Below are 133640 nucleotides of genomic sequence, written 5' to 3'. Positions count from 1 at the left end.
TAGGATTGATAAAAATTATTATGTATTATATTGTGTGTACTATATATTACATTTTGATATTAGATTTAAATATTATTTAAAATTGTAAAAAAGAAAATATATATATATATATATACCCTTATTCACAAAGCATAGTATAGTTACCGCACTTATTTGTGGAAATTTTCACATGCTCCTATATTACTAGTATGCATTTATACTAGTAGGCATATACCTGTATTTTTGCTTTAGTCATTTATGCAATAATTATTAGCCTTGACAGTCGATTACAGCAGTTGGTACGTATTCCCATTAGCATGTAAGTTTAGCAAACACGCGATTGAACTAGGGTGTCGGAGGTGCCCGGGGCATGCTCTCTAGTGTAGGCTTTTACACCCTGGTGGTATGTGAGAGAACCGTGGAGTGAATGTGTTGGTGTGTATGTTTGCTCTTTTTAAATATAGGTAATATGCAGGCAGGTAGCATACTTTTCTAAACGAATGTAAAAACTTTAATTTTAAGTAGGTAGGATTCTGGAAAGGTACATTGTATGGTTCCACTGAAAAGTTAAAGTTCTACCTTCGGATTTCTACAGAATTGTCACAAAATTATCTCTTATATATCGTTAATATTTCATTTTCACATTTTACTTTGTTTTAGGACGTGATTAATTATCATACATGCCTAAGACACGTTTTTAAATAATGTTAATCATATTTTATACATTCTATTGCAAGTGATATCTAGCCGAGTATTAGTAATTTTCGTTTTGGAACATTCGGGAGCAGGCTGTGCGTTGGCAGTTATCAAATGGCCGCGTGTGCGTAATGCTGCACGAAACGTCGGTGCGTCCACGCGTTACACACGCTATCGAGTGATATATCGAGCGAATAATAAATTTCGTTTGGCTACATCGGCACATTCAAACGATGCCTACGTTGTTTCATCGAGGATATTTTTACTATTTCCATCCGGAGTAAAGACCTTTTTTTTATTTTGTGGTATATATATATATGTAATATAAAAGTGTCCTACGTGCATTCAACATTTTTCTCTGAAATAAATATGTTATCTGATGGATTCATATCGTATTATGAAATAAAATAGGCCTGTAAATTCAATTTTTTTAGACAGAATGAATATTTAATACTTAGAGTATTAATTAAGTACAAACAATAGTTATTAATCATTAATCAAACAAGCATGAGTCATTAATCTGTAGCATTACAAAATTGTGACCTTTCTAAATACGAGCATACACTATCGATTGTAACAAATCTCTCTGTATGATATATCCCGTCCATTCATTAAACATGCGATATGATAAACAATCTTTGTAAAGTAGGTACTTTTGAATTCTAAATTACTGAGAGAGTAGAATTTGTTCCATTGTAACGAGGATATTAAAAATCATTTCGAAATTACTTTCGACGAGTCTGAACTTTTATATGAAAGCTCTCGATAACACCGAATGACCTAACTAATGAATGTTTTACCTCGATCCTATATTTTCTCTTTTTCTCGTATATTCGTTCTCTCTTTGTCTCTCTTTCACTCTTTTTGTATCCTCCGCTCTCGCTTCGAAAGTCCGTTCGTAGTAGCAAAGGTTGACGTATGCATCGTTCGCGAATATATGGACGTTGCAGCTAAAGCGTTGCCCTGCTACTACCGGTCGCTGAAATATATTACTCGTGTCGTACATCACTCGTTCCTGTATAACTCTCCTACGTGGATCGACATTTTGCGGAGTACTACGAAGCCGACGGAAGGGTAACTCGTTCGACCGTGTTCGATACACGACTATGTATACACGAAAAGTATCCCCAATGATTTTACAAGTTTATACTTTCTTTTTATTCATATTTCTATCTGACTTTTACAAATGACTTGAGAATATTTTTCTCAGATAAAAAGAGAGAATATTAATATAGTATTATTATTATTATTATTATTATACTTTAAATATTAGACGGGGTACAACAATTCATCCCAATTAAAATGCTTATTAATTATCTTTTCTTAAGGGAATCTAAAGTACAGGAACGGTTAATTAAATTATCGAAAACTTCTACCGATCCTGATACTTTCTTGAATCCTGTCCAAGAGATTTCTTTCTTTCTTTTTTTTTCTTTTCTTTTCTTTTCTTTTCTTTACTCTTAGAACGATTCATCCTCAAAAGTTTCTCGATACAATGAAACGAGGAAGAGAAGTGCCCGCGCGATATAATGACCAACGAAGAAACGGCGTTAACGGTGTTAACGGCTGCTCGCATTGGTCACGGATAGAATTTGTTTCGAAATAGACGCGAAGGCGAAACGATTCGGGGGTAGTCGTCGTAGTTTCGTCGAGTTCAAAACTTTCTTTATTCTCCTTATTCTTGTTTCCTCCTTTTTCTTCTCTAAAGTTTATACCAGAGTTCTTTTCTGAAAAGGAAAGGATAAACCCGATAGGATACAAGTTAAGAATATTTAATTCATACTTAAAAGCGTTTTTTTTACTATATTTTTGCAACGGTTTACGTGCTGAATTATCGTTGTTACAATTTTGTTTCATTTTGGTACTCAAGGAATCATTTGAAATGTGAAAGTACTTTATATACCCTCTCTTATTATTTAAAAAATAATTATTTTCTTTGCAAAAGTCATATTTTTAAATTAAGTACTCAATTTTTATCTTTCGAATGAATTTTTGATTTTCAAAATCAAACAAAAATTTAGATCGTAAGATTTCATGGCGTAAATCCTTGTCGACCCATAAGAAAATAATTAATTATACTATGGTTACATTACCTGTGTAATCAGATTATACTTTGTATAAATATTTTAAAATTGAGATTTAATTAAAGTTTATTACGTAAAACATGAAATACAACTAAAAAAAGAATTTCAAAATTCCTTTACGAAAAATATATACACAAGTAATCTAAATATATTATATTATATTTAAAATTTATCTATAACGATCAGTAAAATCACATTTAATATGAGTAAATGAATAATTTAAAAACAAAAATTCAGGATACAAACAATAAAAACCAATAACTACAAAGAACAATCCTACATGCCTATTTACATTTGCTAAAATGTTACATTACTTTCGGACCCGTGATTAGACTTCGAATAATCACGCTGCCACGTTAATGACAGGTCTATATACTAGTAGTTCTCTTAATTACAGCCTGTCGAAATCGTTCTACCTTCGTACTCTACGTTTTCCTTATGGAAGACACGTTCCAATTTGGAAGTTTATGCAAACGTAATAAGTTTAACGAGCGTTGGTAAGTCTACTCAGCGTGACGAGAAGTCAATGATTTCAAAAGACGAAGAAACATGGAATTTCATGAGATCAAAGGCCGCGATCCGTCATTTTTAGTTTCAAAAAATACTTCACAGTCTATCTATTTCCTGACGTTCAACGTTAAATAAGTCGTTTCTATAATTAAACGGTTTTTTTCGTAAAGGCAAAAGCAAGATCGTGATATTAAGATTATAAGTTATCAACTACCAATGTCTTTCCGATAATTTCGATATTTTTGTCTTCTCTCTTATCTTTTTACGCACATCTAATAAGAAACATTTGCTGAAGATAATCCCTTCTCCCATCTTCTCAAATACTTTATGATATAATAAAGTTCTAACGTGGGTTGAATTACAAGTCGAAAAGTTTGATGTTGTCATTAGCTATATATTCATAATACTTCGGGTGTTCATTAGATAATATATTTGCGTAACTCAAAGAATTTAGATTACTTAAATGATTGAGATGTACTTAAACGGATGACTAATGATATGTCTTCAAGTCGATGATTATATTAGCTAGAAGAAAATTAAACTTAACCCTTTTAGAGTTATCATATTTCTATATTTTCTACACATTTATTACATTGTCTTACATATTATATCAATTTTCTACATTCGTTAAGTCTATAGAAAGGTTCCATTTATTGAATGAATATGTAACTTTTAATGAAACAATTAAAACATTTCATTGTCCATTGAAATACCAATAAACAGTATATAAAAATGTATTATTTATTTGTATTTATAATACGACCAGATTTTGTCTACATTTAAAATTAAACAAAAAAAAATGAACCAAATTTAAAGAGATAGAAAGAATAATCAATCACATTCATTTGATCATTATTTACCGCGTCACTTTGATCGTTAACGGTAGGCAATCGTTTATTTTCTTTTTCGATCGTAGCTTTTACTCTCTAATGATCAAACGAGTTCAGCGATGCCGATGAAACACACCGAATAGCAGAGCTTTGCAAGAGTGTTAGCAGGGCAACTACCTAATTAAGTATAAGTAGATACGTAAGTATATAGGATATACCTATGTATGTATATATGTATATTGATGGTTCAGTAATTCGGATCGTTCATTATGATGCTAGTCTCGTTTCGTCTTGTCTCCCACGATGCTTCTGGAAGGCAACATTGAGAAGGACATGATGAGAAGGACTCGACGGGACTACGAATCGGATGACTTAGAAGTTAGAAAAGGAAGAAGGGGAGGAGAAAAGAGAGGATGGGTGAGAAAGGGAGAGAAAGGAAAAGGGAAGGGCTTTGCCAGAGGGCATATATTCGTAAGGACGCACGAGAAATGCTCGTAATCCTGGAATGGAAGTTCTCATAGTTACTGGCACTCCGGGTTATCGTGACGCGACGCCTCGAAGCGGAAGAGATACACGACAAGACAGCGAAACCCTAGGACCTTGGGAGGAATGTCCGACCAAATGACGTCTTATACTATATTACTATATATATGTTACCGTCAAAGCCGGAAATCAGTCATTGCTAATAATTCCTCGGCATTACTACGAAGTCGGAAATTGAAAACTTCTTCCAGTTTTTCCTAGGCATCGAACATAATACTTTGATATTATATATATATATATATATATATGATATAATTTTATAATATTTGTATCGTTTAAATAGTTTGTCGTTTATTCGTAATTTAATTACTTTTTTACCGTGTTAAATATGATCAAATGTTTGAAATGAAATATTTTGCAATTAGGGCAACATATTGAAATAATTAGTAACGTTATTCATGGAACACCTTGCAGATACTGCTCTTAAGTTCTACCAATGACTTAATTGCGACTTAATAAGATTCGATAATATGTTCTTTTATTTGAATCTTGCTAAAGATATTAATTGGTCTGAAATAATACAAATAAATCGTTATAATCTTCGTTTTCTATAACAGTTAGACGAGAATTCACACGACTGTGTTATTCATTTCAAAAGAGTACGTAATTCTGAGACATGAATCATAGGTAATTACATTTTATTTCTTTTGTGAACAAAGATGAGAACGGAAAAACCTATCGATGTATATATTTTTTGTTCATTTTCTGTTTCTTCTAGTTATATATATTCGTACGTAACTTGAATGGAATCATAAAATAGAACATTTTCGAGAATAAGAGAAGAAGAAATTTTCTATAAATCAAGCTTATAATTCTCTCACGTAAAAGGAAAAAAAAGAAAGAAAAAGGGAAGAAAGGAAAATAGGGGGAAAAAAAAATGTTGAACGTTTCGATTTTTCACGTGCGAATCTCGAAATTGCTAGACATACGTTTCTGCGGATACGAAGCGCAGAAACATCGATCGTTCGGACGACCAAACGACTCTTTGCAAGGTATTAAAGCGAAACGCGGTGTAGTTCGTCTCCGTGTTGTTTCGTTGGCTGGCGCGTTGCCGTCACACCAGCAGGCATTCGTTGTCGTTGTCGTTGTCGTTGTCGTTGTTGATACTCGTGGTATATACAGGGGATGTAAACGACACAGGAAGCAAACGAGAGTGTAATCCGAACATCGGACGAAGGTGGAACAAGGGAAAACGGTTACGTTTTCGGTGGTGGTCGATAGTGTTGCCCTCGCATTGACATAGATGCTCGTCGAGTAGCGTGAGTTATTAAACATCCAGGTTTTGTTACGCTAATTACGTTCGCGTAATCGCCTAACAAACGTCACGGTAAATACAATTTTTTAATGGAAATTCGCCGAAGCATCATCCGATGCGAGAGAGCATTTAACGCTTCAGAATATATTGTATACCGCGATAGAAATCTGACTTTTATTACATGACATTATTACGTAGATCGTTATGGCTATTCTACTCACCGATTAACGCTAATAAGTTTCTAGATGACTTGTTTGTTTCAAATGTATAGGGAAAGAGAGAGAGAGAGAGAGCGGGTTGTCCACTTGAAATTTTTACGATCGTTCGCGCATTGTTCCTATTTCGTAGATATCCTTCTATTATTGTTTGTTCTTTTATTTTATGATGCGTGTCACATTTAGAGAATGGAATGGAAATCGTTATGCAACATGGTGATATTACGCAACGATATATCCAGAGGTATTGTAGCCGAGTACTTAATGCTTTCGGCTCTTCGAAAGGCGTGTGATCGTGCAAATGGTAAATCGAGGTAGACTCGACGTATACACTTTACGAAATTATTCATGCAAAGTTATACGTCGGTCGATTGAGTTGTTCTCTCCTGATAATCGAGTAACGAGAATACCGAGGAACACGCGATCTGTGTAATAGCTCTCTCAAATGACCGAACTGATACACTTTCTAAAAACTTTTGATGGAGGTACATACTTTTTCTATTCATCATTGGAGTATTATCTTAAAGACTGTCGAAAAATAATTTTTACTAAGGATCAAATATGATTTTCAAATCTAATCTTTATGAAAAGATAATTTGAAAAGATATCTAGAGAAATATTTAAATAAATAATATCGTCCAAACTAATTACAAGTATTTCTATTCGAAAATAGTTTTATAGGAGTGCAACATTCAAGCTCAATCAATTACAAGCATCGTTGATAACAATTATTTGTCGAGCGTTGATCTCTTCCGGCATATGTCGGTCTTTCGTCGATTTTAAAATATGCCACAAACGGTCCGATCAATTTTCTATAGAGATTTTACGAATGTATTTTCAAGAGCAGTCTCTCGCATTTTCTCATAAGAAAGTAAAAATTAAAAGCAAACATTTGATCCCAAAGTGCATGCAATCTATCAGTAAATATACAAAGGAGTATATATATATGAGAAGGAAAAAGGTAAAGAAAGAGAGGAGAAGAAGAAGAGGAAGAAGAAGAGACTGTGAAAAGGATGAAGAAAGAGATAGAGAGAGGTGAAGGCTAATCCGTTTGAAATTAACCTTAAATCATCCGTTCTAGTTGATCTCGTCGATGGTTCATGGTGTTGGTTTGTCGGCAGCATTGGAAGGGTCGCCATAAGAAGGGGTGGAAAATAAGAAATCTCGTGAAAGGATCGATCGAACTCAATCAAGAGATCGTAATATCTTTTCCCGATATCTGTCGATGTGGAGGAAGGAACTCAATGATGGGGAGGTCGCTGCGTAACATTTTTCCCTTCGATCCTAAGGAAGGAAGCAAGTAAGTAAGTAAGCAAGCGTCGAAAAGGGGCCAAAGATCGAGCTTGATCGATTTGTCTCTTCTCTTCGAACGAGTTGACTCACTCGTACGAAGACCTCCGAGGTAAACCTTAACCCTCGGGGCTACTTCGCACTTTGCTTTCCTACCAGGATAATGGATGTTTACTTATCAAGGCTATAACATGTTGGTTCACAAGTTCGAAACGAATGTGTCACCGTTCATGCCTATAATTGATCGAGAAAAGATAAAAAAAGGAAGGTAGGAAGGAAAGAAGGAAGGAAGTCGGTATCGTTTTCTAAAGAAATTTTATGAGCTGTCAGAAGAACGATCATCTGTGTCCTGCTAGCTGTTATCTAATTGTAAGACATCTTGTCGTCAAGTGTAATTAATGCTTGGTAATTGAAACAATAAGCGGAGAATAATTATGAAATCTGATTCTTCGAATACAAAGGTTTTTCTAAACACTGTTCATCTATTAGGAGCAACATTTTTAATATATTTAATTATTTCTTTTTTATATGTGATATATATATATATATATTTTAATCATTAAATTGATAAACTATACATTGTTATAAAAATAGCTTATATGTAAATAGGTAAAACGAGGACTCTTGTATTTTTAAAATACTTTTTCCTTCATATCTTTACGAATTTCCATTCCGAAAATATGCTCGCTTGAAATATTGCGATTCATAATGGCAAGAAATACGTAGCGAATAGTAAATAGTAGTAAATAAGAAGCTCCATTCAAATAGAAAAAAGCTGCTTATGTTGGCTAACTGAGTGTGTAAATTCCAAGAATTTATTTAGGTCATCCCGTTACATCATTTATACTTTATTTACATTTATTGACATAGAAATATTTTTAGAATTAAAAGTCACAAGAATTATGAACAAAAACCCTTTAAAAGACTAAATTTTGCTCTACGTTTATATACGTCATACTAATTATAATTTTTTAGCAATTTGTTACGTAAAATTAGTAATAAACATTTTCGTAATGAAATTTAGTAGAAATAAAAGCCACTCAAACATGCACAATTGCAGCATTGCATTCTCCGACATTTTCTGAACTTTATATGCTAAATTTATAACTCGATATGGTATTATACGCGTAGACAAAATAGTGTACTTTAATTTAATATAAGTTTCATTAAAATCTATTCACTCTCTTTTACTATAAAAAATATTTACCAAAACTTTACAAAGAAATAAGAAAGTTGTACAATTTCTAGCATTGTGCAATCTCTGATATTTCTTTGAAAAGTTTCTGTAAATATTTTTATGTTCGATGCCTAGGAAAAACTGGAAGAATATTTCAATTTTCGACTTCGTCTGCATTCTTAGTAATGCCGAGGAATTACTAGCAATTACTGATTTTTGTGCTTTGACTGTAACATATACAAACTATTAAAAAGCGTGAAAGATTAATAGATAATTAATCATTTGTAGTATTTTCGGAAATATATCTTAAAATTCATAATATATTTCGTTGAAATTCGATAAAAATAACCAAGAGCGATCGAATTTTGTGTAATAACTCGAACGGGGTGAGATATGAAAAAGATGGCTCTTCGCTTTTCGTCGAGCTTTTATACCCCGACGTGGCCAAGCGAGAGATTAATATCAAATAATTTCGGAAAGTTTTCGAATAGTAGTCGGTGCGCGTCGCATGATTTATTTCATGGCGAGCGACAAATCCTTCACGCCGCTCCAATATGGTGCCATATAACTGCCGCATTAAATAATAATATTTACGAGCAGGCGCTCCACGGCAATAAAGATTAAACAATTGAAATAGGTAGACCGCGGATGCCTTTATCTCCTCGTTCAAAAGCCAAACTGCGTGAATCCACTGATTTTCTCTTTCCCTCTCTCTCTTCCACCTACTACATTTTTCCTCCTTTACCTTCTCTATTTTTTTCTCTTTTTATAATAGTGCACGCGCTCACACAAGGATAACCGATTAATGTTAGCCGTAATATAATTTATAAATCCTATGTGTTTAATGAATTTTTCGTTAATATCGGCAATTCAATCTTGAAGCGACGCATGGATCACGTTTTGTTGTCGAAAGCAGATTTTCATTTATGACTTTATCGATTATTTGACGTATTGCAACGCATTGATCATTCTTTATTGTTTGCATATGGGCGTATGTCTAATTAGCAGTTCGTTAGATAATAAAAATGTATATAATATATGTTACGGTGAAAGGATTAAAATTGAAGAATGTTAAGATTCGCATGGTCATTTGTGGTACATCTGAAATATTAATGTATAAGAATAAATCCAAATATTTGCTCATACACCGTCGTGTTTGGTATTTTTTGACAAGCGACCATGTTAATTTTAACATTCTCCAATTTCGGTCTGTCACGGTAATGTATACATATATACGTGTAAGTGATAGAGAGAGAGAGAGAGAAGTAGAGAGAAAGAACAAAGTAATTAATACGATAAGTAAATACATTTTATGTATACTCGTAATGAAATTTTATTTTATTACGTTACATTAAGATTCGCATAATATACCAGAGCAACATCTTTGAAACACGTGTAATCAGAGGGAAAAGCGAATGCTGAATATTTGCTATAAAGGCAGAGATTATAGGTCGTTCGCGTTATAACGCGCTTAAAATATTATAGTCACACACTGACCATACACACACACACACATATATATGCACATTCATACAGTGTTGTTAATTGTAGCACTCGCACGGTTGATATTACTATGCCCACCGACTCGGAAACGACCAAAACAATAAGATCGACCGCAATGCTTGCAGTTTCTACCGCATTGAACTTCCCTCGCTATATTTGTTACGAAAGGTACAATTTTGCGTCCGCAAGGATGGTCAGGATGGTCGACATAACTTACAATTAGGTCGAGCATTCTAGTCTTCTTCTTCCGAGAGATCCAAACGATATCGTCCTTTCGATTCGAGGAAAATTATAAACCCTTTATCTTGATTCCTATAGAAAATACAAGTAGAGAAAAAATTCGATATTACATGAGTGTATGACTTTTAAAATGAATTTCATTTCGAAGCGAATTCTACGACGTAGAAATAATGATAGGTGCAGTTAAACAGATGATTAAATCAGAATGCGTTGGTTTGCTGTAGTAAAGGATAATACTGGTCACAGGTGGGCACTGTGTGTCGAAGCTTTGCTAACAAAATCAGTATCGAAAGCAACCCGAGCCTTCCACCTCCATCCTTTTATTCCCTTCGTTCGTTCGTTCGTTCCTATAGTTTGCGTGTTTCACGTTTTATGCGGGTGGTTCGAAACGGCGAATTTGCAGGGCAATTCGGGCACCTCGTCGAACGGTGTTTAATGTCGGTACGTCGATAATAATTTATTATTACGGGTCGGTGCCGCCACTGTGCGTAATCTGCCTCACGTTTTACAATTTGCCGGCTGGCCTTACCCTCGATTGCCACCCTCAACTCCTACCCTCCGTTGCTTCCCTCCGTCGCCATCCTCCGTTTCCACCCTTCGGACGTTCTATATCCGATGCCAACCCACCCCACTCGGTTTTTCGTTCTCCGGCACAACATGGCGGCTACGTCCTACTATACGCGCGAACCCTTTAATTACGCTTTTATCTGATCTATCGTTTAATGATGTTGCAAGAGCATCGGTGTTGGCGATCACGATGTTGCTACACAAGCGGCGAGTCTTATCGAAATCAATATGCTCGAATATTGATTCGTCTCGACAAATTAACTATTTGTTATATATCAGAATTTAAAGAAATTAATTATTAACTACGTATTTTTCGAAAAATCTCATTTCGAAATGATTAAAATAACGTCGATCTATTTTTCCCGATCGTTTTATAATTTCATTGAGAGATTTTTATTTATCCGTTTTGTTAATTAAAAATGATACAATCAAAATTTCTCTCCTATTATTATCTCTATTAGATAAAATTATAGAATTTAATTGATGTTTTTTTTACTCTTTGTTAGACGTTTCAATTAAATTCCAATCGTTACTTTTGCATTTCTATCTAATTTTTTTTTTTTTTTCGAAAACAAAATTAAACTTTTTTTTAAAAGTAAACTTGATATTTTTGTTTACATTATTCGAGCAGAGTGTCTCATAGGAAAGATATTCCGTGCACCTTTTGGGATATGATATTCATACGAACTTACTGATCTCATATACTGTATCGGGAATATTACGGAATGCAAAAAACGTGCGAGACTGTAAAAAGTTTAGTACGGAACACGTCTTACGATTCGCGCTCTAGCGGTGGTTCCAGTAGGGTCTTTGAAGAGGTTCGTAAAAATGGAAAAACGACTCTATTCGCTAGAAGAGAGCACTTTCACTCTATCTATTCCAAAGACTGAGGTGAATACCAAGTTTTTGGATAATAAAAACATAGACATAACTGAATACCAAAACTAAATATTTTGCAATCATATATAAGATCATTGTTAAAAAGTATTAAAAGTTTACGTCTTTTTTTTTATATTTAACATTTTTTTAATCATATATTACATATTATATTATTTTCAGTAATTTTGATAAAGCGATTTTTTTGTTTTTGAAAAGAAAATTCAAGGAAACAAAATATAATATAGATGAGATAACAAATATTTCTTCTTTTTCTTCTTAAAGAATAAGAAATATTGAATTTTAGAATAATAGATATATTAATGTGTGATAGCTTTGATCTTAATTTTGGAAGATCGATAGAGATATTGGAGAAACAGGGTTTGACGTTGTAACGAGAAAATAATTACAATTACCGTGCCGGACCGAATCGATCGACTCGATTAATGAATTCGATTACTTCCACTAGTTTTTTGTTCGAAATCGAAACTTTACGATAGTTTTAATTCTCCAACGTCTCCGTGAAATGTTTAAATAAATTAAAACTTCTAACGCAAACATGTAAACGTCAAATTATCTAACGTTTTTTTAACTTTTTGTAAAATCTACAAATAGAAAAGCATAGAGTGGACAAGAGAGAAAAAGATAGTTGGAAGTGTGAGGAGATGTTTATGCGTGACGATGTAACCTGTAAACATAGGAATTAATTTACTTTAAATTAGTAACGTATGTCAAGTTTCTCATAAAAAACAAATACGCTTCAACAAATATAAAACCTTTACGCTTAAAACGCGTGTTATGTTTTATATATTTTTTTTTTTATTTCCCTGTCTTTCTCTCTCTCTCTTTCTCTCTAAGGCGAGAGGCGTAGGAGCGAAAAAAAAATGAAAGAAAAAAAAGATGTGAGAGGGAATGAAAAATTGTGATTACACGGAAGAAGGTAGTCCGGATTCCGTTCTAATAAATTTCACGTGATGTTTGCGATAAAAAAGCAAATATACATTCATCTACGCGGTGGATAAATTTAGTTAGTTACATTGGCAAAGTTTTTCAATCGATTTAATTCCTCCTTCTTTTACACGCGTTTTTTTCTTTCTCTCTCTCTCCCTCTCCCCCCCCTCTCACCTCCTACCTATATCTCTCTCTTTCTTCTTTTTTTTTTTTTACTTTCCATCTCTCACTTTTCTCAAGCTCTCTGTCGGTTTTTCTCGGCCTCGAGAAGAAAAAGTAGGACGCCTCTCGACGATTTTAATCTGTAGACTTTCGATTTAATCTCTCGGTCCCTTGCCTTCCATTCATTAAACGACTTCCATTGGACATTGAATATGCCGAATCTTCCATGAAATTACATCAATCTGCTCCCGTTTCGACATAACGATGATTCGATATGCTTTTTTTATATTTTATAATGGTTCTAACTGTTCTGCTTCTACTCGTTTATCGTCTCCGTTTCCAACTGCCTTTTCTCGGAGTTGCTGTTTCCTTTTCTCTCAATGAGTTCGACTATTGATCATTCTTACAAGAAATTATATTTAGTGATAGTTTAGTTTTCCTATATTTGAAATGATAACTTTTCATCTCTGTTCTATTTTAAGAATTGCGAGAGTATTCAATCTTCGAGTTATCGAGAAATTCACTAACAAGTACTCGTCAAAGTATATTTGATAAATATTTATTTAATTTTATAAAATAATTGTCATTCACATTTATTTTTTTTTTGCTATTCATTTTCATTTTCTACAATGTTTTTATATAAATGTCAAGTAACAGTTGATTGTATATATACTTTTAAAATAAATAGTAATTTTTTATTTTCTATTGGAATGCTCGCGTTTTTCGAAGAAACGAATGATTTTTCACATCGATATCTAAACTTTGAAGAGTTGATAAAACTGCATATAGTATGAATTAATTCTCCAAAAAAAAAACTAATTCCTCGTGAGATACGTCGCGATTCGAAAAAAATAATGCGTTCCTCTTACACTATCCCTTTTTATTATTCTCCTGATCCCTATTTTCTCGGCCTGTAACGAGAATGAGTCATTTCTCGTTAAGGGAAAAGCTTCAGGAAGGTGAAGAAGAAGAAGAAAGAGGAAATGGAGGAGGAAAGGATATCGTGATGGTAGGAAAGAAAAAGAGAAAGTGGAGGGGGGGGGGTAAAATTTTCGTCGAAAGGTTCCTCTTGTTTCACCCTTTTCGTACTTTGTTTCCACTTTCCATAGTTCTTTCAACTGGATCTTTCAACTCACGCTTATGTTGATCCAACCGCATTGTCTACTTTGCAAGTATATTGCAATGGATCTTTCTTTCGTCTTTCTCTCAAAATTCTCTTTTTCTGTCTCTCTATCTTTCTTTTGCTTACCGTGAATAATACTATAGGAGATGGACCGATCATGAGAATTTGCTGATGAGTGGAAGAAGCAAGCGGTAAGTGCCTTTCGATCGGGGTATTCTTTTTCTCTTATTCTCATTTTTTTCTTTACCTTGTTCTTCGCTTGGCGCCAAAGAAACCAGTTTAAACTAACAAGCAGAAACACCTGCTCGATGCCGAGAGGATTATTTTTCTAAAACGATTTCGTTGATTGAAATCTAACCGTCTTCTCACAGACTTTATATTATCGATAAATAATTTTAAAGAACAATTGAATAATATGTAATATTTATACAGGATAATATCTTTGGATTTCAGTAAATACATAGTATATATTTCATTATTCAAATTACGTTAGATACAAAAATATGGATATACGAGGATTAAAATTTATTGTAAATTACAAAAATAAAAAAAAAATAATAATCGTAAGAAACATATTAATATAAGTTAAGGTTGGGTTTTAAATATTTTTCTATATTTGACTGCGGAGGTGTCATCAACATAATGAAAGAACAAGTTTCCTTCGTACATTTCATGAGTTCTCAGGAGATTTCTGTCGGTTGCGATGACTCTTCTAGATATTCTTAGCACGCCTTGTCCTCCATTATCGTTGCAAGAACACGTTTTTTCGAGACGAGCATCGCCGGCATCTTGCAACTTTCACGGTTCCTTCTGACGATCCGCTTGGCCCACCTATTTCTCGAAGCTTGTGAATATTTCAAACGTTACCGCCTCACGATAACGATCGATGAGACATTTCGAAGACAGAATAAGTATAAGTAAGGAGTAAGAGTAAGAGTGAATGAGAGAGAAAGAGAGAGAAAGAAAAAAGAAAAAAAAAATGTTATGCACATCGTCGAATATTTTTCGATAGTTACGCACGCATGATTTCAATGAAGCGTCGTCTTTCAACGAAACGCTTCGGAATCGATCATCGAAAATTTCCGCTTTCGTTTATACTGACAATACTGACGTGGTAGAACGTGGGAAAAATTCAATCGGACCAACGAACGTGACAAGAGTCAGATGAGAACTAGTTTCTCAAAGTTACTTCGAATTTTTCGTTGAAAAATTCGAAATAAACGCGATTATCAAGAGATGAATATACTGTTAAAGACGTTTGATAAACAATACCACGAGTTAAACGTTTACAATGAATTTCGTTTAAAAGGGCAAATTAAATTGCAAGTAGTTACGTTTAATGGTGCGACTACTAAGGACCGACATGAAAAATAGGTTGGTATTCTTGGCGTTGGACAAGCAAAGAATGTAGAAATTCCTTCTGTGTTATAGCAATTCTACGAATTCTTTGCGATCTTTCGATTCTTTTGTTGAGGACGTATCTCACCGAAGAAAGAATACGAAGAAGAAAAAGACAGATGGAGAAATAGAAAGACAAGAAAATTTTGCAGTTCTTGGACAAGAGCTCGTACCTCGTGAACCCGTAATCGTAATAACTATTCTCCTTCTGTGTTCAACCAAGAACGCCATCTACTCCGCGTAAACACCGACATAAATTTCAGTACCAGTAACCCCCCCACTTTCCACCCCATCGACCAGCCAACATTGCCACCGGCGCAACCCCCTTTTCTTCCTTTCCTTTTTCTTCTTCACCTCCCTTAGTTCTAGCATCTTTCCCCTGTACCGTAGTTAACTGTTACAGGCCATCTACCGTTTCTCACCCTCCACTTACGAACTCGTTCGTTTCTCTACTTCGAGTGAAACAAACGAAGAAACGAATTGCTGATAAGTTTTTTCCATTTTCTTCGATCGATTTTTACTCAAAACACCAACAATAATTGAGAATGGTTTGCCAGTGCCTCGATCTTTGATTGATTAATCCTATACGTTTGAAAGAGTTTTTGTAATGATGATTATGTGATATTTGTGAAAACATGTTTTATTTTTTTTATATCATGTCTACAAATAAAAGGTAGACAAATACTTTTTAAATTATTTGCTTATACTTACTGAACGCAAATAAACAAAAGACAAAATTTAACGATTATATCAGCTATGCAAACGATAACAATGAACGGTTAAAATGATTTTAACGAATGAAAAACAATTAGTATGGCAATAAATTTCGAGGAGTAAACCACGCGGCTCTCTTACATTAGTCCGTCCACGAAAATTAGAATAATCATTTTTGCTGACTGCTTGATATTTATTTAAGGTATGTAAATTAGTGTAGTACATTTTATCGGATTTCAATAAAAATATTAACGACAATTTGTAATTATCAAGTTCGTTACTATTTAAATAATAATTATGTTTGGTTACTAAATTTACACTCAGTATTGATAAAATAAATGTATAATAATAGAAAGTAATAATTATTCAAATTAATTTTCATCACGATGGTAAAACTTATTTATTTTAAATTTAGATAGTGAGTTATTCATCATTTCTTGTTTAAATAATTGTACGATTGCTAATTTAAATAATAATAATGCTCTATTACCGCTAATATACTTTACATTGATAAAATAAACACGTAATAATATAAAATATTATTGATTTAAATGTATATATATAAATTTACTTGCATGAGAAGACAAAGTTTCAATATTTACTTGTGAAACAAAAGGATACAGCTCCAGGTTATCGAAATATTGAAATAAAATTACTTTTATATTTAACGTATGCTAAGAGTTATATAATATCTCAATTTAAATTTAAGTCTACGGAACTTAGATTTAAACTAAGTTGCAAATGCTTGCAACTTGACTGCAAATTGAAATTTTTTGACTCCAATAAGAAAAAGTTGATCATTACTTATAACGCACATTGCTTAGTACGACAAACGTTTATGGATACACGAGTAAATATGTTAGAAAAATTTCTTGTATGGTTGTTTTAAAAAAAGAACGAATATTCCTGTCTCGGAATATCTAACGAATGAAATCATCGAAGATATTAAACGAAAATATACACTTACTTTCCACGTCAATGCTGACTAATTACGACAATGAAATATTTTGTAAACAAAAATGCATTAAAATTAGAAAAGTAAATAGATATTTCAAATAAAAAACAAATGAGACAAGGGAAGTATAATTATATACATGTATATAATTAGATATGTATAAGCCAAACGTTTATAAGCCAAGAACGTATCAGAAAAGGAGTAAAAAGAGAACATCTGTGGAGAATGGAAGACGTTGAAGAAGAAAAGAAAGTTGTAAGAGAGGAGTGAGTAGAAACAGCGCGCCTGGAAGGTTTCATGGCGTATACAAAGTCGAGAACAAACCGGAAAGCCAATTACATCGCATCTAGCGTGTGCTTCGGATTAACAGCCTGGGTGTTCAACGATGTATCATGATGTATGATGTGGTGTCGGGTTCCAATCCGTCGGGCGTGCATGAAAGCGAGTACTGTGCTCGATGTAAAATGTCGTCGAACTACCACGTGGTTTAGACTTCAACGAGAATTTCAACCATGAGATGTAAGATCTTTGCCACGTAGGTAGGTAGGTAGATAGGCTTTAATCGTGATTACCGATTTAGATTTGAGTTTCTCTCTTGATTCGATTCCCTTTACATTTCGTTCCTATCGTAAGATCGATGACTTGAAAATCGATTGCATTTCTTCGTAGGTTCATCGAGCTTCGTATTGATCGATAAGTTTCTTCATCAAAGATCATCAAGATACTATATATAATCCTTACTCATTATAGATTAATTTTATTGGATCGAGAAGATACTACTAAAAGATTTTCTTGAGAGAAAGAGAAAGACAATAGCATTCACATTTTGACGAATGATAATATTTATTAATATTAAATAGATGAGAAGACGTCGCGTAGAGACTTGATAGAAGGAAACTCTCTGCATTATAACGAGCTTTGAACCGCAATTATCCTATTTGATATTCAGCCTTCGAACGCATAGATATCCACCGATTGTGATTTACGTTTAAAGATCATCGATGAGCCGTCGACTGTACGCCGAACTAAGGGATAAGAGAATAACGATATACGAAACTAAAGCCCCGAACCCAAAGCGGATTTAGGAAAGGTACCTCCGGAGATACCTACTCGATGAGGATTAGGAAGTGATTTGCAGTCGATTCCCGATAGCGATGGAAACACGAAAGCCAGAATTTATCGCGATCGGAGGTAGTTCTCTAGAGTCATGAAGCTTCGAGGGTCGTTATCTCGCGCATGCACTTGCTACGCACGAACCATCAGTTTTCGTCGACGGCTTAAGTACGTGTCCTCCGTTTGGCCTTGTGCATCGGTTACGTGCATTCTCCTACTTGCGTACCAGCCAAGAATTCAACTCGTTGTTGCTGTTTGCTTATATAATACAAACACAAACATTCAACACTTTTCATATCATCTTTTATAAGATTATTTCCCCTCCATATATTCTTCAAATTAATTTCATTTTTAGATAGAAATATCTTACGCGAGTCTAACTTCTTTCTATAAAAATTTTATAATATTTCGAAAAACTACATATGCGCTAATTATTTATTTATTAATTGAGAATGATAACGAGTCTCTCGTTCTCTCCTTAAAATTTCTCGAAACTGAATTCATTTGTGAATCTTTTTACGAATAAACAAAGTCAATAAAAGCAAATAAACTATTAATTTGTAATTTCGACGTAATGTCCGTTACGTATTTGTCATGAGCAAACATTTCTAACGAGTTTAATGAGACAGATCGATCGTTAGATGGGGAATAATAAAATTTGTCGAGCCGTGCATCGAGAGGATAAACGTAAGGGGAAACTTTAATAAACCCTGCAATTGGTCGCTCTTTTATGCATCGAATCGATAATGCGCATCAATAATTAGAATGCTCAATGTTCCATGCTGATAAACCGAACATGCAAGATAGATGCAGAAATGTTAATTAATAAAGCATAGTCAAAGTATATTCAACGTTCGACTATTAAACATTGGAAAATGTCCGTTGAAAAATTTAATCACTAATTTTTTCATTATTCCGAAGAACTTGAAACATCTTCTTCGGATTTCAAAAATAATAATAAATTCTAGATAACTTCGAATGGAACCTGAGGTCAATGGTTACTCGTTAACACGCGGCTTCCTGTAATAGGAAACTAACAAAGTGAAACCATAAGAGATAGAAACGCAGTGTTTGTGTATATATGTGAAAGAGAGAAAGAGAGAGAGACGCGGGGGGATGAGTTCCCTTAGGTGAGTTACATAGATAACGAAGTAAGACAGTACCCATGAGCATCTCGTTCCTGGTGAGTGCAAGTTGCACGCACGATGTTTGTACGGTGCCTGCACCACGACGATTATGGCGACTCATTAGCCGTGTCGCTAAATCATAGTAATCCTCTGCATGGGAGAATAACGAAGAGGGAGTAAGAGAGAGTTAGGAAGAGAGAGAGACTGGGAGGAGATTCATTGGAGATACGTACTAAATAAAACGATATACGGAAGGAATACAAGCAAGAGAGAGAACGAGATATATCAAAAAATAGAAGAAAATATATGTAGTTAAATATAAACACGTAGAAACGAGAATTCTAATGTAAACTACTAGGAATTCATCTGGGGTAAAAAAGATTCTCCGTTCTATTCGATGTTCTAAATTTGTTGAATAGATCATTAAAACATATGAAGAAAAATATAAATATAAAAATGTTATAATATGCCAAATTGAAATTAATAATAGAAAGATAAATGAAAAATGAATAAATGTGACTATAATTATGACAGCGAACTGAGTCAAAATATTGGAAAAATGAATTATATGATTTTTTGTTTACATTACAATTATTTTATATTATAAAATAAATCGTAAAATAAATAATATATAATTTTGTTGAATAATAGATTGCTATCGTGATTATCGAGATACAAATATAAATGAAATATAGATTTATTTGTTTATTTTTTTAATATTTCATAGAAAAAGAAAAAGAAAAAAAGTGGGAGAGAAGGAAAAAAAGAAAAGAACTATCTCGGTATAGAAGAGAGAGAAATTCGACTCGCCGATAGGTAGAGAATGAGAAAGAGGGTGGCGTGATAGAATAGAAGAGGATAGTAAAGCGAGCGTGCCCGAACGTATCCGAGCAAATACGGATATAACCGAGGAGACTCGCGACAGTCATTCGTGCTACTCAATGGTTTCAGTGCCGAGCCGCTGCGGGTCAGGACTCGATGTGGTTCCGTCATGGGAAAGGTGTTTTTACGCGTTATTTATTTCGAACTAGCATAACGCGTTATATCAAAGTACACTTTGTCATGAGTGAAAATCGTCGAAGATTTGTTTTTACGTTGATATAAATAAAAAGGAAAGGAAAAAAGAAAAACAAAAGTCACACGAAGTTGGTTTCTTATTTTGAACTCATCATTTTTTGTTCTTATCGTTGTTTGTAGTTAGTTCGATCGATCGATCGATTGATTGACGATTGTTATTACTATCGAAATAAAATCGATCGTAACGTATGCTAGCGGATGACGACGGTAAATTTATACGTGGTGCGGAATCCGTCGATGGAATATAAAAAATGGACGGCCTTCGTCGATGATCCGTCGTCGATGCAGTGACATTTCTAACGGATTTTTGTATTTTTAAAGATAAGCTCGTTTTTAAAGATAGATTTTCGTTTACTTGTTTCCGCAATTTATTTTATTTTCCATTTTCTCCTCTTTTCTCTCTTTTTTTCCTTTTTTCTCTCCCCCCACCTCCTTTTGTTTTTATTTTCTTGTTATCGCTGTCAAAGGACATTTGCACAAAATTCGATCGAGAGAAAAAAAAAAGAACCTCACCGCAATCCCCGTACGTGTACGCACGTGACACGCTCTCGTGAATAGTTTTGACAAGACACGTGAGGATCGATTAGAACGAATCGATTTGTATCACCAAGGGATATTTACAGTTTCGATTGAAACTTATTTTCAGAGCTTACCAAGGATTGTCTTATGAGTGAGTTCAATCAATCTTTCTGATTCGTCTTTTTTTGCTGATAATTATCAGTTACTTTGTCAACGAATCTAAGTTACTCTTCTTTGATAAAAATACGGAGACGCTTTTATCATCGGTCTAATCTGAATGTAAAAGATACACGTGATTCTTTTTGAAAGATTTTATTTCTCAAGAGTGAGAGAGAAAGAGAGAGATTGATAAAAGCTAACCAAATCAAACTAAATTCGTGTTTCGTCGAATGATAATTCTTTCAACATTACTAACGAAACGTAACAAATTCACGAGTTATTATTACTAAACTGCCAACGAAACGTGAAATATTCACGAACATTCATCGTAATATTGCCGTTATCGAAGTGTGTTGCATCGAAATTTTCTACCACCGATTTCTACAGGCATACATGTATATGTACACATTTTTGTCCGGAGATATTTAAAATTTAGAAAAACTAAAATTGTACATTTCAACGAAATACGACGACAATTTTCGACGAGAGATTTTACTATTGGATTAAAAATTGTATCTCGTCGTGTATTTTCGAATGATAATTCTTTCAACACTGCCAACGAAACGTGACAAATTCACGAGTTATTATCACTAAACTGCCAACGAAACATGAGATAGATATTCATGAGTTTTCGTCGTAACATTGCCATTATCGAAGTGTGTCTCTTCCAAATTTTCTATCATCAATTTCTACAGACATACACGTGTATACAAATTTTTGTCCGGAGATATCTGAAATTAGAAAAACAAAAATTGTACATTGTACGAGAGATGTTATTAATGGATTAAAAATTATATCTCGTCGACTTTTCAAGTAATATACTTTTTATCAAAAATCCATTTGAAAATCAATCCACCTAGAAGGTTATAATACAAAAATAAGAGGCAAGGTAAAAGAAATTAAGGGAAAATGTCCAGGACGCAATGCTGCGACGGCAGCGAACGCGTTGCTGGCATAACGAACATGGGAGGGAAGAAAGAAAACGAAAAGAAGGTTCGTGGCTGCAATTAGTAGTGCCATTTCGAAACTGTCCTAAGTTTATGGAGTGCTAACACTTAGCAGGAGTAATACCAGGAAAGAACGAAAAGAAAAACTGAAGGGAACGTGTGTCCCGTTTTATTTTTTATTTTTTTTTGTTCGTTATTTTGTGAATAATTAGTGCGAAGAAGAAAAAGAAGAAGAAAAAGAAGAAGAAGAAAGAGGAAAGAGGAAGAGGAAAAAGAGAGAAGAGAAAAAATGTGGTGGAGGTGCAGGTGGAACTTCGCTAGCATCGCTTCGACGATGCAATCCGCAACGAATAGTAGCACCACTACAACCACGACCACAGTTTTGTTGGTCCTGGGAGTGGCCTCGGTCTACTCGCAGGTCGACGTATCTGATCTGGATAAGCCCGGTAAGTTGTGAGCCTAGTTATCAGAGTAGTATTTATGCGACACCTATTTGCTTTTATTGCCAAGCACCAAATTCTAAATCCGAGTGAACTTTACCTTGTTTTTTAATCGAATCGTTTTTTTTCCTACTCTTAAACTTTCTATTATTAGTATTTCTGATTTTCTTTTTATTTTCATATTTTTTATTAATTTGATAACGCACAAATAAAGTTGATATTCATGCGAACGTTGTTACGGTCGCATCGATGTCGTATTTTAATTTATGAATAATGTTATTGCTTTTCAACAAATACTCTCTTTAAAGTAAAAAAAAGTAAATTATGGTGTTTCAATGGGTCCCCTCAAAAGTCTGAGAGTTTTTCATTTTACGTTACGTCGCTTATGAGACTCGCGTAAACAACAAACGCGACGCGGAATATTGATCTTGATATGGTTACCGCATTTACGACGTAATTAGCGTCCTTTTATTTGCATAAACGAGTCGTCTAATTACACAGTTTCTACTTCCTTCCATTTACCAATTATGATTATTATTATTATTTATTCAGTCCCATTCGTTACTTTACGCGCTAACTTTGTCGTTTTTCAACGATATGTAAATGCATATCATTTAGTTCGATTTAGTTAACGGTCGTATAACATATAGAGAAATTCGTTTGCTGTAATAGTAATTATTTAATTGATAAATTTTTAGACATATGATATACTTATATTCAAATTAGATAGGACTAATTTTGATAATTTAATTTATTTGGCATATCAATATATATATATATATTTGTGTTTAGAAATGTTTGCATATTTTCTATACCGAACTCTCATGTAGGTATAGAATATAAGATATATAAATATTTTCGGATTAATATATTAATTGAAACGTTAGCTGGAAATGTGTTAATTATCATAAAAACGTCGTTGTCTTCAGATTTTAATTGGCCTTTTTTTATTTAGTTAAAAGAATGCAAATATTTATTGAAATTATGTTGGAGAGAGTCGCGTGTTTGTAATTGCTTGGCTCAAGGGGCAGGACCTTTGGATAATTGAAAGTTTGATAAAAAAAAGTTACGAGTTAGGTTCTTGATTTGTCAAGCATCTATCAAAGCAAGCAAGCAAGCAAGCAAGCAACCAATCGATTCGCTTGCCGCACAGCAAAGAACAAAGAATAATAGCCTATTCGAACGATCAAAATATCAAGGATTTTTTTTTTACTGACCCGAAACCTATGGTAAATAAATTTTCGTGACTCCTCCTTTGACGAGAAACGAAACGATCGGAATAACGTTGGCGACTCGTAAATTTTCATATCCACGGGAGGATTGTCGTTATCCGTGTTTCGATCTATGGGAACTACACAACACGGCTTATGACGGCTTTTACGTAAGACTGATTACGTGAGATCAACAGGATCTCATTCTTTAGCGTTGCTAAGAGAATCATTAATGCTGAAAGGACGTTAAAAAATAATTCTTATAATACTACTTGTTCTTTTTTTTTCTTTTTTACAATTCGTTAATATAATATATTGAATCTGTCTCGCAAAATGAGACGCCAATATAAATTATTTGATTTCATTTAACATTAACTTAACATTTTTTTTTTGTTATAATCGAACGAGTAGTTATTGAAAGAAAATAAATGAACGGTTAAAAAATGGCTCGTGGTATTTCTCGTTTATTGCCTCGAGTACGTATAATAAAGTGGTACTTTTAAGAATACTAATGATATTTACTAGTACGTATCGTATAGATATATTTTTTCTTTACCTATATATAAATTTACTAATATAACGTAAAGAGTGCGTTCCGTTCGCGAGCGACTAAATTAAAGTGGCCGATCGATTCTAACGGAGACACGTAAAAGCAAGCTTGGGCTCTGGAAAGGGACGGAATGACGACCAAACTAGTTTAATTAAACCTCGGCGCTAAACCCACCTGAATTTATCGTTGTGCGATAAAAAAGATATGTCTTATTGGTAGAAAGTTAGGGACTAAATGTGTGGGAAAAAGATTCGATCATTAAGGGGGATATTTTTGTCGGATTATATGTGTGCGGGATTTAACATTGAGAAGTAATTTATATTGTATATCACAACTCTTATATATCTATTTATAATTAAATATATTTAATCAAAATTATGAAAATGATGATAATCATAAATCTAGAAAATAATACAGATTTTCTAGTATTCCTAATAGTATATTTCAATAAATAAATTATACTATTTATATGTTAATAAATGTACAAAAAAAAAATATAAATCAATCAGAGCAACACGATCTTTGCAGATTCATGAGAGAACGATAATAAAAATTAATGAGAATTAATGAGACATTATCGGAAAAATTGGAAAGTTAAATGAATTTTCGGCTGGGCTAAATCGATCCGTACACACGCACGTTGGCATGCGTGCACACATACGCGTACGACGTATATCGCGCAATATAAATACACTCGTCCGCAAACATTTTCCGTGGCAAATTAATACGCTCATTGGGCAGCTTCGACCACGGTTAATTACAATTGCAATTAAACGGTTGCGTTACAAAAAGTACCGCGGCGTGTGATCGAATTTCGTCGACAAGCTTATTCACGAATACTTATTTTGTAATGCTTTCGTTCCAACAGGTGCAATTAATCAACGAGGGGAAAGAAATCACAAGGTTTTCGTTTTTTTCTTACTTTTTCAATTAAATTATTATAACGTTGAAGGTTCTTCGTATTTCCTTTTGATCTATCTCTTCATTAACAATCCCTTTTCCTCCGGTGTTTGATACTCTCTTCTAAAATGAGAAGTCATATTTCTCTGGCGTCGTATTAAATGATAATGAGGCCATTAAATTTTTCAAATTTTTACAAGGTGGATTGCTGTTGTACCGTACTGATGAGTACCGTTACGATTCGTGTCAGTTTCGAAATAGCGTTTTGCCGAGAGCGTCTATTCGAAATACGTTACATTTATACGAGTTTTAAACTTCATTTGTCTTACGAATATAACATTAACGAATATGTCTCTAATTACATAGTTTTTCCTCGTTGTATAATCTTTATTACGAGAGTATGGTCATGTTTTATTAAATTTTTAAATACATTTACAAAAATATTATGAATTATTAACTAACAAAAAAGGTATGTATAATAATATCACTGAATATTTGTTTTTCGAAAGCTCCACAAAATTAAATAAATGTATGATATATTTATCTTTTTTTAAGTTTCATTTATATGATTTTCAATGCATTAACGTTTACCCGTAATTGCGTTAGTATAGATATAAAAATATATACCGAATCTTATCCGCGTGGTACATTTTATCATTTATTTTTTGAATTTTTCCTTTTAAAAATATAAATACGTTTATTAAAAGTAGTGGAAATATGTAATTTTTATTTTAATATAATCAAAGTAATATAATCAAAATAATAAAATAATTCAAATAAAATAGCATTTTATATAAGTAAGATATTAGAGACTAATTGTATTTAGAATTAAATAATACCTATGTTCTCGTGTCTACGTTTTTAGAATGACAAAGTGTTCTTCAAATTAGTATAATGATGTGAACGATTAGTAAATTAATTAGTAGTTAAATTAACGAGATATTAGTTTAGTTCTTATCTATATATCAGCAATAATTAAATAATTTTAATTTCTTTTTTCACGCTGTTCTCCCGCTTTTTGTATTTTATAATTACAGATCTTTCTAAAGATTTATCGCTTACACGTATGTACACATATATACGCGTATGTGTATAGGTATACCACATAGTCGCATGAATCAACGACGAGGGAGTCCCGCAACCAATGATTTTACCGCACTTGATGCGAATGCTCGTGGTGGTAATTAATTTTTTGCGTGTGACTCAAAGCAAAGTGTTGGACGATGGAAGGACGAAATGATCACGAAATCGTTCTAATGGTCATCCATTTGTCATTCTTTGCGTAACGAAAGGGAAGACTTCATCACATTCGTTTGCACTTTGCGAGAGAACATTTAATGAAGACTTCTTTGATTTTTTACGAAAAAAAAAAGATAATACCGTTTAATTAAATAATTTTTTTAATTATGAGCTAAAACTATTATATTTAATATGATTGACCTAATTTTAATATTTAATATATTATAACACCTTTTATAATTCTTTGTAGTATAATTTATATATTAATGTAAATTTTGTATAATTTGTATGAGTTGATCTAAAGTGATACTATAGTTGGGTAGTTTTTATAATTATATAATATAAGAGTTTTTATGGGTTGATAAGTTTTGGTAAATTATAGATCACAATGTTATGGAATTCAGACTGAATTTAATAAACTTGTTACCATTTTGTGGGTCAATAAGTTTCTGTATAGTTCGGCTCTATTATAGAATAGGATTATTGATGAACATTTTTTTTTGAAAAACCAAATGTGATAAATATTTTTGATCAAAAAACGCATATGAAATGGAATTTATTCGTTTGAAAATGTACGAAAAGTTATATTGTTTAATATAACTTTATATTCAACTTTCGACTCAACAATCGGTGTTTTTACTACTGGGATATTCCTTCCTGCTCAATGATATATCCTTTCAACTCTAGCAAACAGTCCCATGTTACGTATTATCATATATTGTATACTGTGTATCTACATACATGAACGTAGTATGCTTTACATAAGCGGCATAGTGCGTTATAGAACGGCTACCGATACGAACCACTCGAATTACGTATTTCTCATGAACGTATATACGCGTGACGACTATAATACAGAATATCGTACCCTGGGGTCTCGTTCTACAAAACTGCGATACACTAAACGCATGAGAATTCACTTCTATCCGCCAAGCGTTTTAAACCGCGAATCACAATGTTATTTTGAAATCTTTACGTCTTTCGGTTAGATAATACAAAATTTGTATTTTCTTCGTATATCAGATTGAAAACAATTCTAAGTATGTGTATTATTTTCGAAATAATTTTTTTCTTTAAAGAACTAACGACTCTCAATTAAGGGATAAAAGTTATTCGCTTAAAAGTCTCACTTTCTTCCCTTTTCGAAGGAATCTTAAGAGTACGAGAAGCTATTTCGTATAAAGTGATTACGGCGTTAAATCTCGTTTGGTAAAGTACTCGAGAAGTGAAACACCAGCTCGAAAGAGTTGTTATCAAAAGGTTTGACGCCAAGTTCTCTCTTTTCTTCTCGTTGATCAACTATTACAAGCATGGCGAAAGGATGGGAAGATACATCTAACGTTAATGCGTTAAGCTATTAAAGGAAGGTCGTTGTTCATATAGAAAGAAGTGGGAAAGAGAAAGAAGAAAAAAATAAGTGAATGTGCGTGAGAGAGAGAAAGAGGGAGAGAGAGAAGGAATACTTTACGATGACAGTGTCGTTAAATTGGTCGCTAACGTGTGAACGAACTGATTTAATATCTGTCTTTAGAGAAAGCTTAGTCGGCTATTGCGTTGTAATTACACGAGAACCTTGGCATGTTGATCTCACTATTATATATATCGTAAAGGATCTCTTTTAGCCGTAACTAGAAAATACTTTCTGTATTTTTTTTTTATTTTCTTTTTAATATCAAAATATATTTTCATCTACTTGTCCATCGTTATATCTTATCGTTAGTTATATTCCACATACAAAAATATTCTCCTATTCGAATTGAATTTCTATTTAATCATTTCCATTCCTATTATAATTATTCGTATATTCGCAAATACAACAAACGTTCAAGGGAATGCTATAAATTTTTTGCAAGTAACCAATTTGACCATTTTCCAATACAACAAAGAGAAAGAAAGATAGAGAGTGTTTCTTCGTTGAGAAAATATTCATTGAAATTGGCGAGCGTGTGTGTCTCGTTCGTTAGAGCTCGGAAGAGAGAGAGAAAGAAATAGTTACAAAAGGAGAGGGAAAATTGACAAGATACGATGGAAATTTCGCAACATTTGGCTAATTCGTCTGTAAAGCATCGAATCTCCTCGTCGTATCCGCGGTACGGTGCTAACGAGTCTACAAACGAGCTGGTGCCGGTACCGGAAGAGAAACAGCACAGTGGATACTAGAGTTCGAACGACTCGCCGTTGAAATGGCTCCCGGCTCCTCGTCGTAACAATATCCGAAACAGGTTGCTGGTACCTGCACACGTAGCGTAGCTTACCACAGATTACCAGTAATCCCTTGGGTTCTGCTACCAGTTACACGCTTTCAACGAGACGTAGAACTTTAGCTGCGTATTACTGACCCCTCCAGTTGAATCTTCCTTCATCACGCGTGTTATTCTTTATAATATATGTGCGTGTTTATCAATAATCATCTATTATCATTTTATTCCTTTCGAACGGAGTTCATTGAACGACCTATCAAGAAGATTCTTATTTAATGTTTTATCGATATTTATAAATAGGCCCCAAAAGTTTTAAGTATACGAACAAAATGAATGCCATTAGAGTAAACCCGTGATAGATTTGTTTGCTAATATAAACGTTTGAGTAATATTGTTTTTATTTCTTATGTTTTTTTTCTTTTTTTTTGTCAAGGAATGAAACTATTTTTTTTCTTAAATTGCCCTATCGTCCAAAAAATACACATATTGACACATATATTTTGAATATTCTGACAATTGTAGTTTCTCGATTATTTCTAATTGAATATTTTTCCATGGTTCTTGCAGAAGTTATCTACGATATTCATGTTTTGGAAAATTATGGATGTATTAACTATAATAAAGCATTATGGATATAAGAAAATGCTAAAATGTCTTAAAAGATAATTTAACTTGTTAATATTTGATATATTAATGATAGATGATTTCAAGTTTAATCAGTATATTAAATTTTTACAAGAATCATCAAGTAATTCGAAACTTTTGGACGATAGTTTAGATCGATTATAGAACTTTCATTCAAAACTTAGTCCTTATATTACTCTTTTTATATTTATTTTCAATTTAACAAAAGTATCTACTTAATTCTTCTTAACGAGACGCCTCAGGAGGTTAAATTTTACGAAAGTATAGGTTAATCTCGTAAATGGCGTTAGGAGGTGTTTTTTTATTAACACGATCGAGGCATGTCAAGGGAAAAAAAAAACATGCTAGACGTGTACATGTGTGCACACAACACATGAATGAAGTCGGAACGACGTTTCTTCCTAACCATTCGCAAAAACGTCGCAGGAAGAAAAGATTTGCCGTATGATGGATGAGAATCGCTTTCTTTTTTGTTTCCCTTTATTTTTTTCCCCCCTCCCCACCCTCCCCCACCTTTTTCTACCTATCTACTACTTCTTCTTCTTCTTCTTCTTCTTCTTCTTTTTTTTTCCTTTTTCTTCTTCTTTCTTTTTCTTCTTGTTCTATTTTAGCGAGAGACGACGCTCACGTTATCTGCGTCGGGTAAAATAATTTGACATCTGACATCGATTAATTTACGGCTAGGACAAAGTAGCCTTTGACGCGCGACGGTCAAGAATCCTCGTTAATCCGTGTCAACGGGATTAAACGCGAGTATACGAGGGGTGTTAGGTTGGTTGCAAGAGAAAGAGAGAGAAAGAAAGAGAGAGAGAGAGAGAGAGAGAGAAACAACGATGGGCAGTATCACGAGATGAAAAAGGAAGATAGAGGCTAACGAGAAAAATGCACGATGCTAGGGGGAAAACGGCGTTACGTGGATAGTGACACTGCTGTCTGTCGGCTTTTTTTTTTCTTTTTCTTCTACGTCCTACAAACTCTTCTTTCATTTTCTTTTCTTTTGTGTTTCCCTCTATTCTACCCTATCCCTTATTCTTATTTCCATCCTCACCCCCCTCCCTTCACCTCCTCTTACCCTTTTGTTCTATCTTTTATTTTCTTTCCCTTTTTCTTTTTCCATGCTCTATCACTTATTTGCCATACTAATGCTTTTTGATAAGAGTTGTGTTCATATTAAAAAGAAAATTAGTAGTACTCTATATATCTCTCTTTTTCTCTTATTTTTTTCTAATGCTAATCGATCATTAGAAACTTCGTTAGATGATTTAAAGCATGTCCTGTCTACCTAGAAGATGCAATTGAACAACAGCTATAGTTTTATCATCGTGAGTTTAGCCAAGTTTGCTACAGCAAATGTCAATTTTTCCATCCTTCTTCTTGATTTACCGTAAGTTCTAAGTTGTAACTTTTTGTCCTGATCTAGGACATGGCCTTTGTTTTTTTATGATCTTAATTGTGAAAATTTAATTGTGACGTTAAGCAAACTAATTTGTAAATGTTCTTCCTTGAAATGATAATATTATATATTAGCGAATCGATAAAATTCAGATAGGGAAGATAAAGAATTATAAAACAAACGAAGAGAGAAAAATTGTAATTTCTTAAAGAAATGTTGTTGATATAAAAATTGTATTATTATTATAATTTCCTCTACGTTGTTTACCTTTCGTTCCGAATAATTTGTATTCATCTCTTCATAACATATAAAATATTACGAACATATCGGTACCGGTTGAAAATCGATGACTACAAATAAAAAAGGTCATAGAGTGTATGGTGAATAATATATGTATTTAAACATTAAAATGTGATCACACACATTGGTATTGTTTTTAAGAGCGATCGATCCTGAAAGTGTAATGTTATTGAGTGTTGATAAGTGGCTAAAATTTTAGCTACAAAACAAAAAGGGGATAAATTTATGACAGGGGGTTTCTGAACGCAGTCAGTGAGTATGATTCGTTTAGATCGGTTTCATTAAAAATCGGATATTATTGATGACAACTTCTTCTTTACTCGATGTTGTTTTTTTTGTACTAATAATGAGTAACATTGCATGTTAAAGATAATATCGATAGTTTGAAATTTTATTCTCACAAGATTATCTACATTTATGCTATTACATGATACACGTATAGATACATCGATTGTCACGCTTATATGCTAATTGCCTATCGCTACTAATTGGAGGATCTGTTCAGTGTGTTAATTATCTGAGCAATGTGGTTATCTATGTATACGATCCATCTGCTTGCATGACCATGATTTCAAACATTTTCAGATAATACATGTCCATAAAATTGAAGAATCAAACGTTGTATATTTTTCACGTTAACATTGTTTATTTTCATTTAATCCCATTCAATCGAACATTAAAGTATTAGTATATATATATATCTTCGCGAGATTATCACTCGTTAAAAAAAAAAAAAATATTTATTTTTAATTCATAGTATTAGTAACATATTCGTAACACAACACGATTTTCCAACTGGATACAACTTTTCAATCTATGAAAGCGAATTGATTGAACAGTTATAATACGTGTGTTTACCTAAATAATAAAAGAATCTTTTCAATTGATACTTTGATATTAGCGACTAGATTTGATCTCTGTATCGCAAAGTTCGATATTTCTGAATTAAAGAATAAAAACAATACTCGCGTTTAAAGAAAAATTCATATATAAAAAGTAAATACAATTTTAAATTGATCTCATCAAATTTACACATAAAATATCCTATTTTGATCGAAAACTTTTAATTACAATAATTTTTAATTTTTGTTTTCTTTCTTTTTTATTTAAATGGCTTGAGAGAGAAAACGATCGTTTAATAAAACATATCTATGATACAAGATAAAAGAAAACTTATTTAAATACGTATTATAATTTAGCAAAGTGGGAGAAAGATGTTCGACGAAAAATGAATACTCATTAAATATAGTATCGATGAATTGAAATAAAATGATCTTGATCAGAGCTCGCAAGTTTCCTTTCTCGATGCAAAAGTTTTCCCCTTTTTATTAGTCTTAGCTTCAATCTGCACAGAAAGTACAATAAAACGGCAGATTTTTGTAGCTGGTAACATCCGAGAAAACGATTCGATTGGGTATCTTTCGCCGAAAATGAGAAGACGTAAAATCGCGATGCGAGTAGGTTGGATAAAGGATTGTAAAAAAGAAAAAAAAAAATCAGAATGATATAGAGTGGTGAAGTGAGGGAGGTGAGGTTCGATGGGGGGATGGCTCTTAAAGAGCCATTGTACTCTGCGCTCTCACATGTTTAGATTTTTATAGAGACTTACTGGATAATCCCCAGTGCAAATCCCCTTTCGTCGTGGAAATACTCTCATAGATCGTAAATGCCGGGTTGGGCCGGGTTGGGCCGGCTTTTAAACTGAATTCCAATTTTTAGATAGAAACTTGGTGAAACGAAGCCTCGAGAGACGAGCTCTCCAACGGTTCTTCAAATTTTTCTCTTCGATCGAGTCTTTAGGGTAAAATAAAATGAACTTAGTGAGGAAAAGATCGTGTTCTCGATTCGTGACAACATGAATATCTAATATATACTTGTAAATATCAATTATTAATTATGTGAAACGTATTGAAATTAAAATTGAAATGAAAAATCAATAATGAATATTAAAGAAAATTCGGATTATATTCGTATAAATGTTTTTTTAAAGGATATAGTTTAGTTTATGTTAGATGAAATTATATTTTCATATATTTCTTATAAAAGCGGAAGAAAAATAGTTGGAAAAAAAGAGAGATGTCTTTTACTTGTCGTTCAACTTGACGTCCTTGAAATGACAAATAGGAAAGGCTCTAAATATGGTTTGATATAGCACGGTAATCCTAGCTCACGTTTCCCATGGGTGTTACAGTCACGTTAGTTAATAGTAGAGCGTCGTTGAGTATCTGTTATTCGATCTTATGCGGGAAACTCATGGGACAACATGTTATACTGTGACCATTCTGACGAGTCTTACACGTTGCAAGTCAGTACGACCCAATTTTCCAATGTCATGAGGCAACACTAGATACCCGTTCCACAAGACGCTGATTTTATCTTTGCATTAGAAATGCATTGGCTTATCAACTTTTATTTTTTTAATAGAAATAAATTTATTCACACAAGATTTTTTTATTTACCAATCAACCTATCTAATTAATTATTCATCGTCAATATTATTCTTAGATAGGTATGGTAACTATTTTTATATTTACTAGTTAAAATTAAAACAAAGTATCTTTCGTTATTATATTATTTGTGTGAGACTCGTAATAATAAATGTGAATTATACACATCTCATGAATAATTAATCTTATTTTGTTCTTTTCATATCGTCGCCCAATGATTATTATTTACTACGATCTTGATATTTATAAAATTTTCTAAAGTAATCATTCATTTTATGTATGTACATACAGAACACGCATATTTCTTTGACATATTACAAATCGTAAAGAATGATCATACCTTTTGAACGTGTATACACGCGTACACGTCTACAAATATAGACAAAGGGAATGAGAAAAAGGAGACAACAAACGGAGTCATAGGATGACGAAGTTAATAAAGGAGCATGAGAAGTGACTACGAAACGTCGAAGTAAATCACAGAGTGCATTATACGGAGCGAACGGTGCTTATTAAAGCTCGATGTTATTCACTTCTTTTTTTTTTTTTTTTCTTTTCTTCTTCTTCTTCTTCTTTTTAACGAGCCCTCCACGAGCCATATTCTAGTGGCGCGTTAACGAGCTCCTCTCACAATTACTCTCAGACTTCGTAACGATATCAACGAACGACGTTTTCGATGAAAGATAAAACAAAAGTGGCAAATGCATCGACAACGTGTTTTCTTCCATTTTTTTTCCTTCCCCCTTTTTCTCGAAATGGGTGATCGTTTGAACAACGTAAACTTGCTTTTCGTTATTTTGTTCTTTTTTCTTTTTTTACACTGTCAATTGTATCTAAGTGAGAATGGTGGAGAATGATCGATGTCTTTATAATACTTATAACTATGGAAAAATATATATTCTCATTGATATTGAGTTTATTAGATTCAACGACTGGATTTCTGATTAGTAATTAGGCGTGACTAATGGACGACAAGAGAAATAAATATTCTCGTATCGTTTGTATGTATATATGTATGCGAATAAAGGTCGGCAACATTTTACAACAGTTGTTAGCTACTCTGGAGACATACTATATTGAGTGAAATGAGAAAAAAAAAAAAGGTAAAATAAAACGGGAGCTCGCTTACTCTGTTCACGGAATGCATTTCAATGGAAAAAAAAAATGTTGTTCTTATTCGCCAAAGTGCCAAAGGTAATTACATTAATAATAACTTTCACATAGAACGGTACTATTGCTCGAGACTTCCTCTATACGTAAAATGTATTATATTTTATACTGTTAATGCGTATACTTAATGCCATTATTAGCTTTTAGCGGCACCGGATCATGAAATTCATTTACAATCGATCAGCGTAATCTTTAAATTAGATTAATTATCAATGTTAATTATTATAGTTATATTATACGGGAGTAGAGAATTTTATTTCGATCATCACATAAATTAATGAGACTTTAACTCGATTGATGAAATGATTTTTAAACTATAATATTTTTGATTTCTTTAGTGTATAAATTTCATTTATTCTGATTTTTAAGTGAACAATTTCATGGAAAAGTTTCTTAGCTAGTCGATACCACAAACTGAACCGACAATGAGTTATATGTTTCGAAGGGATCGATTATTGAGGCACGAAGCGGCTTACATTCGACTTCGGGAACCCTTCCGAGGTTCGATTTCGCGATTTATTCGTTCGCAATTGAAATGCAAACGATCTTTTTTCGAGCTTCGAAAAAACTACTCGTCCTTGTGGAATTCCTAGCTCGCAAGAATCGTTCCTTTGCTATTGGATGTTCTTTGAGAGATTTACGAGTGGCCTTTATATCGTGAAATTCCACGACAAAAGAGAAAGTGTCAAGAAAGATTGGTATGAAATTGGAACACCTATTCTATATATATAAATATATAAATAAATAAATGAAAAATAATTAATAAAAAAAATAAAGTACAGAAGAGATAATCTCAAAAAGTTCTAAAATTTAAGAACTTGGAAGATAATCCAAAAAACAATCTTAAAATATATATAATACTATAAATAGATGAGTTAATGAAGATAAATGAATTATAATAAATAAATAAATCGATCGCAGTTAGAGGTATATTTAAAGAAAATATATTTTCCATCTGGTCTCTCTTTTTACACTTTCTTAGTACATATAAAAAAAATGTATGTAATCTATATTTTGTGATCAATAAGATAGAAGAATGAGAAACGAGGCGAATAGTAAAGTCAATCAAAAGTATCTTGCAGAGCTTCCGTTGATACTAGTTCGAAAATGAGAGTGAGTAACTTGAGAAAATAGCCTGAAGCGGTTCGTCGAAAGATACTAATCGAGCCCACTGACCAGCTCGAGTACGAACGATTAATATTCGCTTTCGGAGCAGTCCAATTAATTAAGCCCCGTTGCTCGTAAACGTTAATCACGTGAGGCAGCGTGATCGGCCTTTCGCTACGAACACTTTGCCGCTTTCTACGAAGCTAAAACGCACCTACGTACGTGTAAGAAGAAAAAGAATGAGACTAAGAAAGATAAGAGTTGAAGTAATTAATACGACCTTTTTTTTTTTTCTTTTTTTTTATTCGCTCTATGCCAAGTGAATAAAAGAAGAATTATTTAAAAAATAAATCACAGAACAATGGTATATAAATAATATCGATTTCAAAAGAAATTAATTTCAATATTACTTTAATTATATTCTCATAGAATGAAGAGTGAGAGAGAGAGGAAAAGAGAAAGAGAAAAAGAATCATTCTTGTACTCTAAAGCCCGAAGGGAAAATCATGGTTGGGTGGACTTGAAACCGACGGCACTTTAAATCTTCGAGAGCTACGTTCTTCTATCTATTTTTCTCGAAGAAGAAAAAGAAGAAAAGCGTGGTAATACTCGAGAGTGGAAGGCGTATCCGTGATTTATGAGTTAATATGGATTTGGAACGCTTTAACGAGTTCTTCGTGAGTAAACTATTCGAATGCTTTGTTATTCGAAACGCATTTATGTATTTTCAAAATATTTAGCATTAGATTGAGAACAAGCAAGCGAGTAAACCGAGCGTTTTCCACCATTGCAAACATGTATCGTGACAAAGTTAGGTGAGTGTTGGTTTAAAAAAGCAAAAAGAAAAAAGATTAAATAAATGGAAAAGGTAAAAAAGAGATATTATGGAAAAAAAGAAGAAATAAAAGTTAACCGTGAAACGTAATAGCCACGTGTTCTTTAATTATAAGTTTCCAAGACGTTTGCTCCCGTCTTGCAAACGGATACTGAATATTCTCTCGTAAAATTGCATCGGAGGTTCCTTCCTTCCTTATATAGACCGGGATTATATCTGACCTAAGAAAAATTGCTCTACAGCTTTCTACGTTATTTGCAGAAAAAACTGACTTCCGGCTAATAACCGGGCAACGGCTGCAAGAAATAAAATGCTTTACGGAAGTAGAATAGGAGCAAATAAAAACGCATAAACTATGATTGCGTATTTGAAACTAATTTAACAAACTCCTCTTCCAGGATAGGTTGATAGTAAACGCCAAAACTAACACGCTTTTTAACTGTTATTAAAGTTCAATATAACGTATCATTTTATCGAGATAAATTAATAATAAATTGACGATTTAATAATATTTTAATAACAGAATGCAAAAACAATATACAAAAGATCAATTATTTATCAAAAGAAACGTTAAGAAAACCCTTAAACGTACGTTTTGTCGAATATATTAACCGAAAAGATGCATTCAAGCGAAGTGTTTTCTCTAACCCACCCCCTCATCCTACTACCATCACAACCAAAGTCAACCCCTTCGATGCCGCAGGACACCAAGCGAACGACATCGAATTATGCGAGCGTCCCTCTTGCGTTGCCAAAGTTTACAGTTTGCGACACAACTTTGTTGACATTTGGTCGGCTTACTGAGGGTAGAGTACGGTCAGACAGTGTGGAACGATTCGTTGACCGGAATTGTAAAAGGTAAACCTCGTTTATCTTTGCATGAATCTTTCATCATATTTTGTTGTTCATACTGATAAGATATTTTATATTATTTAACAACAATTTCTTAATATCAATCAGTTATTTTTTTTAATAAAACGATGTGCTAGATAAGATAAATTCCAAAATGTGCATAAATCGTATGTAGGTTGTAATCAATAATATAATAAATGAACTTTAGGTATATAATAAATTAAGTATTTGTGTCTGAAAATAAAATAACAATAGACGAAGAGGGTTGCAGTGCAATAGTTGTATTACGAACTCATGGAATACTGAAAAAGAATTGATACCACGATCGCACTTGAAATATTGGCAATATTCCAATTTCGTTTATTCGACGTTCGTTTTTAGTTGTTGTTGAACTGCTATGATATGTTTTGTTTTTAAGGAAGCGATCTATTAATCGATCTATTAATAGCGGATCGTTCGAGTAATATCGTAAACTGATGCAAATGCATATCATTTCAAATCTTTATTATAAGATAAATGTGAACGTATGGGAAAAATATTTACACCTAATTAATCTTTTTAATCGTAGTTAAACAATCTTCTTGAAAAAATTACCAATCTCAGGCCATTTGTGTTGTTGGGATCGATGACTATGTTTCTTTCTTTGCTGAACTTTAACAAAGTCCAAATTTATCTATAAAATTATCCTTCGAGATCGTTTTATCCCTTTGTATATTTGAAACTTATTTTTATCTCAAGCCCTCATCTCAAATTGTTATATTACAATGAAAAACGATCTACAGATATTATATTTAATTTGAAGGATTATTTTCGAGCGATTACACTAACGAATCCTAGGGAATTCAAATGAGGTATCCAATTTATCCTCTCTTTTAACGTGTTCCTTCTTTTTCGTGAACTTAGTATTTTATGCGTTTAGTTAAATACCACGCTCAAAATGTTTAAACGAACGAGAAAAGAGAAGTGTCCTTTTCTCACGCGTGCGTGCACACGTTGCTAATGGACAAAGGGTCTCCGCTTTGTAACTTCAGTTAAAACAGTATGTCGTTGCTTCAAAGGACCAAAGAGTAATTACAACGAGCTAGAGTTGTATAAGCTTTTGTCATTCGGTTGTTCTTTTAGTGTTTTTTTTTGTTGTTGCAATTTTTTTAAATATTACCTATAAATATTTCAATTTGAAACGATGAAAATACTTTTCTTTTAATTTTATATCTTACTTTCATATCGTAACATTTTAAAATCTAATGTTTTTTCTTGTCTAACATAAAGAAAAAATTTGTTTACGTGAAATTTATAATAAACCGTATACTCGTATAATTATTCTATATTAAATACAGCTGATATCAAGTAAATTAATTCTGATTAGAACAATTACCAAATGAAACGCTAAGTAATTCGTGTTCTCTCTGTCATCTCTTCGCATCTCCCCATCTTTCCTTTATGCAATATTGATACTCACAAATACACGACAAATGCATACATATGCACGTTTACAACGTTATCAGTCGTATTCTGAATGATTTAACCACGTTTCGAAATTACGGCGAGATTTTGGTTACTCGTATCCTGATCGAACATTGGTCAACGTTAAATCACCGTGCACAAAAGGATTCTACGCAATTTGGTAAATTGAAATTTTTGTAATTTCGCGTTATTGTAACGTTAGTGGACATATTTGTAACAGGCAACGTCAACTGGTTTTAATCTTTTACTGAAAACAAAATAATGAATTGATTATTATTATTATTTTGATAATGTTGATTTCATTCACTTGAGAAATATTAATTCTTTACGAAGTCGCATTGCATTTCTACAACATACCAATAAACTAAATATCACCTTTCTGCAACATATATGATTTTTTTGATAAATAAATAGTTTTTCATCTAAAAACAGATTTTTTCCACCGTAAAGGGTTTATCTTAAAAAATATCGAATTGTTTTCATTCTTCGGAGGTATGATGATATTATTTAATTTATTATTACTTCATCCCCTAATATTAAATTTCAAGGGAGAAGTTAAGTGGACAACTAGGTTAAATTCGTAATTATATTTTTCTAAACCGTGCTTCTAATATTCTAATTTTATCAAAAATATACATATACCTACATAGAATATTTATGAATTACTTACATTAAAAATCAGAGCTCTTAAAAATGAATATTTATTTTTACATTTGTTATCGTTGCCATGATTAATCATTAATTTTGCATTTAATTCATACCGTATTTAGCATATGAATATTTTTTCCAACCAAAGACATATTCGAGAAAATTCAAAGCAATCCTGTGAAACGTGGAAAAAAGTAATTAGATGGAAAAAAAGTGCATAGTCAAGTACGCATCGTTACTTTTAGCATTCGTATGTTTACGTAATATTATTTACGATTCGTGGTTAATAAGTAAAGGATCGAAGAAGAAATCGTAAGTTAGGAGTGTGAGTAGAAAAGAATGATGTATCAGGTTAAGTACATTATTTAGTGTCAGCCAATTAACGTACTGCCGGGATCGCGAATGTTCACCTCATTCGTATCGCGCGCAAGAGCCATCGATTGAAGAGAGATGCAAGAGGAAAGAGGGAAGAGGAAAGAGGAGGGTGTTCCTTTTTCGTACCGTCCGGTAACTACCGGGCAAAATTGCACGGTGAGCGATATTATCGGATTCGTGTTTCAAACACGCTACCTCTGATTTCGTAGTCGAGAGAAATAGCCAACGAGAAATGGAATGTGGGGAGGGGGTGGCTTTGGGGGGTTGGTTAATAGAAAGAGGTCGATAGCTTGGTGTAAATGAACGAAGATGATGAAGGAGAGAAAACGAGAGGTCGATAGATAGAAAGAGAAGAGCAACTCAAGACCACTTTAATTTCAAATTCGATCATGTGGACTTAGCCATGATATACTTAACGATTATAACCATCGATATATTGCCTTTTATTTGTACATTGATGAATTATCGTGTGATTGAGGTAAATTTCTGTTTAAATTATAGTCAATGTTGATCAATCGAATTAATTGATCCAAAGGAGCCAAAAAAATATGTTCAATTATTCTAATTAAATTTAAACTTAATCGTCATCTTTTATATAGAAATATAATATAAAAAATAATACGTGGCATTTGTTTTGAAAAATACACGCAAACATTAGAGATTCTTTTTTCTATTTCTTCTACTTTACTTTTCTCATTCTTTTTTTCCTTCTATTCATGTCCGGTTTCTTTGCGATATCAAGAAAAAGGAAATAGGCATAATGTAAAAAACATTTCGTAAAGTTGTTGCAAAATAAATGAATAACTCGGAGGGAAATTCAGCGTCTGTTTCGTTCACGTAGATGGTGATGCACGTACTTACTTTTGCAGTAAGCTGGTTAATTCAGCCACGTATCGAAGGAAGTAATCAAAAATGGCCACGCGTGTTATGAAGCGATGAATATTTTTGGAGTATCGGGCTTAAAAATTATATATATATATATATGTTAAAGTCCTTAATGAACGATGTATTTAAAAATACTAACTGTTCATACATGTATTTTAAATATTACTCTTTTATACATATCAAATATTTATAAAAAAAAACAAAAATTCTCACACACATTTAATCGGTTTTTCACTGAAAAGAATATATATATAATATAAGATAAAATGAAAGTTTGATCTAAAATAAGTAAGATATTTTCGTGAATTTTTATTTACATATTCTTTCCCTCTAGATCCTCTTTCATTGATCTCCAAGGGATCGTTGTTTAATGCAAATCAATACCTCAGCTTTATCTAGACCTGAGTAGTAAGCTCGAGCCTTTCACTGAATCACGATGGTCCCGCAAATGGCTTTGCGGTAGGGTTTTGGGCTGAAAAGCTGTCCCAAGCAAGTTGTTGAGCTTGCTTTTACGATCGCTTTTCTCGTCTCCTGGTTGGTCTTTTAGAATGGCTTTGGCAAAGTGAAGCTCGACGCATGGACGGCGCAACGCACGCGATAATATATAGTTTGGTGTTGTATATATAATGTATATGTGTGCATGTGTGGGTGTGGTGTGTGTATGTAAGTAAGTAAGTGTGGTCCGAAGAAATGGTGTCGAAATCGCTAGGGCTCCATCGAATGCCGCAGTCGCTTCGTCGATTCTCGTAAATAAGATCCAAAGAAACCTTTTATAAAGGGCTCCCTTGCCTGTAGAAAACCGAAATAGTCCATCACACATATACACACATATTCTTTTCCTTTTTTTTTTCTCCATTTATTTATTTTTCTTTTAACGTATTCCGGTCACCTACGCGTTCCTTTCACTATGAGAAGCATTGATAGGGCATTATGTTTTGTATTATAAGGTATAAAGAAGATTTTAAATACATCAAGGATCAAATAAGATAATAATATCGATCGAATGATAGCTATTTATCATCTGTAGACCATTAACGAATAGATCCGATTGAGTGCTACTGTCATTTAATGTCATTTAATATTACAACAACAACTATTATAGCTATTAGAATTTTAAACTTATATCATCACAAATATTAGCATTATCATCCTCCTTCTTTTATATTTCCCGAACATTTTTCAAGAAAAATGAAAAGAAAGAAGAAGAAGAAGAAAAAAAAGAAATTTCGAATCAAGCAACATGACTGCAACGACGCCGTTATACAAAGGAACCAATCTCGTGAGAAATGTAACGAAATTGCGTTGGATTTGAGGCCATCCTCGTGAATAATGCATGATGGCATCAGAGGTGTCTTCGACGATGTTACCATGTTGAGTCTTCCATATTTCCAATTACGATATTATAATCTGCCATTCGTTCACACAGAGACACGTATCGCCGTGGACGTATTTACACCGAAAAAATATATTAAGAATCTTGTCGATTCTTTTATATGGGAAAAAGTTTGACATGAGAAATGGGTCATCTATAAGCACCATCCGTTGTTGTTCGTTCGTTTTAAACAGAGAAACTAGAAATGTAACGTAGCTTCCTATTTCGATAAGACTTTGCAAGCACGAATACCGTTTACAATTCTAGTAGACATATGGTAGATGTATAGCATTCATGAAGGGGTAGTGACTTGTGGTTACTGGTATATGGGATGATGTACATACTGTCCTACTATCTTACACAATCCCATTTGACTTTCGTTCCAACTCTGTCTTGTCCACGTTCTGCCACTCCCCTAATAGTATCACTTGCAGAATTACGAATGTACTGATGGTTTATTGAACATTGGTCACGTCTCGGATCGTTTATTTTAGAATACCATTTTCGTTTTGTCACCTTTTACTCCTTTTTTTTTTCTTGTTTTTTTTTTTAATGACCCGTAACTGTAATTACCTGTTTTATTTGAAGTAACTCGTATAATATAACCGAATACTGAAATAGAATAACTCGTAAAGGTTCTCTCTTCTCTAGTTTTTATAAAATTTAATTCTAATTCAATATCGTTCGTTTATATTTTCATATGATCGATTAAAGTCAAATAGAAATTATATGGAAATTATTCATCGGACGAGTGAAAAATAAATAAGAAAAGGAAATAAGGAATTCCAAGGTAGGTAATCGTAATAGGAATCGTCAGAATCCAAGAAGGAACATAGGAGGAGGATCGTCGAAGATAAAAAGGGCAATAGAAGAGCGATCGTCCGTGCTAGTATCCGGAAGTTACGGCTCTGGGACATATTTTCTCCTTCCTCCGGTATGTCGCAAATCGTGCCGAGCTCGAAATGGACAGGAAAAGAGCGAAAAAGAGAAAGAGTGAAAGAGAAAACGTGCGACAGAGACAGACAGACAGACAAATAGAGAATAAATGAGAGAGAGTGAGAGAGAGAGAGTGGAAGGACGTACCTCATTTTAACCGGAAAACCTTTCGTTGTGCGACCACAGCGCTCCGGTTATCGTCGTATGAGACGAAAAATATATGAGGTATTCCCATTCGAAGCTAGCCAACGTTGCTAAAGGAAAGAATAAAAGAGATAGAAGAGGAGAAAAGAAAAGAAAAGAAAAGAGAGAATCTGCCTTATGGCGCGTGCTGCCGGTCGACGGAATATCGGCTACGTGATGCAATCTTTATCCGATCTTTCTTTGGTGGCCACCGACCACCGAGCTTTTTTATCCTTTTATCCTTTTTTCCCCCCAGCAGATTCTATTCCAGCAACGACAGCAGCAGCGCCCTGTTGGCTAGCACCAACCAACCAACCGAATGCCAGTATAGCAACAGATACCACCACAATAATAATAACGTACTTTATTTCTCGAACTTAGATTTTCTCGAGGTACGCCAGATTCGCAGGATCTCGAGTTTTTCAAGAAAACAGGGAGTGTCGGCCGAGTACGCGTTCATCTTTTCTCGGTGTCACTTTTCTTAGAGTAATAACGCGATATCGAGGCAAACTCGTAAGCTGCTTTCGAAGCTACTTTCCCGCGTGGTATTATATATACGAAAGGGCAGACTAGCGAATCTTTCGCGGCAACAGCCGCCATTATTTACGAGAACTTCGTGCCGGGCATACGCGTGCCATCTCACGTTCTCAACTTTTCTTCAGATTTTCATTCCTTTCTTCCTTCCTTCCTTCCTTCCTTCCTTCCTTCCTTCTTTCTTTTCTTTTTTTATTTCTATTATCTCACGTTTATTTTATAAACGGATTATAGAGTCGTGTACGTTATTTATAATTGCTTTCTAGTGTTTTTTTTTTTTTTTTTTAATTTTAATATCATTTACCTACTATTTTTTTATTATTATTATTATTATCATTACAAATGCTTTGTATATTTGTAAAAATATTTTGTTTCCATTTGTCTTTTTAAATAAAGAATGAATTCCCGTTTTTCTGCGACTCTTGAAAAAAAATTCCATTTTATATTGATATCGTATATGGACGACAAATCAGAATTTGTCTTGTAATTACGTTACGTCTTCTTCAAAGGAAGAAGTACGACTTCATAGTTATCCTCGGGGAATTTTAATTACCCCCTTCCCTTTTACTGTATCTTGATTACATCCTATCGCCCTTTTACCTCTCTGCCTTTCTCTAATTTAAGGTAATATGAGAGAAAGTGAGAGAGAGGGAGAGAGAGAGAGAGAAAAAGAGAGAGAGAGAGAGAGAGAGAGAGCGGATTGCTGCGTCGTCGGAAAAAGAATGGCTGGTTGGATCGAGTAATCGATTAGATTTCCATGGCTCCTTGGGAATTTTCTCGACGTTTTTCCAACGTTTCTTTCTCATTTTTTTTTTATCTGACTGTCTGCCTATCTGTCTTTCTCTCTCTCTCTCTCTCTCCCTCCCTCTCTCTCTCTCTCTCTCGCTCTCTTTTCTTTTTTTCTTTCTTTTTCCTTCTTACTTTCTGCTTTGTCTCTTACTTTGCTGGGATTATTTCCCAACGAACATGGAATGTGTTCGGAGGATAGGACGAGCTGTGTCGACGTCTTGAAAAAGTGCATCACGCTTCTACGAGCTTTCGTAATCTAAGCGCATTTTATAATACGATAAAATAGGAGAGAGAGAGAGAGAAAAAGAAAAAAAACGAGATTAAAGAAAGTCCTTTGTTGTGAAATTTTTTTACATTCGCGGTTTTCTTTTCTTTTGTTTCGTCTTTTATTCAATGTGACTCGTTAAAAAATGTCAAATTAACAAAGTGGCATATTTTTGTTTTCTTTTTTAAGGAATTTTAAAAAGGACAAGTTACTTCGAAGTTATTCCATCTTTATAACTTTAAGGTGGAACACAGAAAAAAGTGATTATAAGAATCGATTTTTCCCGAGCACCGTTGGTAGTTGAATTAAATAGATCTATTATACTAAATTATTTAATCAATACTAGAGCATTTATTAAACCGTAAATCAGTAGAATTGGGGTTCAATGTTCGTGTGTCGTTTAGGTGTATTACAAAAATAACGATTACATGGTAATAAAATACTATCGTTCTTTACTTGAAAATATGTTTATAATTTCATAACTAGAAAGAAAAAAAATACTTTAATAATATATCATCGCCCGTTTCTATGCTGCAAGTTATATTTCCTCTCTTTTGTTTTTATGTTAAATTATATAATATTTAATATTATTCTGCTTCTCGTATATTTCATATAAATGAAAGACAGTATTTTAATATTAAATATGTTATTACAATGGTAACAAATGATTTTAATGATCACGATGAAAGTATCAGGATAATATCGCGTTTCCCATTTAGAATTTTTTCGAATCTTTCTTTAAAACGATTAAAATAAAAATGTAAAAATAATATTCGACCTAAATAAATGGCATCGAAATTTGAAAAATCGCGTGAATATAAAATGGCATGCGAGCTGTCATCAATGTAAAATAAGTAAAACGAAAAATATCTTGTATTACGGAGAAAAATATAAATGTATGCGTGTATATATATATATATATAACGTGCAGTTAGAAAATAATATACAAAGATACATATGCATGTATAATATACGTATATATGTATATAGGTTTCGCTCGTGAAAGGGCGCAATTCGCGTGACACGAAAACGAATTTATACGAATTTCGGACGTGATTCTGAACATTCAGTTTGCCTGCACGAATTTAATATTTTTTTTTTTTTTATTTTATTATTTTACTTTTTTTTTCCGAACGAACTTGCGTGCTTTAGCCGAACGGATTAGCCCCGCGGTATTAAATGCGATTTATCGATATAATTTATCCTCTTCGCGTCGACGATTCTGGTAGGAAAAAAAAAAAAAATAGAAAAAAAGGAAAAAATGTCGCCGCTTCCACCACATTGTATAGATCGCGAGCAAACGAGCGATTTCATTCGCCGTGGGAATATTTTCGGGGCGCGAGAACGCTTTTAAATTAGGTTAGAGACTCGTCGAGCCGCGATCGTACGCGTCAAATATTATACCTACAATATGCTCGAACGTCATATTGTCGCGGGTATGAGCTAAAATGAGAGAGAGAGGGAGAGAGAGAGAGAAAGGGTTGACTGATAAAGAGAAAGATAAAGAATATAAGGAATTCGTGGACAAGCGTGTCGTGAAATTTAGGAGTACGTGGGAAAAATTCTTTTGTTTCTTCTTTTCTTTTCCTTCCCACTTTTTTTTTTTTTTTTTCATTATAGTTCACATCTTGCTCGACGCGTTCAACGAGGCTTTTAATTTCATTGGTCGAAGTCTATCGAAAGAAGAATTAACAAGCATTTTTTTTTATTCTCACCCTCTCTGTCTCTCTTTTTTTCTTCTCTGTCTTTTTTTTTTTTTCTCTCTCTCTCTCTCACCTTTCCTCTCTATCTTGTAATCAAAGGTAAAATCAGACGAAACGTTCAGAGAATAGCAATAGTTCGGTATCCCAACAGCTGCGGAAGACGGTGGAAAGTTTACGAACGGCTAGAAAGTTTTCAAGAAGGTCCTGACGAGAGCGATGACAAAATGAAAGAAGATACGCAAGAATATCTTAAGATCCAACTGAAAGCACTTTACTTCGTATAATCAGAAAACTTGTGGACGGCTACGCTAAGTACATTGAATCCTGCAAAAGGAACGCGATGACGAAGATGACATTGTACTTATTAGTAAAAAAAAAAAAATACAAACGGTGGAATAAAAAGATGACAATATTTTCCTATGCTACGCGATCGAGTATGTATTTTATCGAAGTTTCAACATCGAATTCACTCTCTCCCTCTCTTTCTTTCTTTTTGTTCTACTGTTGAATTTCATTCTGATAACAGATATTGGATTTTGAATTGCCAAATGTATGTATATATGTTACGTTTCGCGTTCGATATTTTAATTTTAAACGATATGTTCAAAATTTTACTTGTAAATTTTATTTATTTCATGTTATTTTCCTTTTTTTTTTATTTTTAAAAACGCGCGGTAATTTTATATATAATATTTAACTTCATTTTTCCGCGATAAGAGATTTTATTAATGTTAATCATTATATTTTTAAATTCAAAAGCATCGGTTTAGAACTTAAGTTTCAGTTTTAAATTTGACAAAATAGGAATTTACTACAATTCTTGCCCACTATATGCGTGCGTACTTACAGATGAGTATTTTTTAATTTATCTTATATTTGCATATGTTTTTCTTGACTTAATGGAGTACACACATATGTATTCTTTATTATCTAAAAGTCATTAACTAGCACGCAAAAAATGGTACGTTTTGCATATTCAAAGATACATATCTGTAAACTCCAATAATAAACTAGCACTGGTAAATGCGAATGCGTGCTCGCATTAGTCTCTTGGTGGCTGTTCAAGAAAATAGTTTTTGTAGGAATTGACGGGTCATTATTCATCTCGGTGCGCGCCAATAATTATTTATGATAACATTGAAGTGTTGGCATCTCCATTGTCTTTCTAAGCATAACACATTCCAAATATATGAACTTATGAAAAAGAAATGAAATTTTGATAAAAGAACAAATATTGAGAAATTACATGTATATTGTATTATTATTTGAGTTATTCGTTTGATTACATTCAGTAATTATATTTATTTTGAATTAATTTAGATTTATTTTTAAGTGAGATATTTAACTGGGTTGGTTCGAATCCAGCTCAAAAGAGCTATTTTTTTTTTTAAGCAAAAATAATTAGATCACTTCCATAGTATATATTAAAAAAATATTTTTGTTACCTTTTTATTTGATTTTAATATGAATCTTATACTTTAATAATTTATTATACTGCATACTACAATTTGTTACTTTTTGGATCACCAGACGTAATGACAAAGGTTCGTCAGTTCCCAATAGTCATTTTTGTTATCAATCGAAAAAGTAGTGCGCAATCATTTCTGAAAGGAAATCTAGGAAATGTGGATTTTGTCTAGTTCGATCGATCGTAAAATCAATCGGAGCATATTGGCAGTCTCGTCGAGGGTGCATTTTTTAGTTCAACCTAGATCGAGAAAGTTCACAATAAAACGATTTAATCGTTTTATTTGTTCGATCCGTTCGTAATAACATCGAAACAGTAATCTTTTTCCATGGCATCGTGACGCACACATTAGTTCAGATGGTACACGATAGGTTTTCGCGCAGAGTCGATTCAATTACGAAAATCATAAATCTTTTTCTGGCCGATTGCGATCGATCGCGTCGTTAGCGGTTTTGAACAGAGGAAATGTAAAGCACGTTGTTATCGCGAACTCGCATTCGAATTACTCGATTTCAACTGCAAACGCGTTCAGCGTCGACTTGTTCGTTGTCATTTTTCGAATAATATGGGATTGGCATGGTAATATCACGCCTACGACTTTCCATTTTCTACTTTAGAATTAAAATATATAACGAATTTTTATCACGATTAACATGAATATCTTTGGAAATTACTTTTTTTTTCTTCTTTTTTTTCTGTTGGTTTGTCATGATAAATGTATATATATATGTACATATAAATCTTGACAATTTATTTACTTTAATTTTTTTATCTTTTTATTTTTTTTTTTACATCGAAAAGAAAACTTCAGTTGAAACTATATTTACGGATTATTGTTGAAACCTTAGCAATATAATATATATTTTTCGTCACGTTTTTACATGAAGTATAATTATTTTCTATTATTTTAACGTTGAAATAAATTAATTGTTTCTGACAAAAAAATTGATTGTAATGTAATTTGTAGATATCATATGTTTAATAAAATTCATCTATTTCTTTTTATAATACATTTTTTCATAGAAGTATTTAATGAAAGTATTTACCTACATGATGCGAAATTCTTTCCTACATAAAATATTTCGCAATTTTATAAAATATAAAACTTTATCGAATAAAAACTACAAAGTGAAATAGAAATTTAGTTATTAGTTTGAAACGATATTATAGAATTAAACTTGTAAAGGTAAAGGAAAAATAAGAAAGGATAAGTACTATCGTGGGAGCGGTTTGTCATCCCTGATAATTTTCCGTATCCTCCAATAGAGAAAGTCCCTTGGCTTTAGAGTGTCAAGTTTCTTAGGGGTAACCGAACACGTATTTATCACAAACTTGTCTCTTTTAACATATTAAGTGCCGGTACCGAAATGTTGCGGAATTTTTTTGCTTGTACGAGTGTCGTTGATCTGCATTTGTTAACTTCAAAAATGAAACATATAAGATGTTTTGCAAGCAATCAAATATTTTCTTTAGCTACTCGTTGTTCAAAAACACGCAAATAAGGTCGGCGTAAAAGCTTTTGTGACTGATCTGTTGCCGATACTTTTAATGTGTTAATAAATATCTTTTTATTCCTATAAATTTAATGTTTTTTCCTAAATAAAAATAAAGAAGACGAATCGAAATAATTGAGAATTCACTGTATCTTTAATATATTTATCTTGAATATAAGAAAATACGCAAATAAAGATTTCTGCATTCTCTTACAATCACACTCCAGTTATTATTTAAACAAATTGAAAAAGAAAAAAAAAATAAAACGAATTAATGTGAAACGTAAAATTGAATATCGGTATATACCATCAGAAAGGATTAAAGAGATGGAAAGAAGGAAACGAATTAGCATTTAGTCAAGTAGTCGGCACGTTTCCAATTATCCCGAAAAGAATTAAGCTCGTTTGTTGTCAATGGAACGTAGGCATCGATCGATGCATCAAGGACTCGGTATCCGTCTTAATCTCGTTATCGGAAAATGTGAAAGGAAAATGTCGAAAGTTTCCTATACGTATGAGAGAGAGAGAGAGAGAGAGAGAGAGAGAGAGAGAGAGAGAGAGAGAGAGAGAGAGAAAGTAGAGAAAGATTGAGAAAAAAAAAAAGGAATGAAAGAGAACAGAGTGAACGTTTACGTGGTTTAAATGGAGATATCGATTCTATACTCTGCACCATGCCAAGTTTTTCTTTCTCTTATTATTATTCTTCTTCTTTCTTTCTTTCTTTCTTTCAATTTCACAAACACACAGACAAAGTTTCGATTTTTCTTTCTCTGCGAAAGGAACAATGAAAAATCGTAGCTCCTTCTTGGAGTCTATAAGGCGAACATAAATTCCAAAGCGATATATCGCGTGCACTGTTTATCAAGGCTCTCACCTTTCCTCATATGAAGGAGACAGGAAATCTATTAATTTTCGCGCTAGAAACGGCTCGCTTAACTCGAAGCAAAGCTCCTCGTAGTAGTGGTGATGGTTGTGGTTCTCGTAGATTCCTTCTTCTTCGGAGGAAGAGGAGGAGGAGGAAGTAGGATAAAGAGAAGGGGGAGGATAAGGAAAAGGTTCTTAAGAACAACTTCCTGAGAGCGTACTTTCTTTCTGTCAGCTTCCAATCTTTCTTCCCGCTAAAGCTGAAAGCGTAAAATCAGAAAGAAATTCTCGGTTAGTTAGAAAAACCTGCTGGTGGTATACGTCCACGTCGATTTTCGTTATTCAATCGTTAAGTTCGTTCATTTCAATCATTTCCTTGTTTGCAAATAGGAATTTTGTTTCACTGTAGGATTCACATTTGGAGGTAATAATTAAAACGAAATTCTATTTAAATCATTATTTCTACCAAATAATTATCGATGTCTTTGTTTTGTAATCATTTATAATAATAATAATAATAATAATAATAATAATAATAATAATAATAATAATGATAATGATAATGTTATTGATATTTTTAAAATAAAAATGGAATAAACATAATATATCTATTATTATAGTATTAATTTGGATTTACGTTGAATTTAATATGAAATAAATGAAATAAATTCTGGATGACTGTTATTTAGGTGTCCCATGAATGATGTTACAGAATGGAATCAAGGATAGAATTACATTTATTGAAGGATATAGACTAACAGAGAAGAAAATATCCGATCGAAATAACTTATTTTATAATCGAGTGATTTTCTATAAAAATACGATAATAACTTTGATCCATTGAAGTACTTAAAATAATCTCCTATCCGGTTATCTAGAAAAAATTGTTTGATCCACATTTTTTCCCTGCATCAAATTTTAATTCACATAATTATTAGAGATATTTATTCGTTCTAGATTAAAATTTTATAAATAGAAAAAGGAATTGGTCGGTAATAATATAAAAGAAGAAATATCTCGAATACAATTTCACTATTTTTCTTTCTTCGTTATTATTCATAAGTACAAAAGAAAAACGATTTCCTTGAGTATGATAAATATGTAATATATTCTCATCAGTAGACACTAAATTATATACAAGTTTTCAATATTACGACTTGCGTAACACGGATGATACATTTCTCTTATATCCCGTCATGAAATAGAAAGAAGAAATAAGAAGAGAAGAAAGGATCGTTTGTTAACACAGTGCATTACTTATCTCTTCTATTCTTGAAATACGTTAAATAATTGATAACTCGATCAATTATGTATATAAGAATAACTATGATATACCTAATAAACAAATCTGAAATAAAATGATAGATGGCAAGTATATGATGGATCAATTGGTATCTTTTAATTTGACAGAAAAGTATTTTTTTTTCTACCTCTCTCTCTCTTATCTAACTAACTCTGGAAAAAATATATGAAGCGAGGAAGGTAGCGAAAGAAATGAGTAGAAAAAAAAAAAAAAATGAAAAGAAAAAGAAGAGTAATTTTATTCGTCGAGCAAATATAAAATGAACGTCTGAGCTTAAAGCACAGCCAGAGGACTCGTGGATGTTAACCGTAATAACATGCTCGAAAATAGTGGTTTTGAAACGAGATAGCAAGAAAGCCAAACATAAGGAAAGAGAGAAAAAGAGAGAGAGAGAGAGAGAGAGAGAGAGAGAGAGACAAAGAATGTGTTGGTAGTTTGCGATAACGGACACAATTGGTATATTTTGCAAAATAACGTGAAAAATAAAAGATGCTATCGCTGGTATATCCTGAAGGTGTTAAAATTATTGTATTAGGGATATCGAGAGTAGCAAGAGATATTAAGAGACCTCAGGGCTTCCCTCGAGTACGAATTCAATGGACGAAGGGTTCTTCCCTTTTCCCTCGGTCATTTTATACTTTTTTTTGCAAAATTCTTACTAGAATACGATGTTCTCTCTCAACGTAACACGTACAACAAGCGAATTTTACAGACTTAAACATAAATACGATTGTTTCGTAAGCTAAAGCATTACCAAGCTCGTTACAAGGAGAATGCAATTTCAAAATGCTTGTTTTTTTGAAAATTTTTGTTGTTGCAGTTTTTCCTTTATTTTAAAAAGTCAGTATGAACTTATTTCTTTTCTACAAGAAAATACGAACATTATTCTAAAGTAACTGTATAATACTATTTTTTTTTTCTTTTTCAATTGATTAAACCTTTCTTCTCTTCTTCTATGAAACAATAATTTTTAAACATCGTAAATACAATGTAAGTTTGCTATGGCGTCACTGATATTGTTCTAACGATGTTGGCCGTCTATTACTATCGACATTCCAAAGATCTTGAAACGTCATCTAGTCTTTTGTTTCATTTTGTAACAATACCTATACGATAGACTATAAAAATTGACGTATATCGGTTAGCCAATCGCAAGCTCGCGATCTGGACACGTAGCACTTTTATATTTTGAAATACGTTATAACGTACACACTACATCGTAACTGTAGAATCACGTCGCGTCCGTTGTGCTAGTAAAAATTGAATGCTCGTAAAACGGTCGACAACGATATGATGGTAAACGTATGGGTAAATGATGTGTCGAGAATTCGAGTGTTTTCAACTTTAGTTCTGTTCTCATATCAAAGGGATAGGGATAGAAATGGGAATGAGAATTAGAATGGGGATGGGTATGGGTATGGGTATGGGTATGAACAAGCTGTCAGAAATTCGACAAGAAAAATACGATCTCTAGCTACGGTTTATATCGACGATTCACAAATACGATAAAAATTTTTCCTCGTAGCCGAAGAAATTGACGAGAGTGACGATAATAAAGAGTACAATGGCTGACCAGGTTGGACCTTTGGCTTCCGAATCGAAGTTTTCCACGAGATACGTGGAAACGTGGTATAATAATAACGTTCCTATTGTAGAAACAAACGTCGTAAATTTGATATTCTCTTATTTTAAAATGTTACCGCAAATGTATTAAATTTTACGAGCTCGTCGTTTGAGTTTATTTCCACATTCGTACTGATAATTTAATAGGATTCCTTTGATGTTGAGTTAGCTAGTAATAATATAAGGAACGAGATATCATTCCTTAAAATCCTGGTTAATGTGGTATATATTAACGTTTTGTCATTTACGATAGTAGATTAACTTCGACTGAAAAAGGGATATAATACTCTTTATCGGTTTGACGATCAATATAAATCGCTTAAGCTAACGGCCGAGCTAGCTAGCTAGCGAGCTAGCTAGCGAGCGAGCATCGCTTAACTTGTATTATCAGGAAAGGTAAGGAGAAGTTTAATCGGCGCAATGCGCCAATGAAAATACGTCGGGATAGGATGTATCGAGTAAAAGGGACCGAAAGGGACGATAAAGATTACATTTTGATCGATTAAAACGATCCTTTTGTTTCCAACCACCCTCTTTCTATTTTCTAAGAATTTCAATTAAGCCAAACTTTGACGTTGAAAGGAAGACTTCACGGGGACCGTGTGTAAGTGAAATAGAGAAAGACAGAGAGAGAGAGAGAGAGAGAGAGAGAGAGAGGAGAGGGGTAGAAAGGGAACATTTCACGCTGGCATTTTAGCGACCCTTCGCCATTGGCAAAGGAACTATCCCCCTTTAAACGCGGTTTAATGGCCCGATTTATAAGATATTGATTCGCCCTTAGTCCTCGGGAACACGCGTTTACAAGTGTCGCCGCGTACTCTAACACCTCCTCGATGGTAAGAGAAGGAGAAAGCACTTTGGCGAGTCCTTCTCTCGTAGGACACACGCCAGGAACTTTCGTACCGTCTTCTTGAAACTCCGAAAGGGGGAAGGGGGGACAGATTATCGGAAGTTGCCTCCTCTACACCGAGAACGTTCAGTTTATGTTCGTGAAAAGCTTCCTACGAGCTATGCGTTAGTAGTATAGTTCGTCATATAGTAGACGTAACACTACCGAATGTTAAGTGAATAATTTTGTCTTTTCGATTTAAACATGTTTCATTTTTCGTATAATACTTTACGTTATTTTTACGATGTAACTTTTATAAATGAAACTTGTTTAATTATTCGAAAAACGTGATATTTTAAACTAGATACATTCGTATTACGTTCTTATATTGCTAGCAAAATATTCTACAAATCCATAACACATCTATTCGTACAAGTTAGAATTATATTTATACTCTGAATATAATAAAATAATATGATGAAGTTGATCTTAATGAAAATGTTTAATCCATCACGAACTATTATCAATCTTTGCTACAGAATTTTCGAGACGTATTATTGTTTTCCCTTGAAACGTCATAGAGGTATCGCTAGTTGCGTCGCGGCTAGCTGAGCTGGTAAATTAACAATTAAACTGTAACAGGATATTCGGACGTCCCACCTTACGAGAATTCAGCGTTTCTCCTTAAGACGGTTGGATCTCTTGGGAGATCCAACCGTGGATAATTAAACGCGAGCGAGCTTATAGTAGTATGACCGACGTATGTTCTTCTTAGTCTCCTTGGGACACGTTACCTCCTTTCATAGTTTCAGTCTCTGCGTTCGCAACTATTACTACGGTGGCTCTTGGAAATTGGAAACCACCCTGTGCATCTACAACACACTCTTGTAATTTATGGCAGTACGCGTGAAAGCAGCTCGGATTAATGTCCTGTTCGACGCATCTACCATCTTTCTCTCCCACACACACACACACACACTTCCCCTTTCCTCTCTTCTCTCTCTCTCTCATATACGAGCCCGATATTCGCACGAATGACACCCAGACACTAGCAATAATTTTTTGAAAATCAAAATGCCACGAATCCGATGGCACGTGTGCGAGTATACCAGAATATACATGAGAATAGCTCGTGCCAATGGGAAACAAAACGACAGACTAATTGGGGAGATACGGTGACGAAACTTGCTCGTACGTGCGATCGATCCGTCGTGTCTATTTCATTATTAACGACATATTGAGTTGCTCTTCCCCAGTACTGTCATTTCTTTCTTCTCATACACGTTTTTTTTCCCCCATCAATGTAATTATTCTTTTTTTTTTTTTCTTTTATATATGGAAAATACAAAAGTTAAATTATATTGATTAAAATATCTCGATACTTCTCGAAATATAAAATATTATTATTCATTAAAATTGTGCACGAAGAGAGAGAGAGAGAGAGAGAGAGAGAGAGAGAGAGAGAGAGAGAGAGAGAATAAGATTAATAATCAGCGAGTCACAGGGATATTTACTCTTATTATCAATCTATAAACAATATCAATATTATATTATTAAACAATATTTCAAATTTGTTATACACAGAGAATTATATTTAAGGATTAATAAATTTCAAAATTGATATAAATTTTATTGCTAAAGAACAATTTATTATATAAGAGAATTTAAATTGTACATAATTAATAAGAAAATTAGTTTCATAAGGTATGCCCAATCGTCTTAAAAATATTACAAAATGCAAAAATCAAGTACTAATAAATATAAGATTGTATAATTTAGATATACCACGTAAAAAGCAATCACGGATCATTTTAAGTATTATATATTGGCGTTCTTAAATTATTCTTCCGTTTCTCCGGGTTATGGCGGAAAGAAGATTTTCGGTTGAGAAGAGAATTTACCGTAAAATTAGACGCGCGATCCTCATGGATGATTCATTCAATCTTTTTGAGTTCTCGAAACGCCTTCTTTTTCCTTCTTCTTCTTTTTTTTTTTCTTACGTGAGAAAGGGTGAACATGGTTCCCCTTTTTCTTGGAATTATATAATTAAAAAGGTAACTATCCGAATCGTTTCTGTTTTCAATGCGATCCTTAATGATTTGATTTTCGGGGAACCAAACATTATTAACCATTCTGTGAGACAGGTATCGTCGTCGTTTCTTCGAATTCGCTTTAATATGGACCGTTAGCCGAAAGTGTTTATTATTTACTCGCATTTTAAAAGAATCGTGGCCCTCATCGTAACGTAGATTGAGTTTATTGAATCATGGATGAGCTAATTATACGACTGTATAAGTTTGAGACTTTTTTTATTTTGTATTACTAATTATGCAAATGTCATTTCTTCGATTATTTTCTTACTTTGTAATTTTATGACGATAGGATAAATATCTGTGCGTTTTTTTTTTTTTTAAAGAAATGTTCATTATTTTTTTATTAAAACGTTAATATAATATGAAATCAAGGAGAATTAAATGCTAATTAAGAAAACCTATGTATGAATTTGTAATAATATTATAAATTTGATAAAATATTGGAAATTAATTATTAATTTTATGCGACGAATATGCTTCAACCATTGAATAAATCATTTTAGAAATCTAATTTCTCGAATTAATCGTTTTGTTACAGTTTTTCGCATTTCGTTTCACGTATCGTTTGCCACAAATCAAAATTCGTCCATTATAGATCTTAAACGGTTTAAAATATATTTCTTGTATAAAGGTAACTGTTAGTGTGCTAGAAATAAGGGTTACTGTTTAACACAGACGCCATATTTTAAGGTTATTTTCTGCATCAAACGCAACGAGTATAATTAGGGCATCTCGTTATACGGTGTACCAAGGACATTTATGTCACGTTGAGAGTTCAGTCGCGGACTGCATCATCTCGAATATTTGTTGCATAATTATATTTTTAATCATACCATCTAATTAACAATTTGCATTTGGTTTGTTGGATTTATATTTGAGTCGTGTGTTCGTTCTTTCGTTCGTTCGTTCGTTCACATTTTTTTTTCCTTAAGCTTCTTTTTATGTTTGTGTTTTAATTGCCTATTCTTCTTTCATCTTTTGACGCTAATCTCAACGGATAATAGATAAATTCGCTTCGAAAAAGTAATACGATATAAGAAAAAAGTTTTCATTTTATTTGTTTATATTTTGTATTATAGTAATTAATATATTGATTCTTGATATATTTTATTTAACAATAAGTATTATATATATATATATATATATACGACGAATGGCCTTTATCGTGAGATGTAAAATAACTAAATACTTTTATTTGTTATTACGGCTTCTCAACTTGAACTTGAAATATTACAGCCAACGTCAAGCATAAGAATGATCTTGATCCTTTCCAGCAATATAAGAGTCTCCATTTATTTGCGTGTTCCGTTAGGACACGAGCTTTCGATCGAACGAACTCTAGTATGAGGTGGTAGGTGAGGGTGGTTAAGGGGTGGAAACTGTATTGCGGGCTCCCTCGAGGATTAAGCCTCCGAACCTAAATCAATTCTCGTTTGACAAATCCTCGGGCTATGCCGGACGACAGGGGATATTTCATTGCCAGTACGATTTCTCTACCTCTAGTATAGTTTCCATGCTCTTCCTTCCGTATCTCTCTCTCTCTCTCTCTCTCTTCCTTTTTCACACTGTTTTTCATGTATCAAGAATGAGTACGCGAGAATTTTTGGAACCCTTCGGGTATACAGCAAACATTTCTAACATTCGAAAATCGCAGCCGTGTAGACAGTAGAGATTTAGCAAAATTTTAAAATAATTTTATCATTGGAGTAGTTTTTTTGAAGCATCACTTGAGACAAGACGAGTTTTTCATGAGTAGCGTATTATAGGAATTAAAAAAGTAGACACATTTATTTAATAATTAAAGAAACCACTATAAAAATATAATTCAAAGTATTTACTAAAAAAATAAGTATACCACTCAGGGATAACATTCCAATCAGCAAGATTAACGAACGATATTCCATCCTTTGTAAAGTTTCTCCGATACTAACAAGAATGGGTAATTTAACGAAGCAGCTTGTTTACCGTTTCATTTGTCAAACGGCTGTAGGAACATAGTTCCAGGAAATTCTATTTTAAATGAGTCTAAGCTATTCACATGGAATACGCGTCGCATGAATTCACTGATTGTAATAAACAACGATAAACGGAAATTATATCTATGGTAGTACACGGACCAATGCCTTTCAAATTATTTCACATGTAGCACCATCATCAATTTGAATCTCTAATTTTACTCGCACCAAGATGAACTATTATCCTAAATTCGGTTACACACACACACGCGCGCACACATTACATGTATTTTATTCCTCATGTTTGACTTTTACGCCCTTATGTTTTCGTGCTTGAAATATTATTAATTAAACCAATTTTAAATTAATTCGTAAATCAAATAAAAACATCGTCTAGAAAATTAGATTTTCCGTTTGTAAATACAATATGACAATATATCTTTACCTGGGATAATATATACCGTTTCATGAATTTCGCGAATCTTAAATCATTCTTTTCACATTTTAATTTGCTAAATGGTATCATAAAGATTATAAAAAAAAAAAAAAGTAAAGAAGAATCGAGTTATTACACCATTCCAAAATTATACTAACATAAGCTCTCGTAGTAATAATTCAAAAACAAATGGAATTTGGTATCTGAATAGGTAGAACATCAAATGGGAAAAGGAAAAGGTGGAGTCGGGTCATCATTCGTTGAGAGATCGTTTCTCTTTTCAGCAATATAAATTTTCTCTGTGATAAAAAGAAAAAGAAGGGTAACGGGGGAAGATGAAAAATAAGAGATAAGAGAGAGAGAGAGAGAGAGAGAGAGAGAGAGAGAGTTTTGTGTGTGTGTGAAATAGGAAGAAAGAAATGAAGAAAGAGGCAAAAGGCGCCATTTTCTTTCGACGAAATTTATCGTTGAAATAATGCGAAAATAGTGAGATTCTAAGGGTGTCTACCGTGGAGAAATATGAAAAGGATGCATCCACCCTTTTCTTCCTGCTCGAGAATCAAGAGCATCTTCAAAAGCAACGGCGTCGCGGTGCCGTTGGCAGCACCGTGCCAGGGAAAGTGTGGAAAAAGGGGGGTACGGGGGAATAGAGCAAATATTGCGAAACGTATTAGTTCTGTAAACCGGCGAGGTCGGTAACGAAATTTTCTCTGCGACGTGGAAACCTTAAATCCAATTTCATTCCGCCAACTTCCATGCTTGGTGCTTACTGCTTCTTACTCTCTTTCCCTTCTGGCACCCCCTCCCACCCCCACCCACAACTCTCTCTCACTATCTATCTTTACTTCTATCTCCCTTTCCTCTTATTTGACCTTTATCTATCTTTTTCCTTTCCTGCGTAAAAAGAGCTATGTCGAAAGGAAATATTTGCGATAACGACGCTTCATAGGATAAAACCTAAACGTGGGTTATACGTTTGCGATGGAATTAGCTAAACTTACAAATTCCGAGATGTATTCTTTTTCCCGAAGAACGTTGGTTGTCTTGGAAATACAATAATTCGATTTAAATATTAATCTGAAATATTGATAACAGTTATCAATTTTATCTCTGAATCTTCTTTTCATATCATTTTCAAGTAAAAAAATGATGGTCAGGAATGCTAGATACGTAAATGTTTAACTAAGAACTTGTCGTTAAATCGTGTCTTGTTATCGGAAACCAATTGTTCGATCAAGCATGGTAACTCAAAGTGCTTGTCCTTTTCGACATTCAATTGGTCATGTTTAAGAAACTTTTAGGAAGTTTGGTAAGATCGTTTAATGGAAACAGCGAAAGCATTAAATTATGCTTCGACGGTCTTAACTTTACTGTAAAGACTAGTGTAACGCGGTTAAATCAATATTTTCTCTCGCTTAGTTCCTTCAGCCAGCACGATTCGAGAATCCCTGCGCCGTCGCCGTCGTCACCGTCACCGTCACCGTCACCGTCATCATTGTCGTTGTCGTCTCGTTCAGACAAAGATACAATCTGACATAATTTTTATTAAAGAAAGTAAACTATCTCGTATAGAAAAAGTTCGCGAAATGTTGTGAATACATATTTTTGTGTTCTACATTTAAAGTACTTTTTTCATGAAGACTTGCATGTGCATTAATATTAAGAAATAATTAATATATTATTTAATACAAAAATTTACTTTTATTAATAAATCATTCGAAAATGATGATAGATACTTTTTAACGTTTTTATTAAGGTATCCGGACATGATGCGACTATAAAGACTATAAAGACATACAACTTTACAAGTAAATTCAATCCGCGCGTTATTGCCCTGAAGAGATTGGTCAGTGAAATCGAGGCAAAGTTTCGTGCTTTCCGAGCTTCCAACATAACCAAACGATCACGTTGAAGAAACTTACTTTGGAACTTGGCGAGATCCAATGGCAGCTAAAACTATGCAATTTGCCGACGCGAACTTTGACTCGTATACGTTAACATGGTTCAAGACGAGTGTTACGGAAGGTGTTAGAGAAAGGGAGAAAGAAAACGAGAGACGGTAGAATGAAGAAAAAACATGAATCTATTAAATAATACAACAAATAGAATCTTAAAATAAAAATCTATATAATATAAAACTAATTCAATCAAAATATTAAACACAAAGATCTGCAAATAATAGGAATACTTTGTTGTTGTTGTTGCATTTGTGAAACACAATGTATTCTATTCCTTGCAAATAATATCTCTTACGAAGAAATTTCTAATAATAGTTTAGCTTAAGTATGATTCTAAAGTAGACAAAAAAATCTTGGATTCTTTTAAAGGAAGAATAAAAACAGGTAGGGGAAAAGGTTTTTACGTGAAGCTAGGGTATCCAAGCGGATATCTAGTTCGAATACTGTATCTAGGAAAATCTTCGATATCCCGATTCTCGTGGAGGAACTACTCTGGTCGTTCCTAGGGCAAAAGTATCGAGCTAAGATATCACGTTAGGTAGGAAAGTTCGGTTCGCGGCTTTTCGAGAGTTGGCGATGAAACGATCGTGCGGAAGGTAACTCGAAGAAAGTTGGTCTAGAAATGGTGTTTGAGGGTGAGGGAAACTGAGGAAGAAGAAGAAGAAGAAGAAGAAGTAGAAGAAGAGAAGGAAAGAAACTCCAGAAGGTTCAGAGCTTCCTCCATCTCGTCGCTTAGCTGTTCCGCAAGCGAAACGGTTTTCGTTGGTTGCTCCTCTTCGTTCTTCGATGCGTGTTCGTATTAAAAGGAAGTTTCGAGGTTGAAGGCTGCCCGTGTATTGCTAGCCGTGTGCTATCCGTAATGGAGAAGTCAGTCAAGCCTTGCAGTCAAGTAAAAGTAACGGACTATTTAGCCCTTCTCCGACTCGTTTAATTTTTTTTCCTTCCCCGCACTTTATTATTGGCCCTTTAAACTTAACTATTTCGTTCCAACTAATAATCAACAACGATAAGTTCTTATTAATTTATTGTAAACTTCGCGTAATTGAAAGAAATTTTTTTAGAGGGGAGATTGATACATAGATATCATACTTTTAAAAGGTTAGGTTACTATAGTGTTCGGAAAACTGAAATAATATGATAAGTACGTGGCAAAATTCGTTTAAAGATCATTAGGGTACACACTTTTAACATCATTTACTTATTTTTTCATTGCAAATTATCGCAAAATGGCAGCTCAGCAAAGTGAACTTCGTATCGAAAATAATGTTCCGCATAACTTCAACAGCTTATTATCAATTAGCTTGAAATTTATACTCGATCTATATAATAACATTATCTAGGGAAGGATATATACATTTTCATATATTTAGATATACGAATATTAAGTGAGAAATACATCTATACATTCCTTTTTCTCTAGTTTTCTTTCTGGAATACCAGGTCTCGATTTTTTCTACTCATCGTCGTCGTCATCGTCTTCGTCGTTTAAAAAAACGTTTGAAATTTTCTCTTTGAAACTTATGCCAGTGTCTCGTAAGCTCGATCAAAGAATAATCAAAAGTGATAGTGAAAGACGCCTGGAATTTAGCTCTTGCAGTTTTCCATGGCTAATCAAGTAGCCAGTTTACCATCCTATGTATATTACGTACACAAACATAAGAGAGGAAAAAGGGAGTAAAAGAGAGAGAGAGAGAGAGAGAGAAAGTAAATGAGAGAACAAACATTGTTAGAATATTTTGCGCTCCGTTTCGAATAAAAAATGGACCCTGCCTACGTGAAGTTAATTTCTCATATTTCATATTTTTAATCTTCACTCGACTACTATGATAAAAAATTTATAAATGAACATTTTTCAGTTTTTACTGCAGCTGTGTGAGTAATAATTTAAATCCTTAAACAAATAATCTTAATGACTCGTAATTAATAATTTATATTTTGTTACAATAATAATAACATATTACAGAATAGAAATGGGAGTTTAATAATATTTTATACTGCTTATAGGTTAAATTATAATAAAAAGGATAGAATTATTATTTCAAAGTAATTTTTTCAAAAATTTATTATCCGTAGAAGATTGAGGGAGGTGGGGGAGAAAGGATTTTATATTGAAATGAAATAATTTACTTGTAATATGCTCATATGTGTAGTTTGTTAAACGAATTTAAACGTAAAGCCATGCGTAGTTCATACTTTCATTCGCATCTCAGGGTTCTATGTTTTTTGTCCGGAAAATTGACCTCGTTTTTAATGCTTGTACTTAACCGCCGTACCTAATTTTTTTGCAAACAAGACTGCACCGAGTAAAATTATACCGTTATTCGGAAAAGTGTTCTTATAACCAGTTCCTCTCTTTCTGCACCAAGAAGTCCTTTCAGAGCGGATAACTTCCCTTTTTCTTCTCATCGAACATTGAATTGAAAATGTTAAGGATCCTTTGTAAATTGGAAAAATGTAAGAAATTAAGTATAAAAATCCGTGTAATATATACGTTCGTTTATGTGTCGCGTTTAAAAACAATGTTAAGAAAGTATTTTGTATTTTTTTGTCTAAAATAATTAATATTTTTAAAAAGTATAACGTTGAATTTTTCTAAAAAAAAAAAAGAGAAAAATTATCTACGTTTAAAATGTTCGATAAATTTGAAGGAATTGTGATTGAACAAATCATTATATTCTTGATGGGACAAAAGCAAAAGCTATTTGAAGTATCGAGTATCCCCTTTCTCTTGAATGTAATTACCACATCGTAAAGTGTACCTTTGAAATTACTCCGAGATCTCTGTGTGGATTTCTCCTTTAGAAATTCCTTCTCGCATCGAACCACCTGCTAACTATAGGTATCGTCGATAATTGCATAGAGATTGTAGATAAAAGGATCAAAGATGATGATCGTAGGTGAATAAAAATTCATACTAACATAAAATTGATCTTGAAGTACCGCGCAAATTATTATTTGATTGACGGATAAATTAGAGTTAGAACAATTGTAATAATTCTATGTAATGAAAGAATTTTATTGAACAAAATTCATCGAATTATTAAACGTGCAATAGTATGATTTCTTTTGAAGATTGTTGGATATGTGAAATACGTGTATAGAAAAAATAAATCTTGAAAAAAATGAAAAGAGTATATCCTCACCAGAAAATGTCAGTACTGTTTACAGTACAAGCATTCTGACGAACGGACAGTACATAGTGGTATACCGCCTTAATGCTGTTTCAAATATCAATTCCATTTGGTTACTTTTGACGGACTTGACAGACCGTCTAACAAATCATTCCTCGCGATACGTTTGATCGTTTGTCACAACGTCTGTCAGAACTCTTGAAGCTTCATTTACATCGTGAAGATGACGGAACTCGAATAGTGATTTGTTCGAACACATTTTGAAATTCTATTATTCCTTTTGTTAGAACACATTTTGAAATTCTATTATTCCTTTTGTTCGAACACTTGATTTTAACGATAGAGTTTTAAACTCGAATATATTATTTTAAATCCGATTGAATGGGATCAAGTATAATTTAAAAGTATCATACTACTTTATAAATAATTGTATTGTTTTCATCTGGAAAAATAAGAAAATTTTATAATCATATAAATTATCAACTTATCCGTTTTATTCGTTTCTTGTTACAAGCTTATAAATTATACATATATATGTACAGCGAGTGATAGAAGTATTCGTATCTCTACTGTAAATTTTCCTATAAAACAGTATTTTAAATTTATTCATGAATTGATATAAATTTTATTGCTAAAGAGCAATGTATTATAAGAGAATTTAAATTCTACATAATTAATAAGAAAATTGATTTCATAAGATATGCCCAATCGTTTCAAAAGTATTACAAAATGTAAAAATCAAGTACTAATAACAAATATATTCATTGCACATTTATTATATCTATCATAAATATGAGTACTCTCTTATGAGACGAATTTTTGATCATTTAATGTAAATAATATATTTCAATAAAATGTTATATTCCATAATAAAATATCTATATCAATTTGAAAGTTTAATAATTCTAAAATATGTTTCTGCGAATTAGAATATTACAAAATTTTACATTACAAATAAGTATTAATTATTTCAAATTATAATAGGAATACTGAATACTTCTATATTACTCACTGTATATTATTTATATGTATATAAAATACTATTCTAGGATTTCTATTTCTAGAAAATTTTGAAAAGCAGTATTGTATGTGATAAATAAAGAGCGTTGTTCCACGATGATATAAAGGAACCAGTCGGCTTTGCGAAACTCACCACGGGTGGTCCGGACTCGAAAAAGGGGACCTTTTAAAGATCGTCCATATAGATACCATATCCCTTCTTTTCCGAGTCTTTCTACGGTCTCTTTCTTTCTTTCTTTCTTTCTCTATTTCTTTCTCTCACTTTTTCCTAGATCCTATGTGTCCTTTCAGAAGGAGTAAATAAGTAACCGGATACGGAAGTGCTAGGGAGTTTTATCTGTGCGCACCACAGAGATCTGTTTCCACCATGGTTATATTTTACCATCGACGTATCGCGTAAGGAGAAGTAAAGTAACGTTCTAGATTCGCATTTTCGAACGATATACGAGTACTTTCAGCTATCTGCAAAATATTTTACTCCGTCTAGTAAGTATCGACGTTCGATTCGTTCGCCACAATCGATAATTTAAATTCCTGGTTAAACGAACGAGATCTATCTCAAATCACATCTACATAGATATATATATATATATATGTGTGTAAATATATAGATATCTCTATATGTATATACATATGCATATGTATATATAGATACGTTTCAACGTCGATAACATTAAATTTGATATCAAAGAATCTGCCTCGCTTGCAAAAGGATTTCCTTTTCGAATCATTTCGATGGAATCCTATTGTCAAGAAAGGAAAATATTTTTCCTTACGAAACGTTTTTCTCGGATAATAAATAAATACGAGAAGAAATTTTCAAAGGGAATCGAAATAGTACCTCTGACCTTTATATCAGGTAATTGTTATTGCTTTCCTTTCAGTGGATCTACGATTAATCTTTTATTTCTTATACTTTTGATTTTTAATATATTGAAAAGAGGAACAAGAAATAACGGTTAGATGGGGAAATTAATGATATCTATAGTCACATGTGTTGTAAGTCTTTATGTTATTAATATTTTGTAACTTAGTGTATTAACACAGTAATTATTCGTATGTTAATTATTAAAATATTATAATATTCCTTTATAATTTTGATCTTAAATAATACGTGTCGGTAAGTATGCCAGTGAAACAAGTAAAAAAAAACTTGAAAAAATTAATATATTCTATATTATTTATTATAATATATTAAAATGAAATCTATTATAAAATGAAGCATCAAATAAATTTAAAACATTTGATTCTATACATTTATTACACTATCATAATTACCGATACACATATAATATACGTTACTTTGTACTTCATATTTAACGTAAAACCGACCAACGATTAACGTGTCATTATTTATGCTGATTACAAGCCACCCAAAATGTTTGTTCTTTGGTTAGAAGGAATTTATAGAGGCAATGTAGAGGATCATGAAAAATATAGTAGCATCGATGTTGGATATCTCGTAATAGTGTAGCCATCATCGTTTTCGTTGGTAGCTGGTATATAATAGTAGTGATGTACATCATCGGCATCGAGTAAGAAGGCACCATTGGAATAACGCTAAAGTGCTGTTAGGAGATGACAGTCGTTTGTCTTGTATGTCGCTTATATACGAAAACAACTCTAAATGATGACTATCATTTGTAGAGTACTTTGGTGGCTCTAGCATGATCTATGTATTTGCTCTATGGTATACGAAATTCTATTCGTTATTTCTTTGAGATTTTTATATATAGCATCATCGAAAAGAAATAATTATTAATATTATTCTTTAATTTGTGGTTATAACAAAATAGAACAATTTACTATTTTTTAATTATTTTATCAATTCTACGCTGATATTGTTAAAGATTTAGGTATTATATTTTCTTTTGACATTTCTTTTAAATCTCGTAGTTTCAGTTTATTAGGAGTTATTTACAGAATCTCAAAAACTCTTTATAAAAATGATAAAATATTAAAAATTGTTTATTATCAAATAGTACATCCAATTTTTAAATATGGTAGCATTATCTTATCCTCATATTGTAATTCAACTTTATGTATCGTACTAAATACTACTAGTACTTATGTATTGTATTAAAACTTATGCATTAAAAAATTATTAAATAAATTATTCTCTATATCTCTAGTATTAAAAGAAAAAATAAATTCTATTTTGAATAAATTTTATAAATCCTTTAAAGAAGATTGATAATATATCGGGACGATAAGAAGAATGTCATGAAAGTATCACTTGTTAAGGTGAAATAAACAAGAAAAAAAGTCAAGCACTCGAGTGAACTCTGTTAAGATCTATCTATCCTCGTTGCTAAAGAAGACCGATCGAAAGTCATTCGAGTTTCGGTCAACATGATTCTCAAGGAGATACGAAAAGTTTTTGAGGAGCAACGTTCGATTTTTAGGCTTGACGAGGACGACAACGAGGATGACAACGATGACGAGGATGAGACAAGAGCCGAGAAAAAAAACGAAGAAGAGGAAGTAAAAGAATGAAGAAGGAGAGAGGAAGAACAGAATGATGGGTAGGGGGGGGTGAGGTAAGTATAAGATGTTGCAGAGGGTTGAAGAGATAAAAAGAGATGGATGGATGCACATGGCGCGCAGTTCGAAAGTGGTCGAAACCACAGGTGGTGCAGGATAAGCGAGATATCTTCTACGAGAAGAAGAAGAAGAAGAAGAAGAAGAAGAAGAAGAAGAAGGATAAGATGGTGCTAGTAAGAAATAAGAACACACGGGGTTGGGAGAGAATGTGCTATCATTGGGTAACCAGTCGCTAGATGATACATGTAGAACATGCTTGCACAAATTTTCTTCATTTAACCTTAACTAAAAATATGATACACTTTTTTTTACTTCAATATTTTTTTTTCAATATATGTAATATATTATAATATTTACATATTTCTAATTGACATTCAAAAAAAATGGGTTATTTTTTTGTCTATCTAATAAGTATAATTAATTGTTTAAGCGATCGCGCGCGCGTAAGTAGAAAATCGAATTTTCTAAGTCAAACGAGTGGAAGTTTAGTTTGTAAGCAAGTTAAATTTTCTCCGAAGTTTTGTATGCCTTTGGGAATAAATGAAAGGAAGAAAGAAAGAAAGAAAGGAAAAGAAAAAAAGAAGAAAGGAAGAAAGAAAGATCGAAAGAGCTTTTTCTCGCTTTCGTAGGTTTATTTCTTTGAAGGATCAGAGATGCGTTTAGGACGGACAGACGGTGAACCAGAAGGTCATGCGAAGGGACCGAGACGAGCGGAATTTGGCACGCGTGTGGCATACGGAAATACAAGTTAACAGAGAGAAAATGTAGAAACAAGCAACGGCTATTCTAGCCACGATTTTCACGCTCCTAAGAGCATTCCGTTTGTCTAGGAAAAATGGTAAGCGAAATAGACTCGCGTAAAGAGCGCATTTTTCGAACTAGAAAAAGGGGATGAACAATAAGAACGGGAAAAGGGGTTGGACAGTAAACTGAGAAACCCTTTCTCTCAAAGTGGACAAAAATTTGTCCAATTTATATACCTATAGTATTACAAAAAAGGAACTATTGCTCACGGTCTCTCGTTTCTTTTAAAAGGGTCTTTTATCTTGAATTACGGTTATTTTAGAAGGACGATAGCCAAAAGGTATAGCAGCTATCATTAGATGACCATTATGTGCAACGAAGAATAAATGAAATTGTATATCTAGTTACTAATAGAATTTAATTAAATCATATTGTCAATCGATACTCTTTTAAACATATTTCAATGAATAACCTTAATTAAGAGATTTATTTTCTACAATATGTGTGTATATTTTATAAATGTAAATTTGTATCCAAAGATATATTTTTAATTTGTTTTTGTTACTCTGATGTAAATGACACGTAATCGCATGCGTTTGAGTTTATTCGTCGAGGGATTTAGGGGTGGGTACGATAAACCGATAAATCTTAAGGGCCGAAAGGGCCGAAAGAACCGAGAGCACGTATTACCAGCCCGACAAATTACTCGTTGCGTCGCAAGAGAATTCGCCGTACGTCGTGATAATAATTGAGTGAGAGGAATTCCCTGACCTTTTTTTTTCCCCTCGATTCTTTTTTTATTCTTCCCTTTTTTTTGTTTGTTTTTTTTCTTTTCCTTTTTTTCTTTTTTTTTTTTTTATTTTCATATATTCAGCCAACAGGAATATTATTCACGGCGCGTCAGGAGGCTCGTAAAAGCAGGATCCACATAATTGCTTGGTTTACACCGTCGAACGCATATTTTCTTTCTTTTTTTTTTTTTTTCTTCTCTACTAATCTCGCCGTTCAAAATACGTCGATCAACTTTTTAAAGGGTTAATATCGAAATCATCGATTATGCTTTCCTCGGTCGTATAGTTATCGTTCCATCTGTAGAATACATAATTGCCATTGAAACACGACAAATATGGTTGAAATATACGTTGAACGATATCCCACCTCGGTAACGAGAAAATGTCGATATTTTTGTCCGATATTACCTGAAATTATTAATTTTCATTTAACATCCAATTGTTCTACGTACGTATCAAGGGGAAATATATTGTCCCATCGATAAAGTTCATAGATATTTGCTCGGTATGATTTGTTATATCCAACATTTTGGGTCCAATGTAATATAATTTTTGTATTTGATTTGATAATGTATAGCCTATAGCATAAAAATGTTTTTTCCGATATTTATATATGTATATATTTGGTGGAGTAAATATATAACGTTTTATTCGATGAAAATCTTGTATTCAGTATACCATATGAAAAAAAAAAAAAAAACAAAATCCTACTCGAATCGTAATATAACGATACTGTTAAGCGTCAAGAAGAGCCACGTGAAACTTGTTCGGTCCGTAAGTCATACGCACTCATAGCTGAGATTAGTTTTTTTCTTTAACGCCTCTTGAAAACCATGAAGATTTTCGTATCGTGGCGGCTGCATCGTGTAAAAGCTGTCGCTCGTAAAAACTGAGAATTACCGTGGAAGGAGGGGGAGGAGTTCGTTGAGAGGAAAGTGTAGAAGGAACAGGTCCGTTCGATGCTCTCTTTGTTTTCTTCCAAATGTTTTTTCTTCTTCTTCCTCTTGATACAAATTAAAAAAAAAAGAATTTTATAAATTTATGATATAATCTTTTTTCTTTCTTCCATCTTTCAAATTAAACTCTTATTATTAATCATATATCTACTATCATTAGTATCTGTCCTTATTCTAATCGTATAATGTAATACACGACTATGTGATTTAATGATACACGTAACTTGAAATATTTCACCATAAATTTTCTAACGCATAACGCAGGTATAAAAATTGATCAGACAAATTGGACGATAATTTGACCGTCATTCGAAAATATTTTTTTTAAATCTTTAAGATATTATTAATTTTCCATGTGCAATAATGATACTAAGGTAAGATTTAAAAGTAATATTGATCGTAGAATATTTGGCGAGTTCCATGTATGTATTCACGAATGCGTGCGTACCTTCGCATATTTTATACGTATACGTATACATATGTATAAATATACGGGCCGTAACTCATATAAGAGAGATTAATGTCTGCTAGCGTGGCTCGGTAACTGTAAAGCTCTCCGTTACAGAGAACTGCTCAGTTCCATACGAAAGCTGTTACTCGCAGCGTTGGAAAACAGACGTTGGAATCGTGATGCGACTATAGAACCTCGTAAAGAGAAGTTTAAAACGCGTAGTAGTTTCTTAGAAAGTACAAAGGTACTGAAGAAAAGGATCGGCTAGAAACTAAAGAGATCGAAGATTCCGCTTGGCAAAATATGAATCGTGCGAAAAACTGCACACCTACCAATGACTTTAAAAATACCTCATGCATAAATAGCTAGCTAAACGATTTTCACTTATCTTCCATTGGGGGATTCTATATCTTTTTTTTTTACCGAAGGAAAATTTTTACGTGGAAAGGCCTTTCTTTTATATATTTTTCTTTTCTGCGCATTGAATTCAAGCCCGCAGTAGCTTTGTATATATATATATTGTATATATGTATATGTATACGTTCCCAACGCTAATATATATCCTTAAGTGCCAGGCACGGCGTGCTGCTCGGGCACTTACCACTACCGATAGCCCAACCCTCTTGGTTCCCTTTTTACCCCTTCCTATCAAGCATACCCCTTTTTATATCCCCCTTCGTGTTCTTTCTTGGCTTCTCTTCGGTTCACGCCTTTTATTTTTCCATACTTCGAGCTCTCCTTCCTTCCCTTCCCTTCCCTTCTCTTCTCACTCGTTCAGGTTTCATGTTTTTCTCTTTCAATCTTTATTTTTTTTTTCTCTTTTTTCCCTCTCTCTCTCCCTCTCTCTCTCTCTCTCTCACTTTTCTCTTATCACGAATCTTTTGCCATAACAGAGCACGTGTCTGCTCGAATATCCGGAATCTTCTAGCGGTTATTTTTAAAATAAAATCTCAACGTTGGTGGAAAGTCCAAAATTTGCCGATGGATGGATTAATTGAAACATACGAGGAACGGAAATACGTGACATCGATACGAAAGTAGATAGTACCATTGGCGCATATCTATATATATACGTATCTCTCTAGTGAAATTCCGTGTTCATCTAAAATATTGATTATACATAGATATTTATGATTTCCAACGTCCAGAAAGTCGAATGATTTTGTTCGAAAGATTGAAATCAGACTTATAAATTTATAGAACACGTTACATAATTTGTAACTTTGAAGATTAATGTTTAAAAATAAGGGACTTTAAAAAAGAGTCGAAGCTGTAAAACGTCTTTGTGGGACTGTGCCAGATGTAAATTGTTGAGAATGAAAAGAGATGAGAAGTGGATGACGAGAAGGAGGGAAAAATGAGCGCAAACGTGACCATCCACGATGCAACGACCATACTAAACACTAATGAGTTAAAGAAGAAGCAATAATCTCCGAAGAAGATCTAAGGTTTTTTTTTTTATAATAGTTACACTTTTCGCGAATCACTAATACATTAGAGAATAATTCGGTGATGTATATAATCTCATTCCAGAGTGAGGGAATATCGTCAAAGGGAATCCCTAAAAGTGTGGCTAGTCGTGCATATACTGCAATGTTAAGCTATTTAACATCTACTTATTCGTTATAAACATGCAATGTACAAACGCATCACGCGAAATTACGATTTCTAGAAACTAATACTTTTTGAATTTAATTTATAGAACTTTCTAAATTATATTCGATTTGATACATTAAAATATATCGAATGTAAATTAATTAATTTGAAGAAAATTATGTTTATCTTCATTAAATCACCACAGATTTTGTTTATTAACTAATTACAAAGACGCAATAATGATTTATGATTATTACAGAGGTACAATAATTACGAGAAAGATCTTCTTGATACATGATAACACTTATTACTTCTTTAATTAACAATTCAATTTTCTTTTCAATAAGGTTCATCTTTAATAACATTTCGAAATTCGTTCTTTCATTAGCATATCGCGAATCTAAAATTTTATTTACGATTAGAACTTGAAGAAAAAAGAAGAAGACCTGCTAGAAATGGTAATTTTACTTATTTGCTTATTCGATAATACGGGAGGTAAGAATTTAAATGAAATGGAATAAACGTAAGAGGTGTTCGATATTTTCTATGACGAAACGATTACGCATATATTAAAAAAAAAAAAAAGAGAGAAGAAAAAAAGAAAAAGATTTATATATATAAAAAGAAAAAATAATCTACTGCAATGAAATAATATAAAATAAAATTTATGAATATAAAGTAAGATATAGCAGATAATTAATATAAAATAAGACAAGGTAATAGGTAGAAATATTTATTAATACTACTACTACTACTCTACTACTACTACTACTACTACTACTAGGCCGAAAAAGAGAAAGAGAAAAGGCACATGCTGCTTGTAGTTTGGCTCGGTCGTCGCACGGTAAAAGTTGTAATTACAATAAATCGCGTTGTAATTGCCGCGGCAATTACCGGCGAGAGCGAAGCAGCCGCCAAAGACTCGTAAATAAAGTCATGCTTGCGCGAAAGCTTCGAGAGCTAGTAGAAAGGGAAAGAAAACGAAAAAAAAAGAATCACCAAAAGAGAGAATGAGAAAAAGCTTTTCTCGTAGCAAAAATCGTTCCGTTAGTCGGTCCACCTCCTTCGTTCGCTCGTTATTCGTTAAGTTTTTTTTTTATTCACTTTTTGTTGTTGCGTTCTTGCAAACTCCGATTGTGTTCCATTCGCACCAAGTTGATCTGTTTTTCGCGAATACGATAAACATGCTGGTTCATTAACAGCATTTCCAAGCATTGTTTCGATTCAATCAAATGAACAGAATCGTTGAAATCAACCGTTATTGAACAATCCGTTAAGATCAACTACAACCCTATTTTTCTTTTATACATTTTCGATTTGTTCCACTCGTTTACTCGAATAGATTTTTTTTTCTTTTTCTTTTTTACTCTTCGCGCTAGTTCGGCTTTAAAACCCGACAACGTTGCGTTCTTGCATATTTTCCCTTTTTTTTTCTTTTTCTTTTTCTTTTTCCCTTCTTCCATGACGCGCGGACTACGACGTAACAAAAACATACGACGAGAATTTTCTTTTTTTTATGCAGTAATTAGAAATCTTAAAGAAATCCTTCGACGTTATATTATTTACGATAAATTATTTACGAAATATAAAATTTGCATTTGTGAAATAAATATTTATATTGAAGTTTATAATTGTACGGTTGTGTAATTTATCTTTTCTTTTCTTTCTTTTAGCAATTTTATTTATCATTAATTAACCTGTTAACTTGGGACGATCGGTCATTGGAAAAATACAAATTATGAGATTTCATATTTACTACGGGCATGACTAATTAATTTGTCCCGGCAAGTTTGCGATGACATGGACAGAGTGCCGTTTTAAGTAAATCAATTCATCTCTCGGTTAAAATAACTAATATTCTCGTTGATTATTATTCTTTTCTTTTTGAAATATATTATAATAAAATAATATTAAATGTAACGAAATAGAAGGCCACGTCCAATAAAAGTTCTTTTTCAAATCTATATGAATTTCATAAATCTCGAGGTTTTGTCTTAGATCGATTAAAAAATATGCGTGACTTAGGAGAACTTGTGTAAATTAAACAACAAATTTTCGTTTCTAGTTCGTTTTTTATTCGTAGATTTCTATTTTTGCGTTGGTATATTGTGGACCTTTAACGTTAACCAAGCGTAGGCATAATTAATGCGCGATCAATCATACAGAATGTATATCCAACGCTGACTCGTACGTCCGTATATTTATGCAAATGAGAGTCGCGTGAATCGAACCGAACGGCTATCGATAAATCTTCATCTGAATATTTCAGTACTTTCGTTATTAAATTTCTTTTGGATGAGAGAGAAAGCGAGAGAGAGAGAAAGAGAGATATACAGAAACAGAGAGTTATGAATTTTTCTTCGAGATTAATATTTTATTTCAGCATTAGCATGTGATCATTTTAGGAAAGATTAGGATCATTAACTATTCGTAAACACGATTCTTAGATTTTCTTTGGAAATAAGAATTTTAATTAAGGATACATTATGTGTACAGATAAGATTAATTTTTATATTTAATTTATAGATAAATTATTTACATACGTATTTATATATGTAATAACAGTAATAAATAAAAAAAAAAAACTATATTCTTCATTTTTTAACACTTACAATTTCGATAATACGAAGTTCCGCATAGCTACGCCATATTTTTCACATTAACAAATGGGAAACTATTCATTTTCTATAAATCTTATGAAATATCAAAATATATATAGAAAGTCATTATTACATCTCAATTACTAAAAATTATAGGATGTGAGAAAATCGTACCGTAAAATTACTCGCGAGTAACATTACATAAATGTCATCAACATTTCCCCATTATTAATACTTTTTATCTGATTGAAAGTGAATAGTAAAAAATATAAAAAGTTTTAAACATAGGTCCATTAACTATCCACGTATCACGGATACTAATTCGATTTCAAACGATTCCTTCTATCTACGTTTGAAGTTTTTTTTAACATTAGTCGACGATTACATAGTTTTCTAAGCGGAACGTGGTTTGAGAGGAGGACTAACTCTCAATCAAATGAGAAAGTAGCCTCGAGGTCCGGTTTTTAAACATACCTCGTTTCTTCTTTATTTCTTTACTTTTACAATCGTTGAAGAAAGAAATGCATACACACCCACATATATATATATATATATATGCATTCGTATATATCTTTCTTTGTATTCATCTATCTTTCTTTTTTCATTTCTTTCTTTCTTTCTTTCTTTCTTCAGCGTTTGCCCCGTTCGTGTTAATGCTTCTTTTATCGTCGAATCAATTGTATGAGGAAATGGCAAAAGAAGTAGTGGGAGAAGAGTCATCTAAATAATGGTCGGCTTTCTGGCTAATTGCTTGCCTTAAATCGTGAATAGGTTCGTTACGTTCGAGGTCATTACTGTAAGCCAGTTTCCGTCAAGTTTATGTGCACTACCAAGAGAAGAAAGAAAGATTGTGTGTATGTGTGTGTGTGAGTGGGTGGATCTGAGAGAGAAAGAGAGAGAGAAAATAATAAACGCGACAAAGTAGAAAGCTAGTAGTAAATATGTGCAAGTACTTACTTATCTACAAAGAATTCCAAAAGATTCGTTCGAATGTTTTATTTCATTTCCTTACTATAAAAGAAGATCAAACAGTAATAAAACTGGTTGAGTAAATTAACGAAAAAGAAGACGAAGAAGAAGAAGAAGGAAGTTATTTTGATTTGATCATTTAAAAAGATTATTATTACCGCTTTCCGCGTCGAACCATTTCTGCTCGAGTTTTCATTCAATCCATTTGACATTTTGACGCATTAAATAAATATGTCAGCGTGTACAACCGGTGGTAACACACTGCTTGAATAGAAAGTTTTTGCGCGTACTGTCAATGGATACACATGGCTCGGAACTTTTAAATATAAGTTTTTTTTTTCTGAATAGGGTTGTTAATACCAATTCAAATACATACATACATACATACATACATACATACATATTATTATAATATGTCGAAACGCGTAGAAGTATATCAATAGCTGAGAGAGAAATAATAAAACTCGAAAATGATCTTCGCTCGATTTAAACACAAACGAACATCAGCGTCTAATTTCGAAAGCATTCACGTTTGATTCAGACCACATTCACATTTATCTTTGAACGGAGATAAACGGGCGGATCCAGGAGAAGGCGTCTGCCGATTTATCGGAAGCTGCTAGTACCTTCGATGAAATAACCTTGTAGCTCATTCGTTCTCCGACGTTACCGAAGAGTAAAGGAGAACCTATGAACGAACGAACGAACGAACGAACGAACGAAGAAAATAAAAAAGAAAAATAGGATTGACTTTCAGTCGTAGATATAAAAAAGAATAATAAACTTTTGGTATACCGAGAAAGAAGAGTATGCCGGGCCCCGGGAACTATAGTTTATGAGATTCGTGGAAACCGAATGATTACTTATTTATGGCCAGAAGGGAAGACGTAACTGTATGGTACTAGTATAGCGAAGGGAAAAGAAGAAGAAGAAGAAAAAAAAACAGAATAGAAAAATACGAAAAAAGGGAGAGAAGAGAAGCTGCGCGCTCGTACGCACGTTTTGATGTTTCCACTAATCGAACGTTCGAGCTTACTACGTTCCGCAAGCTGACGGGATTCGTTTTCCACATAGAAAAGTTATTTATGGGATTCCTTATAATGCCACCGTGTAGATATCTCTCATTTTGTCTTTTCTTCAACTTCCTCGAACGACGTGGGCGTTTATGAACAAATCGCGATACACTATTACATCCTGCTCTCGAAAAGTCAACGACGTTGACAAAATGAAGAAGAAGAAGAAGTCGTTTTGTTGTTATTCAACGAATTCTAATTTTGAATTTTTGAAACGATTCCATGCGTGTAACTCGAAATTAATCGATAACATTCTAATCACTTTCAATTAACAATTTATTGTAAACACATTTTTGATTTATTTATACTATTCATTCGAGCATCGTTAATTGCTAATATAAATATTATACAATTTACGATATATCAACAAATATATACATATAATTCGTAATTTTGAAGAAACACATTTTCCCCAGGGAAATGAAAAAAAATAAAATCTATGAACGGTTATGTTGCAATTATTCAATGTTTGCACACGCAGAGATAGGATCGTTCCAACGATCGATTGGATCGAGTCGAGCGTAAAACTGGACCCATGGTGCGTGCGTTTAGCTATCGTGTCCGTTCGTTCGTTCATTCGTTCGTTCGTTCGTTAGTTCCTTCGTTCGTCCATTCGTCCGTTCGTTTATTCGACGAGAGCGACGTTATGTGTCTCCTCGTATTGCTTCACGCGACAGGTGAACACACCATTAAGGTCAACCTCGTAGCAAGTTTCCCGAACAGGGTGCAATAAACTATAGAAGAATGAGGATGAGTGAGAAAGGTGAGGAAAAAGAAAAAGATCGAATAGCTTGACTATCCGGTCTCTGAGATACTTTTACACGCTAATGTACTCCTTCTTTCCTGTAATTTTTCCTTCACCATCAACGTCTCCAACAAAAATGGAGAAAGGAAAAGTAATACAAGTATTAAACGTATGTTCGTATCTTTTTTTTCTTTTTCTCATTATTCTCATTCTTTCTTTCATAATGTTCCGTTGAATTGACAATAATCGATCGAATTGATTGAATAAAAAAAGAAGGAATATTGATTATAATTTATTCAGTATTTTCTCTCGTCCAAAATTATAATTCTTGATGATAAAGGTTCATAAGGAACTTGGACATGAAAAAAAAGTAGAACTTAATTTAACTAAGTTGGACGTTTCGTCCCTTTATTGGGACTTCTTCAGCAACTTAATCTTTAAAGTTCAGCGTCTTTTTTATATTATTTTTTTATTATTTAAATTATTATTTTTTTTTTTTTTATATATAATTATATACTTATTATTATTTTTTTTATTATATAAAAAAGACGCTGAACTTTAAAGATTAAGTTGCTGAAGAAGTCCCAATAAAGGGACGAAACGTCCAACTTAGTTAAATTAAGTTCTACTTCTTTTCATGTCCAAGTTCCCTATGAACCTTTATCATCAAGAATTGATTATAATATATTTATTTTTATTTGTTTTATATTATTCTCTCCTTCTTATTATATATCCTTTTCTTTCAGATTCAAATCATCTTGTTGAATAATTTAACAGTTTTGAAAGAAGAAAGCGTGTTATGCAATAGTTCTTATTCTGTAATACTTAACAGTTAAATTAAGGGTTAGATACTAGTTTCATTAGAATCATAAGATGTAAGGAGGGTGTAAAGGATTCTTGCGAGAAACTTGTTAAGACATGATAATTCTATCAACATGTAAATCTAATTGAGTAACGACGCGCCCTACGGTTGCGACATCAGACATCCACTTAATCGTTGTCACATTCATAGAGACTTAAAGAAACTTTCTTCCTTGGCCATTCACTTACCTCCAATTTCACTTTTCAACTTTGTTTACATCGTTATTATTATTTTTATGTGTTATTAGATTGAATTACTAGGAGTAGCAATTAATTCATGTCATTTAAACAAATTTAGTATTATATTTTTATAAAGTAATCATACATATTTTATTCTTCGAAATAATCTCCATTATTTTTTCGATAATTTTGTTCATCTTTCAGGTAAATGTTGAATTTCTTGACGAAAAAAAGGTTGGCGATTTTGACGCAATAAATTAAATGTCGAAGCACCGAATTATAATTATTACATCTAATAATAGTTGTCTCTTTTTTCCAAAAAACAACTTTCTAACTAAATGAATGTAAACGTATTTTACACTTTTGCGTTCGTTATAGTACAGTCATTTGTATTAGTGATAACGAACCATTTTCTTTTTATGGTCGCAGTGGGTAAAAGTCAAACAAAAAATGTTTTATTTATCAGTCGCAGGACAAATATTTGAACGAAGTATTTAGAAATCAGAAACAAATTCAACATTTAACTTTTTAATTAATTTCTAATGAAATGAAAAACACAAAATATGAAAATTTAAATGTTTCATTTTATTTTTAATCAATGTAAAATTTTCAGGTACTACGAGATGATAGTTAAATTTTTGCATAAGGAAATAATTATACTCATAAATGTTGTGATTCTAATGAAAATGAAATACAGTAGTAAATATATTGATATTTTTTCAATTTTGCTTTTAGTGAGAGTTGGAAATCACAATTTTTGGGAAAATGATGTTTAAAACTGTAATTAAATTTTTGTAAAATTCACGGGTTCAATATTAAACTTTCCTCACAGGTTCTCACCATCGTTATTTCACATATCGTAACTATATATTTATTATAATGAAAATGAATTAATATAAGTTTCCTTTTTTTAAGGAGGGTGGAAATTTCAACAGATAAAACAACCTAAATATTACTCTATAATTTCTGTTAATTTATAAAAAAAAAAAACTTGCAAAAAGAAATATGATAAGAAGAAAGATCTATTACATCGTATTTTTGTTCTCGTTTAATTTCAGTGCCAATTACAACGATAGAAGGTGTGTTGGGAAATAAAGCGCATCTACCGTGCGATATACATGCGCCGAACAACGACGACATAAACATGGTGCTCTGGTTCAAGGAAGATGGAAGTGAACCGATTTACAGGTAAATCACGTACATGTACGAACGACGTATCGTTCATCGCAGTGTAATAAGTAAATCATTTTATTATAACGCATCGGTTAGAAAATCTCGTCTTTTGCATTTATGCTTCAGAGAATAAAGCTAAAAATCTGATAGATGAAATTGTATTATATAGGAACTATTCGAACGATTTTCATTCGGATCACGTCGATAGTTTCTCCTTCGAGATCGCCTAACTTCATCTCTTTCTTTTCTTCCTTTTCTCTAACATTTTCTTTCATCGATTCAATGATAATGGGAAAGTTCTCTCGTTTCGACATGCACGTTCGACGTCCTAACTTTGTCCCTCGTTTTATTGAAAAAAATTCCAAGAGAAAAAAAGAGAAGAAATTCTCATCGCTTTGGGTTATCCCGTTCACGGATCTACGTCTTTCGCATCGAATTTGGAAGAGAGACAGCGAATGAGAGAGTGTAAGAGAGAGAGAGAGAGAGAGAGAGAAGGAAAGAACATAAGAATGACAAGAATGTCGATGACATCGCATGCAGTTAAATTTCTTTCTTCTTTTTATTCAAAAATAATGATCATCAGGTTTCCTTACATGTGAACTCTATAGAAAATGTATAATTCATCATAGTGACATTTATCAAATATATTCGCGATTTACGTTACTATAATATTATTTATAAATATTCTTACAATATATGAGCTTTGAAATGATCTTAGATAACGTTACGAGATATTTTATTAAATTAATTCGTATTGTAGTTAGATATACATTTTAAATAATGTACCACGATTATATCACATATTATATAAAATGACGTTTTCAAGAATGAAAAGGGTAAATTTGAAGAGATAAGAAAATAAAGAAGGGTTGCAGGGAATGAAACACATAACCAAGACTCGCATCAACTCTTGTAAAGTAAGTTTAATCTTTACTACGACAAGAAAGTTTATATTTAAAAGCGACCTCGCGTATTCGTACATTTTCTCTAGTAGATTCCAGCCCTTGTCAGAAAGCCACTCCCCTCCCCTCTCCGCTCTCCTAAGCCGTCTTCCTTCTCGTGGCGACACAGTAAAATATTTATTGTGCGACATCCTCCTATTCGCTTATCGTACGTGCCACAGACTGTTATGCGAAGATTCTTTTCGCGTTTCTCTTCTCTTTCTTCGTAGAAAACATTTTTCTTATTTTTCGTCTTTTTCTCTTTTATTCATAACTTTTTATTCCTTTCCTTTACTCATATTTATTGTTCATTCGTTCGTTCATAACGATCAGCATACGGATTTTCTAAACGTATAAAACTTTAAACGAAATTTTTAAGAATTTAAATCAAGATGTAACCTAGTTTCGCGTTTAAAAAATCAAACATAGATTTCATTGTATAAAATATTGAAAATCTTTATCATTTATATATTAGATAACAATTGCGTAACAATTGCTAATCGACACAAAAAAAAATACAGATAATAATAATTATTTATATTATTATTATCCTATCATTCCTACAACTGCACTTTAATTATTATTATTATTATTATTATTATTATTCAGATTTCTCGGCACGGAGCCGGTGATACTGAGGATCGTATGTACATACGTCAAGTACGGTCCTCTTACAGAACGTTTATAATTTTACAATCAGGTCCTTTTATTGTTATTGGCATCTACAGTGGCAAACAAGTTTCTAGGACCACTGTTTTCATATTTTGCTCGTCGCGGGGCCTTTGGTTTTACAAATCAAGTGGCTAAATATAGTTTCGATCAGCCAGCACGATGGCCTGGTGCATCTTTGACGTTTGTTGTTTCTGGTGGACGAAGTTCTGAAGCGAGTTTATTTGTTTCACGTGGATCTCAGAGATGTTGATGAGCCCTTTCCCTCTTTCGGGCCGTGATATGATCAGCTTCTTGCTGATTTTGGATGGTGGTACTTGTTTGCCATGAATTTGGTTCTTATCATTCATTGAAAATTCTCCAAGTCAGTCAAGATCCACTGTATTACATCGAATGAGTATGTCAATACTTGAATTACATAGCTACTAGTAAGATTTTCTCTCATCATTATCATCGTGTCTTAGCTTAGTTTATGTATCGTTTCATTTGGCACAAGTACCGAGTCTCGTAAACGATCGTATCAGGCACATAAGCTAAACTTATCCATTTCTGAGAGCTGATTGACTCATTAGTGCCAGAGAGCGAACTAATGAACCATTAATTTGCACGCGATAAATCAGTTGCCTGGCCGCAATGACTACTCTCCTTCTCTCTCTCTCTCTCTCTCTCTCTCTCTCTCTCTCTCTCTCTCTCTGCGTACGCAAAACATACACAGGCATAGATATATATATGTATATATATATATACAGGCATATGATCGTCTACCTAAAGTTATTCATGGAATCTCCAATGAAACGTTAATGCGAGCATGATTCGTACATACTATACAAATAAACTTTACATCTACGATCTGTGTATGTATATTCGTGAAGTATTGAAACAAACTGTGATGATTGCTTCAAACATATTTCTTCGTTTATCCGTCAGCATTTCTCCTTTTCTCTTTCTTTCTCTCTCTCTCTCTTTCATTAATTTATCTTCTTCTCTGTTTTTTCTTTTTCTTTTTTTTTTCTTCCTATCTGCACCAGGATTCACATATTAGTTTTTAATGGAACTTCGTGTAACGTCGCGTATTCGTATATCCCCCAAGGATGGTTATAGAGAGTGAAAAGAGTGAGACTAGAGAAAAATGTAGTGGGTGACATCGACGTAAATAAAAAATGCCAGGTATGTGACACTTTCATGTTTTCTACGTACAACGATAATAACGAAGGTCGTTGTTCTGAAGATAACGCAACGCGTTAGAGATGATAAATGTGGGCTAACGTGTGAAAACAAGAATAGAGACTCATAAGAGAGTTTTAATATGTTTCAAGAACAATATTATTCTTTCATATATATTTTTTTTTTGTGAATATTATTATCTATCGATATGCAATAATTTTATAGAAACTTAAATATTATGTGAAACCACTGAAATGGCCACATTGAACTATTTAAAGTACCATACTCTTCGTAAAAAGTACCCGAAACTCTCGACGATCTATATCCGATTCTATTCGAAATCCATTTGATTTTATTCGATGGACGAAAAGTTCCATGGTATTTCACTCTCTCCGATTCGCGCCTTACCCGGTGTCGTTTTCTCACTTGAAATTTAAAAGTGCTCATGTTCCGGTTGAGAGAGAAAAGGATGAGGGAGAAGGTTCTTTGAACAAAAAAAAAAAAGAAAAAAGAAAACAAAAAGAAAAAAGAGAAAGAAAGAAAAGTCGTTGTCATCAATATTCTATTTTTTACCAGTGAAAGAAAAGAAAACATAAAGAAAGAGAATAAGATAGAAGAATAAATGAGGAAAATAAAAGTACTCATTTTGGCTGCCACGTTTAGGCCAAATCCAATAGGATTATTTTAACCCTACTACTCTTCTGTGTTTATATTTATGTGTTTTTCTCTCTCTCTTTCTCTCTTTTCCTCTCTTTTTTGGGCTTGGCTAAAATATCTTGGCAATAAGGCGGTGAAAGTTCAGGACACTTGAGCGAACGTGCCAAATGTGGTGACTCGACATCGCTACGACCACAAGCCCATCGAACTTGTCGAACAGCCACGGAATAGGGCCAAGTATAATTCCACGGAAAAAGTAAAAGAACGAAGAATAAATATCCTGCCCTTATCGTTTTCTCTTAATCTCAACCCCTTACTAGGGATATTTTTCTTAAACAAAAAATTCGTCACGCTCTTGCGTGTCACGCTATGGTTTTTTGATCTAACGTTAAAGTTTCTGCAACGTAAAACATTTCGTTTTAATTATAATCGATTGTTTCAGAATAATTCGTTCGCTTAAATTCTTATTAAAAACTAGTGTCATACATTTAACGATAATAACAAAACAATATAATCGCATTTAAAAACGAATGATGTTTAATTATTATTGGATCCTTTAAGATCAGACTCGCGATATCTTGTCTAATAAGAGAGACAGAGAAAGAGAGAGAATTCGAGTTGTTATCAAAGTGTTCCTTTAATTAAATTCTCTCTAATTAATAGTATTTCTTTCTATTACACACTCTAATACAATTCTCTGATCTTTATTTTATTAGTGTTAAAAAAACGGTAGAATAAAATTAAACTATAAAAGTGCGAGCGCACGCATTGACATAACAGAATACGTGAGACACGATCGATTTAAGATTTTCTTCTCTTTAGCATATCTGCTAAATCATCGACGAATAAGTCTGATGAAGTAAAATCCTGATAAATAGTATTTCCTTTCTTTCTTACTTCTAAATGTTGACGATGACAGAATCTGAGAAACGATAGGAGAAAATCGCTTTCCAAGGTTATCGTTTGGGAGTTGAATGCCATGCTCGTTGTCGAACTATGGAACCAAGAGAAAGAGAAAGAGAAAGAGAGAAAAAGAGAATTGTTCGCGTAGAATAGTTTCACGTTTGTGAGGGGAATCTTCGCGAAGTGCGAAGTGGAAGAATTAAATCATATTTCATCGTCAATGCTGCGGAAGCGAGTGGAGTCGTGCCACCAGGATATCTTTGGGAATACTCAGTCACGAGCGGAAATCCGAACTCTCTTGCAGTCGTAGAACGCAATTTAACTTTTAGTCGGTCGCTCGTTCGTTCGTTCGTTCGTTCACTAGCTAGCGAGCTCGCGAGGAATCACCTTGCCTAGCATTCGCTTTCTCTCTTCCTCGTAATCTCCCGTTCTCTTGTTAAATCTTCTCTCTCTCTTTCTCTCTCTCTCTCTCTCTCTCTCTTTGTCTATTTGTCTCTCACTCTTTCTCTCGATCTCGCTCGCTTTCTCGGTTCCTACGGATGCTTAATATGCGATCATGCAGGGAGGATGGCTCCCAGGTGAGAAACTATGTTAGGTATACCTACTTCTCGTAGCCTTTTATCTACTTGAATTACAATTCACGTATGGTATCGTTCTTCTGCTAAAATCCCTCCTCTCTCTTTCTCTCTTTTACTCGTTTTTTATTCTTGTTCCCTTTTTACAGTTTCCATCTTAAAGCGGTATTCAAAGATTAGATGCTACCGAGTAGAAATGTTTAACCTTTTCGAAGTATGGAAAATTGATTCCATTTCTGAATACTTGTCCAATCGTTTGCGTTATTAAAAACCGGATTGCAGGCATCAAAAAGTGGTTACTCACGTATCCACGTCATGTACCAATTATGTTAGAATTACGTGACGATTCGATACGGCATAAAATGCATTAGATATCATGATTATCCGTACGTCCTTCATGCATTCTTTCGTCGGTCGAACGTCTTTTAATCGGGGGTTCAGTGAACCGTTCATGATGATCCGTAAAATCACATTCTTTAACGTCCTTTAATGTAGAGAATCGTGTAGCGGATATTCTTAGGTAATTCGTAGGTTGAAATCATAAAAGCAATAATAAAGGAGGCGTGTATCAAACCAATAAAGATAATCTTTTTTTTCGAGGATATCTCCGGTAATAGGAATAACGGTGAATATTATGATCCCTTGCAGCTTTGACATACGCGGTCGCCGACAATTCAGCAATGCCCGGCTTTGGTCGTCGCCTACAGCACTGGGACCAAGAGCTTTTTTTATCACGGCTACGACTCCGGCACATCTTAGTATCGATCGGGTCGAGATCAAGGACGAAGGAATCTATCGATGTATGGTGGATTTTAAGAATTCACCAACTCGAAATCAAAAGATGAATTTGACCGTAATTGGTAAGTACTCTTTGTCATAATGAAATCATAATTAATTAATTCTACCTAATTGATTTGCAGTTACGTGCATAAACTTGACAAATATATCGTATATATACTTTAGTACACATTTATCGTGTTAAGGTTTTATATAATAACGTGTTAGTGTAACCATCAATCATATACATCAGACGTCACTATTATTCATTTATTTTATTAGCATATAGTGATTCGCTTGAATAAAAATATCTCAATTTGTTTAAATATTGAGACTGAATATTTATATGTTTTGATCCTTATACTTTTCCTTTCACTTTATATGAGTTTAATATTCATGTTAGATAGACGTATAGAATTGCCAGTAGTCGTACAACCATTTTTTCGGTATCTTTTTACCTTCTCAATAAATCCTTCGTGCTCTCTTTTTACAATAAAAGCATTTTCTATGAATTTTAATTTTAAAGCACTTCTACCTCGACCCAACCGTTAATAAATTCTTTTGAACTTTATACGAGATAATGCGAGATCTTAAGTTTTCGTCGGCAGAAAAAGAGAGAAAAAGGGGGAGAAAGTGAGAGAGAAAAAAAACACGAGATCATAAATAATGTCGCATAGGTTAAAACTCGCATCTTTCTCGTAGACCAGAGAGAGTGTCATAAAAGAATTTTATTACGAAATTAAAGATGAAAGGGAAGAGAGGACATAAGATATAATACAATAGACTTAAAAACTACAATATATATTATATTCGTCTATTACGTTGTAAATTCGTTTAAATGAAAGTAACAATTTGTTATACAAGATTCAGAATAGTTGAACGAAATTTGCACATACCTATAAGATGTAAAAAAAGTCTTACGATTTTCTTTGAAATAAATAAAAAAATAAAATAACTGTCCTATAACAATTAATTGCGATTATTGCAAAAGGTAATAGCTTTTTTTGTCAGCATCTAATGAACGCAGCCTTTCCGACCGAGTTAGATGCCAGGTTATTATTGGGTTGGCTTCTATATCGATACTATTATAAAACAAGATATTCCTTAATCCATAGCTTTTCCAACTTATACGATTTCCATTATAGTAGAAGATAATCTGAATACTAATAGGTGGAACGAGCTTTTCGCTTGTACGTTATAGTGCCTCCTTCGAAGCCCGAGATTCTGGACAGCACGTCGAAGAATAAGTCGAGGATCAAGGAATCCTACAACGAGGATAGCGATGTGAAACTAATCTGCCAGGTTAGAGGCGGCAAGCCACCTCCAAAGCTGACGTGGTACCTCGACAACAACGTGATAGACGAGTCCTATACCTATGACCGTGAGTTTGCGCTTACGGTTAACCACTTGTCGTATCCGAGAGTCGGCCGACAACATCTCAACGCAAGGCTATCCTGTCAGGCCAGCAACACCAACAAGGTGCCTCCAGAGATCAGGGTTCTCGTTCTCGACATTAATCGTAAGTCATCATTTACTTTTTCTCTCTTTCTCTTTTTTCCTTCTTTCTTTCTTTCGTACTTTCTTTCTTTATTCCATTATTTTTTCTTCTTCTTCTTCTTCTTTCCGAGACCTTTCATAATCATTGCTTTCTCTCCATCTTGCTCATCCGTATCTAAAGTCCACGAATGCTCTCGTTTTCTAGTAGGAATTCTCTTACCGTCTTCAACCATTTCAACCCTCAGCTTTATATTCGTTGAATTTCTCTATCTCTCTTTCTCTCATTTTGAAAAGAACCACAGTTTCCTCACGTTCTCGCTCTCTTCTATCGCATTCTCAGAACTTTCGTGACCCACTTGACGTGACTGGGTGATAATTTTCTCCTTGTCACGTCGGCCCAAGAGAAGAATTCTGCGAGCTTGAACGAGCTCGTCTCTCGAACCAAGGAAAAAAAACGATAGTGGCGATCTTTAAAGAGAAAATTTTAATAAAGCCTCACGGAGACAACCTTTCGGATCTTTCTTTCCCTTCTGTTATCATACTTCTACATATACTTAAATTCTTATATTTTCTCAAACGTCATCATTAACTTTCCGAAATTGAGGAAGGAAAAGGACATACATGATCTTGGAATAGTTACATAAAAACAAAACTTCGAATTCTTCAATTATTTTCTTTTTTCGGTTTAAGTTAAGCGTGCCGCGAAAGCCTTTTCAGTTGGTTCCGTTTCAGAGAAGACACGTTCACACGGTGAACCTATTAGTCGTTCGTTTGAGATTAACCAGCGAAGATAACGGTAACGCCTCTTGTAAGACGGATCAGAGGATCGCGTGCAAGCGTGCTTCACCTTCCTTCCTTCGATTCCGTGCTCGTATACGAGCTCTTAGCGTGCGACACCACAACAGAAAGACTCAACGTTACTGACTTTCCAGAGCATTGTCGTTGTTGCGTTACCAGCTACTGAGAAAGACGATATTGTTTATGACGATGACGCCATTGGTGCTCGTCGTCTTACCGATTGCGTGTCCTTTACCCTGTGTTACTTGACTATGTTCAATCTCTGAGGACCTAGAAACGTTCTTTTTCTCGTGAGTTCTTTCTCTAAAGGTCGATTTAGAATACCTGTCCTGTCACGGAACGACGAAATGGACTTTTAAATCCATTAAGTGATGAAAGATATTAGTTAGATGACGGCTTAGAATCTTTGCAAATCATGATAATGTTTTATTATATACAAATTGCATTACAAATGAAAACCGTTAATGCTATTTGTGTACTGTATTTTTATATATGTGTATCTATATGTATGTAGGATTGAAAAACTAATAGGCATTCGTAAGAAAGTTGACCGATAGTTCACTGATTAGAGCAGTCGTCTGGAAAGAAAAAGATTCGGACTAGATTTTCGGTTCATTCTAGTTCAGTGGCTCAATTTTTTCATGAATCTTACATATATGACTTGATAAATGATTATTCGATTATTCAGTTAAGAAAATATTTAATGGTGCGCGTGTGAAGAAATATTTCTTACTCGTAGGTAACATCTTTCTTAGAGTATATCACAAAATTATCCCAAATATAGTGTCACAACGAAGGACTGAAGAGGGAAGAGAAACTTAGGGTGAATAAGAGTAGCAGCAGGAGGGGTGATGGGCTTCTTCTCTCCCCTGTTACATCCTTCTAGGGTGCCGATAACTTTAATGTAAACACGCGTACAACCATTAAGGAATAGTAGCCTAGTAGTAGTCATGGCCGATGTTAAATTCACGCTTGGTTGATCGTGATCGAACGTTAAGTACACACAGAGGAATAACTTTGCGTGTAAATTCTCAAGACGTAATATATCACTGCATTTATGCCACCCTTATTCTCTTTGTTTCTCTCTCTCTCTCTCTCTCTCTCTCTCTCTCTCTCTCTCTCTCTCTCTCTCTTCCTTTCATTTCCCGATGCAGCGAAACAGCAAGAGCCTTCTCGTTGAAAGAATCACAAGAAGGAGCACGATTACGAGTACATCCTTGGGCTAGAAAGCACAAATTAGGTCTTATCTCTTGGGTATTACTAAGATTCAAGGGTGTGAGAGGCTTACCATGTCTGAAAGTCAATTCACACTTGGCTGAAGGTAACCGAAAAGCGAGATGAAATTTCATCGGATAGAAACGAACTGGCTCGATCGTTCAACGTATTACTTGTGGATTATTCCCCGATGGTAATATCAATCTTAAATTCTTACGATTGGATAAATGTTCTTTTTACAGGGAAAACAAAAATCTCTATATATTTTTTTTTTTCTTAAATAGTTAAATATATATAATTTATTTTGAAGCGTGAAATATACCCTTAATGACACGCTTTCTCATATAATAATAAAATATTATCGCCGTGTTAAATAAATACGATAGATCAGAATAAATGTTCGAACAAATGAATTATTTTGATTGGTCAATTTAATGATAAAAAGTAAAATCAATGCGCTTTTTTGGCGAAATAAATGTCGAAAGGAAGCTTGAACGTTTACCGTAACACAGAGGGTATTATTGGGAATATCTTGAACGGAACTCGACTAATCTTCATTAGTTGGATAGAAGCCGACAGGACATTATTCATGAGCGACATTATACGGTGGCTTTCGTCGAACGGACGGTAGAATGGTTGCAATGGCGGATGAGAGAAGCAGAAGCGCGCAGCTTTTCCTCGGTTTTGCTATGAAGGAGCAAACGGTGGTTGGTTTAGCTTCAACGGCTCGTCCCTAGTGCCGTTGCTAATTCATGTTCGCTCGATCTCTCATTGTTTATATACGTGGCACGTTCACGAAACCGGGCGTACACGCTCGTGCCTTGATGTTTATTCGCGCGCGGTGATGCGCGTCGTGTCTGTTCAACGAGCGATGATTAATAACCGTGGTCGACGCGTTGACCGATCATCCGAGCATCCATTTTGGACATAGCCTGTCCTACTATTCGTCTAGTTTTGCGATCAACGCCCAAATTAAATCTCATTTTCGTTCCTACATCTTTCCTTCCTTCCATCCTTCCTTTTTTTGTTTTAACTTTTCATTTTATCTCTATCTTGTTGTTCATCGAAACAACATTATACGAAATAAAAAGTGCCTTTCAATTTTTATTAATAATTGATTCTTCTTTTCCAGCCTTTGCACACTTATTCCCCTCCTGGACAAAGCCCTTTCCTAATTTTTTTCTTCCAATTATTTTTATTCCGGACTTTTTGATGCTAGTAAATTCTAGCTGCCTGTGCTGATGTCGTCCAACTATTATAGTTGTGGTCTGCCTTTGCTTCTCTTAGTCTCCTTTCATCTTTCTTTCTTACAACATGTCCTGCCCCATTGTCATTTCAGTTACAACTATCCTTTCGACTACGTCTGTGACCGTTGTTCTTTTTAGAAAATCATTATTTTTCATTTTGTCTTTTAAGGAAAAACTCGCATTTCTTGTTCCATAGACCTCAACATGTCTCTTAATCTATTAGCATTCTTTGCTGTAGGGGCTGTTATCTCCAGCTCGTAGATGGTGACCGGTAAAATATAGGTGTCAAAGAATTCTCTTTTTAAATTTAAATTTAAATTAAAAATTTCTCCTTTTTTTTAAATTTAAAATTAAAACTACAACTTTTTTTTTAATTTAAAAAGTAATTGTATGCTAAACGGACAAAATTCTATAATAGACCTATTATATGCATATATATATATATATATATATCTTTGTTGTTCATAACTATCATTATAAGTAAAGGACGTAGATGAAATTCTACGGTACTTAGTATTAAATACACTTAATTGCATAAAAGTGAAGTATTAATACTTTTTTATCGGACGAGGGTCTTCACTAATCAAAATTGTCATAATATAAATATTTCAATGGATTTTCATGCATATACAATCATGTTACAAAACCCATCAAAAACGATCGATTTATGGATATTTTAAGGCAAAAACTATAGTACTATAATCGTACTTTAGCATGTTGTAGAGAAAACTAATTTCAATTAATATATTCTACGACCTGTATAGTTGACCGTTATCGCGAAAGCCAATATTAGCCGTTATTATAGTTAACGTCGATCCGTGATACATGAAACTTGATTAAGAGCCCGGATTCGTGGAGCCAGTAAATCTTCCCTTTTTTTTTCTTTTTCTTTTTTTTTTTTTGTCTAGATACAAAAATCGGTGGCTACGCCCTGTGCTCGTATTTCATAATGTTTTAATTTTCTTCGCGTAATAAATGTATCCGAGATACTTAAGGTGGTTTTATAACGAGACATGTGGAATTTAATATACCGATTTAACTATATATATATACATACATACATATATATTATACTATCGATCCACGCACGCAAGGATCGCGTGTAGTTTGATCGTTTAAACCGTTGCAGTTTATATGTAAGTTACTGTAGAAAAATTGGATTTTGGATGCATGTTATTTTCAAGGTTCGAAAAATCTATCGAAATCAACGGTGATATCGAGCGAGCAGTCGAATCGTGATTCAACGAGACGTCCGACAAATCCAAGAGTCACAAGTCGGTTCGACTTCCATCGCAAGCTCGTAACTCAATGCGAATCGATAACCATGACAGATCGTTTCATTCCAGCTGTTTCTCTCTCTCTCTCTCTCTCTTTCTCTTTCCCTACCCCTTTCTCTCTACCTATCCATCTATCTCTTTTTTTCTATTGTTGTTTCGTTCTCACGTAGGTACACTCGATCGATCCAGAATAGTCCCGAACAAAGTAAGGATAAGTCTCGAACAGTTTAGTACCTACAAGTGCTTCCAGTTCATCCTCGATAATTCGTACAAACTCTTTGTTTGATCCAAGAGTATCGTTCACTCTCTAACTTTAAGGTAACTCGCTTAACAAACTACTCTAAGCTCTCGTAACATCTGAATCGTGTTTTCATCAAAAGTAGCTGAAAGATACGAACCATGATTGTTTATAATCCTATACCCATACAATTTTAAAATTGAGTATCCATAAAAACTGGAAGTAGTCAAGCAGTATGGACACCCCGTTAGATATATGAAAGAATACACGCTAAGGTAAACTTCGTGCGAGCGTATACGTTTACTACGCTTTTATTTATACCATGTTTTTATATTATAAGAGCTTATATCGACAAACAAAAGTTCACAAAATATACTGTTTTTGATTTTTTAACAGAGTTTTCTGCATGAATGCATCCCTTCTCTCCCCTTCCGCATGAAATTAAAAAGAATGTTATTCATTAATTATATTCACGAGTATACAGGTATTGCATTGTTATTTTTTAGTAATCAATTTAATATTTTCGGATATACAATGAACGCAAGATATTTTCGATCGATTTACGAACAAAAATAGAAATTTTATTATTAAAAATGATTTCAAAAAACAATATTTCTATGGAATAACTTGATTATCAGAACAATTAATTTACATAATAGAAATAAAAATACGAAAATATACGTATTTTTGTAAGATTCTTTTTGTGTATTCAAATTCTGCCCATAAGAATGATCATATTATTTAAATCGTATATATATACTACTATGAAACAAATTTATTCTGATATTTTACATATATTAATTTTCGAGCATGTCCTTCAAGTTTCAAATCTACACTTCACACAATCAACCTTAACGAATAGTTCGATAACAAAACGTCTACATTACGAAGCATTTTATCGTAGCACGAAGTCGCGAAACGCGTTGGTAAGTATTAGCGTGACGCACGATATTCGCATTTTATTTTTCTTTTTTTTTGTCGAACTCTAGCACACGTATACGGAATATAATTCTTCAAACAAAAAAAAAGAGGAAAAGAAAGCGAGAGAGAGATAGAGAGAGAGAATGGAGATTTAAATGAAGGGTTTCGCGTGTAATTTGAAAAGAAAATGAAGAGTCGAATTTGAAAGCACGTACAATTTTGAAAAGAAACGTCGACTTTCAAATAGAAATGCCTCGCGATTTTAGTCGGGTGGTATACGCTGACTCGTCGGCTAATAAATTTTCACAGGCGAATAAATTACGCGATGGTAGAGAAAGAAAAGGACGGTTTGGCTTAGGTTGGATTGAACAAGGATGGAAAATGAGAAAGAGCGACGTCAGCGTCGCAAATCGCCATAGCAGATGGACGTAACTACCCTCTCGACATCGTCCTCGCGTAAAACGCGTCCTCTCGAGATAGGAGGAGAAGAAATTTTCTTGCATATACCTATTAAATACGTCATTTTCGCTAAGACCATCTAATCTATTTAATACTTATATCCTTGTTCATTTATTTATTTCTCGAAGAAAGTAACGATTTAAATATCATATTAGGTTGGAAATGTAGATGAAAAAGATAATAATTCATGTAATTATTATAATAATAAAACATTGAAAAGTTATGGAGTTTATATAAAGGAGGTTAATACGTTTAAATGTTACCAGTGAATTATGAAACAAAAAAAAAACAAAAAGAAAGATTCATATTGCATTATTCATAATAATAATTTGTATCAATACACTTCTCTGATTTATGTAATTAAATATATACGATTTGTAAATGAACCACAAAAGAGAGAAAGATATGGTAGAAGAAAGTAATAGGTGGACAATGCATGGAGTGAAACCACGAGGTGAGATAAGGTGAACTAATTTTAGAGAAGTGGCTACTGGCTAATGGCAATTAGGGTCGTACGAGTGGCTGTTTGTGGCAGCGCATAAGCATAGTTTGGAATTTAGGAGGCCCATAGCTCGACAGCCAGTGTGGTATTACGAATGATCGGCATTCACTGCCTCGTCTATTCTCGTTAGATCGATACGAGTATGACTGAATTCCTTTCAAGTTCCTACAGGTACAATATTCTTCCCATAAAGTCAAACTGTTGAGGTTTATGATGTATACGATACTGGTACCGCTATATGATAAATCAAATCTATATAGAAAACGTGTGCGTTAAATAAACGAATTAATAATAAAATAAGTGTTAGATGAAGCATATGAAGGTGGTACGGAAGAACTGAAGATTAAGGTAAAGATTCTTAATGAGATAAAGAATAAATGTGAGGAATAAAGATAGATGAATTAAGTGTGAACTCTTTTATGTGATGGATCAGAAATGAAATAATTAAGATTTATCGTCGTAACACGCACAGCATAGAATTTAAGAGGCTTGTTCATGTGACGTAAGTACTTAGTTACGCTAACATGGCTCGCTTTCTCCCACTTCACCCCTTTTTTTTGCTCTTTTTACCCTTTTTCATTCTCTGTTACTTTCGCTCGAGAATACGGTAATAGTTCATTTGCTAGCCCGTAATCGTCTCTACGTAGCATTCTTAACGCTTAAAGCAGCAAGATAATCTTTCGTAGATTGGTTCTGTGATGATTTCTCATAAGAGTCACAAACTTTGACGATAATTATATGATATTAAAGTAGAACAATTTATATCCATAGTTAACAAGAGATATTATTTATAATAAATAGTTAAACAATTATTATACTAATTATGAATTGCAATATTTTGAAAGACGGTACCTTCGGAACGGAAAATTGTAGAGATTCGAAACAATTACTATTTTATGAAGGAAAATATTGTCTTTTTATCCGTCTATATAATAAAACGCTATCAGTATGATAAAATCGATTTCGGCAATCGCGCATAAAAATGTGATTTGTAAGAATATGTATATGGGTGCATGTTCAACAAATGTTGAAAACTTATTTCCTTGAATTATTATAGTCCTACCATACTGTTATATAGCTTTTCTAAATAACAATATGACAATAAAAACAAAGATATTTTTTTTCGAATATAGTAATCGGATTTAGTAGTAATGAAAGGTATAAAATACACCCTTATGTCGTCTACAATAAGAGGAAAAAGCAATTTGACGTTTTGTCCAAATAACTCGCAATTTCCACGGATAAGCGTTTCGTATTACGAGGAAGAGAGAAAAAGAGAAAAAGGGAGAGAAAAAGAGAGAGAGAGAGAGAGAGAGAGAGAGAGAGGATTGAACGGGATTAGTTCGAAAGCGAGGCGATTCATCTAACTTTGTTAAAGTTGTACCGTTCGCTCTTCGCAAAATTTCCCGTTTACAAGGAACCCCGAAAGTAGTTAACTGAGAACAATATATATTTCGCGGCGTTGCGTCCCGCGATAATGCCCGTTTATTAAGAACTTTTGCGATAACTCCTTTTTCACGTTTGTTTACCTTCGAGCTGTTTCTCCCTCGTTAGAAGATAAGGTAGTAAAGATAGAAAAAACTAAGACCTAAATCCTTGTTTATATCTATATAATGTTACGATTAATTAATTGTAATTAGTATTTTACCTGTTAACAAAATGCAATTACAAATTGTAATCTAATGTAAAACGAATGAAAACGTGTAAATAATCATCGTTGTGTTTGAAAATGTTTGGACAATTACTGTTGTACATCGTCGAGTAGTAATGTTACCACTATGTGTTATCATTTCTTCTATGCTACGTCTCTCCTGTTTTGTTTAACTCGACTGTCGTGTTAAGGTTGTAGGAGCGTCAACGTCGTTCGGTAACAAATTATAATGGTAAAATTCTCTTGCATTATTCTTTATTTTGATTTCTTTTTAACTTTCTACAAGGATAGGAAACATGATTTAGAATCTACATTGTAAATTATAATCACTATTTTATTTGAATTAAAATAATATGTTAATATAATTGAATAAAAATTTGATAAAACTTCTAATCCTTGATTAGATTTGAAAAATCAATTGATCGTAAAATGATTAACAAATTCGATCGTAAAAAAAAAAGAAATATGATCTTTCATTTGCAGTGAAGCCGATATTTGTTCAGATCATAACGAAAGAGGTACGAGTTTCGGCGGAGAAGATGTACAAAGTGGAATGTACAACGGCCGGATCGAGACCCACAGTAGTGATAACATGGTGGAAAGCGAGCAGACCGATTAAGAAGATGGCGCAGAGTGTAAGTCCTTTCTTTTTATTTTATTTTTTTTTTTTTTTCTATCTACCTCCGTAGTTTTATAAAAGTTTGGTGAAATCGGAGCGGTGGATCATCGCTTCGTAATAATCAGCGTTGCTTGATTTCGTTGAAAACAGTGCTTTAGAGCTCCATAAACGCGACTCATCTTCTTTCTCTTTTCTCTCGGCAAAAGTTTGAAAGTTCATCCACATCTTCTTCCATCTTTTCCTTCCTAGTTTTCAAGATGATCTTCTTCTTCTTCTTCTTCTTCTTCTCCTCTTTTTTTTTTTTTCTCCCCTCATTTTTCCTCAGCGTGTTGATCTCCCGAGTGCAAGACTCGCGAGAAAGTTGTTTTTCGTTTTTATTAAGGTGTCCCGCCAACCCGATATAGTCGTTTCAGGCGTTGGATCGTGAAAACGGTTAAAGGAATGGAGGTAACAGAGGGCAAAGGAAATTCTTGAAACCACCGGCGTCCTTTAAAATTCTTTATACTTTTCACGGATTCCAACCAAACTTCGAACGACTGCGGTTATTTCGTTTTTCTCTCTCAACAACCTTCTTTTCCTTCTTCGTCTTTTACCTATCTAAAGTTCTTATTTTCTACTCTTGTTCTTCCTCTCTTTCTCACCCACACTTTCTCTCTCTCTCTTTCTTTTTATTTCTACTTCGTTTTCTGACCTTTGAAGTTAGACTCGAACTCACCTCTTCTCGCGTAAGGTGACAGAGAAAAACGTCAAAGTTCGCGAGTTATTCTGTAGATTTTTTTTCTTTTTCCAAGACGAACTTTCTTATTTCGTTTATTTTTTTCTCCTTCTATTTTTATTTTCTCTTTCCCTCCCCCCCTCTCTCTCTTTCTTCATTTTTCATTTCAAATTCGTCAATGTATTATCACGTTTATTTCGTAATCAACTTCGACGCATAGGAGAATCTATTATTTTTCACCTGTCATTATGCTCGATTATTATCCCGAATGCACGAATGTTATTCAAAATTTTTATCGATATCGTTCTTAGCGACTATCTTGCAAGAAATTATAGCGTATTACGTATCCGCTCTGTTATTACGAAATCTTAACTCGCATAATGAGGTGTAAAATTGCATCACGCGAGACTCTCGTCGATTTTCCAAGAGAAGCGAGCAGTGGCAACGTGCAAAGTGTAGTCGCAATCTAATACGTTGTTAGTCGTTTTACTCTTCCATCGAATATTATTTCTACGTAAAAATTTATATAAAACGTCATTCGTTTAATATTTTTCTAAGAAATTCATTGATTTAAGAAAATATCGCATTACAACTTTGCGAAATAAATCAAGATATTATTTTATATCTTGGTTGCATTGTATGTTATATAATATATATTACAGTGAAAGACTGAAATTGGATAATATCAAAAGATTCATAAGGTGAAATGTCAACATATACCGAATACGTCTGGTAAAGACCGAATATTTAGGTATATTCTTATACATTAATATTTCGGACATATACCCATACGAATCTTGACATTATTCATTTTCGATCTTTCACGGTAGCACATATATATATGATTTGAAAAGAGAAAAAATGGAAGAGAGAGAGAAAGGAGAGAATTAAACGGTGACATTCTGAAATGGATTCTATCGGAAAATATCTATCGAATTGCTTTGAGACAAATCGAAAGTTCAGCACAGTACTAGTTTACAAAAGGAAGAGAAAGAAAAAAAGAGAAACAAGACTAACCTAAAAAGAGGTAGGTGAGGGAAGGTAAAATACAGGAACAGAGAAAGAGTAAGAGAAAAAGAGAGAATGGTACGCGACATTCATCCTGACGAACCATTACTTCCATTCATCGCGTCCTCTATGTATGCAGATACGTAGCCTCTCTTCGATATTCATGCCCGTCGGCGCTATCATTAAAATGACATCGTGAAAAACGAAGGAGAGAAAAAGAGCGGAAGCAAGAAAGAAAGAGATGGATAGATAGGTAGATAGATAAAAAGGGAGATAGGAAGGGAGTAGTAAAGTCAGCGACCTGTCCCTACTGTATTTTCCTTTTACGTATTGTATTCATTTTTTCAGTTTCTCTTCATCGTAAATATCGAGAAAAAATTCTCCTCAGTGCATTTGCGAGTAGGTACGTGTTCTGCGATCCCTAAGTCGACTTTTTTTTTCTCTTTATGTTTTATCTTATATTAATTTTTTCTTTTTATTCGATCAATCGGAATGAACTTTGAAATTTGCCAATATGAGTAATACGGGTCTTTCATGGGAAAAAATCATTCGTCGTTTTAATGGTAAGATTTTGCGAAATGTCCGAAATTTTTATTTATCCAATTAAATCGCAGTATCCTCTGGACAACAATCGTACCATGAGCGTCCTGAGTTTTGTACCGAGTATCGACGACGACGGGAAGTATCTAACTTGCCGTGCTGAGAACCCCCTGATTCCCGACAGTGCAATGGAGGACAAGTGGCGATTAGAAGTACACTATCAACCGGTGGTGACTCTGAAGATGGGAGAGACACTTAATCCAGATGACATCAAAGAGGGTGACGACGTGTACTTTGAGTGCATAGTAAAAGCAAATCCTAAAGTGTATAAACTCGCCTGGTTCAAAGACGTAAGTACTAATTGAAACCATCGGGAGTATTGTCGTTTAAAGTTTCGGATGGTAACGATCGAAATTCCAAAAATTGGTCAATTAAAATAATTCTATTTTTTGTTCATGTTGTTGAGTTTAGCACGGCATTTTTCGGATTGCGAAAAAGTAAGCATTGCGTAGATCTGTGCTCTTTTCTGTTCCACGCACATAAATGACAAATTGTTTTAATATCATTTTTTTTTTTATTTTTATTTGTCAAGAAAAAAAGAGAACACTTTTGAAATTGCCATTTTGTTATACAATGAAACAGGAATTAGATGAAATAATAACAGATTACTCGATACATTTGTAAAATCTCAAATTTGTGATATTAACTTCATGAACATTTTGGGTTACATTAATTTCTTTTGGCATTTTTGTTTTTTTTTTTTAATTTTCTTTTGCCTTTGCCAAACGAATTCTATGTTTTATTACTTAACGAATTGAATTTCTTAAAAATCAAAGGGGAATCTCGTTTGCAGCGATTAGTTTCTAACCCCCTTTTTTTTACCTTTCCACGAAAGAACTAAGCTTTTGTAGTTGTGAAATTGATTAATATTCCCCTACCATTGGCAACGATTAACTCAAAGAGCATACTAACTCTTCCTACTTTTGTATTTCAGAGTAAAGAGTTAAAGAACAATGCAACAGCCGGCGTGATTCTCAGCGATTATTCGTTGGTGCTTCAAGGCTTAACTCGACATTCCGCCGGCGACTACACCTGTCTAGCAGTAAACAGCGAGGGCAAGACCGCTAGTAATCCCGTGACCCTTCAAATAATGTGTGAGTCGATTGAACTTTTATTATTTTACGTATCAATAAGATTATACTTACGTTAAATTTCATTAATTTTAATTATCCTCATTTCTATGCATGAAAATTTCAAAAATTTGTTTTCCAAAAAGCATGATACAAAATATACGCGTTTTTTTACGAACTATCCCCATAATTCGAAATTCTTATTTCTTCGTAAAAAAACTCATCGATCTTAATTTATTCAAATAATACGATGAATTTCGTTTAAGTTAAAAAATGTTCATAGTTAACGATTAAACAAATTACCGATAAAAAGTAAACTACAATCATAATACAATTATTTTTACGTAATATGCAAAATAATATAATCCAAAGACCGAACAACTAAAATTTTATCCGATATAACAAATTTACAAACGATCAAGTTTTACAGGTTTAAACGTAAATATTTTGACTTACAATTAGATAAGATCAGAGTTATTCATTTTATTTCGTTCGTGTAACGTTCTCGAACCATTACGGTTTAGCTATCCACCGTCGTTGGGAAAGCATTTCTCTAATTTGGCCATTCTCACCGAACGCCTCGACTCCTCGTTAATTACTTAATCGATGGCAAGCAACTCTAGGAGAGTGTGCGTCGAGGAAAAGAGAAGAGAGACTCAATGTTGGCATGTGTATGTAAAAGAGAGAGAGTGAGAGAGAGAGAGAGGGAGAGTTAGAGTATAGTCGAGGGAATAGGAAGGCCAAAGGGTCACCGGAGAATGGGAGAAAGACGGTTAGGAGGATGGGTACGAAGATAGGGTGGATAGTTTTCTCTGAAACACAGAGCGGGTTATTCTATTAGAATGGTAGGTGGCCCCGGTGGTAGCTCGGCGTATCTGCATCTTGTAAATGACCTAAGAGGGAAGGAAGGACTGCGATGCATATTCAATGTATGGAAAGCGTAGCTGAATATTCATGTGTGGGTGAAGGTAGTCTGGCAATGTGCTAAGCTAGGACAGTCTCTTCGGTGTGTGACGTGAGAGAAGAGAATCAGAGTTAGTTAGAGAGAGGAAGAGAAAGAGAGAGAAAGACAGACGGACATAGATAGTCCACTACCTATATCGTTACTTTTCAACCCCTTCAATGCTGATATTAATCTCGATAGCCCTTCGATCATTATCTGTGCGTGTTTACGTCCTAGGTCGACCTTGTCTGTAACATTAATCTTATCGTATAACATCATCGTGGATATAATAATGGGAAATAATACTAGATCAATGTGCGTCTAATCTTAAATGTCTAGGTATTAAAGAAATATTTATTATACATTCTTTTTTTTATTAAATACACTTTTTAACAGTAGATACTTTTCCAATGCAATTTTTATATAACTTTATATAATGGAAATATGTTGATATCACTTAAAGTATAAAATATGACACTCTGAAATAACTCTTTTATATCCTACGAGGGATATAAAAAAAAAGAAATCGAAGTGACTGAAGATGACCAAAATTTAATTCATTGATTAGTTTATTAAGAATATTTATTGATTGATAACTCAAATTTGGAAATTCTGAATACTCTAGATGGATATAATATATAACATCGCATTTCTATGGTTTGAAGAGAGTCTATATTTGATTAGATTGATATTAAAGTTGCTTCTCCTTCATCAGCAAGAGAAGATGGAAACGTGAACAGTCTCATGACATGCTTGATCTTCTACCGGTTCCGTCAATTTCTCTTATTAGCAATTAATATCACTAGAAAGATCAAATGCCACCTTACCATTGCCCATATATTCTATATATACATATTCGCAGAGAAGTCTAGCTCTGGCAGTGTAAATCATGTTCCTTGCCATTTGGGACTTCCGTATGCCGTGGCCTATCTCAAATAGCAATGTCAAGGGAATTTCCTATTAAACGATCGATAGAACAAGCCCGCCAGCTTCAACGCTACTTCTTCCGTTTGATAACATCCGATCTTATTCGAAACTCAAATACGAATTATGTTTACCAAGTTCGACGTTTCTACAGTTAAAACAACACATCTTTTTCAAAGTATTAATCTTATCGATTTTACTTGGCAGAATATTGTTTATAAGAGGATTTATACAAATCATAATTGGTATACCGCGTGTACATAGATAAATATATTTCTTATATTTCTTCAAATGATGACGAGTGTATTAAAAAATTTAGCCAAAAGTATCGTCAAGCACTCTCAAAAAAAAAAAACCTTTAGTCCCAATTAAATGGAGCCACGAGTTTCACGTTTGGAATCTAAGTCAGTACAAAGTAATTTGCGCTTACATGAGAAACGTGCTCGAGTGATAGATGATTACCTCAGTAAGTGTCAAGCAGCGCAATTGACTAACGTGCAGTCGTGCCATATCTGTGACACATTGAACGGGTTACCGCTGCAATAGCTTAACTCTACTAGGTGAATACAGCAGCACGTCCGAACCGAGTGATTTACCCGTCGCACACCGTGCGATCCTATTTAAATTTCAATAATCGTGGACAATGGATTTCCATAATCGTCCATATTCCTTCGGGGTCTCGGAGTTTTAGACTTTTGTGAGAATATGGCTTCTATCGTTCAGCGAGAGAATTTAATGACTTTATAGAAAATCAATATAGGTATTAATAGATAGAGTAGTGGTCCCTTGATATTTTGCACACAGTAGCATAATTTCAGATATAAAAAATATATATAAGTAATAATATTCTACATTAAATAAAATAAAATCTTAATTGATGTTTACTTTTTACCGTTTTTTTTTTTATTCCAAAACAAATGAATTACAAATGCAATCGCTATGTTTGTTAACAAATCGTGTTAGATAGTATACATTGGACTCATATATACATATTATTTGAATTTTCATCTTGATTTAATAAAAGCAAATATTTTATTAACGGTTTATATCTCCAAATAAATACCATGAATACTATATGTAAATTCGAGTAAAGGCTTATATTTATTTTTACGTACACAAAAAAAATACAGGATATTAATAAAAGATTTTATAATTAATTTGAAGTTATTTTGTTATATATTTGGAATACTAAAATTGAAGTATCATTAAAAAAATTTGTCGAGATTACCTATACCTTTATAAAATAATAATTGAATAATTAACACAAAAATTTCATGCGTAGATGATATATGATAATAAGAATAAAAAAATAAAAGGAAAGAAAGAAAAAATTGATAATTCATTTGAATAAAAAAAGAATATAATGATAGAAGGTTATAATTAGAAAATAAGTAATGATTTGTTTTTTTCTTAAGTTAACGAAAGAAAACTACGACACGTTACAGATACGCCAGTTTGCAAAGAGGGTAAAAGCGAGGTTGTGGTTGGTGCTCTCAAACAGGAAACGGTTTCTTTGGTCTGTGCGGTGGAGAGTCATCCACCACCGTTGACCTTTTACTGGACCTTCAATAATTCTGGAGAGTTGATGGAGATGCCGCACTCGCGGTATTCTCACGCATCAGTAGCCGGAACTCCCTCAGTCGTAGAAAGTCTGAAAGAGTATCAACAATTCCACGGTTCGAGACTGAACTATACACCGACAACGGAAATGGATTACGGTACAGTCGCATGTGGGGCCACTAACCAGGTCGGCAAGCAAAGAGCGGCGTGCCTCTTTCAGGTAAGCTTCGTTTTTCCATTGACTCCATTTACTTAGTTGAATGCGATTTGATTTCTTTTTCTTTTTCCTTTTTCCTTTTTATTCTCATTCCGCGTTTGTGTAACTATAAACATTCATCGTCAAAGTACACTTTTTCATTTCCTCCCATTCGAATTTTATCGCTCGAAATGTTAAAAAGAAAAGAGAAAGATTTCAATTGAATTATTGTATATTTTTACTTTTGTTAGATACTATTTTAATATTTCAACACACTCTTATTGTATATGAAACTAAATGAATATTAATATTCGATAAAAATTTATCGTAATTTAAATTAATTATTTCTTCAATGAAACGCAGAGCAATATACATTATATATATTATAATAATTTTTAATAAAATAATAATAACAATGATATTTTTTCAAAATACTAAAAATACATTTATGTACATTTTTCTGCATCGAATAATAGGTGTTCGTTATTTTTTTTCTTTTCTGTAATGCAATATATTTCATTGTGAGATCCATTTTTCATTGTCAGGGTCAGGTTCATGATATCGAAGGGTATAGCTTTAACTACGTTAGAACTTTGAAAAGGTGCTCTTAGATCGAGGTGAATCGATCTGACCTATGGACAATTGTCTTCAGGTGATAGCGGCTGGTCGTCCCTATTCTCTACACAACTGCACTGCTACGGAAATGTCAGCACCCTTAGATGTGGAGGAGCTTGGCACGAAATCAGGAACTGGTTTGATCGTACGTTGTTTAGACGGTTACGATGGAGGCCTACCTATCCATAGCTATCAATTGGAGGTCGTATCTGAAGAGGACGGATCGATTCTATGGAACAAAACACTACCGACCAATCCAAATGGACCAACCTTTGAGGTCACAGGCCTTACAACCGGCAAGAGTTATCGTCTCTATCTCTTCGCTATTAACGCCAAGGGTAGAAGTGATCCCGCCATTTTGGAACCTGTCACGCTTAAAGGTGTCGCCATGTATACGACCGGTAAATATTTTCTAATTTTATTTTCATCCTAACTCAAACACGTTGACACTCTATTAAATCTATCAACAATTTATGTTTATCTATTATAGAACGTAATCGAGTCGATAGCCACTTTTTTAACAAAAGTTATATTTTTTTTCAATTCGGTATTGGTTTAATTAATAAATAAAACAATTTTTTACATAATATTATATACTGATATTTTAATATATATATATAAATTATAAAATTAAATTAAAGAATGGTCATAAGCATTATACGCAGAATTTTAATTCAAGATTAAAAACTGATCATGGCAGGTTTCGCCGTTGATGCATAAATAATTCGTTTATACGATAATAATTAATTTATTCGAAACAAAACGAAAAACAATAATAATTTTTCCTCTATTCGATTGAAAATTGTATTTATGAAATAATTTATGAATAATTCGCGTTTGGGTTATCAAAGTTTTCAACATGATATTTTTTTTTTCGTAAATGTATTTTCTATGCGTATGTTTATAAATTGTTGAATGTAAAGATTCACCTTAATTAGAATTTCTTCATATTACATATATCAAGTACACATATACGTATTGCGTGGTGATATTGTAATAAAGTTTGATAAATGAATTCAAAAGATATATATACCTACTATTCGATATTAAGCTATTGACTAAATGATATAAACGAATCCATTAGCGTTAACTTTCGATCCTAGGTTGGAGACAATCGTGACACGATGATGTTTCAAGTTTAATAACTTTTCGAGAAACAATCTCGTTTCATAATCGCGCATTATTTCGAAAGGAAGGCGAGAACTTTTCTCGTTACACTACGTGATTATTTTCGTATTACTCTCCGACTAGCATAGCGAGCGAATGCACGAGAGAAAGGAGAAACTGAGTCTTCTTTGGAACAAAGGAAGCTTCCGAAAATTCTTAAACAAAGTGTTTGCACGTGTATACGTTGTAACAGTATAGTGTGAACCATTTGAATAGTACCGCTGTGGATGTCACATCATTTTCTAATTTTACCGAATAGATGCTACTACCATCGAAGCAGAATCGACAGAAAGGGTTTTAAGGGTATGGATACCAAGCTTACGATACCTTGAAATTTAAAAAAGGATGTTACAAAACAAAAATTAAAACGAGAATAAGAAAAAGTTTCCAAGCGGAATTGGATAACAATTAGACATTGATTTAAATAAACGAAAAAAAAAAGAAAAAGGATCTTTCCTTTAAATTTACAACATTTAACTATTAATGAGACTGTGTAGAACAAAGTTAGTCTTAATGCGTTAAAAAAAAAGAACATAGTTTGTCTGAATAGTTTGAAAGCAAAATTGTTTAACGCGAAATAGTTATAATTCGGTAAATATGTTAAGTTTCTATTTTATGAGGAGCAAAAGCATGCAGTCATTTTTCTTTCTTCCTTTCTTTTTCTCTCTCTCTTACCCTCATTTCTTTTTTTTTGATTCTTCGTGTGAACTGTTTGGAAAATGTGAAAATTCGACGTTGAAAAGACTTGAACATACATTGAAAAAAAAAAGAAACATAAACGAGGAACATTAGTCAAGTTGGTAATCTTTTTAATCGTCTTCCTTTCTAAGAGTATTCGAAAAAAAAAATGATGGAAAAAAATCAACGAAGAGTTGAAAAAATATCTCGCTCATATATATCCTAAAGAAGAAAGGCGAAAAGAAAAAGAAACTATGAGGAAATAAGAAGAGGAAGAAATAGCTTTTATGCAATTCGCAAGCTCACGGAACACATCGTAAGCTCTCGTGAGTGACGTTGTTACTGGGGCGCGATTCTTACAAGGGTAATAAAACGTAAAAGCGTAGAAAGAAGAAATATTTCAGTTAGATATAATCACCGACATGTAACATTGTATCTATACACATTACTAACGACATCAAAGCATGCACTAATTTCGTCAAATTTATATCGGATCAAATTCATTTCGTTTCCTATGAATTTTATTACATTTCTCCTTTATTAATTAAAATTTCTCTATATATAATAGTGTACACCGCAAAATTAAATTAAATTAAATTTTAATGATAAAGTTATTTTTACATTTGATATATTAATGCACAAATCATTCACTCTTTTCTGCTCTGTATTGATCTAACACTTTTAAAAGTAAGCTTATATTACAAATGTATTATAAACAAATAACGTCTGTTTAACAATCCTGACAAATAATCCAACTCACAATCGATTATCTCGATTACTTTTTGAAAAGCTTTCAAAGATATGCATTAAATAACACGTTTTGTTTCCCAACGAGCAGCACACGATGTTATTGGAAATTGGTGGAAACATAGCTTGATGGGTGAGACACAAGGACGACGCGTATAATCGCGATTGCACAAATAGTCCAGAGTAGACGCGTCGGTATTGCAATTAGTCGGTTAACCATCCCCTCATGAGAGGTTCGCACCGTGGTCGCTGATGTTTCGAGGCGGATCGCGGAGTCGGAGAGTTAGAGAAAGAGAGAGAGAGTTAGAGAGAGAGAGAGAGAGAGATAGAGAAAGGGGAATCGTCAGTTTCCAGCCTGGGAGAGGACTGGCTTGTAATGCTGAACACAGCGCAATGCGACCACAGGTATCGGACTCTGCGGACCTTGCAATTAACAAAACAGATTACTCTCAATCAACGAACATCGTCCCTCTCACTCTTACTCCTTCTCCCTTCTACTGGTTGTGTAACGCGTGCGTCGACCATTCTGATGCTAGCTTTCGATGCATCATCCATCCCTAATGCTCCCTCTCTCTCTCTCGTTCCATTTACCTATGTCCATCTCATTTGAACTTTCTATCGTATCAGAGATATAATCAAGAGAAAATACTTATAGAATTATTAGTAATATGATATCTTAGTTTTTGTAACGAAGTAAATCGACAAATGTTATACGTTGCCAAATAATAAATCATTTCGATAGATAGTTTTTATTAAAGAAAAAAATAAGAAAAGTTATATAGATAAATGTGTGTTTTCACATTGGTGATATTTGAAAAAGTCTAGACAATTAATGGCGCCTTATACAGAGCACGCTTTTAACTGTATTTATATCTAAAAGAAAAACTCGCGTGTATATAATAAATATACTGTGTAGACAAGCGTGAAAGCCTAGACCGCAGGATACGCTATTCGAAAAGGACGATTTTCCGGGTCCATGCTTCTCGGCTAGCGACGCTAGCAGAAACCATCTTTTATTCTTTCCTTCCTTTATACCTTCTTTTCTCTTCTCTTATCTTATACCGCAAAAGAGATTACGGAGAGTGAGCTAAACGTGGCGTGTTCCTTCTTTTAGCTCACTTATGTTAGACCTGAATATTTTACGTATTTGTAAGAACAGATCATACGCAAGTATAGTTCTTTTTCACTTTTGTGGTTCAAATTTAGACCATATCGAACTTTGTTATCTTCAATGTTAATTCTAATTCAAATAGAATTAATCGATAATGTGTAATTAAAGATAAATACTGAGTTAAATTTTAATGGGATGAATGATCTACTCTATGTAGTTATAATATATCCTAGTTAGAATATAAGAATCAAATTAATTCATATTTCAATAAATTACTTTGAGTAAATCATTGAAATAAATTAATTATTATTATTATTTGTTTTTTTATTTATTTAAATTGTGGAAAAAAAAGTAATAATTTTAGAGGACAAAATGTTCGAGAGTTTGTAAGAAAAATTATTAATTTTTTTTTTTAAATGATTGTTAGTTGGTATTATTTTCTTTTCTTTCCTTTTTTTTACTTTAATACAATATATTTTATATTATCTTACGTGGCATTTCTTCTTTTACTTTTGTTCTTTCCCACTAACCACTTTCTATTATTTCTCTCTCTGTCTCTCTCTCTCTCTCTCTCCCTTTTTGTATGCGCGAGTCCCCGCCGAGGTGCAAATATTGATTTGACGAGCGTAAGCCTGCGGCGCTGATTTGCTCGAATGCCAAGCTACCTACGCCTGGGTAGAGCCTATTTGCGGTCTCTTTGGAACATTTTCGCTTGATAGCAACAGGAGGTGGTCAGTTATAACCAACAAATTGGATGAAACCTTACATTATGTAATATCACTTTTATAGTTTTATTTAAAAATCAAATTATATTAATAATATATATATTATATATATAATAGCATCTAACGAGCGCATCGATGAATCTATACAAAAAATAAGGTAATAAGAAGTTAGAACGTATTATGTAATATGATATTTATACATATATCATTTTTTGTGTGTGACAATGCCGAGGTATTACTAGCATTACCGGATTTCCGATTATGCCGGTAACGTATAAATTATAATGAAAATAATGTCATTTAAAATGTAATAATAAAAAAAATCGTTAATATAGATAAGAAAAAAAAAGAAAAAAAAAGTAAAATGTAAATATTCATTCGTTGCGATGTTTTTCGATCGAAAATATGGACATCGAGGAGTTTGGTCTCTCGACGATTTTGGCTATTCTTCTCGTTGCCGATACGTTCTCTTGAAAAGTGAACGAACACTGTGTGGCCGGTTGTTTAGCCCGGAGCTATTACTACGCGGATGGTTTTAGAATGCAATTCTTTCGAAATTGGTTTCGAGTTTCCGCGGGATTGCTTCGATTTAGGACGAATTGCTCTTGTGCCTTAAAACTGGCTGGTTCTCGCGGTACACCACGCCATTTTCCCACCTTCAAAACGCAAAAGAGTACTCGCGTAGTACTCACGAAAACTCTTCTATTTTGTTCACTCACACATACATACACACATAGACGCACGCGCGCGTTTATTCACACACCGATTCCATTCTCGACTTTTTCCTTTTACTCATCTCCTCTATCTTCTATTCCTCTCGATATCGAAACTACTCAAACGAATGACAGCCGTATCTCTTACCGTATTGACTCAAACTCCAGTCCTTTATCCTCTTCAGTGAGCTTTGCTTTGCTCGAGAAATGGCAACGCCTTCGATAAAGAAACGAAGCAAAATCATACTTCAATTCGAAAAATATTCGATGTTCCTTCTGATAACTTTCTTGAAAAATTGGTAAAACGAATTATCGAAATTCTCGAATACGTTTCTTAAAAAACGAAAACAAGTCTATACATTTTTACGGCATATTAAATTATTTAAATATCATTGTTTAAATTTAACGAAATGAAATATTGGATGGTATCACTTTGACGATTAATATTAAATTTGTTTTTTAACAGAATATCAAATAATATTCCTTAATCTTTTTTTTGAGGGGACATTTTACGAGTCAATTAATATTATTGTTCGTTTATGTGAATCCCTCTTTATTAAATTGATAGAAAAATGAATTGGAAGGATCTCTGTGTGTTACTATGTGTATCATTCCTCAGCTACGATTGACTGTACATTTACGAAACCATTGATTACGTATGAATGTATATACGTATGTATGTGTGGACAACATCGTGCTCTTTCATAAAACACCTTTGATTGATTATCTTTGTTCACCGGAACAGGGAAGTATTATCCGATCGACGCCCATTGTGTATCTCAAGTGTACTCGCAAAAGAGAAGCGTCGAATAACAATGCCTGCAAAGGAAACAGCAACGGAATGTTTTCTGATTGCTGTCGAGACAAATCCGCGTTGCAGTGTGGCTCGTCGGATAATCGCAGTTTCATTAATCAGCTTTTGTGAAATCTCGTATTGTGGCTGTTTGCTCTCTCTCTCTCTCTCTCTCTCTCTCTCTCTTTCTCTCTTTTTCTGTCTCTCTCGTTGTCTTTCGTTGTCTTGCTTATTTTACTATCGCCAAGCGTTGTGCCAACGGCAAAGTCAATATTTGGCAAATAGTCGAGACAGTACACGTGCCCGTTTGCGTTGTTGCTACATCATTACTTCCTTCAGTTTCAATTCCAATTGCAATAATATAAAAGCATAACCAAAGTTTTAATATAAAGTAGACGAAACTAATATATCTACGAGATATTATGTCTGACCGAATTCAAGAGAGAAAAAGAAAAAAGAAAAATAAAGATCGCTTGCTTAACCGTCAGTCTCATAATTCTAATTAAAGATCGAACTTCAACTCCTGCGCATTGGCTCGTTTCCGTAAGTTTTGCCAATGGTAGATAACAACGATGTGGCGGATTGTCGTATACATACATGTGTACGTGTATGTAGGTATATGTATATAAAGTACGATCGCTGAGTCACCGAGTAAATACCTTTAATGCAAATTCACGAGTTTGGATTCTTGCCCGTCGTTAACTTCGAATATATCCAAGCATCGTCGCTGGTTGTAAATTGTACCAATAATTATGAATTACCGAGTTGAATGTGCTGTTGTAAATTTCGTTGAAACATTTATAGCCTTTTTTCCTTTTTACTAAGAAGATATATTAACGATCGGGTTAATGGTCGTAACGTGAGATTAGATAACTAGTATACACATATATATTTTTCTCACAATCGTGAATTGTAATTATTAGCATTAAGCTTGTATAAATGCGTTATAGCAACTTCGTGGCGCTTGTTTTCTATGTAACTATTAATAATACGCATTGTATGCGATAGATTTTAATTGTGGCTCGCTTAAAGTGGTGAACCCGTAAACTGATTGAGATAAAATTAATTAGGAAATACACACGAAATAATCCATAGACAAATTATGTGTTTCTGTTTTCATGCATTGTTATTCGTTTCATTTCATGAAGTAATCCTCTTACTCTCTCTTTCTCTCTCTCTCTCTTTTGTGATTCAAAGGCAGAGCGCGAAGATAGAAAATTAGTAACATTTTTCTATACAAAAAATGTAGCGTTGATATTTTATTGCAACCGAGTACTTCCTCATATTTCATTGTTATAAACACGTTATATGTATCTATCATTTTTTTTTTTTTTTTTCCCCCAACAATATTGTTGTGTTCGCGTTTTTATTTATCGGTATTACGAGAGAATGAAAAGTTACTATGCAACGTAAATATTTGTGGTAGACATTTTTTTTTTTTCGTACTGTTGGATGGTATTTTTCCTTTTCTTTTTTATTTTTTATTCATTCCTTTTTTTTTTTTTTTCTTCTTTTTCTCTGTTCCGAGAACAATTTTACGGAGATCATTATGTAACGTTAAGTCGTGTAAATTGTTCTACATGTATAATGGAGCTCGTAGAAATACGTAGAATATGGTAGTACGTAGACACACATTGTAATAGGATCGCGCATCTCTATTTATACACGCAAACCAGGTGAACGGTAATAGCACCATTATAGACATACCTTCGTTAATTATGGTCCTGCTTATTAAGCTGACCTCGGTGATATTGATGGGCGAGTTTGTCGCATGCTTCAGTGAGACGACGAGTGTAACATCAGAGTAGGGGTGAGAGAGAGAGAGAGAGAGAGAGAGATGTAACTTCCATATCTCTGCGTTATCTCGATGCGAAAGGCACGTACGTACATAGATATATATGTTCATACTACTGTAATGAAAACGCATTTACGTCTTGATGATAAATAGAGAATGGGGGAAATAAAAAATAAAAGAGCAAAAGAGTTAACATATTACAAAAAAAAAAACAAAAAAATGTTAACCCGGATTAAAAAATAACCTTTTGTTGGTTTCAACTAGCAATTGGTAGGATTAACGATAATATTATCTTTCAAATTGTTAATGAACAATTTTTAAATGAGGTTAATGCCGATTTTGAAAGAGAATAAAAATAGGACAAAAAGAAAAGATCTTGTCTCTCTTTCTCTCTTTCTCTCATAAATGACAAGAGAACACACAAAAAAGTATAATTCTTTTAAAATCTTAAGGACCTATGGTTCCGTTGAACCGTAAATTACGAGAGCATATCAAAGAAATTGGAAATACGATTTAATAATTATATCCTTTTGAAATATCTATTTGTCCAAATCGTTTGGGCATTATTATTGAAAAGAGAGAATTTCGTTTTTCAAATCGAACTCAAAAGTTTTCAAAGTACCATTCAAAAGAAAAACGAGGAAGATAGATAGATAGATAGAAATGAAAAGAGAGAGAGAGAGAGAGAGAGAGAGAAAGAGAAATAGAGGAATTGAAGGAAGGTAAAGAAAGAGTCAGCTTATACACATGATTCAGCATGTGTTCAGTGCAATGATCGCTTTTAGATCTATCATTCAACGGCAGACTCTCTCTTTGTATTACACATCGTCGCATGTCAATAATAGGAAAGTTGTAGGGTATCTTTCATCCGTGTGCTTTCGTTTCCGCGAACAAAGGGAGATCGAACGTTAAAGCATTGGAACCGAAAGCGCGAAGCTCTGAGAAGCTCGACGTGAGAGATAGAACGAGGAAAAAAAAATGAAAAAAAAAAGAAAAAAATAGAGAGAAGATATTATCAAGCAACATACGCCAATTTCTCGATTGACTAATGGTCGATCGTTATCACTTACAAATTATAAAATATATCTGACCGATAAGAATGTCGATTACGAAAAGCAATACAATATAATTTTCTTTCTAAATTAACGTAATATCAAAGTTATTATATTATACAATTTGATGAAATTATTTTTGTCAAGATGCTATTAAAAAATAATCATTAAACAGATATATTAAATTGTTTAAAATAATAATCTGTATTACGCGATGATTATTTTGAAAATACTTGTTTATATAATATCATTTAGCAAATATATTTTATACGAGTAATGTAAATAGGATTGACTGTAAAAAAAACAGTGAGAAGAAGAGAGTGGAAGAAGGAAATGAATGGAAAGGGATAGTTTATAGAGATAAAAGTGGAAGAAGGGTAGTGAGAAGATCGATACAAGTTCCGGTTGATCGAGTATTTTACGTTGCTGTTACGACAGGCAACACGGATGCATCGATGCTGAGTCCATTGCTACTGGGTCTGATAGCTACGGCGGCCCTTTTGGTCATGGCTGTAGTTGGTATCGTGGCAGCACTCTACCGGAAGCATTCGAACGACCGTGCCGGAAGTCCAAAGCACGCTCCGATCGTGTGCGAGCCACCTAATGCAGGTGCAACCACCCCAGTGCACCCTCAGACCAAGCAGGCGGTCGATGACATCGATCCGGACATCATACCTAACGAATATGGTAAAAGAACGACCTAACTTTTCTTCACTTTTGCCTCACTTTTGCTTTCCATATTTATTTATTACACACAAGCTAAAAAAAAAAAACAGGATAGAAAAACTTGGAAGCATTATATAGAGAGTTGAATTATAAATAAATGTAACTTTAAAAGATAATACAAATTAATCAATGATTGACTTATAAACTAAATCTATTTAACCGGTGATCACTATTTCCTGCCTGTTTTTTTATTAATGATTTTACGTAATAGTTAAATTTATAAAAGGTGTATCAAAGTTTTCGCATGGAAACAATTAAATATATTGTTAACATTTCACACAACTTAGAACTTTAAATAGAAATGAACATTTTTTTATTTTCTTGTTCGAGGTTATAACAATCGAATGATTTTCAGCTAACTAATCTAGTGACTGATTAGTTACAATAAATATATTTTTAAAATACTATTAGGAAAAAGAATTATATTTTTTTCAATTAGTGTCTTATCAATGGGATTCAATGCCACTTGAAATCGAATAACAAGACATTTGAATACTTCTGTTAGAATATAAACGGGTTTTTTTAAAAGAGTTTCAAGAGTCTCTCTTGAACAGTAGAAAAAATACATGATTCACAGAAGTGGCTGATAGTACACGCGTTAAATATTAAATTGACTTTAAGTACAGCGCTGTTCGGCTTAGAGTTGAAAAGCTTTACCTAGGAATACCGTTACTTTATCAGCGAGTAAGACCTTTCGACTTTTCCAGAGAACTGAGTAGACATTTTTTTAAATCTTTTATCGTAGCACTCCTAATTCCTGAACACTCTCGCATATTAAAACAGTCAAAAGAACACGAAAGAAGGGAGATAACTCTTAAGTAAAGCGAAGAATCTTCAATTTAACCTTCTCACTAAAGACAATGATTCATAGCTTGTTAAAACAAGCGTGTTCATTAATCTACCTCTTTCTTATATAAAATTCAGAATTAAAATATAAATTGATTATTTTCTATCTTATCTAAAAAGAAAAAAAAAGTCCATCCAATTTCCCATGGTTTCTTTTATTTCTCATTCTTTAACTTTCTTTCTTTCTTATTTTCATAATTAGCTTACTCTTGTATCGGATAAAATCTGTAATAAAGAAAACGATAGAAAGAAATTAAAGGTAAAAAAAAAAAAAAAAGAAAGAAAGATAAAGAAACAGAAGCTTAATTCACCACCCATCTTGATTTAAACGATCTAATTGACTTACCGTAGGCTCAACATGGCTTCCTAAAATCTGTTCGTAGAAAGAAGACCCTTAACATATACGCCCGTCTACAAGACACCACCTCAACGAAGAAAAAAGGATCGGGTCACGGACGAAGCTACATCACCTGAGAAAAGACCGATCGTTCAGCACGGTTTAGATCTACCATCGGATCCTGTACTAGCCGATTGTCTTTCAACATCCGCCATAAATTATTCGCATAATCATGTCCCACATCAGACAATTTTTAGCCATCAGCCAACCATGGCGGATTTTAAACAAATGGCTATGGAAGCCTACAACCAACGTAATAACCAAAATGTGAGTGATCAGTCTATTTCTTAAGCTTTCTATATTTTTATCTTTTTAACTTTTTTCTATTGCTTTTTTATATTTCGCATTGACCAATAATATTCGATATATATGATTATTTATGGCTGACACTAACACGATAATCACGTAGTCTATGGATTATATAAGCGGTTTTTTTTTCGTAAATTATTGCCTACAATTAATTTTTTTTAGATACTTAAACATTAATATAGAAATATGTGTATTAATTATATATATATATATTTAGTCATATGATATACACGTGCGATTATAGTAAGATTATATAATTTTCAAAATAAACGAACAAATAAATAAATTATTAGGAAATATAATAATTAGATGTTAAAAGATTCGAATTTAGGATTGAAAGTGTGACTTTCAATCTATTTTCTTCGTACTTTTAAGTGCTCGAGTAGCGTAGGACGGTACTTTAAGTGTCCTTGACTAAACGAATGAGCTTCTTTTAAAGATTTGGAGTTTCGGTAGAAGACGATGAAGGTAAAACGGGAAGGAAGGAACAGGGGTAAAAGTCTGGGAATAAGAGAGAAAAAGAAAGAATGACTGGGGTGGGGGAGGGTCACAGGAGGGTAAGTTCACTCGCTTTAATATGCGGCAGTCTTCCACTTTAACTTTTCCGGTTTAGCGGAGTCTTGGGTTATCTGTGCCTTCGTAAGTTTAATTGCCTTGAAGTTTTCTCGATAATTCGAGGAGGAGGCCAGTCCCGATGCGCGTAACTCCTCTTAAGGCCGACTTTTGTATCTGCCCCAAAGGTGATTGCCTTAGGTGATTTCGAATAATTTTAATATCAAAATTGTATTTTCGATCGATTGATATCATTTCGAATGATAGATATCTCACTTTAATCGTACGTATTATAGTTATGACATGCGATCATCTCTAATATGTAATCATCATTTAATTCAACATCAATTACTATTTCGTTCTCGCTTAATTAAACTATCTTTCAAATCTTTCGCTTTATACTATTATACTTTTTTTATTTTTCATTTTAATTTCATTATTTTAACTCGTTCGCTTTCACTTTTGTTTTAATATATATTTCATGTTTTTTATATCTTATATAATATTCGGTATATGGTTATGCATGGCTGGTACTAACACAATAATGCTGACACGATTAACTACGAAGATATCGGGCATAACATTTGCACATCGATTATAAGTTACCTTTATAATTAAATCCTTTAGGTAATTGGTAATTTCGACTAATTGATTCATTCGATTTCTGCATAGCTTTTGCTTCATTATACATATAATAATATATTACTAATATACTATATAATATTATAATAAATTATGTAATATATTAAAAAATTATATATATATCGATTTTAAGAAGATTCATTGAAGATTTTCATAGCAAAAAAAAAAAGAAAGATTGTAGATCGATGCATGTAACGTGTGTTTCTTCTTAGCTCGCAAGCACGGCACGGTAAAAAGGCGAATCGTTGATTATGAAAGCTCATTTCTTTCTTATTCCGCGTCATTTCACGACGACAAGCCTTTGTCAAGACGAGATAAGAAAGACGACGACAACTACAACGACAACGACAACGACAACTACAACGACAACTACAACGACAACGACAACGACAACGACAACGACAACGACGACGACGGTGAAAACGAAAATGACAATGACAACGCTGGAAAAATATCATTCGCGTTGCTTTCAGGTGTATTACAGCCTTCAAAGGACGAGCAAATGTTTATCGTCGATGCCGCAGAGGCCGGTCTCTTCGTCAATTTCTGCTCAGGGGAAATTTCATCAGCCAGAAGTGGTGACGCGCTCGAATCGAATACAAGAGAGCTGTATATAATAAGAGAGTGCCCGTCTATCTTACTTTCTCATTAATTTTTTCATTTTTTCTTTCTTCATTCTTCATTCTTTTTTTTTTTTTCTTTATTCTTCTTACGACTTTTTCTCTTCTCATAATAATAATAGGACGTGTACGGGTGGGGAGGAGTGTATCATAGAAATGATTGGACAATTTTTCTAATTGATCGACGCTACCTAAATCGAACGAATAAATTCCGAATTTGTAATAATTATTCAGTTAAGATTCTACTAACAATCATTTAACATTCTGTAATCTTTCTAATTGTTAAATAATTTAATTGAATATATCTATTAGTTCTTTACAATTTGGAATTCAATTTTTTCGATTTAGTACACAAGTGTTTCAATTTCAAAAAGTGCCAAATATTTTTACGATCCACCGTATAGAGTTTATACGTGTAAGTTATATAAAAAAAAAGGGAAGAGAAAAAGATATTGACAAATAAACATTTAATGATATAGAAAGAAGAGGAATATATATAAGAAAGAGAGAGAGAGAGAGAAGAAGAAGAAGAAAAAGCGGAAGAAAAAAAGCAATGGTCAAAGAATCCTCTTTTGATATATCATTGTTTGTGTTGATCATTTCTAACGACTTCATTGGATTTTCTTTAAATGTTGATTGTACAAAACTTCGTTCTGATGAATATAAGAAGATCAAATTCGTAATCGTAATGGCGGGAACGTTGACTTGGTCGTTGAGATTTGAATATACCAGTGAAATTTTTGGTCGATTCACTTTCTCTGTGTTCTCGATAATATTCGTTAAATCATTTTTTTTCAGCTAAAACATATTCATTGTTTCTTGTTACATCGGAAACATAATTTTAGATTAAGAAAGAAAAGAGAGAAAAATGTAGTTTCACTCGAGGAAAGAAGCATGTATATATGTGTACACATACACACACACACACACACACACACACAACAGGCATACAACGTACATATATATAAGTATATTATACATATAAGTATATTATATATACATAAATATATTTTGAGGATATTTCTTACAATAACATGAATTAACATTTACTGCGAAAGACTGTTAACGCGATACAAAAAAATAAGAAAAGAAGAATAAACAAATATAAATAATCGTTATTACAATAAAAAAATACATTCATCCCATTTATTAATCGTTCTAATCAAGCAAGAGACACACATCCCCACACACACACACACACACACACACACACACACAGGCATACACATAACATTATCTTAAAACGTTGATGAATATAAGGGACGAAAAAGGGAGAGAAAAAAATAAAAGATTAATATGGTAATCGTTAATAATGAGATAAATGTTTTCGTTCCCGCTCATCGATGCTGCCACGTGCGCGTTTCGTCGTAAATACGCGCACATTTTACTGTTTATATGAGATTAGTTTTTGTACAAAGGAATCTATTGTAAATAGGCATCGATGCCTGAGACACATGTAGAAAGTAGTCGAAATAATGTCCGAATTTTATTCGATAAACGTTCAATGAGAGACAAGAAAATAAAAAAAAGAAAAGCAACAAATAATAAAATAACAAAACGAATATTATATTAAACGAGCCGTGGGATGAATGTCCGATCGCATAAGATTAACGACTAATACATTCTCAACAATGGCATATGAATAAAAAGAAATACGTTTCATCTGTTTTTCAAAAAAGAAGTAAAAAGAAAAAAAAAACATTAACAAACAAAAACATAAATGATCTTGTTGTAGTAGTAGTATATCCTAAAATTGTTTGATTCCTTTCCTTGGTCCGCTCTTTCCCCACTCCCCTCTCTTTCACTGTCTTTCTCTTTCTCTCTCTCTCTCTCTTTATTAAGGTATAGAGGAACTCAACGAAACGAGTCGGTGAAATTTCTCGTGTGCGTGACTCGAATTTCCTCTTATTGTTAGAACGTGCACTTCCACCATCCATTTACCTCTTCTTCCAGTAGAGGATCTCTCACATCCACCCTCTGTACCGTACCCAAAAGAGGGATTTCATTGTTCCTTGTTTGTATTATATCGCCATCCGTCCTCCTATAGATATTAATAGTTTAGATATTTCTGTGAACGAAACGGAACACTAACTTTGGTCTTTTTTCTTATTTTCTATTTTGCCTTTCTTTTCTTTTCTTCTTTTTTTTTCTTTTTATTAAGATAAATAACAACGAATATATAAATATATTTAACATCAATGTTAAAACGCATTTTCTTTTCAGTTATGAAATAAGAATAATCACATTGGATTTCTTTAAAAAAGGATGTCGAAGAAGGTAAGTGAACATTATACTGGAATATATAAATATTTATATTTCTTATTTTAATATATTATAATAATAATAATTGTATATATATTAATGTGATTTAGGATGTGATTAAGATTGATTTCTATTTAATAATGCGATTCATTATTATTATTGTTGTTGTTGTTGTTTAAAATTGTGTTATCAAACTTCCCTATGACAAAGACATTTGGGGTTCTGAGAACTGGAAACAGATCATTGCATGCATATTAGTATCTTACATAATTATAGAATGTGCTAGCAGGAGAATGAGACAGACAGAGAATCCTGTTGGATGAAATGCAGTAATTCGAGCATTTGCTGTAGATCCCTAGACGTTACAGCATTTTGCATATATGTAGAGAGATCCTGGTCTCTGGGTAATTGGATAACACAGGGCAGGACAGATCGGCTCAAGCTATTATTCTAAGCACTATTCGTGCCTCTAAAGCTGTTAAGGCGACCTACTCTTCTCTTCCTCCTCCTCCTCCTCCTCCTCCTAGACCCTTCCCCTCCTCTCCTCCTCCTGTCCTGTCCTGGTCCTCCCTTCTTCCTCTTCTAATTTCGCCAAAGCAATGTATCATTTTGAACTACAAATAAGCTATGTACTTAAAATCCATACAAACATAATCCTAGAAATCTAGTCCTTGTACCAACTGCGATCCACTAATGTATCATGCACTATTGTTTCATTGTCTATGCGAAAATTACAATTCCTGTTTTCCCTTGTGTGACGTTTATCCTTTGAATGTCTCTTGACTGAAGTTTAATCTAACTTCTAACGAAATTCTTGCAATGGAAGATTGTTTAAAATTACTAGTTGTATAATTAAAGTTTGTAATGTGTAAATTAATGTTTAACGATCCAATGGGTAGTACGATCTATGGTAGGTATACAAAATAATCGATAAAAACAAAATTAAATGATGTTTTACGTCGAAGAGACTTTTTTTAGGTTTTTACAAATTTCAGCATCAAATGAACAATTAAATATAATAGCGTTAATTTATTTTTGTTTTTTTTTCCCGCATCTTTTTTATGAATATTATTATTTTTATATTATTGTTTATTAAAAAAAAAAAGTATCATTTAAATGGAAATGAAGTCTTTTCGATATGAAAGCCGTTATAATCATGATATTTTATCATGAGTTCATAATTATTGAGTTTGTAATTAATATTTATAACGAATTTTTGCGAAAAGAATTTTATTTTCAGCAAAAAAAATATTGGATCACAGAGAATTTTTATCCCACAAAGTGTATATATTATATATATATATGCATGTTACCTTGATTATGAAAGTTTATAAACCATTGAAGATGTTCAAAGTAAATTATTAGAATAACCGCGTTACCTTTCCCTCTTCTAAAAAAAAAGTATTAGATTTTTCTTTGGTAAAAAAAAAAGAAAAAAAAAAGGAAAAGAAGATAGCGCGCATTGGGACGCATAATTTTTCCGAATTTCAATTAGCCTCGTACGCTTTGTTCGAAAATTTCTAATTGAAGGGATTAATAATTTGAACGAGTCGTCCCGTTCAACAGCACCGATTGTTCATCGCGAAAGATTATTCCCCATGAATGAACGCACGAGTAAGACGCATAGCTCTTCCAATAACGACCACTTTAATTCCGACTATAACCATTATTCCCTTTGTAACCGCAAGAACCGATCGGTCCACGTTCCCCCGATCCAAGGCCTTCGTGAAAAATCATTTCCCACTGGTGAATTTMCCCCCCCCCCCACCCCGCAAAATGTAATTTCGCGAAACGATTCGACGAGTCATGTTGTAAGCTACTTGATCTCATTTCTTCTTTTCCAAAAGTCCATCCATGCTATGGTAGAATCAACAGCCAAAATCGGTTAACCCCCCCCCGCCAGACAATGTGAACATACCACTCGCAGAAAAACTAAATTGACTTGATAAGAAAAACCGTCTAGTGGAAATTCGAGACGACCCTAGTTAAAAGTCTTCCAGACGATTTTCTTAAGTATTTTTTGGTAACTAAGCTCGGTCGTGACTCTTTAAGAACGTGAGATTACGATTGGTTTTATTTTCTATCCAATCTGGTAGATTATACCATGACTATCTTTATTCTGCTGAGAAACCACTATCAACCGCGATTTTCTTTGAGTGGAAAAAGAAAATGTTCAGGTAATATATGTATTAGTTTTTTTTACATTTTCTTAATTGTCTTTTTAACACCTCATTACCGAACCTAAAGAAACTATATTTTTTACGAAATTATAAATGTAAAGAAAACTTGTACTTATTGTCCTACGCGTCCGTAGACGCCTTAGCTTTGTGTATAATTGTTTCCAATATATCAAATACGTGACGATTTTATATATTTTTAAATAAATTCATTAATTATATACATATAAAAAACTTATTTCTTTTTATTAAATATTTTATGTATCTTTTCTCTCTCTTTTATTGTAATATCTCGAATTTTCCTTATTTATCTCTTTTAAATTTCATGTGAAAGATATTATAAGATTATAAAAATTCTTCTCCGATCCTATCGAATGGCGCCAAGATCTACGAACTATGTGCGTCGACAGAAATTGCGTAAAAAGAGTTTCATGACATATGTCGATAGGTGTAGGTCGTTCTAATAATTGACGAGTTCATACTAGAGACTCAGGAACACGGAGTAAAAACTGTTCTTACCTCCTGAACTACTCATTACATGCGGAGAAGTATATATTATTTATAACCTCATAGTACTGTGTGTGATCGATACGGTAAGGTAAAACGATTACGAACGTTAAATTATCTAGCCGTTCTTTCGTTCGTTCATCCGTTCGTTCTATATAAACCACGTTCTATAGTCTCGTACTGAAAACGCGGTGCATAGAAAATAGCGTCTTGTGGTGATACCATAGGAACGTAATTGCAGCTCGCGCGCTTTTATTCTTCCACCTTGAACGTAATCGTTTTGCTATTTTCGTAATCGTTCTCGAGAGCTTATAATAAATATTTTATTATTGTAGATTTTTTTTCTTCAAGATTATTCTCCTAATATCTCGATATATTAAATTATCCTATTGGTGCTTTTACGATTCCTATATAATACACATTTCAACTAGTAACTCGCTCTTTTTTTCCGGACATATATCAAGGAAATGCGATCAATAATAAAAAAAAAAAAAGATTCTTCAATACGAATAAAAAAAGTACGAGCGCGAAATGTTTCTATCACGTTACCAATATCAAATGCAATCAAATTCCCTGATGCTATGATTTCAATCCATCGAACAATTCTCCGAACTATTTCGAGTGTTCTTGAAGAAAAACATCATTCTAATATCAAAATATTATATGTTCTATTTATTAGTATCATCTATTTTTATTTTAGTAATTAAACTCATTATTTATTGATTAACTAGAAATAGTATCAGACAGATTTTATTTAAAGGATTCTACTTTTGGAAAATAAACACAATCGTTAATTGATAAATTACAATTAAAGATTCAAGCTTATAGTCTGAATTTGGAAACATGAATATTTCATGAATAGACGTCATTGATTAGTCGTAATTATAACGAATAATGAGAATTAATCGCGAGTACTAACAAAATTAAAATGTTACAAAAAAAATGTCATTAAAAATACATTTTTATATTTACGTTGAAAGTTTGCAATTTGTTGAAACATTAATTTCGTGATAATTAATTAAGTCACGCAAATGAAATGAAACCTGTAATTTCTTCTTTTATAACCTTTTCTTATAATTTTCGAAATTTTCTCTCTAGTTTTCTACAAATGTCGTTCATCGCTTAGCAACTTTTCTATAACCGTTTGATGAAACTCTATTTCTTCGAGAAGTATCTTCTTTGAAAGAGGCGGAGGAAATCGATTTTAAAAGGAGACCTGAAAAGAGAAAAAGAAAATTTCGTTTTCAATATATTATATGTGGTTTTATCACAATCATATAGAAATTGTTGTTTAAATAAGAAAAAAATGAAAAGGTTTGCAATACTTATTTTTCTTCGGCTTATATAATATCTCTACAATTATAATTATTATACATAAATTATATCTTTTATGTTTAACCAAAAGTCATTAACTAACATTTATATTAATTTCTGAGTTTTTTTACCAGTCAAACAAATTTTTAATGGGATACATCGGGTTCCGTTAAAATTTATGGAGAAATGATTAGTAAACTTGGAAAAGTAATTTAGCAATTTTCTCTCACTAAATAGAAAAAAATACAGTTAATATAATAATTTTAAACTAAACCCCTAAACGACATATAATTTGTACAATATAAATTACAAATTAAATTGCACTAAATTTCAGATTATTCGATATTCAAATATACAACATTTCAAACGATTAGAATATATCTATCAAATTTATTAATGCATTAAAACGAGACACACACATATACAACAAACATACAAATACACGAAAGCTCGTAAATAGAATTATATTATATAAAGGATAGAGTTAGTTAACCGTCGCGATTGGTCGGTGCTTCGCACGCACGATTTTCTTTTTTACGAGCGTCGGTGATCAATTTTTACGAGTCCATCGTTGAAGCTGTGTCCAAGAAACTCATCCAGGATGTAGAGTACTGGATACTTTCGTTCGAAGTCGACCATTTTACTTCGTTCGTTGCATCGCGGTATCCTACTCTCTTATCTTTTCTCGTGAAACTTCAAATAGTACGAGGATAAAAWAAAAAAAAAAAAAAAATGAAAAAATAATGGAAAGATAGAAAGAGAGAGAGAGAGAGAGAGAATTCCGATGAAAAATGTGACTAAAAATGTTGAATTTTGTTGAAAAAGATGTTGAAGGGAAATAGAAAAGAACAGAGAAACAAGTGGACGAAAAATCATTATGAATAATGTTGATAAGAAAAGAGAGATGTGGTACTACTTGAGATGGAAAAGAATAAAGAAATGGAAAAAAAAAAGAGAGAGAAAGAAAATAATGATAAAAAGCGTGGGTAAAAACGTGGAATTTTATTAAGAAAGATGTTGAAGGGAAATAGAAAAAGGAAAGAAGAAATAAACTGGAGAAAAAGAAGAAGAAATCGTTCTGGAAAATGTTGATGAAAGTAGAAAAGAAGAAGAAAGGAAAGAGAGAGAGATAAAGAGTGAGTGGGAGAGATAAAATGGAAGACTAAGGATACAGAAGTCAAGCTTGAAGAAATAAGGTCGCGCTGTGTACATACGTCGATGTTAAGAAAAGTTTTGATTGAAGTTCTCGCTCGAACGAAAAGTTAAGCTCTGTCGTTCGCATCGTGGCAATCTGTGGTAACACAACGGCAAAGCGAGCGCAGTTTTTTTCTTGTATATGTGTACATGAAACTAAGGATATGTGTGTGTAAGAGAGAAAGAGAGAGAGAGAGATTTAACGATCATCGTCTCTTTCTTGTTCCAACAAATTTACATATTTCTGTGTTCGCAAAGCTTCGTATTAAGCGACGACCTGCTAAATACGTTGTCGCGGTAACGAAGAGAACTTCAAGATAGAGAGAGAGAAAGAGAGAGACAAGAATAGACATAGATAACTTTTACCTAGTCCTGACAAAGCTTTTCCTGTATCAGAAACAGCTCTTTCACCCCCTAGCACTTTACATTTTTCGTTCTTTGAACTCGAACGAGAACGTTGAGTGATCTCAACTCAATGTTAGAAAGGTGCCAATGAGGTTTCATATCTGATACGTGTATTTCGATAAAAATAATATGTTCTATATTAAGATAAATAACAATACTTAAAAATTTTTTATTTATTGAATAAAATATTTTTAGAATTTATTTTTCATACCATGCATATATAAATTTTCTTCTTAATATTCTTTTTTTTTTATCTGCAGATTTAATTATGTATTTATTTTGCATTAAATTTATGGCACATGTAACATATGTATAATTGTCGTGACCATGTAACTATGAATATTTATTTCAACAGGGTATTGTTATGATAATTTTAGTTTATTTTCGAGGTTAACTATAGACATAGTAAAGAAGAAAGTATATCTATGCGAGCAACGATAAACGTGCGATTAAATTTGTAAGATATAAACCAACTACTAGGTAGTATTCACGTTTATTGATTTAAAGTAGCCAGTAATCGTACTATGTACTAATCGGCCAACTTTATACATCCCCTTTTTTATCGTCGCTTAAATCATTTAGATGTTTAAAGGATAAAAAATGAGGAAATAATCGAGTCGATTTTATCGAAAGTTTTCTAGGAAAATTTCATTCAATATGAGGATATTATGTTGTTAGTTAGTTTCTGTATAGCTCTTAAAAAAAAAAAAAAAAAGAAAACCACAAAAAACATAACGTATAAATATTATTAAAGCTTACAATTAATTACGTTTAGAAAGTTGTTTCATTGTGTTTCCTGTATTTCTCATATTTACTCCTTCATTGTTCCCAGACGATGTAATGCGGATATTATTAAATTATCTCTCGTCATATTTTGTTAATAAAAGCATCGAGCCAATCTTCGCGTGGGTAGTTTGGTTATGTACTTTCGTTCAAGAAGTCAAGAAACTTGCTCGACGGAAAGCATTGTGGCACTTGTGAAACTTTATCTCGCAAACAAAGCTTGTCGAGTAAATACATCCGAAGTTTCCAAGATAAACCGTAGAAATGTAAAAAGAACTTTGGGGACGTGAACCATATCAGGTATTGCATACGATAAACTTCTATACATTGTGAGTATAGGAAAAAAGTTCAATCTTTTAATTATCTTTCATATTATTTCTTTTAATGTGTTAATAACAATTTTACAAATTAGGATAAATTAATAATAGATATAATTTAAATTACATGTAAAAATTATTTCATCACCTTGCAGGATAGTACAAAATTGGCTTAAATGAGTACCGTATCCAAATTTTGTTACTATTATATTTGTACTTGTGAACAAAATTATGTCATTTACGGAGAGAATATTTTAAGTAAACAGTCAGGATCATATAATTACTTTTCGAATGTAATTGTAAGTAAACTTTCCTAATAATTGCGATTAGGAAGATGTAACACGTTTATATCGTTCAGTTAAATGAGACGAGGGTAAAATAAAGATATTGGTCGATGCTAATTGTCCCATAAAAACGCAAAAAATATCTGAAAATTGGAATTTATTAAATTCGCCTGTTCACGATTATTTTAAACGCCTCGATCTTCAATTCTAAAGATATAAAGATTAAATTACTTTTTGAATAATTAAATAAAATTACATACACAAATATAATTATGTTATTTAGGAAGCCAAAAGTGTACATTAATAATACACATTATATACGTATATATATATATATATATATATATATATATGAACAGGTTCATTCTAAATCCTTTTATCGATCGCATTCATATATATGCCAACGTAATCAACGCATACAATCTAGATTATTCTAGGTGGTTCTTTTTCTTTGAAAAGGAAGAATTTTAAACAGGCATTTTAAATTCGTCTAGCTGTTCGATATCATCTCCTTCTTTCTCCACTTCTTCCTTTTTAACGTAGAAACGAATAGAACCTCGAAATCTCAACGAATCGATTTCTCGAGAATCAGAGAGAAAACGAGGAAGAAGTTTTCCGGACGCGTAAAATATCTCGAGTGACGTTGCATATTTATAACCGAAACGATTTAAATGCGAGGGAAAGGCGCGGCTAAAGACAAGACTCGTCTTTTTCTTTTAACTGAAGAACCACGGCCACGATTTCCAGTTTAAGGGTTTCGTATTTCTTTAATGAGAGTCATTTTACAAACAAAACATAAATGAAAAATAATGGCAGCCATAAAATACGTGAGAACGAACAAACGAGATATTTTTCTTTGCCCATAGTAAGCATATCTTGTAAATGAGCTGTTTATTTTCAAAATTAGGGATAATATGTTTCTTGATATTGCGAAATATTTATAAAATGTGTTCGATAGATTTAGAAAAGATTAATAAGCATTAATATACGAGATAATTTTGATGCATTTGGAGATATTAGATGATATGAATTTATTATATTCAACGAGGAATCAGAATCTATGTGAGATTTCTGTACCCGTTTTTTCGCAAACGACTGAATATATACACCATGTTTAAAAGTATAATGAATATTATCACGGACTACTACAAGTGTGCAAAATTTGAAAAAAATCGAAGGTGGTTGGATCTATCCATTCCCTTGATAGTATATTTAATATTACTTTTATATGCTCCTATTTATTTTAATTAAATCAAAAATATTAGATTATTACATAAATTTTAATTTTTTCACATTACTTCCTGTCACTCACATTTGTCATATATAGGATTCTGAAATTTGATATTATTTTATACCGAGTAAATTCGGGTAAAATTAATTCTGATCCATGACAGACCAACGTTACTTTAAAAATAAATATATTTATGACACCGTTTATCATCAAAAAACGTGTCTAATATTAGAGATTTCACATCGTTCCAATTAAAGATTATTGACTAATTAAAAGATCCATATCTATATGTGTTTATTGTTATCGTAAACTTAATTTTTCTCAAATCGGACTTTCCAAATGGCTCGAAGAAATTTCTTAAGAAACACGAAAGCAAATTAATTCCATTTAAATTCAAACAGTTCAATCATAATTAAGATTTGCATGTAAAATAATATACATTCCTTTTGGAAGATAAAAAGAAATGTAAAATAAATCTCAACTATTTTGTTCGTTATCTAATTAATCTGTCTTTTGCAATGGTTTTCTTTTTTTCTTTTTTTTTCAAAATAAATTGAAGAACGCGAAGAAAAGTTTTTGAAAGAGAAGGAAAGAAGAAGTGACAGCTATAAAAGAACGTAGAAACGGTAACAGCTGTAAAATTAGAACAAGCGGAACGGCCAAAAGCATTGGGCGGTGGCACCCTTTCGTCCTTTTAAAGAACAATTTCCAGAAGCGCACGGTGTGTTACGTTGGTACGCAGGAGATAGTAAATAGCATTAGCAAGTCAACTAGCGCTTTGCTCTTCGGCCACTTACTTTCTTGAGATTCGAGTTAATTTATACAAGTGGTATGCTGTAATGTAGTTACATAGTTATACGGGAGGGTTACAGTTAGTTTTAGTTTCGAGCTTGACTGTCGTCCTTAGTATCTCTCTCTCTCTCTCTTTCTTTCTCTCATTTTACGTCCTTGTCATCCTCCATTTGTCTCTTTCCGCTTCTCTTTCTCTTCGCCTGTGGCTGTTACGAGGCGTCGAAATAAGGGGGTGAATAAGAAACAGGAAGGAGAAACGAGGATGAGACGTTTATTGAGAGCCAAAGAGATGCGAGTTTCTTTGGTGAAAGTCAAACGAAATGGTCCTATATACGTTTGTGGAATGGTAAAATAAAAAGAAATTTCTTGTTATCTTAAAAAGAGTATGTGTATTCTTAAAAAAAGAAATCTTTTGTTATCGATAAATTTACACGAGATAATATCAATTGTAAATACGAGAAAGAGAAAGAGTTATCAAAGACTTCGTTGTTGTTTTTCCTTTCTCCCTGACTCGTGTCTTTTCAAAGCGGAGAAAAAAATAAAAAAAGAAACCAAAAGGAAAAAAAAAGGATTTCGCAAAACAATAACAATCAGTGGTAAGAGAGAGAGAGAGAGAGAGAGATTTAGAAAAAGAATAATATTTCTCTTTTTATCGTATTCTCTGTCTCTTCTTCTTTTGACGTTGTTCGAAACGAGATTTAAAAGTAAGATTCGTAAAAATAGTCGAACGAACGTCGGAATGCCGGTGTATTGTGTGGAAATGAAAACTGCTATACGAAATGGGAAGAATCAAAGAACATTTGTAGCCTTTCACAGGATGTCTGTAAATTCCCCTTTCGTTTCTACAAATTGCCTGTACCCCCGTGAGAGAGGAGCATCCGTTATTGCCGCTATTTTCCGAGATTTTACGAGATGACAACGTAGAATCCCCGAACGCCTTTAGAAATCCTCTACGCGTTCTGTGAAAAGTAGATTCATTGTCGCTTATATCTTTTCGATGTATTATATTTTTTACGTGTTAAAAGATACCTAAAATATCTTATGACCTTTTTTTTTTCGTTAATGCCTATTGATTTTTATTTTCATTATCGTTCAAAAAATTAGAAATGAAACATTTGTCTCATTCCTTCTTTCTTTTTTTTTTTGCTTTTTTTTTTCCAAGAATACAACACATACAGGTCGACCTATAACGTATTTTAATTTTACAACAAAATAGTTCTAAATTTTCTTGTCCCTTTTTTTTTCTTTCTAACGGGATGCAGATAAATATCATCGAAACATGCCAACGATGGAACCGCGGCGGCACGATCAGACTAGATATTCTCTCGTTTTTCATCGTTGCTTTGCCAATATTATAACTAATGGCTGTTAGCCGAATGACGGAAAAAATATATTCTTATCCGAAGTAAAAGTATCCTGTAGATATAACAAGCTCACCTCGCTGTCCTCGTTCGTCTTCATTCGGCTATTATCGCGAGTATTAACACTAAAAGTTGACATTTTATCTCCGTCGTGTTTCAACGTTAGCGTTATGGACTTTATGCAGTATAGTAAATCGTAGAACGAGCTGAAAGTAACATTGTTACTAAAGTTAAAGCACGTGCCATCATCGTGAACGAGTATTCTCCTAGCACGAAAATATATTCTACGTTTATCGACTATTTTCATTTCTTTCTTGAACATCGAATTATTTTATTATTGTAAACCGATCATTCGAAATGAATGTAATATTTTAATCCTTTTTCGTACTATTGATTTTATATAAAATCAAACAAACATTTTCATTATATCAAAAACAAATAGTAGAAGACACAGGTCCTAAAACTATCCTAAAAAGGATAGAATTATTGAAGACAGACATTTTTACGACACATTGAAATATGTTTTAAAAATTAGTGATCGGTGTCACCGGTTGAACCTGTCAACGGCACCTGTTCAAAGAGAACCTCCTGTTTAAATGCTTAATACTAGGTAACTAAATATCGATCGTTCGTGTTACCTCGACGAGTAAATTATGATTGATCACCGGTTTAATTGATACAACACATACTTACGGTTCCTGTCTTATCACCATCTCGTTCACTCCCCTACGTACTTTTCCCGGAACTTTATTTTGGGTTTGTGAACACATTTCAAGGTATTCACGTTATATATGTGCTTTTCGTAGGATCGCAATGAAATAAAGAGAATCGAAAAAGTACAAGTTTTATAATTTACGTTTATTTTATTTTCTAATGACAATCACGTGAATGAAAAATTAAAAGGCAAGCTTGCATCGTCACAGAACATTTTTATAAAACAAAAAATTGATCGCGATAGATCGTTATCGACAATCGGATCGTAGTAATTCGTGTCTACCTAACGTATATAAATAAAAAACTAGGGTCATTTTAAGTATACGTTATCTTCACATGCAACGAATTTATATAGTCAAACTCAACTCCATAAAAGAGTCGATCTCGACAACGACGATCACGTACTTTTATATAATATTTTTGTTTTAATCCGCCATCGTGTTAATTTTTCAGTCGAAAGATTTTTCTTCGATATATCGGATCGAGATACATATGTTTATAATACATCTGAAATTTCTGAAAAATCTTGTTTATTAGATCGATAAACTCGTAATAATTGTTCGTAAGTAAAACATTAACTTCGAATGTTAGTAAATTCCAAAAATGTCTCATACGATCAGAGACATGTTCTAAGTGCCCCTGGCAATACTTCTAGCAATGTTCCGTCGTACAATAAGAGCGGCTTTCATTTCCTGAATGAGAAAAATGAAGCCAAATGAGAGAGAAGAGAAAAAGGGACTGGAAGGGAAAAAAAGAAGAAAAGAGAGAAAGAGAAAACAAGACACATAGAAATAGAAAGAGATGGTTAAAGAGCAACGCAGAAAATGGAGAAAACAGGAGGAAGGAAGAAAAGAAGGCGAGAAAAAGGGTGGAATGTAAAAAGGAAAGGTGGGCAGTGAAGGAGACTGGAAGAGAAGGAAAAGAAAAAAATGTCGGTGAAGGAACGGGGAAGGAGGTAGGAGGTTAAGAAGATGGTGGTGGAGGAGAAGGAAGAGTAGGAGGTGAGAACTGCTAGCCGGCAGTTACCGTGAAAAGTAATTGGAACCTCCTGATGAAGTTTACGCTTGTAACTATAAAGTTGAGTGGCTTCCTCGCTTATTATTAGCGATTGGATTAGCTCCGCGAAAGGGTCCAGTTCTCGTCTCTCTCTCTCTCTCTCTCTTTCTCTCAAGGTACCGAGAGACAGGAAAAGAAAATTAATTTCTTATTCGCGGCACGACGCGGTATCCTCCTCACCATTCCGTGCTTTAATAACGACTTCGTCGGTCAACCAACCACCACGAGAAGCTCAAATAAGGAGAAGAAAGAAAGAAAGAATGAAAGAAAGAAAGAAAGCTCGCCAAAGCAAGCGAATTTTCTACAAGTCCGGGCTAAAATTCTTTCATGGAAAGTATTCATTTTGTGTATTTTATGATTTCTTATCACCTTATTTTATATTAAATGTCTTACTTTTAATATACGATCCAATGAGGAAACAAAAACAACAACGAAATAATGGAGAATAATTAATACTCGCGAAGTGAATATAATTGTTCTTCTCGATTACTTATTATTGATATTTTATCGAGAAAATTTATGTATATATGTGTATATAAAAATGATCTTTGTACAGAGAACAAATTCATACACGACTATTTGTAATTGCATGACGTTATTCTGTTTGTTCGTAATTTATTCAAGATTTTTATCATATATTTTTTTTTTGTTGGCAATTAATTTTACTGTACTTTCAAATAGTATGATTTTTATTTGCTTAGGATATCACGTGAAAGTATAACTTCTTCTTTTATTTGTAATAGAGATTCTCTTTAAAAACCAACAGTGAAAATTCTCGGCATTTAAACGAATGTTATTCCAATGTAAATGATTTAATGATGTTAAAAAAGTTAAACAAGTAGAATCACATTGAATTTTCTTAAACGCTGTTACAAAGAATGAACTTGTTGAAAATAATTTAATACTTTTTATGAATTCTTTATTCATAGGTAAACAATTGCAAGAAAGGATAATTTTGATTATTAGAAGGGTATGCGTATCGAACAGAAATAATTCATATGAAGGATCAAACTCTTTTTTATATAATACTAATTACATATATAAAAAGAGGTCAAAAATGTGTTTGGACACAAGCACATGAATAAATACACACACAAATAAACACATACACACACACACATACAAAAAACACATCGAGCTTTTCCGAGCCTCAAGCTGTAGGTTGCCGTTGGATTCTAAGCCCCAAGGAAAGCAAAAGGATAAGACCAGGCGCAAACAGAGTGCACATTGTTTCTCGTTTCTATTGTGCACCATGGAACACCAGGTCTGCGGAACGATGGTGGTGGTATATGGTTCGCTAGTAGTAGCTTGCCATTTATTAATGTCTCCCACCTTCAACCTAAATACCTACGCGTTTGACCGAACTTTCGAGCAACGATCCTAAGTCGTGGCTTTTGTTTGAATCAAACACGAATACAAGTACATGTATATATATATACACATATTTAATACATACAATCATGCACACATATACATGCATGCATACATATGTTGAATTCCTCTGGAGTATTAAGCAAGTAGATTGGCTTTTTCGTGAAAACACGGTGACTAAGTACACAAGATATTAAAAATATATTCCGAGCTTTATTCTTATGCTTAACATATTTCATTTATTTTACCGCTTTAATAATTATTTTCTATTATAAAAAAAAAGTAGCGTGTAAACGTTTTATAGATATTTTGATACCGTCGTGGAATACAATATACAGTTTGATTATAAATTTAATCAACAAAGTAATAAAAATGTTCTCTCTCTCTCTCTCTCTCATTTCTTCTTTTTTATTCAATATTAACAATTTCTCTTGTTTTGTTATCACGAATGGGTGAACGTGTTCATTCGAGGGCGTATTGCGATAAGTAAATTTTTCAACGGAATAGAGAAATACACGTGCAAAAAAGAAAAAAGAAGTGAAATTCAGTTCGTACAATGCACAAGCTTTATCGATCAAATCTTGCAGGCCGAGCGTGTAAGGCGGCCTTCAATATGTTCCTACCATTTTTTTTTCCTGCAGTTAACGGTCGTTACACGATACCGTTATACTTGTTAAACCGTTTCTTTTGTTAAAATGTTCAAAAAAAATAAAAAAAAAATACTATAATGTCCAATTTTTTAACGACCTGACTCGACAATGAAGTTCTGTACATTCGAGTGTTGAATATTTTCGGCGGAAATAATCCGCATGAACGGCACGCGTTTACAGATTGCGATAGTTGGGAACAGAATACTTTTTTTCCTAATGCGAACTACATTGATAAAAGAAAAAAAAAAAGAATGTGATTAGCCTACACCTGCGATAGAAGTGAACTTCGTATTGTCGTGTGGAAAATAATCAATTAATTCAAATATACAGTGAGTGTTACTTAAAATCGTGCAACGTTACGTTTACTAAAATTTTCCCTGAAAATTATTTGTACAGTTTTTATTTAGAATAAAGAAGATTTAGAAATAAATACATTAGTATATCCTTAATTGTGTATATACATATATGATACATATTGTAGTAGTTTAACTTGAAAGCTTTATTTATAACGCTTTCTACGTTTCATAAAATTTCAACGTTACCGTCGTCTATGAAGTTTCACTTTAAAAAAGAATAGAATTTCAAGTACGAGTTAAGTCGAAATAATTGATAAATGCATAATATATGCGTTTCAAGCCCAGACAGATAGATTTTTGCTGGACGCATATATGTGTTCATAGCACTCAAAGGGGTTTAGTAGTAGAAAATTTGAATAATTAAATTTAACAAGTTCTACTTAAGACTGCTAAAAACAAAAAATTTTTTTTTAAATGCAGAATGCAGAATGAAGAATCCTTCAGAAAAATCAATTTATTTCATACAATTTTAACGAAGTCCAGACAATAATGATAATATTTGTTTAATTTGATCTTAAACTGTCATGTAGGTGCATGTAATAACAATTACTATTAAATTTAATTATCAATTAAGGAATGTAGCCTGTATTTAAGTATTTTCATGGATTTTATCATTCATCATTCGTCAGTAAGTTACGTTTATGAATAACGTGAGATCGTTAAAGCAAAGTAAAATAAGTGGTGAAATTCCGGTAGGTAAAATGAATATTTTGAGGGTAGTGAAAAGAGAAGGGAAGATTGCAATGGTCTTCGTGGAATGTGACTCTTTCTCTTTTATTTTAGAAACTTGAGAACTATTCATTATTTTGCGTTGTGACAAACGTGCTAGTACCAAGCCATAGGATAAGCTGATAGAAAGAGAAGAAGAGAGAGAATGTAAAGGAGAGAGAAAGAGAGAGAGAGAGAGAGAGAGAGAGAGAGAGAGAGAGAGAGAGAGAGAGA

At 33.1% G+C, this 133640-nt stretch overlaps 1 protein-coding gene across 1 annotated transcript; it reads left to right on the top strand.

Moving 5' to 3' along the window:
* The first annotated feature begins 20271 nt into the window (after positions 1-20271).
* LOC106790414 (hemicentin-2) lies at positions 20272-116418 on the top strand. Its single transcript, XM_014755277.1, has 12 exons — positions 20272-22456; positions 79196-79325; positions 84868-85079; positions 86198-86515; positions 95285-95436; positions 97758-98033; positions 98678-98837; positions 102126-102460; positions 103089-103452; positions 112271-112519; positions 113788-114068; positions 115778-116418. Exons 1-12 carry the CDS (start codon positions 22300-22302, stop codon positions 115919-115921), a joined length of 2778 nt encoding a protein of 925 aa, XP_014610763.1. The 5' UTR covers positions 20272-22299; the 3' UTR covers positions 115922-116418.
* Positions 116419-133640: the final 17222 nt, after the last annotated feature.

The sequence above is a fragment of the Polistes canadensis genome, unplaced genomic scaffold, assembly GCF_001313835.1.
Source record: "Polistes canadensis isolate GaletaPanama2010 unplaced genomic scaffold, ASM131383v1 scaffold_237, whole genome shotgun sequence".
Classification (NCBI taxonomy): Eukaryota; Metazoa; Arthropoda; class Insecta; order Hymenoptera; family Vespidae; genus Polistes; species Polistes canadensis.
The sequence above is the reverse complement of the archived record's forward strand: the minus strand, read 5'-3'. Positions and strand labels throughout refer to the sequence as shown.

Excerpts from the sequence above, each read along its gene's own strand:
- LOC106790414 (XM_014755277.1), top strand. The coding sequence starts at position 22,300 with ATGTGGTGGAGGTGCAGGTGGAACTTCGCTAGCATCGCTTCGACGATG. Across the intron at positions 22,457-79,195 it reads ATCTGATCTGGATAAGCCCG|TGCCAATTACAACGATAGAA; the intron begins GTAAGTTGTGAG and ends GTTTAATTTCAG. Across the intron at positions 114,069-115,777 it reads ACCAACGTAATAACCAAAAT|GTGTATTACAGCCTTCAAAG; the intron begins GTGAGTGATCAG and ends CGTTGCTTTCAG.